Source organism: Amblyomma maculatum, chromosome 1, assembly GCF_055883805.1.
Source record: "Amblyomma maculatum isolate TAMU_Amacu chromosome 1, ASM5588380v1, whole genome shotgun sequence".
In the NCBI taxonomy this organism is placed as follows: Eukaryota; Metazoa; Arthropoda; class Arachnida; order Ixodida; family Ixodidae; genus Amblyomma; species Amblyomma maculatum.
Window position 1 is genome coordinate 133,213,640 of NC_139344.1, and position 144,179 is coordinate 133,357,818.

Here is a 144,179-nt window from a genome sequence, read left to right on the forward strand (position 1 = left end):
TAAGAAGACGAAAAATTTTATTAAGAAACGCCAGAGTACGAATGATTCCAATCCAACAGACCGGATAGAATTGGCAGATATATCAAAGCTAATCAATAAGCGCAAAGTGGCTGATATAAGAAAGTATAACATGCAGAAAATTGACCATGCTGTAAAGAACGAGGGAAGCCTTAAAGCGGTGAAGAAGAAATTGGGCATAGGCAAAATCAGATCTATGCGCTAAGGGACAAGGCGGGCAACATCACGAATGTGGACAAGATAGTCAAAGTAGCTGAGGAGTTCTATACTGATCTCTACAGTAGCCAAAGTAATCAGGACCGTAATGAGATTGGCCGTAGGGAAAACAGTCGGACGTTCCACCAGTGACGAAAGACGAGGTGAAGAAAGCAACAGAAACTATGGAAAGGGGGAAAGCAGCTGGAGAAGATCAGATAACTATATGTTTGTTGAAGGACGGGGGGGATATCGTGCTAGAAAAACTGGCCACCCTGTATACGCAGTGCCTGGTGTCATCGACGGTACCGGAACCATGGAAGAAAGCAAACATTATCCTCATTCATAAGAAAGGGTGCGCTAAGACCCTAAAAAATTACAGACCAATCAGCTTACTGTCTGTTACGTATAAGGTGTTTACTAAGGTAATCGCTAATAGAATCAGGACAACCTTAGACTGCAATCAAAGAAATGATCAAGCAGGTTTTCGGAAATGGCGCTCTACTATCGATCATACCCATACCATCAACAAGTTTATAGAAAAATGCTCAGAATATAACCAGCCCTTATACATAGCATTCATTGATTACGAAAAATTATTTGACTCAGTAGAAACCTCGGCGGTGATGCAGGCATTGCGAAATCAGGGGTAGACGAGCCGTACGTGAAAGTCCTGGAAGATATATATAGTAGCTGCACAGCAACCATAGTTCTGCATAAATGAAGTAACAAAATTCCCATAAAGAAAGGTGTTAGGCAAGGAGACACGATCTCCCCATTCACACCTTGCTTAGAGGAAGTATTCAGAGACTTGGAATGGGAGCAGTTAGGGATAAGGGTAGATGGAGAATGCCTCAGTAATCTGCGATTTGCTGATGACATTGCCCTGCTAAGTAACTCAGGAGATGAACTGCAAAGAATAATTTGTGACCTAGACAGGAAAAATAGAAAAGTAGGCTTGAAAATCAATATGCAGAAGACTAAAGTAATGTTCAACAGCCTCGGGAAGGAACCGCAGTTTACATCAGGTAGCGAAGCACTGGAAGTATAGTAGGCGAATATGTCTACTTAGGACAGGTAGTAACCGCAGATCCGGACCATGAAAAGGAAATAACAAGAAGAATAAGATTGGGATGGAAAGCATTTGGCAAGCACTCGCAGAATATGACTAGCAGCTTACCGGTGTCGCTTAAGAGGAAAGTATACAACAGTTGCATCTTACCTCTACTCACCAATGAGGCTGAAAAGTGGAGGCTAACCAAGAGGGTTCTACTTAAGTTGAGAACAACGCAGAGGGTTATGGAACGAATAAGGGGGGTAGCATTAAGAGATAGGAAGCGTGCAGAGTGGGTCAAAGAAATAACTCAAGTTACTGACATTCTAGTGGAAATCAAGAAGAAATGGGCATGGGCAGGACATGTAGTGCGAAGAGAAGATAACCGATGGTCGCTTAGGGTAACAAACTAGATTACAAGTGAAGGAAAGCGTAGCAGGGTGCAGAGAGCAGGGAGACGGGAGGTTTCGGATGCTGAGTTCTGCTCAATTCTGCCTCCTTTTGCCGATCCGTTATTCTGGCCCAAGTTCGCCACACGTCGTTCTTGCTTTCGCGGCACTCTCTCAGTGTCGTCTATCGAAAGAGCAATGGTGCATTCAGTAAAAGTAATTGCGAAATGAATGAATTACTTTTCCGTTGAAATTATACTGACAAAATATAATTCATTACATTAAATTACTAGACCGAAAAAGTAATTCATTACATTACAAATTACTGGAAAAAGTATTACCGGAAAAGTAAAGTGGGGCTAGATGCGGCCGTCGCCTTCTAGCCCCAGCGTGCCAGCACTAACAAACAGCTGTGACCCCCAACCCGCGGTGCGAGAAGTGGCTACTGCGACAGGTTCGGGCCAGAGGGGACACACACCGAGTTACGTACTCGAACAGGCTTTATTCTACCAGGGTGCACAGCAAAATGCAGCACTAAAATACAACCGCCGTAGTGAGCGAAGCTCGCGCATGGGGATGAAATAAAACCACCGAATGGGAATGCACACGCAAGAAGGTGAGAGGAGCGTTCTGCTCACCTTGCTTGGCTTCGCGCTCACGGCCTGCAGCGGTAAGTGTATACCATGACCGGACTACTAGGGTGGCGGCGGCGGTCTTCCGTGAGGTAAATCAGAACCGTGCGCGTACGCGGTCACCCACCGAAAGACCCGATCTCCCGAGCAACCAACGTACGTTACTAGATACATTTCCAGTTCTCGAACTCCAGCGCGCCGCCTGACGCTTCTTCGTTGCGCTCCGCGTGGGGGCGCGCGCCCGGACACGGCCGGACCGAACGCAGCGGCGCTCGCTCTTTTCGAAGCGCGCATGCGTGCCTTCAGACGGGCCGTGGCCCGGCGAATAGCAGCATAACGTTGTTTTTGACACCAACGTGCTACTAGGCGCAGCGAACGTAGCGAACAGCACTTTGTGGTTGGTGCCGGGCTTGTCCTGCGGCAGCGTGCACGTCTGGGAACGTTTGCTTTTGTATGCGCGGTTGTCGCGCAGTGTGTGACAGTGAATCATGCCGAGCTGTTTCGTGCCGGGTTGTAAAAACGGCTACGGTTCTGTGCAATCTGTTGGAAAGAAGAGAATTTTTTTTCAGGCCGCCCCGCAACGCTGGACGCCTGCAGCTATGGGAGCGCGCAGTACCAAGGCAGGACACAAAGCTTTCGAGCTCGTGTTCAATTTGCGACCTCCATTTCCACGATGCGGGTATTTCGAAAGTGTTCATGCGCGAAATTTGTGGGAATTTGGTGACAATACCACGTGAAAAATGGGCACTGAAAGACGATGCCATACCTAGCCTCTTTCCAAATTACCTGAAGTACCTTTCGAACACGACTGAGAAAAACGCAGTCGAAAAGGCACGAAGCTGTTTGCCTCGCAAATGACAACGGAGTACGTGTCACATTGTCATCGACGCTAGACATTATCAATTACCTATTCGACAAGGGCGCAATTGACATATTGACCGTCAAGCTTAACCACGACCCGTTGGGTTAGCAGAATGGCTTTGTTTCAGTTTGCCTTTAAAGTTACAGATGCGCACGTTTACTCTATAATGCTTGTTTTCGTTTTCAGCAGCATTTTGGCCTGGCACGTTCACTTAAGGTGATGAATCCCATCCTACTGTCGTGAATTTATCGCAGATGTTTCGCCTGCTGAGCTTGTACACACCTATAAAAACAGCACTGCGTGGAAGTGTTCAAGGCGAACTAAAGGCAGTACTTTTAGGTGTGGAAGAAATATTGAAGACCGCTGAAAAGGCATATCGCTCGAACAGCCTTTACAATTGGAAAGTGAAATTGAGGCTAGGTTGTTAGAAATTACTTCGTTTCTATTGTTCCTTCCTGAACAAACGAGTGATGAACACAGCCACTACAGAGGTTCTATAGAAGACAGTGTTGTATAAATTGCTTACCGCGATATGTAGTATATAAAGTCGGCAAGCGCGCAGATTGCCAGTTTTGGCAGCAGGACGACATAAGTTCAGAAGCTCCAGTAGTAGGTACCGATGCATATTTCGCCACATATCGGCACTTCAAAGAAGGAAGCCTGAGGCAACCCAGCAGGAAGATGCTGCACTTTATAAGAGTTGCAAGTGAGCCAATTTCGCTTTCACATGATGAGGAAGGTCTCTGCGGCGACCTATTTTAGAAGGTCCTGGATGACTGTAGTCTAACACGGCTGGTTTGCGATCAGCACAAGTACACGTTCCAACTCTTGTATTTTATTTTTTTTTTTTATCGTAACGCGCATTCACTTTTATGCGAGGGATGTGAACCGCCGCCTATAGAAACCGTGCATGTGTGAAAGCCGCCATCATGAGTAAGAAAGCCCGTCTGTGTAAAGGGGTGTTGACCAAGTGAAATATGTTTGTGTGTTCTTTATGCCTCACAATAAATGCGCTTACACCACTCCGAGAAGCAGTTTCCTTTGCTTATTTCTTGTTTTCAGCAATTACTGCACGCAAAAAGCGGCAGTGAAAATTTGTTCCAGGCAGCTTCGCGCTCATGCTTTCTCGAGTTCATTCCGCTCAGTTAGAGCCTCTCCCCAATGTCTGAATAGAGCCCTAATGAGTAGCAAAAATATGCGCAACGCAATGCATGTAACAATGTTAAGGCAAACTACGCGATTTGCCAGGCAAGCCGTAAGCGCTTCGCGTTGCGCTGCTCGGGGCGTCGGGCTAACCGGCCGCCGCGCCATCTGGTGAGAGGAAACGCAAAGGGGCCACGCATCGACGGCTGCCGCGGAGGGAGTTGGAGAACTGGAAAGGATCTAGTACCGTTGCTCCCGAGAGAGTCGCGAGGGGCGCGCTCGGGTCGGACTGTGGAGAGGTCTACGGCTTACACCGGGAGGAAAGAAGAAACTCCACGGCGGTGTCTTTGCGGGAGACTGGGAGACAATCGAAGATGACCAGTGTGCCCACCCCTCACCGTCCTCCCTAAAGCCGGAATCATACATGGCACTAATTGTGATAACATGTAGTAATGAAATTACTGTAATTAATTACTTTTCCCCGTTTTGTAGTGTAATGAATTATTTTCCGGTCCAGTAATCAAGTAATGTAATGAATTCCTTTTTGACAGCAATTTCGCAGCAAAAGAATAAATTCCTTTCGAAATTACTTTTACTAAACTGCAACACTGCCACTTCGAAAGACAACACTGTAGAGTGCGGTGAAAGCAGCAACAGCGTGCGGCAAGCCTGGGTCCGCGTAACGAATCCGAGACATCCCGTGTCCTCTGTAGCCGGGTTAACTAGTACGGCTGACCTAGGGGTAGTTGCAACCACTCCCCAAGACGCAGGAGGTAGGCGTCAAGGGGCTGCAGGGTGCAAAAAAAAAAGGGGGGGGGGGAGGGGGGGGGGAGGTGCCTAGCGGAAGGGTTAGTTTCATGAGCATTACTGAGCGCAAGGTGCCGAGGTCGATTATTGAGACCATGGAAGAAGTAAACACCGTAGCTTCTACGGGTCCTTTAAATGGCGTAGGCAGCTCTGGGCTAGCAGGACGCCACGGGTTCGCCACTCATTTCACGAACGTTCAACCATGGGTTGTTTTTGTTGTTTGGTTGCCGTTTTCTTGTCATGGCACGTCCTGTAACAAAGAGGGAGGGAATAGTTGTCTGGGACGAATGTGTCCATAAGACGAAAGAATGAGTGCATAGTGTCTGGAGAGAATTTTTGTTTGTTAGCGTTACTTAGTTTTTGAATAGATGAAAAGTAGGAAATAATTTATAAAGTAATTGAATTACTCAGCAAAAGTAATTGTATTGTAATTTCATTACTTTTGGGAGCAGTGATTAGTAATGTAGTTTAATTACATTTCTGCAATTTTCAGCGAAGTGATCAGTAATGTAATTTAATTCCTGTTCAAAATTAATTTTTCCATGAATGGCCCAGAATACATGCGGCGTTTTTTTGTTTGTTTTTTCCATGATTTTCGCGCGTCGAAAATCATGCGCTAACGCGACGCCCAGCTCTATATACATGAAAGGACAAAGCGTCGCCGCGGATCCCACAATGCGAAAACAAATGCACCAGCGAACGAAAATAGCCGCAGAGTAGCTATTTCACTAAACCGCGGAGCAAGGTACGTGAGAAAAGCGACGCTGTCCTTTGTGTTACAATCGCGCGAGGGCTCATTCCAACGCTACTGTGCTAAATGTAGAAACCGTACACAGGTTGCACAAGGATTTGGCATGCTGGAACGAACGAGACAGAGAAATAACATTTATTGGCATCCATCAAAAGGTTGGCGAGGATCCGACGCGCAGCTCTGTCCCAGCCTCATTGAAAGTAACAGCTGATACCAAAATTGTTCTACTTACAGATCTCAATGGCATACTGCTATGCAGTTGTTCCAATCATCTGTAAATCAAGCTGGCTTCTGAAGTGCTATCAGTGACAGCAGTCACCGTGAACATTTTTCCCGACTTGTGGCAACTATTCATCAAACCACTTCTACATGGTACTCTTGTAGCCCAACTGCTGTAAATAGATGTGTAAATGTGTAAATAAATGCTGGTGCCTTTCTTCTTAAATTTTGTTTTATTGGAGCGTAGACTAGCATTGTAATTTTTCTATTGCCATTGGCGCTAGCGGAGCAGTCATGCAGTTTTTCGAGCCATGCGCAATTTCTTGAAACTGCCTGACATAAAATGTCATATAGCGTAGGTGTTGTTGGTTAACAAGTATCATGATCACTTGTTATGCTTAGTGGATGTCCGCCTTACAAGTAAATATGCTGAATATGCACGATTCATGCTTAGGAACAGTTATCCCGCCAGCGAATAACAGCGCTTCCGCCTCGCGCCGACGTTCGTACCCGTGCGACCCATGCGCCTCAACCCCTACGTCAGTGGCGCCCTCAGCGAGGGGAACGGCAGCGCCGCGCAACTTTACCGTCGGCGCCGCTCTATTGTTCGCGCGGCGCGTTGACAGGCACAGAGTATAAAGGAGGCTATGGTCTAGGTGACCTTGATATTTTGAATGAAAATAAAAAAAAAAAGCCGAAATAAAATATCGATTTACATATAACAACATGTACCAATTAAATTCCCATCCAACTCCGGTCAACTACACGCAACCTGAAGAATACGAAGCAAACACTTTTGAAGGCACCGCTCGAAGTTTTTGAAAACGGTATGGCCCTTAACTAATTGTTGAACTACAACAGTGACAAGCAATTACAAAGGACGCCATTCAGGCCATTCACTGAAACCGAGTCCTAAATAACCTCATATGCACGAAGTGTTCGCGTCCTCAAAAATCACAGCTATAATGTGAAAACGTATATTTGAACCCGCTTGCAGTCTTTATCCCATATAATAAACAGCGCAGGGTCGACGGCACGCCGAACATAACTTCTGCACCTCGTCCGGATTCGAAATGTAGCCTCTCTGACATAGCGGCATGAAAAAGCGAGTTTTCTCCATTTCCTGATGCATCGCCATAGTTGTGGACAGCTTTCTGAGGCTGCGCAGTGGAAGCTACGAATGCGAGACACGCACTTCTGCAAGCTCCCTGCTCTCACGCACTCGCAGCCTCCGCTGCACAGCTAGCATAGCCACTGACAGCTTTTGCTATTATATTCGGTGCAACGTTCACTTCTGTGGGCTGAAATAAAAGCGCAAACAAAAGAAAGAAGAAGGAAAAAATTGTCGACGATTACGTTACTTCCTATTGCGACATCTGTGCGCAACTCATCAGCTATTTCAGCTTTTCGATAGATTGAGGCAAAGAATTCGAGCAAGACATGTATGTACAATTACAGACAACTTTTAGGCAGGCGGTTCGCAGTGGCGAACGGCGGCGGCTATGCGTTTCGGCTCGGTTGGTTCACATATCGAGATCCGCCGCCACAGATTCAGCGCTCTGATTGCCGCCACACAGGGCATTGGAGGAGGAGCGAAGAGGGCAATTAAGTTATCGGGAGGCCGCGGGAGGCAGCGCGTGGGCTGGACATCGAGTCGGGTGCTGGAGCTGCCGCTTTCACCACCAAGGCAAGAATTCCCGACCGAAAGCGGTGGAGTGCATGATCAGGAACGGCGACAGCGAGACACGACTTTAATTGGCCATCACAAAAAAAGGCGGAAAGGAACGCGCGGGGTGTTCTGGCTGTCACCGACAGCGGTCAAGGACGGCTCATCTGGAACAAAAAGTTTCAAGTGGCTCCCGCATGGGTCGGTACCCTCAAGGCAGCCATGCCGACATCTCTTCTGAGAAGTGGAACGGAGTGACAGACGGGTCGTCTCTGGCTACCCTTCTCCAATTTCTCTTGCAAATGTCGTGCGGCGACCCTTTCGACGCAGGTGTGTGCCCAGACCATGAGCCGCCGGCAGACACCGAGCTCCTCTTGTGCCTTCATCTACACTGCCACAACGACTTCCTCCTAACCACTAAGTCTACACTCATTCGAGGGGGCTTGTCTGCTGGAGTGACAGCGTGTTCATATGAGTGACATAGAAGTGATAAGGACACTCCCTCTATTACGAGCCTGTCCTTCACCTGGGAACCTGGGGAACACAAACCCTCTAAAACTGTGTGTGTACTCGGGAGTTGTCCTCCTCTGCTCCTTCAAAAATGTAAATAGACAAAGTCTTCTTCCTTCAACTCCTAACTCCTTCGCTCAGCGCAACTTCTTCCTGGGTGGAGCGGGCATCAATGCGGCCGAGGATCACTCCAGCGGCACCCGAGTCCCACCTCTAACAGGGCACATAGGAAGGTTGCGCGGCGAAGTGATAGCAGCGATGAACTGATGCCGCTGACACCACTAGCGAGTCGTCAACGAGGCTCTGCGTTTTTGCTTGGGATGCATGCACCATGCCGGCGCTTCGGCAACTGGAGAACACAGTCGCCGCCACGCAGGAAGAGGGGGGAAGGTACACGCAGCGACGAATGGTAGCGGCAGGAGCGCACGCTGCCCCGGCTGCGGAGCTGGTTACGAGGGCCAGCGGCGACGACGACGCGAAACGCACGAACGGATGCCAAAGAGCTGCGCTCTAAAAACAGCATAAACTTGAGCAAAACGATTCGCGAGGGCGACGGCCAAGCAGTAGTAGCAAGCCGCCGGGGCCGCCGACGGTACAATTGCCTTTATGAAGAGCAGCGCCCCTGGCGGCCAAAGTTGGAAGACATCGCCTGCGCGGCCCCCTACTTCCATTTGGAGACCCCTCCGCCCGACACTCTAGCCAGTATATTCTAAGCACTCTATCCTGCGGCAGAACACTGCTTATGTAAAGGCTGGTAAGGACATTCGAATATTCAGGTGCCTGACATGGTAGTGAGCCTCACCGGTGAAATAAAAGCTGCATGTGACATGTATCAAACGTGTTACGCTCCCGTGCTAGAGTGAGGGCGAAGGTTGTCGTCACTTAGTGCATGTACCCTCGCAGAGGGCTCCATAGCCAGTCGTGCCCGTCGGAGACTGCAGCGCGGCGGTGCGTCGGCACAGCCGCTCCGGCCGCCAAAACCGCGGGCCGCGCATTTTTGACCACAATTATACATGCGAGCAACAAACACAATTCCCATAAAGAAAGCTGTTAGGCAAGGAGACACAATCTCCCCAGTACTATTCACAGCTTGCTTAGATATGTATTCAGAGACTTGGAATGGGAGCAGTTAGAGATAAGGGTAGATGGAGAATACCTCAGTAATCTGCGATTTGCTGATGACATTGCCTTGCTAAGTAACTCAGGGGATGAACTGCAAATAATGGTTGATAGCCTAGACAGGAAAAGTAGAAAGGTAGGCTTGAAAATCGATATGCAGGAGACTAAGGTAATGTTCAACAGCCTCGGGAAGGAACAGCAGTTTACATTAGGTAGCGAAGTACTGGAAGTAGTAGGCGAATATGTCTACTTAGGACAGGTAGTAACCGCAGATCCGGACCATGAAAAGGAAATAATTCAAGAAGAATAAGATTGGGATTGAGCGCATTTGGCAAGCACTCACAGATTATGACTAGCAGCTTACCGGTATCGCTCAAGAGGAAAGTATACAACAGTTGCATCTTACCTGTACTCACCTATTGGGCTGAAACGTGGAGGCTAACCAAGAGAGTTCTACTTAAGTTGAGGACAACCCAGAGGGCTATGGAACGAAAAATTGTAGGGATAACATTAAGATATAGAAAGCGTGCAGAGTGGGTTAGAGAAATAACTCGTTACCGACATTCTAGTGGAAATTAAGAAGAAAAAATGGACATGGGCACGACATGTAGTGCGAAGAGAGGATAACCGATGGTCGCTTAGGGTAACAAACTGGATTCCAAGGGAAGGAAAGCGTAGCACGGGGCGGCAGAAAGTTAAGTGGGCGGATGAGATTAAGAAGTTCGCAGCGGTCAAGTGGATGCAGCTAGCACAGAACCGGGTTAAGTGGAGAAATATGGGAGAGGCCTTCGCCCTGCAGTGGGTATAGTCAGGCTAATGATGATGATGATGATACATGCGAGAGAGTTGCTTGCTCGGCTGAGGTGATGACTACACATGACTGATACTGAAGTTCTGTGGTAATGTCTCTCAAATCGAAAACAAAACTTCAAGCATGGGAAATGCTCACGTTCGCTGCGAAAAGAAAAAAAAAATTGTTTGCACTTGGGGCAGGTAAAGGACAACCAAGCCAGTAGCATACAGCCCCCGGAGAACGCAGCTATAACTGCCACCATGATTAGGACAGATGTTCTTGTTACTTGAGAAAGAGCACATTAAATGCTACATTTGTCACTGGCTGAGAGGAGGAGGTGCAACAACACACGGAATAAAAAATAGTTTATTACTGTAGATCTCGAAATGACAACACATTTGGTTACTTTGTAAAAGACGCTTGTACAGAGCAGAAGTCGGTCTAAAATAAATAGTTTTGTTGTGTACACAAATTCCTTGCGAGTAAACACCCTCACATGCTCACTGACTCGCTCTTTCCGCGAAAGGTGCGTGTCATCCTGCGCGAAACCGAAATTATTAGACACCAGTAGCCTCGCGCAATGGTTTCATTCCTCTTATGTCCTGCCCCACTCTCTATATATCATAAAGTTATTGTGAGCACACCTATTTTCTAGTGATGTTACACATATTGGCGAAAATCCTTTTCACTTGTGATATAAACCTGAAGCTCCCTGCTTTCATATTAGGCTGCCGCGCGTGCAATCTTGCTCACAACACAATTCCACCGGATAGTGTACTTTCGAAGTGATCATGGTTATTCTACAAAACTATGATAACGTTAACGGACACGGCTACAATGCACTGACAGTTGAGCTGAAAGCCATTAATGGTTCCCATGTCTCCTTCCAACTTATTAAAACAATGTAAATTAAAAATGTCCTCTCAGTCTTCTGTAAGCTCTGCGTGAATACTAAAGCCAACGCTTTTTCAGGAATTTCTTGTCTGTGATGCTTTCGCGGCAGGCATATTAGGCTTCAACACAAATGTATTGTAAGTACTGACCGACGTGTGTATCAGAGGCAATAAATAAGTTACTACGTCATAACCTCAAGTGTAAAACGTCAGTCTGTACTTGTTAGCTGCAAAAATAAACGTTGTGCTAAGCATGCAGAGCGTGCCTCCCAAAGGCTTAACGCCTTTGATTTTGCAGTGGCATCTCTGTAATGCTACGAAGATAAAGACGCATTTCAGCTGCGGTGCATCTGTATATATCTATGCGAAATGCGCACCACTGTACCATAGTACACAACAGACTCAGCATGTCTAGTCAAAGTTTGCAGCCCTGCACATGTTCCTTTTCCTGAATAGGAAAGAAAGTTGTACAGACTATGAGAAGCACTTATAGCACTGTGCATAAACTTTTTCAACAGGTAACCAGGTCATCAACTGCACACATCTGCACAGCACTCAACCCACCTTAAGTGCAGCGGCTAAGCTCTTTATGAACCGAATGGTCACTGTACACACGACAGACTGGCTCACATCCACACAAGAGAGAAAAAAATCCGCTTACAGAATACAAAGACCTACAACCGACAAAATACACGACTCAAGTTCACTTCTGCGATGACCTGCAGTCCTGCACTTTTGGTAGTTAGCGAAATTAAGCCTATCGAGCCCTATTCCAGCACTGTAAAAATGCATTTGGGCGCAGTTGAATCTCTCCTGAGCAATGTTCCAAAACAGTTCGAAGAGAGCGCAACATCATTTTATAATGCAAATGTTTCATGTTTTTAATCTTGATGGCAGTACCGAAAACCCATATGTAAAGAATGGTTAGTTTCATGCCTTATAGTAGACAATTGAACTAAAAACGGGAGTGAGAGCTTTGCCCCCTTTGGTCATGTGCACAAAAATTAAATTAGGCCAAAGATCTACCCCGAAGAGTCAAGCTGTCAGACTGTACCGACGCTGGGCAGTCAATGAGCTATAATAGATTAAAAGATATTTCAAGTCTTCTACCGCTAAATCCAAAGCCTTTACCACTAAATATTCACTGTGCAGTCAACAGTCTTTAGAAATGCTTCTGCACTTGGTACTTGTAACATCTCAAGTATGTCTGCAGCCTTTCATGCAAAGACGTTGTAGGACATCTACTCAGGCAGTGGCGCTCCATACACACAGAGGAAGCATGGCAGCCATAAATATTTCACCATACTTCATAAGCAGCGAGACTTCATTTACAAACAAGTGACTAACAGCAGGATAAGTGGGCATGAAAGCCTATAGTTATTCAGCCACACCAGGCGAAATTCTGTGAATGCCACTCAGAGTCTATTCCATAAGCGACCAAAGGGCAAGTTCCAGCTGGAAAGCCCCAGGGTCAGATATACTACAGGGAGATACAAGTGCCCACCATACAATAGCTGCGGCAAATCATTTCCAACCGAGGAAGTCCATCCAACACGGCCACTAAGATGCACGTGCGATGACCTCCAACCACATCGCATGTGATGAAATTCTCGTGCACACGAATGCAGTAGACTTTCTTGCTACGCTTGGAATGGTTCACAGCGACGCTCAGTTCGCTAACCTTGTTTCTAGCTCTGTGCTGACGAGCTTAACTACGTCGTTGGTCAGCACAGGCCTAGTTCAGGGCTTTTGCAGGCATTGCTGTAGCAAGTAGCCTCGGGAAGCTTTACCATCAGCCGTAAAACCCAAGAAGACCCAGTTTGGAGTCGAGAACGGTGTCGAAGAGCACCATAGAGACTCTTTCCCACTTGTGCACAGCACGTTGCGTGCTCCGAAGTGCGATGGCGACCTTTAAAGGCAGCTGTGTACTGCAAGAAGTTCTTTATAATGAGTGCGCGCTGTGGCACAGTTAGGGGCTCGTTTACTCGACATAACATAGAATGCCAGCCAAACTGAAATTGGTGTCGCCAACGCACTTCAGAGCCCACTCTTCGCGCACTCTGCACAAGCGCGGCGTCGGTTGTACTACTAGATGCAGGTGCGGTACAGCACTACAAACAGCAAGGTGCAGCATTGTTGAGATAAGCAATCAGCTTTAGCATTTGCGTTTCGAAAGCACCATCGGTGCTCTGTGGACCTGTTGTAGTAGCGCGTACAGTACCCAGCGCCCGGCGGACTTGTTCACTGGGATCGTCCAAGCACGCGCACCTTCAACCCAGCGTTGTGCGGCGGAGTTGGTCGCAGAGTTCTTTCCTGAAAACTGTTCCCCTCGGCTCCTGCCGGACTCAGATGGAGCGATAGAGGAGGATGGTCATGTCCCGGTAGGCCATGCGCACGTAGCACTGCTTGGAGTGGGTGACGCAGCTTCCCCAGTTGCGCCCCACCACGCAGTGCCATGTCGGCTGGAACATCTGGTCGAAGTCCTGCTTGATACTCTCGGCCACGTGCTTCTCGGTCGAGTACAGCTTCACTGCCTGAGTGGCCGACTCGACGGCGGCGCGTTGCATCTCTTGCGGCATGTCGGCCGCCTGGATCTTCACCTCGGGGTTCTCCTCGCCGCCGCACACCGTGGACGCGGTCGGCGTGACGCACGTCAGGCGAGCACCTCCCACGCCGGCTCCCAAGATGCCGCCTCGCTCCGAGCCGCCTCCGCCCGCGGGACGGCTGTTAACGTAGAAGGAGGACTTGTGGCGGCCGTTTTGCCTGCGGCGACAGGAGACGGCAACTATGACAACAGCCCCCGACACTTGTATCAAATTTTAAAAGCACCTTGATATGCCATCTTATTCACAAATCGGGCAGCTCTTCTCCAGGCCATGACAGAGGCAGTGTAATAAGAGGCATTTCACTTACCGCCCCAGTATCATTGTGCTCATATCTAGATGAGTGTCTTTTTAGGCATTATCTGATGGGACGGTCTAACTTCTCTTCCACCGATTATTAGAACTATCAGAAGAACCATATGTTAGACTCATAGTAGCAATTGTTTTTAACGGGTCTTATACGCAATGGCACTGTACACATCGTCTATGGCTTGTCTAAGCAACATAACTAGTTTCTTGAGCGATCCAACGCATGTCTCTATTGATGTGTATTTAGCAAATTCATCCCAGCCGATAGGCAAAACAGGATTTATAGCTGCCAAGAGAGCAGTGTTGACAGAAAAGCATGGTAGACTCAGAAAATTTCGGTATTTCTGCAGTTTACAACTGAGTTCTGCGCGATATCTTTGAATCAGAACCCGGGTCACCAGAATTCTAACATCGCAAAGTAAAGTTACCACTGTTCAAAGCAACGAATTCATACGACCTGATCGCTTACGTAAAGAGTACACTCGCCCATATTTCAAGCCACGATGTCTGCTGTTGCTATACAAACGAATTTGCTTTTAGATCAAACATGGAAAAACAGACGCAAAATTTCTTCAGCAAACAGTGTTTTAAGTCCCGTTTTTCAAGATAGTACGACGATAACTATACGGCATGGCGAGAATGAGAACGCTCTGTAAAGCACGAAAAACAGAAATTTCATTACATGAAGAAATGCTTGCAGGCAGGCGATCGATAGTCCAATTTTTTGTTAGATGCATATGAACGTTTTTCCTGTGATTTCACGTAGTGTACGAGGCTATAGGAGGCATTCACCATGTCTGCTATTCTATGGAGTGCGCGAATATTCGGCATTTTCGAAAAGCGAAACAGATATTTGCTTCTGGATTCGTTGAACGAATAAAATACTAGTTGTTAAGAATAATTCGGAACGAATCGAATATGCAGCCAAGTATTTGAATAGTTTTCGAATAATTGGTTCAAAGTTTCGGCAAAAAAGTGTAGTTTCCTTCTACGATTATTTAAAGAAAATTGTCTCCTCCAAGATCGCACAGTATGCCATCGCGATAGGTCTGCACGGGTTAAAGGGTTAATCACCGCGACGTGATTTATTCGTGTAGAGACGTTCATAATGCTACTGTATTGTCTCAAGGACTGGGCGATGCGACACGACTCAGGTAGCTTTAGCATGCCATGTTTCGATACCGTATCTCTGAATCAAGAATACCGAGTACAGCTCGCCAATCCCATCTAATAGGATGCGGCGCTAGTATATTCGCTGCGTCACCAACAGCAAAAGGCAATCCTCTAGCAGAAATGACGTCACTCTCATAAAGTTAATACTGCATGTGATTTGTGTTCCGGTCACCCTACTGAAGATAACTGTGCCACCGAACCTCGTAGTAAGCGGAGTTCCCAGATTAGATCCAAAAATACAATGTCCCACAACAAAGGGGTTTCATTTAAAAAAAGTGTGTTATAAAGCAGGCCCCATCTCGGAACTCCGAGCTCTCAGAGTGGCTATGCTTTCCTCGCCAAGGCACTTGCTGACAACAGTCGCTTAAGGGGTGTGACTTGACCAATCGGAGCAAAACCGTTCAGCACGGCAAGTCAGCCTCCTCATCCAGATTCCTGGCGATCGAGAACTCCCGTACTTCGCATGCAATGGATTCGAATAGCTTCGCTAGAACACCTCTCTGTACTGTAGACGTCCTAACGAGAAAAGGTCCTATGTATCCTAGATGCCTCGCAAAAAGTGCGCTGGAAGTTGCGTGTGATTTGTGGGCCAACTCGGCCTACTTATGGGGCAAATAGCAACTGAATTATTATACTTGAGGGACAGCTTGCCGGCCCGTGCGCAATCATGCGCTGGCACCGTCACCAGCGGAGAGGCATGCAGGGGAGAAGGAGCGCCGCACCGTGTATATGGCGCGCGACCCCATCTTCCGCCAGGTACAGGATTCTGGGACACTTTTTTATCGTGAGGCAGCTGTGGGATACTATGAAATATTATTATGCGCATGTTGATGAAAATAGGCTAAGCTTGTGATGCGTAGTAAAATTTGCTTTTGAAGTTTTCTTGCACGGCAGCGAGTAGTTACCAACGGGCTACGTTTTTTAAAAATAATTTTGAAGAAATTGTGGGATATTGCGAGGTACTTTTATGCACATATTGATATGAGTGGTCTAAGCTTCCGATGTGTAGCAAAATATTGCTCGTGCAGTTTGTCTTATCTGCGCTCACAAAAAAATACTTCGATAATGCTATAAAGTACTAATGGGGCACGTTTTCGAAAATTAATCGCAAAAGAACCGGAAGACTGTCGAGAAACAAATTTGCTGATATATTGTTTATTATTGTGCTGCTAAACTTAAATCAAATAATTACGTTCAAGAACTATATCTCACAAAATGTCAAAAATTTCTGGACACTGCGTAAATTCGTGCGCGGACGACTTTCTAGAAAGTGTCTTCAAGGATTGCCCTCTATTTATTTTTATTTTCTTCGTGTCATTTACAAGGTATCAACGAAGTCATCCCACGTGGTATTACAGCTGTTCCGCATCAACGACTCTGCCACAGATCTACGCGAGTCTGATTACGCGGGTTGCAACGAAAAATACTGCGCATCATGCATAAGCACGGAACGAATTATCAACGCTGCCTGCGCACAGTAGCAGCACGAAATGTGGAGATCTGAATGCGCAAGAGCGGGAATGTCATATTCCCAGTGCACGGAGCCAGCAAGACATGCAAGCTTCTCGAATCGCTGCCAGTGGTTTGTCCCCGACAGCAGGCTATCGACATCGGCACCGTACAGCGCCCGCTGCTCTTCCACTTGAGACACTTCGCTCAGCCGGCACATCTACACGCATTGACGCCTCCTAATTTGCTAAAGTGCGAGTTTTTCGACAGCAGGGGCGAGTTATGCGCACCTCCTAACGCGCCAAAACAGAGTGCTACGGCCACGCTCGTACCTTGCACTTGAAATGCATTGTCGCTGCCTTCCGATACGTTTACGGCGTCGTCATCCTGGTTTGTAATAAGCAAGCGTTCATTATAGATGCAGCCGCTATACTTAGTCTACACCCCTATTGGTATGTCGGGACTATACAATAATTTAATAGCAACAGATAAAAACACAGCAAACGGTGACTTTTTCGAAGTATCTACCTGTGAGAAATGATTCTGCACTACTTGCTCGGGACATAACTTATCCAAAAACAGGCCGTTCACCCGCTTTTGGAATTCTCGTTGCAGCTGCGCTTTCAGATTGGATCGGTGAGAGTCCAAATATTCACTGTTATTGGCGCTTTCAGCGTTAACCAAGCAAAACTACTGGCATTCCAGCGCCTGAAAAATGTGCTGGGTCAAAGTTTATCTCCTTTTTGTTATTCCGGCTTCTTTCTTCGCGTCTTACAATAACTTGCAAACGTTTAGAGGCCAGCAAATCCGTAACTAAAGCAAGCGCGAGTATGCAGTGACATCGCCTCGTTGGTCGTTTGTTTAATTAGCAGTCGGAGATACCACACTGGAGTTTCACTACATTACTCCTGTTGACGCCAATAAAGCAACAGACATTGCAATTAGAGATTGCTTCATTGTCCCCTTCCTGCCACGTGGAGAGTCGATCACACTTGTCTGCAGCGCTCAAGCGACACTGAGCGAAAGATATTGTTACGAAGCGGCAAGCCGATGAAGACAGGAGACAGAACATGACCGATGACGATGGTAGATGACGTTTAATGAATGTTCGTGGGCCTAGCGCGAGCGCTCCTGCCCGCGCCACTGCCCGCTTCTTCTTCTTTGTCGTCCGTAACAATATTAAGGGAAATTATTGGCCAGGTACTGAATTTTACTGATAACATTCGCCCTGCAACGCAGGCGCAAAACCCTGTTAACTGCACAGGTACAAGCACAATGCTCCTATCGAAGCAGCTGCGTCACGATTCGATTTAATTTGGACCGCAATGCAGCATTCAAGCGCTCTAGACAAATGTGATCGACACTGTAGTGTTGTACTCCTGCGCAAGCGTACAAGACTACTTGAAGCTCCGGGCAGTCATTCTGCGAAAGCATTCAGTGCCTTCTGCCGAAAAATGCATAGACAACTTTATTAATAGGAGGAAACAAAGAAACGACAAAGATGAACCTCACTCACATGGGAGCTATCATGGGCTTAGGCACGTAGTCTTCCACATCCTTGAGACGTTCCAGCCTTTCGGAAAAGTAGTCCGCGTTGTTGGACAGTTCTGGAGAAATTTAGTGAGCCGTGCGGTTAGCAAAGCCCATAAGCGGCAGTGGTTTCGAGCATTTTCACTTAATCAATGGCACGTTCTTCCATAGCTGGCTTAATCCCACCGTCATTGCATTCACGCCCAGAAACGCACACAGACCGCGCATTTATTCCGGACACCTAAAATATATTAGAAAAGCGAAAGGACACACGAAAACAACATATTAGGGAGACGCTTCAAAGGTTCCTGAAAGGGGATCCAGAAAGTGAGTATTAACATACAGGGAATGCCACTGAGCGCGCATGCCACGTACAAGTCCTCAAAAACGAGATGAATTTTCACAAGACTTTTTGTTTAAATACCGCTTTCACGCAGCGCGGGGACTCGCGGTGGCAGGCGTTTGTCGGAGTTCCCTGAACATTGCATTTCCTAGCAAAAGTGACGTTAAGCAGTTTATAGCTATAATTGATTCCCCAGAACCACAAAAAAAAAAAGGAGGGGCACACTCCTGGCCCAACAGGAGACCGCGGAGCATCTCCCTTTCCAAACTTTTCCCTGCTGTCTAACTGCAAAGGGGGAGCCAGCTCCGAAAAAAAAAAAAAATTATACAAGCAAGACGAGCTGGCTGGTGACGTTTTCGTGGGCGGAGTGCGGTACCAGTGCGTAATGTTGTTTTTCTTTCTCGGACCAGAAGCCACTTTAGATCGCTTGTATCTCTTGCGATGCATATGCTAAACCGAAAAGTTTCGCTGGATAATGACACGCGATTCAGCATCTAGCAGTTTCATTGGGGTTTTTTTTTTTTTTTTTTACTACCCTCGAAGAACCAACTTACAGTGCCCCTTTAACTCTTTCGCTAAGCAACACCTTAAGGGTATAACGCTATCGCGGTCTGCGCTCTTCTTTAAGAACATACACACACATTGTCATTAAGTGGTCGATATCACTGTACGTGAAAAACCATACGACATACATATCAATCCCTCTTGTTGCCAAGCTGTGCCAGCCGGACTTGCGTAACCAACTGGGTAGTGTGTGTGGCTCGAAACCAACGAGTCGTGGGTTCAAACCTTGCCAGGAAATGATTGGCATTTTCCTTCTATTAAATTGAATTTCCTAGTCAATGAGACATGCGGCAACTTTTAATTCGCATTACATATGTTTTAACCACCTTCGTCCCACGCGTGACGTCTCGTTTCACGTGAGCACTGTGGGCTGTGTAAAATTCCCACGCGAGGTCATGTGGCTGTGACGTCATGACCCTGCCGACCAGTCACGATTTTCGCGACACGACGCCGAGCGCTGACGGGATAACGGCAGGTTTTTCGGTGAACGGAGCCTTAACGCTATCACTTCAATATCAATAGATAGAGATGGAGACCGAATTATCAGTAGCAAGGCATTGAAGGGGCGGCACAGATGAAGCTTTTAGGTCACTCGGCAGTGGTAGTACAATAAACCAGCGATCTGCCGTTTTCATTTGCTTCAATTTTTGCAGCCTTGATGCATTTCGAGTGTAAGAACAATGTAAGCAAATTCGAGCATGTAAAAAAACATGCAATGAGTGTTGCTGTAAACGCTTTGCTATATCCTCTGATTGCCACCATTTTCAGGATGACGATGTGATTTTTTTTTTTTAGAATTGTTAAGTATGACGCGAAATTAACATCGATTTGCCCATAATAACGCATGTAATGCTATGGAAGTGAGGGCTCTGGCCATTTAAATACCCAGATTTCTTCGAAACTGGTGACCACCCTGGTCATCCTATAGTTGCCTGCAATTTTGGCCGACGACAGCTGCCGAAGAGTTTAGAACCATTCTAGCGAGTGAAAAGCCCTAGGGATGCGACCGCTCTAGCCTCGAGAAGGCAGAATGATTTCGTAGCGAGAATTAGCAAAAGGGAAAGAAAACATCCTCCAAAAACCAAAAAACGTAGAGATCCAAAAAAGCCAGTTCATAGTTAAATATTTCATCTTTGTACGCCCGAATGCGGGGTTACGGTAGGGCGCCTGACTGAGCAAAGCAGCCGTACACAATAGCTATTTTTTCTCGCTGTTTAGTCATTTCGCAACAACAGCTGCAAGAGAGACTTCCTCTGAGGTAAACTGATCTACTGTCCATCCACAATGTCATCCAGGTGTGCTCAATAATTCTGCCCATACTAGACTGTGTTGAGCTATACGGCATCTTTCCACTGAAAACTGCCATATGGCTCAAAAGCTCACGGGAAAGAACCCATTGAATCCGTTAAGGTTGTTCACCACGGTGATCAGATAGCCATAACCTATCCATTGATAGCAATTAGCGGTCACTGTGGCGCCAAACGGTCCCGCGCCGTTCTACGCAGCAAAACGCGAGGAATCGTCACAAAGGATGCGCTTCGAACTCTTTCTTACCTTTGCGAAAGGCGCTCAGGCCGCCGTTTTTGGCTTTCTTGTAAAATGATATCACGCAGGCTACGCTGTATATCTGCACCAAAACAATGAATACAAAAAAGTTTCAGAACTCGCTATTCACAGAGTAAACACGCCGGGCCGATAAAAGACGCGTCGCGGATTGAACTGGCGTGATCGGCAACTCACATTACGTACGTTTTCTTTCTACCCATCAAACCATGCCGAGGTGGCGCAGTGGTTAGAGCGCTCGACTGCCGTATCCAGGATGGGGGATCGAAACCAGGTCACTGAGGCCGCTTTTCGATGCAGGCGAAAAGCAAGGCGACCGCGCGCTGTGAGATGCCAGTGTGAGTTAAAAAAAAGAACTCCGGGTGGTCGAAATTTCCTCTCCCCCCACTACGGCGTCTCTATAGCGTGAGTCATTTGGGACGTTAAACTCCAAGACCAAGCCAAACTAAACCAATCTAACCGCGAAACAATGCCACCGCAACAAAGTTGCTACTCCTGCCCTCATTTTTGTTAGAACAAACAAGTCCGTGTCAGGGCGCTTTTGTGCGGCGCAGATCGTGGTTCGCGCAAATACGCGGATACAGTAACAATTCCCAGAAACAGTTTCGAAAAAAAAAACAAGAAAAAAAAACAACACCTGTTTGAAAGTAGCTCGTTGAACTTCATCTATGCCGATCAGAAACAATGGTGCATTACTGGCCACATGCGCTACCGCTCTAGTCTTCTTGCGCGTGCGAAGCTATAGAAGCACAGGAATGCGTAGCCGGAATGTCGGAAGGAAAGCGATTCCGCAACCGGTACAGCGTGTCTCGGTGCGGTGCATGCGCTTACCCGTAGCCCGGTCAGGAAGCCGACAACGATGGAGACCAGCACGTCCGTTGTCCCACAACTTGACTGCGAACAATCGGTGAAGGAAAAAAAAGTCAGTATGCAGAGATAAAATATATGAAAAAAAAACAGCTGGTTATTCTTGCAAGCTTGCTAAAAGACCCAGCCCTTGGCGTCTCCTATACTGCCGTGTAGTTGCATCTGCGCCTGGTTACAGTGATCAGTTTAAATCAGTCCAATTTAAATTGTTTTAAAAGTTAAACCAGCAGAATTACTGTTTGACTCGAGATCACTGCCTGCAGCTGAGACCGCCTTGAATACGCCAGCTAGTAAATCAACTTAATCAACTTAAATCAACTTAATTACTTTGCATTAAACATAACCGCGTCCCCTTCTCGCATCCTTCACGCGTTATCGAATGTGAATAAAGGAATGTGCAATAACTGTACCAACAGCTGTCGGCATAATACATGGAGGCCGCAGCAGCATCGCGCGTCAGAAGGCGGCTGCACCATTTTTCACCTGTGTACCAGCATTTTGTACTCGACATCTATTACGTAGGCTGCCTGCGGTGGGAGTACCAAAGATGTTCGACTATGATGATCGCCCCTCGTCCTTGCCTTGCTCTACGCTATCATCTTTTTTCGTTGGGCACGGCACTGTCGACAGAAAGTAGCTCATGCAAAAGCTGGTCTTCTTTAGTTCTGCTGTTTAGACCAGTGGCGTCCAAACTGCTGCTCCCCGTATCTTCGCGGGTACAATGCGATTAGCGACTCCCTGGCATCTGTACTGCCTCCCTCCCCTGCCCCGTCCCCCCCTCCGTCCCTATACTTCTGCGTTAAAGGCGGCTACTTTATATAGTGGAACGTTGAGCTAGTTGGTCGAACATCTTGCAAAAGCGCAGCAGAGCAGGCAACAAGACAGATGCACACACAAAAGCCTGGTCCTTGTGTATGTGCGTGCTTCGTCTGTCTTGTTGCCTGCTCTGCTGCCTTTTTGCAAGACAGCTACTTTATCATTCACCTACTGCTGTGAGGCACTATTCTCAACAATAACAGCGGTGAAGTCAAAACCGAGAGCCGCCCTTACGGATGAACATCTAACTGCGGCACGTCATTCGAGCCAAACTTCCAGGCGCATGCTTCACATATGGGGCGGTACAATGAAGAGGAAAGATGAAAGTCGCTTCATGAGTGGCGTTCCGTGAGGCCACCAGCTTTGCTGGACAAAGTAAAAGTGTCAAGGGCTCTTCTTACAGCGGTTTCTGACTACTTTTTAATGGTCCATTGCATACGCCTATTCAGCCACTCCTGGTGTAGACTATGAAGAAAAGGACCACATAACCTAGAGTGCTCCAACGCCCACCTTGCACTCTACATCTCAATGTCTGAGCGCACTGCCACAGTAAACCAACGGGCATCAGCATGGCCAATGCACCCATATCCATCAAGGCTATCACTCTTCTGAGCCCATCACCCATGGTTGCTTCCTTCCACGCTTCCCCCGATGGCCAGCGGCAGCATATAAATGCGAGCAACAAGCTTCCTTGCGCGCGTTTCTCAGAGAAAGAAATCTCGGGAAATGCGGTGTAATGAAACGGCACCTTCAGCGTTGTCAATCGCAGGGCCGTAAAGGCAGCAAACTGGTCCGCTTCAGTGATGTATGGTGTTCGCATCGTCATAGGGTAGAGCCGGTCTCGCATGACGTACTGCACGAAAATAAAAGGATCCATATCGAGATTAGGTTTCGCAGTGAAGCAACACAAAACAAAAAATCACGAAAAGAGCAGCATGCGATGAGGCTGTTGTAAACTGAGTTTCAAGACCAAGCCGGCTGTTTTGAAACAGTGACTGCAGCAGAACCATCCGAGATTCGACTTAATTCAGCCGATTTCACTCGACTAATGCAGATTCTTCGCGCCCTCTTCTTTGCTCGTCAATGTTTCATCGTTCACTTTGAGCACAAGCCCTCAAAAACCGGCGGACCAGTAGGCACAATTCTCTCCTACATGGAAAATGGATTTCAAGGGACGTAGAAGAGAAAGCGAGGCTAAACTATGCCTCAAACTAGTAGCCGAAATCATTAACTATTCGCCACGAAGCTTTCTCGTGACGACCTTGAAACCATGCAGCTTGGTAAACTTATGCGGGGAGCGTTTATTTAAGTCCAATGACCAGTTGCATCGTATAACTTACTTAAACTTCGCCCCGAGCGCTCTGTCGCAAATCGAGAAGTGTCAGATCGTTAATATTTGGTGGATCCCTTTTCAAATGCTCTACATGAAATCAATACTGAATATCACAATATTTTGGTGATTTTTTTTTTCATTTTATTATGATGAAAACACAAGATTGGCGGAGAGTTCAAGCTACATTTAAATAAACGCGCGTACACAGGAAGCATGTTTACCTTATACACAATGTGAAACTTTTCTAGCGGTGCAAAAGAAAATTAGGTTGACAGTTAAGCTACGCCTTAAGGGCATGACGGGATAGCGGCCTGTGATCCTTTCTAATTACATGCGCACTCATTAATATACAGACGTCATTGCGAGTACGGCAGGGCGCCCGCGGACGAGACGGCGCCGAGTTCTCCGATAAACGAGATCCTTAAAGCTGTCCCTTTAAAGCCTGTGTGCGTTTACGTTGCCTGATTTACTAAAACCGTAACATTCGTTTCGGCAGCTGGACATGAAAGATTCTGTGAAGACTCAGCTTAAAGTGAATGGATAAATGTTCGACTTATTTGCTTGCCACCGACAAAGAAAAGCGAAAAAGTAGCTCTAAGAACGGATACAGGAATCTACCTTTAGCAAATGATAAGATTTTGATGTTTCTTTAACACGCTCGAGTTTTCAGCCTCAAATCTGTTTCTGTGGAAGAGCTAACTTAGCATTGATACGTGAACATGTCCTACATACGGCATAGGCTTACAGACTTGCCCTAAAAAAAAAAAAAAAAAAAAAACTGTTTATTAGGATTCTGTCTATTCTTCTCTTTTTTATAGCTCGTTGCATGACTTAGTTTCTAGCGTATGTTGATTAGGTCTATTCTTTTCTGTACCAACCTTTCCTTTGGGGCGTGAGCTGCCTATCGTAATTTTTTAGGGTGGTGTCCTGGAACAACCAGTGAGGCAAGACGAAATGCATGAATCACGGCCGACAGGACCGTGAAGTCACCTCAGAAAGCGATTGGGAGTGCGCAAGCGCGCACTGCACATGCAAATGCGTCTCTTTTCGAAGCCTGGTGTGAGGAAGTCTCTGCGTGAAACGCTTGACAGAAATTTCCGGAGGGACTGCATATTCCTGGATTTCTGTAGAGCTTTTTGATAATGTTCGACATAAGCAATTAACGATCAAACTTCTGCGCTGAATCTTGATCCCGCCTTATTCAACTAGCTCGAGCATTTCCACCTTAAGCGCTTCCAGTACGTCCGTATTAACGGTTATAATTCTATTTACAGGAGCAGCGTCAGGAGGGCCGCGATGTTCCGTTTTAGGGCCGCATTTGTTTCCAGTATACACTAACGATCTACCGAGTTGTGTTTCTTCTTGCACTTCTTTATGCTGTTGACTGTGTTCTTTATCGTGACATTGGTAATAATGATGACATGCTAACTTTTAGGCCAATTTAAGTAGCATCGCTATCTGCTGCATGAAATGGCATGTGGAGCTAAACATTAACCAATGTAAAATACTGAGTGTCTGGAGACAAGGCGAAAGTATCTCAGTGTATACGCGCTAAACAACAATCAGCTTCAGCCCGCGTCTTCAGTCACAGATCCCTTGTGGTTACCGTTTTTTCCTCATTGAATTGGAAAACTCACATTTACCAAATTACTAGCACCGCTAACCGCATGTTAAGGATACTTAAGACGTAATTTCAGCAGGGCCCCTATTTCACCGTCTTTACAAAACTCTGGTCGCCCTAAACTTCACTATGCTACTTCTATCTGTGATCCAGTCATAATAATTTATCTCATGCTATTGAAATGGCCAAAAATAATTCTATTCGATTCATTATTCCTAATCTTAACCTAACAACAAGAATGCCGTTAATGCGATATACCTTAAGTTTGCCCTGGCACGGGCAGAGGCATATTAGTTTCCATTACGTTTGGGTAGCCTTGCCATAATATATGTCTCTATCATTCAAATTTTTTTTTTCGCATTTTTCTGTTTCATAAAACCTATTACCATAGTTTTTTTACATAGTAAATTCATCATATCACCCAGCTATTGCTCTTCACGTGTAAATTATTGGCACAAGATTGCTCTTCCTTACTGTCGCATTAACACCCTTTTTTATTCATTTCTTCTAAGCACATCGAATGACTAGAACCACCTTCCCTCAGATATGATGTCCATCAGCCGATTACGCGCTGTTTAAACAATCACTGTTCGCACTTTGTTTTTCTTTGTAAAGTAAGCTTAGTGTTATTTTGTAGCTGTTGTTCACTGCTTTTACGATTTGATTGCGTTTCGTGCTTTCACTCTTTATTCCAACGTTATACTTGGTCTCTTTTTTTCTCGCACGTTGGCTTGCCATGCTATATTTTTGCGTCTCTTTTTGTACCCTCTATTTTGCCGCTCTGATGTTGAAATGTCTTTGAAACCCACTCCCCTCTCTAATGCATCGGCGATTGAGGGTATGCGAAATAAATAAAGAAATAAAACCCCAGGTTGACCGCTATACCCTCTGCGTTGTTTGAGGCCTGAGGCCCTGCGGGGCAAGTTAACTGCTCCTGCTCCGCCAGTGATTCATTTAATAATCAGAGAGGCACTGAAGGCAAAGTGAACTTGGTGAGTATGGACTGCACGCTATGAACAAAGATACTGCCTCCATCAAAAATGAAAATAAAAAAAAAATAACATAGGTGCCACCATCAGCGGCTGATTTGCAGTAGATTGCGCTGCGTCGACAGTTCGTTAGCCCCGCCGTTCACTTGAAGCCGATGGTCATAGACTCCCTTTCGATAAAAACTTCAGAGAGTTTAACTGATTGGCCGAGAAATAAAGAAGTCTTTCATAGTCAGACAAACATAAACGCAGCCAGAAGGAGCCAGAGATTCGTATTTTACCAAGAATGACACTGAATGCAGTTAGGAAAGGAACGAACAGTCGGCGAGACCAAGGAAAGCGTAGGAGATTTTTTTTATTTTAATTTTACTTTAGCTATTAGACAGAATTACTACTCTGTTGTTTTTTTAATCAGCAACGTTAGTATCCTACCTTAATGCATGAATACTTCATTCCGTTGACGGTTCTGTTACCCGCCCAGTGTTTCCCTTTTGAAACACAAGACTGATTAGTCATCTGAGGGCAGCCCACGACGCAAGCGATGCGCTTCCCGCCTTTAGCCAGCTGAGACATCACTTCGTTCATTCAGGAACGCAGCGGTGTCGACGCGCAGCCAAAGACCAAACTTTAGCCTGGGCTAGTGCGGGTGGCCGGGCAGGGCTAATATACTATCCTGTCGCAAACCTATGAGATGCCTACGAACGCGAAGGAGGAAGCTTCTCCGCTATTTGTATGGATGGCGGCACTGCGCAAAGTTGCGCAGCAGCCGGAGTGCATCGCACGCGTTGCGAGTTTTAACAAAGAATGCAATACGTTTGGTTAGCCCAGATATCTCTCTACATTCCGGAAACCCCAGGTGTATACAAAAGGGTGGGGATGCAAACGAATGACGAGCGCGCATCGCCGCACGTGGGAATCGATACCACTTGTCGAGCGATGCTGTTAGGAGCTCTATATGCCTGCTATATATCTTTATATTTTATAAACTATATTTGTAACACCGCTTAAAGGAGTAAGCGCAGATTTTATGAAACAATTGACGCAGACTCGAGCGTCTGTAGGTATGATCATGGCGTGATGCGCACGTTGGCAGCGCGCTGCAGGCCCGGCAGGGCCTTTCTTCTTGGTTTATGCTGAAATACGAAGGAAGGAATGAAAGGCACGCACCATAATAATTCGTAGCAGCACAAAGCCGGTGCTTGCAGCGATGTCCACGGCCGCGAACACGGACAAGAGCAGGACCGTCCGCAGTGAGACGCTACCCTGTAAAATAATAGCGCGAAACTCAGCCCCATGTCCACGAACACGGTCACAAACTAGAAGGCTAGAAATAAGTCATAGTTTGCCGCAGAAACAGCAACAGCAGTAGTAGCACTAGAGCTGTAGCACTTTAGTGCAGCGCCACTTGGTTCTTCCCCTAAGACTACTCCCGACAATAAAGTTTTCTCTCTCTCTCTCTCTTAGTGCAGCGCCATTGCATCCACAAAGGCTGAGAAAGGTGGCGCAGTAGGCCGTGGTAGCACAACTAACGCACATGAAAATGTCACCGAACCAAGAAAGATGGCATTTTTTTCACTAGAAACAATATTCACGAAAGTAAACAAAGAAATGTAGACACTCAGAAAAGCAAAATGCGCTTTTGTTGAACTAGTCGGTGTGTGATCAACGGCAAAGGCACGGAGCAAAGGAAAACGGGCGACAGAAGTAGACAGGTGTCGAACTGCGTCTGATTATACTTCATTCGTACACCTTCCTTTGCCTTGTTCAAGACAGACAAGGACCGAGCAATCATCATCATCATCATCATCATCATCAGCCTGATTATACCCACTGCAGGGCGAAGGCCTCTCCCATATCTCTCCACTCAACCCGGTTCTGTGCTAGCTGCATCCACTTGACCCCTGCGAACTTCTTGATCTCATCCGCCCACCTAACTTTCTGCCGCCCCCTGCTACGCTTTCCTTCCCTTGGAATCCAGTTTGTTACCCTCAGCGACCATCGGTTATCCTCTCTTCGCACTACATGTCCTGCCCATGTCCATTTCTTCTTCTTAATTTCCACTAGAATGTCGTTAACTTGAGTTATTTCTCTGACCCACTCTGCACGCTTTCTATCTCTTAATGTTACCCCTACCATTTTTCGTTCCATAGCCCTCTGGGTTGTCCTCAACTTAAGTAGAACTCTCTTGGTTAGCCTCCACGTTTCAGCCCCATAGGTGAGTACAGGCAAGATGCAACTGTTGTATACTTTCCTCTTGAGCGATACCGGTAAGCTGCTAGTCATAATCTGCGAGTGCTTGCCAAATGCGCTCCATCCCAATCTTATTCTTCTTGTTATTTCCTTTTCATTGTCCGGATCTGCGGTTACTACCTGTCCTAAGTAGATATATTCGCCTACTACTTCCAGTATTTCGCTACCTAATGTAAACTCCTGTTCCTTCCCGAGGCTGTTGAACATTACCTTAGTCTTCTGCATATTGATTTTCAAGCCTACCTTTCTACTTTTCCTGTCTAGGTCATCAATCATTTTTTGCAGTTCATCTCCCGAGTTGCTTAGCAAGGCAATGTCATCAGCAAATCGCAGATTACTGAGGTATTCTCCATCTAGCCTTATCCCTAACTGCTCCCATTCCAAGTCTCTGAATACTTCCTCTAAACAAGCTGTGAATAGTACTGGGGAGATTGTGTCTCCTTGCCTAACACCTTTCTTTATGGGAATTTTGTTACTTTCTTTATGCAGAACTATGGTTGCTGTGCAGCCACTATATATATCTTCCAGCACTTTCACGTACGGCTCGTCTACCCCCTGATTTCGCAATGCCTGCATCACCGCCGAGGTTTCAACTGAGTCAAATGCTTTTTCGTAATCAATGAATGCTATGTATAAGGGCTGGTTATATTCCGCGCATTTTTCTATCACCTGATTGATGGTATGGATATGATCGATAGTAGAGTACCGTAGAGAGTAGAGATAGTAGAGGACCGAGCAATGCTACACATTAAAGACTTCCAAAGATAACCCCGCCGGGGTGGCGCAGTGGTTACGGCGCTCGACTACTGTTCCCAAGGTTGCGGGATCGAATCTCGGCCTCGGCGGCAGCTTTTCAATAGAGGTGAACTAAAAGCAAGACGCCCGTGTGCTGTGCGATGTGAGTGCATGTTAAAGAACCCCAGGTGGTCGAAATTCCGGAGTCCTCCACTACGGCGTCCCTCATAGCCTGAATTGCTTTGGGACGTTAAACCCCACAAACCAAACCAAACCAAACTTCCAAAGATACGGCAGGTCTACGTACTACGCAAGCTAACTATTGGCAGATTCACTGATAAGTTCGTAAGTCGCATATAGAAGTTGTGCAACCGCGCCACTACACCGGAAAGAAAAGGGAGATGTTCAGGACTTGGTCGGTTCGTCGTTGTAATACAATGCTCGTTTCTTGTTTTTCCTTTGTCCTGTGTGCTTTTTCCGTTTCGTGTGTCTAGTGCGCTACCAACAAGCACGATCACACACTCCAATGTACGGAAAAATTTTTTTGTCGTTTGCCCTTTGCGACAAAAAAAAAAAAAAAGAAAGCAATGATCTCCATAATAGCGGAAAGAACAGCGCAAGCTACAGCCTACAGCTTGAGGTTTTGTAATCTTATTTAGCGACCAGCCGTTCTGTTTAATTTCTCTGGTCAGGTGTTCAGAAAAAAGAAAAAGCTAAATTGCGGTTTAAAAACCGAAGCATATTTGCTCATGCAGTGTCATAAAACAGCAGTAGCCGCACATTCAGCAGTGAACGATTCACGATGAGGAAATGAAAGTGTTATACAGCAATTGTTTCGCTTGTCGACGGGCACCTCGATCGCGACGTGACGGAATACGTAAAGAAGTGAGTGAGGCCGCCGTAAAGCACCTGATCCCTTTCAGCCCCTTGGGTACCATTGACGTCCACTGAAACAGAACACAGACGTCATATGAGTTCCGCCTCAATCAAACCGTAGCCGAAGCAGCTAAGATTAGATCTCGCGTCCTCAGGCTCAGCGGCCGAACACTGTAGGCGCTCAGCACCTGCGGTGGGCAGCCGCATCGTATAACGTGTTGTTACCCACTCAGTATAGTAGTGAGGAGTTCATTTTCACCGGCAATGACAGAGGGGAGAATATTTTTGCAGATCCTGGGTGCGCAATCACGTGACACATCGGTGACGTAGCCTATACATCTCATACACGCATCTAGAATTCGTTTTTTTTTTTTTTTTTTCCTTTAGAGATGCGCGCCGTTCAGTCAAAATGCGCGATGTGCGGGAATGAAGAGTGAGCGACGATTCTGTGCGTTCGTTATTTTAAATGCCTAAGCATTGTATTGCTGTGTAGGTGGGTTTCGCGTGGGCATGACATTTTCCGAACTGTAAAATAGGAACTAGTTGGTATATCAAAAAGAGAATGGTACCATCGCGTAGAGCGCCAAGGAAAGGTGTGAAGACGTCACTAGTTGAAAGCATTTCGACGGCCAGCTTCCCAGCCCTTCCTTTCACCTTCAGGCGAGTTGAACTTGAGAGATATATATTTCAGCCCCCTCTCACTCAACCCCCACCGAACTAATGAAAAAAAGAAACGGCAGGACACGCAGGAGAGGCGTAGACTCGACATTACTTTTGTGTCACGTGACTGCGCCCCCCCCCCCCCCCCCCCCCCAGTGCCTGCAAAAATATTCTCCCAGAACAGAAAGCTCAGCACGGCGAGGCTCACCGGCTTCACGACCCTCGGAGAAACTGGTTTGACTGCGCTGTTAGGTGGGAAGTCGTTAGCGTTTCCTGTGCTGCGAGAGTAGTCCAGCGCCCAATATGGCAGCGCCCTTCACCTCTTAGTGAAACTACAGTAAACTAGAATATAATCCAGCTCACTATAGAAAAACTGCGTAGCAAAAAATTCTAAGGATGATCGCGATACTCCCTAATGCGAAATTTGAGCATTTTTGCGATATATTCCGCCAAAGAATTTGAGGATTTAAGAGATGCTTCCATGTATGTACACCTGCGCGCAGAAGTGGAGAGACCACGCGCTTTGTCAAAATTTCGCTGCAGCTTTTCTCTGACGGTGAAGCGATGTTTGTGAGATATGCACAGAGTACCTTCCTAAGTGTGCTTTTCATCTTGCCGGACCAATTTGTCAAGCACATGTTTTTTTTTTTTTTTTGTTGTTGTTGTTGTTTAGAGAAAAACATTATTCGTAGCGGTTCGCGTGATATCTCTACTTTTGCGTACGGGTGTACGTGCAGTCACAAGCACTTTATTTTTCTCAGGAGCCAGAAACAATTTCTCTTCTTCTGGGAAATTCTCTCGGCGCTCGTAGCTCTTTTTCGCTCCGTTACAGCGACAACAATGGCGACGCGACTCAACCAGCGAACGCGCACATCAGTACTGGGCTCTAACGAATGCCTCCATATTTTAACGTCTATTTCAAGGAAATCATGGCACTGAGGTTCCAAACTTCCGTGCCCTTCCTCCAATCTATAGAATGCGATCTTTCTGGTTTCCACATGAAGGAAACATTTGCGACTTCTTTAACTGAAGGAGATTTAGTAATTTCCCAGAACAGCAAGGCGCACATAAGTTCCAGTGCAATGGCAAGTAAGGAAGTAATAGACGTAAAACACATTACCCAGCTGTGCTGAGCCATTTACAGCCGGTTCGCACCTATAACTGTGTGCTCAATTATTCGCTCTTGTCGCTTCAGGCGTCACCCTTTAAACAGTATACTGCGGAAGTGTGAACATGAAATTGTGAATTTCATCTCAATTCTTGAGCAGTCATCGTGAGCACTTGGGATGCTTTTAGATAATCGCCTTTTTTTTTTTGTATTTTCATTCGTAGTATTTTCGTGCTGTTTACAATCTTACACTTAATGGTTTTATTATTTTTTTTTTTTTTTTAGTTCAGTGCAAGCATGTGCTCCCATCAAAAGAAACCAAGCTAAGCTCAAGAAGAAGAGGAAACAATGACACGAGAGAGCTATCGGCCGCAGAAAGATTCGGAATCGGCGTTGTCGGCCTCGGTATGTGAGCGAGAAATAACGGGCTTGACTCTAAGGGTGGTATAATTGGCAAGTGACACGGTCGCGCACTGACTGGTCGGCGGATGTCATGACGTCAAGAGATTACATGACATGACCAAGATGGCACGAGCTCCGTTGAGATGAGAGGCTCAGGTGAGAATCGAACCACCGTCGGATCCTGAGTGTGACATGCTAATCCCATAAGCCAAGCAAGCACGTTTGCAGGCGGGCGTCAGATGTGTTTAATGCCCTTTCTCAGTTGGTTGCAAACACCACTGATGCTTTTAGAGACGCTCCAAAGTCTTTGAAGGGTGGCTACAATCATCATCGGCATTGAAGGTTAAAGTGACATTCCCCACTTACCGATAGACATCGTCTCGAGAGGCATATTATGACGACGATGGCAAAGTTACCGGTTCCTAGTTACTGTTCCTCTTTTTGTTCTTTTTCCCCCGTTTTATTGCTTCACCTCAATGCTACAATGCAAAACAACAAACTGGAACATGTTTCGATCATACTGCCTGCCTTTCATTGAGTCCTTTTCAGCCGCGCAGATTCGTTCGCTGCGCACGTGAATGAAGGCACACAAACATTGACCGGATGCGAGGCGCCTGATATACCTAGGGACGTACAGCCTTTTTTTTTTTTTTTTTTTTTACAGAACATAAAACGTAAGCTTAGGCCTGACTGTTCCTAGCGTACTCAAGACAGTCCCCGTCTGCAAGACATACGCCAGTCCTGTAGCGCGTCTCCTAATTCTGGAATGCAAGTGTCTAGTGTGATAGCATCAAGGAATGTCTGCGCCCAAGCTCGGACCATGTCCGCAGTGTCTGCACTGCGGCCTCTCAGAAAATGCTCAGTCCTGAGCGGGCAACACTCACGTCATCCTTGGCCTGCTTGAGCGCAAACGCCATCCACCACCAGCTGAGGATGTAGATGATCACGAACACCACGCTCAGGGCAAGCGTCGTCCGTGCCGAGGTTAGCTCCACTGCAAAGAAGCCACGAAACACAATGAGATCTTGTAACCATACAAAGTCTCAGCCCACTAAATCACGTTTTAACCGCATACAGCTTTGCAGAGAGGGATTAACTCAGACAAAGTAAAAAATCAGCTAAATACCATAGATGGAAAACACGTTTCAAGCAAATGCAACAGATGCAGACAAACGGTAGAACGACAATAAAGAACGACGAAAGAGTTAAATAAGCATATTGGCACTTTCTATGCGAAAGCTGTTGCCTCTGCTGACGACATCTGATTAATGTGTTGGGCATCTGATTTGCCCCTTTATTGTGAGAACCTCCAAATAACCGAAACAGTACTGTCTAAAGACTCCAGTATATCCAATTCGCAGAGAGCACTGCAGGCTGAGCGTGATTGCCATGACAATCACGTGCTCCCGAATGCGTGCCGTGGCGCAAGTAACGCATCTGAACGAGCAGCTAGCTTCATCTTTTCAGTCATTAGATTTTATTACAACCGACTGCAGCAGTCAGTAGAATAGGAATTTTTTACCGCGAGCTCGAAAACATATATATGTGTGTAGTCGCACAGTAGATAAATTCCTGAATATTTTTTGTCAAGTTTAGGCACGCGGAAAGGCCGAACATAAAAGAAAGTTCTCAAAACGAAAGCCAGAGTCAACGGCAAGCTTGAAGAAGGAAGTAAAGAAAGACTGGAGGGCGAGGTCGTTTATGGTCTCGGCTCTAGTCCTGCCATCACGTTCAAGTCTCGCGCGTCTTTTTGCCTCCCTAGGAATGTCTCTTTGCTTACTGGCTCCGCTAACCCGACTCTGATGAATGGCAAACGCATGTGCGGATGAGGTGTTTCAGTTATCGGCATTCATATATATGCTGCAAGTGAATGCATTATGCCGGAAAGAAAAAATAAAAAGAAGGGCAATTTCGAGTCATTCAGTGCCACAGAAATCAAAATCAAACTCCTGATTTGCAGCCAATTTCTCGAGCTACAACGAAGTTGACGTTCTCCGCACGTACAGGGCCGTCCACTCTGAACACTCGAGCGCGCGGCCGGCGTCTTCAAACTTTCACTGCGTCTGACCAAACCGCACATCGAAGCAAGGTGGCGCTAGCGCACAGATATTAGGAGGCGGTGCTGGGCGAGGTCTGCAACTTTTATTTCGGAAGCAATACTATTCTAGGTCTCGAGCCTTCAGCGTAGCGCAGCTGGTAGCCACGTCTTACCCACGTGACGCTGTGACGTCACACCCCATGCGGCACTAGGGTGAGAACTGGGCTACCAACTCAAGCGGTCTGCAGGAGCTGCCAACTTGGGTCTTTCGTTTCACATGAGACGGTTATGTCAGAATCAGCCTGCTAGGACCCTGGTATTCACGTCACCCCTATAGGCCACTAAGGCACGCTCATACGGCTTGGTTAAAGCGGGGCTTTATATGTGGCTGAGGAAGAAGAAACAGAGAAGAAGAAGAACGCTCAGACATCCGCAGCTAATGCTTTCGCTGAATATTTGGTTCAGCAGCGCTGAACCTTTATAGTTTTTTTTTTTTTTCGATGCGCAGTGGTATCGCGCGAACTGGAGTTTCGAAGAGACCAGTTGCGCGATCGCATGTTCTCTATAAGAGTACACGACCCTGTAGAGTGACGAGATGAAATGTGCTGGAACGGCGTTAAGCGCAAAGTCAGCGCCATCGATTTGGGCCCATAAGCGACGTACGGCATCGACACGGGTGAAAGCTGCCGCAGCCTGCGCAAACACTTCGCCGTTTAGCGGCAGCCTTGACACGAGATAAGGATAACGCCATGCATTAACTTAGTAGCACGTGCGTGGTACTACCGACGGCACAGACTACGGATACCAATCTGCTTCACTAAATCGCTCTTATAGAGTAAGATACCTCGGGAAATCTACGCATTGTGCCTCCATTCCAAACTCTCCTTGAGGCCATGCTTCTGAAGAAATTGCTTTCCTGCAACTGGTTAAAGGACGCATTTATCTCTATGCACCCCGCACCGAGGCGGCGGCCTCGGCGCACGATGCTGCGCCAATTAACTGGTTTTTATTGGGAGGAGCACGTTGCATTAAGCACCACTTACAAGGCCAAGAGAGACGACGTCTGTCCCTGTCCTCTATAGTCTTATCGTCGTGTGAACTGTAATAAGTGAGAGAGAATAATGGCGTTGCCGTCTTCTTAAAGAACAACTCTCATAGTTTTCAGGGAGAATACTCCAGTATACATATGACGTATGAGCTGCACCAACGACTGGTTCAAATCGAACAACGCGCCACGAAGAAAATGCAGTACGAGCTTTTCTGTGTGCCTGCACCACACGGTTTCACTCACGTTCCACGCACTCGGACGTGTCGAAATCGGAGGGAGGGTGGAACGGGAAGTTACGGTACGTTTCCTTTATAGGAATGCATGGAACTTGTTCTGGCTGAAAGGCGATACTGCAAAGTAGCTCCCACTAGCTGGTATACACATGAGACAACAGGGAGGCCAGGCCAAACGTCACGACACATTCCACTTTCTCCAGCCTACAGTCTGTACATTTATTCGGTCATTAGGTACAAATCTAAATCTGCTCCCCCAGATTTGTTTTTAAATGTCACGTAGGCAACACTAAGACCTCCGACCCCTTTTTGTGGTCTTAATCTTATTCCTGCAACTTGAGTTGCAATGTGACCTTGTTAGCCCACAGGTAATGCAACAGTGTGCTTACAATCTCACTAGCCAGGCCTTCTGAAAAATGGCAGAGCCTAGCGCAATAAACTACGAAAACTTGACTGATGGAAACCACCGAACAAGCGCCTAAGTTTGTCCGACGTGGGTCCTGTTTCTTTTTTATTTTTTTTTTCTTCGTGGTTTCGTTGTAGGCTGCTGTTTCTCTGCTACTGTGAATCGTTCCTCCAGCCCGTCATATTCGTTTGCAGTGCTTCCCATATTGATTAGGCGGCAGCAGAGGTTAGCTGACAGCAGATGGTGTCCGCCATTTCCTCTCTCTCTGAACATATCGCATAAAATAGCGCGCGGCACTCACGCAGGAAGGCTTCGAGGTCGCCCTTGAGGTTCGTGAGCGTCTGGCGATTTCGGTCCAGTACGAGGCTTTTGTGGTCGTCGGCGGCGCCGCCTAGCATCAGGTCCGCCTCGGAGGGTATCCATGCCGCTAGTACCACACGCAGGAAGGCGATCTCTTTGCTCGCCTCGTACAGCCGTCCTGACAGCAGGATGAGTGCCAGGAAGGACAGTCCCTGTGGAGCACAAAGTGCGCGCACCTCGGTGAGACGCAAAGCATAGAAACGATACTGCCATTATGCCGCCACAGTGGGTACTCAATCTATACATGCATGCACGCACATATCTTTACAGGTACGAGACAGTTCTGTGCAAAGTACAGTGTTCCTGTAATTTAGCGAAGAGACCTTTGACGGAAAACTAGTCGCTAGAGAGTGAAAGTACTACTAAAACGGTTGAAACAGTGAAACAGGTTTTTGAATGGGCTGTGCACTGTCACAGAGATGGCGTATGCGTTATCAAATAAATAAAGAGTATAGGAGGAGAAACAAAAAAGAGATACGAAGGGGTTTAAATTCTGGTATCGGATGGCAATGTTCTGCTACACGCGGCATGAGTAATTCTGCCGGCACCTGGCTAGCCCCAAATTTTCGCCAACAATACTTTAAGATCACTCCATACTGCTCCTTTTTATCCCCAAACATTTCCTCGACGAAGACCTTGAAATATGATGTTTTATTCCTTGCACCTGTCATGCAACACTCTTCTTGCGTTCAGGAAACGTAGGAATCAAGTTCATTTCTAAAAGCTTCGGTATCTTTTTATCGTTACTCTTGTTGTTGAGCAATTATAATTCCCTCTCTCCTTTCAATCAACAAACAGATCCCAGCGATAGTTGTGGAATAAAAATTTTCTAGTGGGATCAAGTCACTGCATGAATACAAAGAAAAGTGTCATCATTCTTAGTTCTCCACAAATGCAAATATATGAATGCCGCGTCTCCAAAAAGGAGATTGTCCCGATGGGACACATGAGCCCCTGCGGAAACTCCTGTTCTAGTACACGTATATGTCCTTATGTATACATGCCCAGAATATCTTTAGTTTGCCCCTTAATTCTCATAATACTGGTTGGTGACAGACGATATTGCGTATGTCAAGCCGTTAGTACACCCCTGCTACATGTCAAAAACAGGCTTTTTTTTTTTTTTTTTCTCCCGATACTACGATTGGTGCTGCCCGAGTAAACCTCACAAGGTAAGTGTAGGAGCTCGTGTTTATTCTACCAATGTCGCGTGTGCGAAAATCATACACCGTCTAAATACAAGCTTACATTGCGCGCGTGAACACTTTCTTAGTGACGCTGTGAGCAATAAGTAACTATGCCGTGTCATTTTGTTTGATATATCAAATATCAGAGCTGCTAATGCTGTTAGAAGCGAATTAGCTCGTTCGATACAGCGGCGTGCCGTCAACTCACTTCTGTCACTTACATCAGCAGGAGTCTCGACGCTAAAGAAACGATGTTAAGGAGACCGCTTCCCTAAACAGAACTTGACGTTACGATCTTTAGTGTACAGGCATCATAGAATAAATCTCCAGCTCAAGGCCATATCATATCAGTGAAGGACGGTGGTCATATTCAAGCAGAAAGTCACATGGAGCTGTAACTCACCACCTGCGCGTTACTAATGTGGGACAAATTCTAAAAAATAATTTTCTTGCGCAATTTTTCGCATATTTCTAACTACCGCATAAAAATCAGAATATATTTGTAAACCATCCCACGGCAGGATTGTAGTTCTTGCTTTTTGTTTTCATTAACGTATCCAATTCATTTTCTCAGGCAGTATTTGGCTTGGTTTATGTTGTTTAACGTCCCAAAACGACTCAGGCTATATGAGAGACGCCGTAGTGGAGAACTCCGGAAATTTCCATTACCTGGAGTTCTTTAACGTGCACTGACATCGCACAGCACTCTAAGGCAGTATTGATTACTCGTTGTCAGTGCAGGACAAACTCCACAAGCAGATTTTTGCTCCGGATCTGAAGCTTAAAATATCAATTATGAATAACAATACCTCATAATACACCAAGGCTGCCTTACAATCAGAAGGTGTCCCATACGCGACCGCGTGGTACCTGCACTGCAAATTTATTATTCGGTTATTATTTACGTCGATGTACCGAGAAGTCGTGAAAATTAACCATCTTTGATATTCAACATCGGCTCACTATTTGCATGAATGCTCGTGGGAACTATTCTAGAATTCGCTGAATTTTCTTTGCGCTCAGGCTGCTCTCACTCTCAGATTCAACCGCCAAGCAATTACGAGATATAGCGTCGCATAAACAAGACGAACGTTTCCGGTACCAGAATCGGCATGATTTTCCAGCTTCTTTAAAAACCATCGTTTTGTGTATTACTGCTTATTAATTCCTTATATCCCTGTAAAGTTTATGTACCGGTCTGCAGCAAGGCACTCATTTCATTGCGCATGTATAACGAAGAAAAAATTTAAATTTTGACCTATTCTAGTAAAAATTACTTGGCGAGTAAATAAGCATATACCTAGGAGCGCAAAGACAGCGTGAGGCAGGGGATGACAATTTACACACTATAGAGATTTAGTAAGCGTTTGCGTTATAATGCACTTAGCTGGGTGCGCAAGCCTCAGCGCAGATTTGAAACTCTTGAGAAAGCTATAAAGAGCTTAGGCTGCAAGAACATGGAAATAAAATGCGCTACTGTCGGCCATCCCAGTCAGTTCATTCAGTCATGTTAGCTATATGTTGCGTTACTTTATACATTTCTGTGTTAACCGGATAAATGCCCGAGCATGCATTTGTTGTTTTCCATATTTGTCTCTATGGGTCTACTGTACACTTGCGTGTTGCTTCCCTGATCACACGTACAAAGAACGCTTAGAGAGCTAACATCTTCACAGTGAATGCATAACATTCAAAGATATGTGTTTCAAAAAGCAGCGTGACGAGCTCTGTGAAACACTTTGTGTGGCCAGACAAAAGCAGTTTCACAGCACTCAAAGCAAATGACGACTTAGCAAGTGAATAAGAGAGTGACACGGCATTCAACGTACGTACATCCGTCGTGCCCGTACGGCTCGCAGTTACTTATGTGGCACAAACGCCACTGTCACAGAAACACAATGTTACATCATTGAGAGTCATCAGGAGGGTAGAAAAATTTTCTGGTGCGAAACTTGCTTTGCCTTTGCAAAACAATATTTTATTACTTCTGTTATCCTGGAGTGCCGGGTTAGTTGAAATGATGTTAGACCACGTGTTTTGCTCTTGAGAAATGTAGTCGTGCATTTTGGAGCTTGTACGGAGAAGATCCTTGCATAGGCTCCAGATATTTTATGATTCGGGTTGTCGTGATTGCCTCATTGCCCGGCCCACAAGCAGATCCTTGCGGCCTGAGAAAGAACGCTTCCCCAATCCTACTCCCATTGTCCTTTTGGTGCTACAATGATCTCCTGTGCTTACTAGAGAGTGCTCTCTTGCGCTTACTAAAGTATGCTCTAGTAAGCACAAGAGAGATCGCCTTGCTTCGCGTGCCGTACAATGATGGTGCAGTAGAATAGCCTCAGCAAGTAATCAAACCGCAGCCTAAAGACCTGTTCCCAAGTGTCATATACTTTTAGGGCTGCCTCTCCTATTTTAATTGCGTAAGCGCCTAAATGTAGCTTCACACCTACGTATAACGAGCCCGTATCAACCAGGGCGCCCGCCTCAAGTTCTAAACGTCATCGGTTCGCTGTCTGCTTCACCCACTGGCTTGCACGGCAACGTACGCCGGCCTTGCGCTCTCCATGGGACAGCCGCGTATGGAGGGCTCTACCTGCTCTCAGGTGCCCAAACAGTTCTTACGTCTGCTGCCGAACATTTGAGGATATTAAGCATAGAATACCTGGATAAATGCTTTCAGCCTGCATGGCTGCTACCACATTCTACATGGTGCTGAACATCGAAAATTACCACAGGAAGTTTCCGATCTTTGATACAACCCAACGGTTGCCTGCGGCAGTAAGAACTAGCCCATGCGGTTGCCATAAGCATTTCACCAGTCAGATTCTGCAGCGCATAGGATTAGGCCAGTACTATTAAAATATTCACTCACCCTCTCCCTGCACTCTTCAGTCGTCTCTCAATTACAAATGAAAATATCCCCTTAGGTGCGCGCTGTTCGCTACGGACAGATGGCGCTAGTCGGTGATGTTCAATATCGTTCCTGCATGCGTTCCTGTCGGAACCTATACACAAACATTTATGTTCAAGGTACAGCCCCGGAGACCACCGTCGTCGCAAGGAAAGCTGGGCATGTCTTATAACGAAGGCTGAACTACGTCACGACATCATATCCCTTGTTCCCAATCGAAAGTTATCGGATCTAACTGCACAACTGCACAAAATTCGCCACACATCTTAGTCTCTGACCCCGTACAATGCAGATACTGCTTCGTTATATATAGAGTAAGCGAAAAAAAAATCGACAATTTCAGTGCCTACCATCTTCGCCATTGACAACAGGAGTGGCAAAATTTGTCCTAAATAATTCTATTTCTTTATCCACTAGCATATCGAAAAACAAACCCAATCGCACCCCACAGACACGTAACAGTTTCACTAAAAGAAGACAGAGCAAGAAAGTGTCCAGCGATAGCTCCATCAGACAATGCAATGGAAGGACAGTACTGCATCGCATCACATCGCAGGCTTTCCAGCGAAAGGAGTCAAACGCCTTGCTTGTCTTTCTTACCAGTGGCACATAGAGGCAGGGCAGCTTCTGCCCTTCCTGATCCGTGGAGTACATCTGCGTTGCTCTTCGGAACTACTTCGAGCACTCAGACGTACAAAGATGCACTGGGTTTAAAGTTTGTAGTCTTTTTTTCCATCAGGAGGACGTTACTTGAAAGCATCATCATCATCATCACAGTTTGTTCACAAAACGGCGAATAACTCTACAAGATACAGGCATTGCTCCGGTGTGCAAAGTCGCTGTAGCACCTCGAATGAGCAGGTCAACGGAGAAAGCGCATCAAAATGCGAGAGCATTAGTGGTCCGCGTAGTAATAGCAGTCGTTCACTCCTGCTTGCGGTCAGATCGTGCACGCTGCCATCATCGTCACGTCTATCGGTGTATGTGCATGAACAAAACAAAAAAGTGAGTCCTCAAGATACTCTTACGATAGCCACAACAGCTCGCACTTCGTGAGAGCCACTAACGCTCTCAGGTATCACCATAACCTCACTCGGTGAAATCAGCTACGGGCATGGCTGCCCCAGTTCCTCTTGGGAGCGGGAACACGCTCGATTCCGAAATCGCTTAAAAATTATTTATAATGACCGAAATCGACGTTAAGGATAACTGGATGTCAAAGATAGTGGCTGGCTATTGTACGTAAACGTTGCAGAGAACTCGTGATTTCAGCCACCTACGAAATAAGAATTGACCAAGAAATAAGCCAAAGCAGCTATGTCTCTGGACCAATCCTAATTCCAAGCATGCGGCATCTGTTACTTGGAATGCGAGTGAGAACGGCGGTCTGTGGAATTAGTCCGTCCGAAGCGTTTTTATGCAACGAAACTAGTTACGCTAAAAATCCCAGCAAAAATGATCAATTGGTTGGCGCCAGACATCTTATTATATGTTTCTTTTTTTCCCGCGCAGCTATTGAGCGAATGAACTAAACTCAAAGGCGTAGCTAGCTTATCTCTATTAATTAAATGTTCACAATGGTAGCAAATTAAAAAAGCACTCCTTGATCTTTTTCCTTCTATTTTCCTAACGATGAACTAAGAACTGCTAACCCAACGCACACAAGCGCACCAAGAAAGAAACGTGCTCAAAGCTGGGTATTTGTATTCCGGGTTCACAATCTGCATCTAAGTGTGTAGCAAAAAAAAAATTACAGGCACTGCATTCGCCCTGTTTCTCACGGCGTTAAAATTGTCTTCATTACGTTCAGACGCTCTGAAATGTAGGAATTTCAGAACGTTCGATCGTTCAAAGCGGGACGCAGAAACATCCAGCATTACAGTGACGAAATACTCGTAACACTTTGTAAAGCAGAAAAGTCACAATAAAAGGCTAAGCTCACTCTGAAACCTGGCATCCAGTCAGTCAGCGGAGATTTAAAACTAAGTAAAGTGATGTAATAATCAGCTCGATAACACGAATTAAATTTAGGACTTAAGAAGACAGCTCGCTCCCCAGAAACGCACTTCCTGACTACCTGCTTTTCTTTTTTAACCAAACACGCAAAAAAAGTATGCGTAAGCGGCAATCCGCGGGCGCTACACAAGTCTCTGTTCTTCTATTTTTGTCATATTACATTTCATTAGTTCGACCGACTCTGTTTCTGAACTGCCACTCGCAAGAAAAGGATGCACTTTCTAGGCACCACCAATTGGTGTCACAAACTAACAACCGCACCTCAGAAACGTCAAAATTCATGCCAAGCGCACATTCGACGGTTAGACGGCGGTCATCACAAGAAAAGCCCTGAATCGTCAATGTGACCTCAGCGGAACGCTTCCTGCATGTAACGCGGTTAGAAGCACCAGCGATCCTCCTTCAGGGCTATATCGTTCAAGTTGAACCACCGTGAGTTGCGCGTAGTGTGGGCGGAAGGATGACAGGGCACACTGGAAAGCTCGTCGAACGAAGCAAACAATTCCCCCTTCACCGTCGGTGGAGCACTCCAAAGGGACGGAAGACCGCGGCCCACACACGGCGTCGCTCCAGAGCTTGTTGCTTCAGTCAGCTCGCAAAGACTAATCCGCACCTAACGAAGAACGGGCGGCACACAGCACGCGGCGGACACAGAAAACAGGAGACACCGGTCCGATTCCAGGGCAGAGGAGACACTGTGACGCCAGCGGCACTGTCTACGGAAAGCGCGTTATTCCGGCTGCCCGGCCGACGACGCACCGCAGCGGAGACGGGAATGAGGGCATTCCCGGAACCCTCCTCCGGAGGCCACCTCTGCAACGCACAGACAGACGTTCACAATCCGATCGTGACATCTGACCGGTTGCCCGGCCGTTCTACCTCAGCAAGCAGTAGCACCCGCCGCCAGGTGAGCGCGGTGGCTTTGAGGAGGAGAGACAAGCCATGGACGCGCGGCACTTCCGCCGCTCTCAGCAGTGCGCCTAGCTATGCGCGCGGAATGAGCGATTCAAGAGGGAAGAGATGGCGGTTGCATGGGGGAGGAGTGCAAGGCAGCCGGCCTGGCAGAAGCAACCGCGGGCACCTCGCAGAAGCAGCAACAGCAAAAGCGGCAGCAGTTCCGTCAGGCAATTGCCGCAGCCAGAAAAAAAAATTATCGAGAGAAAAAAAAAAAATACGATAAAAAGCGACGACGGTTAAGGAGAACGAACATGCTACCGGAACGTTGCGTTACGGTGATTTTCTTTGCGAAAGAGACAGCCAGTCTTCGAAACAAGGGAAAGAAGAGAAAAGGTCGATGGTCGGTAAACGTTTGCTTTTATTTTCCTTTTTTTTTTTTTTTTTTAACGCTGTTAGCGGCCTATACGACAATTTACGCGCAGAAATGCGGCAGTGTTTGCCACGCCTCACCGGTAGTAGCGGGAGTAGACAAACTTGACCCCTCTTACCCATCCCCTCGTTGCCATTGTACAAACAGCCGAATGTAAAACGCACAGCGGGGTTGGCGTGCCCAAGGCACCGGGTCATGCGGGGAGAATGAGGCCTAAAAAAAAAAAGAAAACGAAAGAAGAAGAAGAAGAGCAAAGAAGTTTGGTAGATGTGGGGAGCACGAAAGCTACGCATGGGAGTAAGACAGCCAAGTCTTAACATCATGTTTTAAACTCGCTCCTGTTTCCTCGCAATTTATTTCTTTTTTGGCAAAATGCGAGTTGACTTTGCAGAGGAGAGGAAAATGGGAACACCAAAGCCTGCCATGGGGTGACCCAGGTGCGCTGAATGACAAATACGAACGGAGCTGCAGAGGCCGCGAATAGGGACGCGCCGCTGATTATGCGAAGCGGCGCCGCAACCAAGTCCGCGTTGATTGCCTGACCTGAATGCTTTCACATTCCAAGGTCAAGTTGAACTGGCTCGTAAAGCTAACGAACGGCGGAGAGGAAAGAGGGAGGCCCGACAAATTTGGCGCCGTGCTGCTACCGAGGAATTCTACACCTGCAGCAAACCGACTCCAGCTGTGTCGCCGGAGCTGACTTATAGCCGCAATAACATTGTTCTGTTTTTAACGCTCGTCGAGGAGTCGCTTAGTACTCTTTAATTTTACAAAGGACTGCACAAGTTCAATAAGCGCTACTTCAGTTACAAGCCAACTCAATACCATACGTATTCGCGGTTTTGCCCATGTAAAAATAAAAAATTCAGTCTAACTAAATACTTCAAGAGCAAAAAGAAATTGAACTCTCCCCATAAGTTTTTCACAGATTTGAGCTTTTTAAGCAGTATAAATGCTTAAACGTTCGATTTGACAGGCAGGCAATTGAGCCTTGACGCGTGATGACCTGAGTGCCGAACGCGCCGTCACACCCAACACAATCTCCGATTCCTACAGTATCGTAAAGCGGAGATGCGTTGTAGCTGAGATTGGCCACTACGATCTCGCTCTCAGCAGCATCCGAAAGTCTCTGAGCTACCGCGGGCGGCCAATAAGCGGCTGTTCTCAGCCTGCAAGTGAGAAATTCGCACTCCAGTACTTCTCCACGTGTCCAGGAAATAAGAATAGGCCCTACTGATTCGCGGGGTTGGGTAAGGTCTTCAAGACAAAAAAAAAAACTCACACTGTGCAAATGAAAAAACAAGATGGGTGGACACGTTGAGCTCCGCCTTTACGGGTATGACGCGTTATATCCGTATACGTCTGAGACTCCTGTCGTAAATCTACTTTGTTTCTCGCTTAATCACACTACCCTCTTAACGTAATCGGGTCTCTATTAGCTCGCAAATATTCATTACCACACAGTCGTAAGCTATACCCAATTATGTAAAAGACCACCCGAACAACATGCCTATAAAACCTTATTTTAACGGACGCGCATGCGTAGCCTGTCGGAGCAAAGCTTCTTAGTACTCATTGCCAAAGGGTACTGGGAGGTCCGGTTTCCAATCCCATCTCATCAACCCTATGGTAAAAGCTTTTTCTTTATGTGTGTTACTGAGCTCGAGAGTATTGCAATCACTTTTCTTAAAAAGAACGTGCCGGATGATGGGCCCGCTATACAATACAAACGCCTTTCACATCGTTGCACTGCACGCGCTAGTGGAGTCCTCCGTATCATTGAAAGAGGTTACAGCTTCGTGCTAGAGTTCATTTATGCCGAGCACCTTATCCAGTGGCTCGCCTGGCTCGTTCCACGGTTCGATTTGCTCGATTAAGTTTCATCTCATGCCTCATCTGATAAACCTGCGATCGGCGCCATCGAGAAAGAAAGCAACAGAGGAAAACGCAACCATGGCATGCATTTGTCGAACATTTCTGCTGAATCCTTAAGCCCAAGGGCAAAAAAGGGCAACCTCATAGCTGGAATAAGTGACACACTCGAACTGCGGTCTATGATGATGAGATATAGACGTGGTCATAGCTGGAATCAAAAGCAAATGAAACCAGTGCTCCCTTAATTACTCTGCATAGAAGTTGGTTTATAAACTTAGTTCCCGGAAATAACACCCGGGCAACCTTCGTGCTTGTCTAGACGCGAAGGCATTGCATGTAGTTGTCCCACACGGCACATAACTGGCAGTTTCCCCTTTATACCATGGCGGCGACAGTTAGGCGACACTCGTCTCCATGCTATAAATCATAGAGAGAGAGAGAGAGAAACAGAAAATTAGAGCGGCAGGGAGGTTAACTATGGGATGTCCAGTACGCTACTCTACACGTAGGGAAGGGAACAAAGGGGAAAAAATGGAAAGACAGAGCGACAAATAAGTTAGTTTTTCACGCGTCCATTGACCGCTATAAGGGGACACAGGGCGCACACTTTAAGTTTACAGTGGTAAAACTAAAACTGAGTCCTTATAAATCATATAACCCCTATAAAATAATACCGCTTGTTTGTCCTAACTATAATGCCAACTTTCTTCTCTCTCGCCACGGAGCTTCATCGTTCTTAGAAACCCTGATATCTCATTTGGTTTATGGGATTTAACGTCCCAAAGCGACTCAGGCTATGAGAGACGCCGTAGTGGAGGACTCCGGAAATTTCGACCACCTGGGGTTCTTTAACGTGCACTGACATCGCACAGCATACGGGCGCCTTGCTTTTCGCCTCCATCGAAAACGCGCCGCCGCGGCCGGGATTCGATCCCGCATCTCTGGGCGCAGCAGTCGACCACTGCACCACCATGGTGGGCCCAACCCTGATATCTGTCTGCGCATATATGCTTTCTAAGAACTGACTACGTCTTGACTGTTTGTAAGTTAAGAGCGTTATATTCCTATATTAGCCTAATTTACTGGGGACTAGAATGACTCTTAAAAGCCCTACACTGTACTGTGACAATGCCTGATAACTGACGGAACTGAAAGGCGCAACATTCACTCACATGTTCTGAATGTGCCCGTCCAAGCAACAATTTTGTGCGTGATACGTGAAAATACCACGAGCACATTTTTTACGCGATTGCTGTCTTTCTGCAGAAAATCTGCCGTCATGGCACTGTGAGCCAAGAATCACAGCATGCATGGCTCTGGCAGGTGGCAAGTGAACTAGAATCGAGGTTAGAGCACAGTATGCCGTGATCTAGTTTCTGCCGAAGGAACGCATCCTATTTTGATACCCACTGTCGACTAAGGGCTAATTATGGAGATGCTGACTGGTGACAAATAATTGCCGCAGGAACACAAGAGTAGATATTGTTTTGGAATAACAGCGCAAAGGACGAGTAATACATTCCGAAGTGTATTACCGACTAGCCGGCACCTCAACGCTTGTTAACAAGAGTAGATAGTTGCTGCCGAGATAGCAACATATGGACGTGACTGGGGAAGCGTGTTTTTAAAACGGTGATAAGGAACGGAAGCCTACGTTTAGGTTGCGGGAGAAATTCTGCATCTGTCACTTCTGAATGAGATAAACCACCTGATTCATAAGCTAACTCACCTTGGAGTATTGCCACCGTTGGTTTCAGGAAGTACAATGTGGCCGCCAGCCATCAGGCGAATACTGCAGCAGCAATAACGAGCGCTTGTAGTTCATTACTAACCGAATTCATTTCTTCGATAAAACGAACTATACTTGCATGTCTCTCACCTATCAGAAAAAGGCGATGTTCAAGACTTTATGGCGAAAAAACTCAAACGATATACTACGACTATCCGTTATAGCTGATAAGCAGACCCAAAACATAGCAGCATTTCTTATGGCGTACCATGTCACTAAGCTGCCAAATCGAGTCGCCTTAACGGAGAGCTCCGTGTTCAATTCTGCCACGCAAGGTTGTTTAACGTGTGTTGACATCACAGCACACACATAACGCCGTCGGGGTGGCGCAGTGGTTAGGGTGCTTGACTACTGTTCCCACGGATGCGGGATCGAATTCCGGCCTCGGCGGCCGCTTTTCGGTAGAAGCGAAAAGCTAGCGCATGTGTGCTGTTCGATGTCAGTGCACGTTAAGGAACCCCCAAGTGGTCGAAATTTCCGGAGACCTCCACTACGGCATCTTTCATAACCCAAGTCACTTTGGGAAGTTAAACCCCACAAACCAAACCAAACCATCACAGCCATTTTTGTATTTCGGCTCCACCAAACGCGCCACAGAAGCCGAGGATTCTCTCCCGCAACTTTGGGCCTTGCAGAAGAACGTCGCATACTCCGCTGATCTACCGCGGCAGGGAGACCCAGAAAAATGGACCGAAGTCGCCAATCGACGTTTCCGTTCTCAAACCAGGCACGCAGTCGTCACACCGACCCCGCAACAGTGCACATGCCTTTCGCAACGCTTTTTCCGTTCGCTGACTGTAATCGGGGTCGACCGAGCACTGAAAGGCGTGGTCTCAAACCTGACGGCACGACGCGCCCCACTGACTCTCCGAGTGTTCTCCGGTCCGGGAGGAGCGCTGTCGTGGCACACTTGGCGATGCTCGACTGCCCGCACTTGCCCTTAGCGGCGCGCGTCACGCGCTGTTTCGGCTCGTTATTAAGCAGTACGCAAGCAGACCACAGGACGCGCTTTCCGTTTAGGCACTAGTTTTTCTTGCATTTTTTTTTTTTTACTTCTTGCTCGCGACTATAACTCGGTTAGTTCATGCACGTGGCAGTATATAACCCATGCACGCAGCAAATGCTTCAACACAGTCGGAGGTCCCTTGCCGGTGGAGCCGAACGGACTCACCGTTGCGTAACACACGGTCAGACGCTGGTCACGAGCATCAACAATTTCCTTTTACTTTTCGCAGTCGGCGCGTCGCACCATCTCAACTTGGTTAATGTCGTGGTCATGAACGTTGGACAGAGTCTCTTGAGCCCATTTCCCTTAGCATAATCTGCTCCAGGGCTATACGATTCTAGCTGTATACGTAACGCGTTACAAGTTATTCATTATATATATAACAAATTATATTTTATACGTATATCGTAATGCGCCGGTTAAGTTTATGACGCGACTGTGTTAAAAACTATTTTTTCCAGAGAATCCAGCATCGGGTAGATTCTTTGAGATGGGAGGTTGAGGCGGGAATCGAACTGTCCGGGATCCTTACATCCCGAGACAGACATCCGTGCGGGTTCGTAAATCGCAGCTCTGTTTCTATGTCGAGCGACCATTCCCGAAATTCGTCTGGCCACAGCTGTATGCTAATTAGTACGTGTGAGATAACACAGGTACGAGTTAAGGGATTAGTGATTAAGCGAGTAGCCAAGTCCGTGTATGCGAACGAGAATCGGCGAGAGGAGCAGCAGACGGGAGCCTTTAAGGCTATCGCGTCATACCCTTAAAAGGTAAGTGCCCCCCTACGCCCGTTTTTGCTAAATGTATCGTTCCCGGTAATCGAACTCGCTTTTTTTTTTAATAATCGGTTAATAATGCTCAGTTACTTTCTTTCTGGAAAGAAAAAATAATCACTGGTAGGTTGTGGCTAAAACTGTGCTTCACGAAATGAAAACAACGTGCGCAAGGATTCCGTATAAAACGCAAGCTCTTGCGGCGTGCATTTATCTAGGTCCGTGTTCGCTCCGTTTTTCAATACGACGACACTACAAAATTTCCTGTTTAGCCAGCGTGATTTACTCCCTCAGAGCGCAACAACCGGGCCCGGTGCTTTGCGTGACAGCTGGCCGGTGTACAAGGTCTTCACAATTCCTTCCGTCCCTCCTGTGCCTTCACCGACACAGCCTTCAGCGCTGCGCTTATGCTTCCGGAAGAAAGCGCGAAAAGAAATTCTCAAGAAAACTTATCGGAGCTTCTGCTCGTTTAAATTAACACCGTACGGATTGCAACAACACTGTTCTCGGTGTATATATCTGTTTTCCGCCGGTAAATGTGGGGAAGGCAAATAATGTAAATGTAATTGATTACCCTGCTGTCATTGTTCAGGTATTTTGGGATGATGTTATTATCCGCTGAATGCAGCTGGATTTCAAATGGATGAAAAAATATATATAAAGTATTTTGCGGGAACTAGATTACACAAGAAAGAACGCGGGGACGAGCGTGTGTGTCCTGTCGTTCGTCCAAATCTTCAGAACGTCCAACCAAAACGGTTAGTCCAGCCACGTCGAACCAGAACGTCCAACCAGAACGTCTAACCAGAAAGCTTAGTCAAAAATACTGCCGACGTCTACGTTGCTTCCTAATGCGAAATTTGAGCGCAGCTCATCAGCTGTTTCACCTTTTCGATAGACTGAGGCAAAGATTTCGAGCAAGACATGTATGTACAATTAGACATTTTTTTTTTTCTAATTATTCACACATATCCATCCATTCAAGAAACACTCCACGAGCATTTCTTGACTGTCATGAAGGAAGCTTTGCGGTCGGAGAAATGAAGAGAGCAATTAAGTTATCTGGAGGTCGCATGAGGCAGCGCGTGGGACCATGGAAACGTTACGCGGCGAAGAGATAGCAGCGACTGACTGATGCCGCTGACGCTGTATAGTGAGTCAAGTCAACGTGGCTCTGCGTTTCGGCTTGGGATGCACGCACCGTGATCCGCTGATGCTGAGCCGGCGCTTCGGCAACCGGAGAACACTGTCGCCGCCACACAGGAAGAGGGGCGGGGGGCTACACGTAGCGGCAAACGGTGGCGGATGAAGTGCGCGCAGCAATCGGAGAACACGCGCGGTCGCCGCCACGGAGAAAGAGGGAGGGTGGCAAGGTACACGCAGCGGCGAACGGTGGCGGCAGGAGCGCGCGCTGCCCCTGCTGCGGAGCTGGCTACGAGGAGCAACGGCGCCGGCGACGCGAAACGCAGGAAATGGCGCCAAAGAGCTGCGCTTTAAAATCTCGCGCCAACAATCGCGGCGTCATTTATAGGAATTCCCTGCCCCACCGCTGTCCGACCGCCGACCTGGACCGCCGCGGGTAGGCCTGCGTGCGCCCAGCGCGAGCGTCGAAAGAGCATGTAAGATGCCCCTGTTCCTGGGTAGCTGCACCCAGTGCTCTCTTGTGCTCTAGATCCACGCAGCCGGGGCGAACAACGAATCCTTTTCGGGATGAGAACCCACCGTGAACCGCCAAGAGCCCCGATCATTAACGCACAGACCCCTTTAGAGCTGTGCACTGGCTCGGGTTTGCCTGAAAGCCCATACCGAGGCCGGGCTTGGAGCCGCTTGGAAGCCCTCGACTTCGAGTCCGACTCAGGCCACGGTACATTTGTCTTGAGCGGGCCGAGCCGGGCTCCCAAATACCGAGTATACGCAATTTTTGCGAAAGCGGGAATATGACCGCGGTACACTATAGCTACTAAATTCACAGCAGGAAGTGTTTTCTTGCGCATTCTCCCGTATTCGACCCCCTTCTCCACGTGCCCTCGCTGTGAAAGGATCTCTGCGACCGTCAGAGAAAGAATAAAACGCAGGTTGCAGATTATGCAGTTTAAACATTCGTCTTTCCTGCTTCAGAAACAGCGTACGCGCATGTTCAATAATCCGATTTCGAGATTTCCCATCGCCTCCAACGCATCTCTCCTGTGGCTTGCTGCTGGCCCCGACATAGCATCATTGGAAGCGGGACATTGCACCTAGTCAAAAACGTAGCTGAGATAGCTATACGGGATCTTTCATAAGAAACACACGCCAAACAATATATCCCAGGCCCATGCACGCGTGGTGCAATTCTTGTTTACCGCAGACGGGAGTGGTGACAATAGTGCGAACAGAGGTTTCGATATTATTTTGAGTGAACAAAAAAAAAAGTGTTCACTATAAATCGACATTATAAAGGTTGCATTTTGATTTTGTATTTCAATATTTTCTTATAGCACGAAGGTAGTAGCTTTCTATGGCCCTTCAAGAGCTTCGTTGGTGTCGCGTAGGATCGGGCACGATTGCGATTGAATTGACCGCTTACCAACGCAGAATCTGTATCGAGTTCGATGGCGATCGAAAGTGCCTTTGTGAGAACAGTGTCGTTCGGCAGCCACCACGCTGATTGATTTTGAACAATTGCGGAAAGTTCAGCAGCGACCGCGTCCAGAATTTCCTTTGAACACTCCCGCTTTCAGAATGTAGAATGCGGATGCAGTACTCTGGTGAAAAGTGTAGTGCGCGGAATGAATCAAATGCGCCGAACATGCTATCAATCTGCACCGGTAGCCGCCGCTTTGCCGTACCCATTCTTTCCTTTCCGTCGCGTAGCCATTCTGCTTGTAGCTCGCATACTCTATATTGCCGGCGCCATCTCCGAATCAGATTCGAAACTTTGTACCGGATATGCGCGCTTCGAGTCAGGGGACCGAAACTATACCAGTCGAGGATACTTGAAGCTATCGCGAGAACTAACATAACAACCGCTATGCGCAATGCGAATAGGTGGCCGAAGGTTTGAGCGTATGTACTCTAAAACTCTCAAATGGCTTCGATACTAGCTGAATGCATCTCCTATTGGAGGAGCGCGCGGCTGGTGACAGTTTCGATGACCAGCGAGCGACGAGAGCAGGAATAGCATCGCAACCTGCCAAACAAGTCGCATGCTTTCCCGCAGTATACAGAAGTTCGGTCGTACGCAGCTTGGATTCTTGCTGTGGTGATCCATCACAATGAGTGTGCATCGAAGCACTCGTCTGTCGAGTTCCGGTGGTCTCATAAGGCGGTAGCTCCGCCATGCAGGCTCTTCAAAGTGTGCGGCTGGTCCGTTGTTAGCGCAGCATCTCATAAACCTATAATAACCCCATGCCGGTAGCGGCACTCTCCCTTGTATAATTTGACTCAGAGTGTGCCCGAGTTTTCAGGCAAAAAGAAAACGCGTTTCGCTCCGTTACGTATACCTACCACTATTCCATCAGCGTCCTCAGCCGTTCGTTCCGTCGGAAGACGGAAGATCAAAGAAGAAAATTCCTTCAAACTCATAGAGTTTCTTACTCTTACCTAGAGGGAAAGCTGTGCTGCCGTCTATGGGCGTTTACATGGAGTTACCAGACGGCCAGTTCAGCCACCATGGGCGCTCAAAGCATCATGGGCCGGAGAGCTATCGAGTGCAGAACTACAGCTTTTGGCCAAAACTATAATGCAAAGATAAACGTTGTTCTACCGTAAATAACGTCCTAAGACTGAATATTGTGACTATAAATTACAAAAAGAGAGAGAAACAGAATGCCAGTGTGATATTTATCCAATATAAGCGATGGCTCTTTCTCCTATTGGCTTAGTTTTGAGCAGCACAAATACCAAAATTTCGCACTTAATACGCAAACTTTGAAATAAAAAAAACGTTATGAACATATTTATGGTTGTGCAATCACTTAAGGAAGTTTTTAGTGGCATTTCGGGAAACAAAAACCATTTATTGGCGACGTCTGCTTTTGCGCCTTCGCTACTATGGCTTTCGCAGTCTATGTACGCACCTTCAGATGATGATGATGACGAAAAATAAACATCGCAGTAACGCCACTCCACGTACCCGAGAAAAACCGACTGTCCCGCAACAAGTAGCACACCGGCCCATGATTCTTAGCGCGCCCATGGTGGCTGAAGTGCAGCGCCCTCAGCTTTCCCTCTAGTTAGTGTAAGGAACTCTATGTTCAAACTCATATCGCCCGTCTGTTAACACCACTTCGTCCAGTTCAAGTAAGCTATGGACATGGCTGTACCAGGGGGGGGGGGGGACCTTTCAATCATTTTTGTAGGGGTTGGTTCGATTGCGAACGTTGCCGTCCAACATTCTCTCGCAAACTGAAGATTTTCCTGTCGTGTTTGACGCCCCCTTCTGGTTGATACTCTGGCACTTTAGTGGTGTGGGTTGCCCTGCACATGCCCTGTAGATCAGTTGAGCTATAACATTAGTCTCACTTCTGTTAGACGCACGAGCGACTTCGTTTTTCATACAACTTTTCTATATAGTGGGACACAAAAGCAAGATTATAGCGATCGAGCTTCCTACTGCTCTAGAGGATCGATGCTCGAGACATTCCGCCAGCCTAAACGGCGCGTGGACGTCGCAGTGCGTAGAACTTGGAAACTGAGGCGTTCGCCATACAGCCAATTTGCAAGCGGCAGCCGTGAAGGCTTGGAAGCACGCGCCCTTGAGAATCCGCACTCCTTCGGTACGTGTGCCGTTTAGTGGGTGCTGTTATGGTGGTCACTGATGGTCGGGTGCGGTGCAGCTGTAGCTACTCAGCCACGGTATATACCTCAATAACACGGAAAGTTGAGCTAGTTGGTACATATTTTTAAGGAATAACAGCGCGGAGACAAAGGACAAGGAAGAAGACAACAAGAAGACGCTATATACAACAAAATAATTCAGTAGGGCTTACGCGTGAGAATGCGAAAGCATTACAATGAATACGAGCCATGTTGACTATGACTCGTGACTTTACCCAAAATTTATACATATTCTATACATTGCACCACATTACTGGTAGGGTACTGAGCAATGCTCCGTTGCACAACGTGCGTGAATCATATATAGAGCGTTACATTTCATCGTTCATAACCGTGCATGTACTCTTACAATGTTTGACACCGTGCATCGGAGTGGTGACTTCAACAGAACTGTGTGCCGTAGACGCTGCCGCCGGCCCATCAATTGCCGCCTGGTCTTTTCACCTGCCATCTACCACTTCCCAGATTCATGCTCGTCAGGGGACCGCGATGTATGCAAGTTGGCAGGAGCGAAATAGATACAGGGTGCTTTTTTTAACTGTTTACAGGTCGCTATTTTAAACCCTGTAAGAAATCCGTCAGTGCTGTCTGTGTAGGCCCTATTCTCGACACGCATGGCCGCTGTTCGGAGCCATATTATTTTTCTAATTGGTTCTCAAAATAGTCGCGTGCTTTAAATTTGTAGCGCGAAATTTGGAGATGTCGAAATGGCTTTCTGACGTGGCCTTGCCAACGGATTTTTAGCAGAGCTATTCATGCTGCCTGGATCACAAATATAAGTAATTGCGAGGGGGGGGGGGGGGGGGAGAGAGAGAGAGAAGGTATATACGGCAGGGAGGAAAGCACTTTTGCTTGTATTACGAATGGGGTGAAATGTACTGCTTGCTGTCAAGGGGCCCATCCTGAAATCTGATTGGCCGACGTTCTGTATCGGTAAATACTTCATGCGTATACATTATACGGTGATGTCAAAATGACGTTTCAAGACGTAAAGGACGCGCTGCCATTGCAGTAAACGGCAGAAGTTAATTGGGCGCCACGTTTGGGGGATCACATTCAGGAGAGCGCAAAAAAAAAAAAAAAATAACCAGCGAATTTGACCTGGAGTATAGGCGGCTGATAGCTTACCGCAGTTTGGTAGACAGTTTGGTGGGTGGGGAGGTAAGCTGAGACATCTTTATATAATTGCAGATAGCCCTGAAACGACTCATAAGGGTACTTTTCTGGTGCGCAACCTTTTGGAGGATTAATAATCCAGACGCAAATTCACAGTCGCACGAGGGCCCTAGCTGCCCTCCCGTTGCAAATGCTTTGCCCTCAAGCGGTTGATCTGCGCGACACGAGGCATTTCAGAGAGCACCGCGATGCTTTCTAATTATCTGTCTGAACGGTTCGTAAGCGCGACAATTTCAGAAGGCATGTGGTGTGGTGGCAGCGCAAGGAACTTCACGGGCAGCGAAGGATCACCAAGGACTGTTTGTGTTGTGTACTTCTTTGTCCATCGTCTCTGCTCGCGCTGTATATTTCCTCAAGCCCGTTGAGTCGCAAGACGGTGCGGGCAGGGCAATTTATTTTACACAGCCCAAACTAACTAATGTATATTTCCTCAAGATGAGCATGCCCCAACTAGCCTAACTTGCCATCCGATTCCCTTAAACATCGGCCCTAAACATTGCCTTTTTGTCTACACTATGCATTCACTGCAATGATAATGAAATGATCCTTTCCACGATAGAAAAGAGCAAGCAAAATTACTAACAGCTTCTTTTTAACAAAGGAAGGTAGGGGCCGTGTCTATGGCACATGTGTTTGCTTGGTAAATGTGATGTGTTTCATGCAAAGTTTTGCACAGATATGCACGCGGGCTCACCATTGCTTATTTTTTTTTTTAGAAAACAAAAAATAAATACTCCAGAGCATGTTATGTCGATACGCTCTATTCATATAATGTTTTTAACCGACATCTTGTGATGATTACTTTTTTAATACAGCCAGAAAGTTTAGGTTTTTTTTTTTTTTTTTAATCTACCTTTATTGCTTTGCGATTTACCAATTTGACAGAAAGGGATACCCGGCGTTGCCCTAGCTTATTTCCTCAGTCATATTTCGCTTTCTTTCCTTTTTCGCCGTTTATCCCCATCTGCACGTGTACGGTAGCCTACTGGGTATCTGCTAGTTAATCTTTCTGCCCTATTCCGTTCTTCTGTTTCTCTCTCTTTCTCAGATATATTTCGCGTTTCGCAGGAGCCTGATGAAAATTTAACCAGTTGTAAGGCCCAACGTGTGCTTTCCACTTAGTAGACTGTGTGCGTGAGTGTGTGTGTGTGTGTGTGGGAGGGGGGGGGGGGACACAAACACACGGTTTCTGTCACTGCGCTGCTTTCCGCGCTCTACACAACTAAGTTGACACAAGATGTTAGAAAGTTAAGCAGACACCGACGGTAGCCGGTCATAACTCAGCTTTTCGAAAACGGTGGGCAGCACAGCCAGTAGCTAACACTAATTGATAGTTTGAGACTGCGAACGTTGTCCTCGAACATGGACCATGCTGGCCGCTCAGGCGCCTCTTCACCAGTGCTGGAGCTACTTCGCATATCTGTCGATTCCTTCTGTTCACGACGAGGTCCTAACGAGTTTTAGTTCCTGCATTCAAATGCCGCTGATAAGTGAACGTGAGAAGTCATCGGCGCTTATGCGAAGCAATGTCAATTTCCGTTCCCATTCTGCGTCAATCCACTGCGAATATTTCGTTGCCGTTCCTGCTCTTCAGTTATAGCGTTGCTCGAGTCTCGTATACTCGATCAGCCTGTTCGTGAGTAGCTGCTGCCGAATGTTCGACCGCAAGTATGTCATGACACACTAATACCGCGACGCCACAACATACCGCAACGCCACAACATACTTCACTTGCCCTCACTGCAACCCGAGGCGTCCGAATCGCGGAATTCATCGCAGCGGCTCATTCCTGAAGCATCGTCGTTTTTCATACTTGGCGCCAATATATACTGGCAGACGACAGCGCTTTTTTCTACCATTTTTTCACTTTTTCTTCAGAACGCATAACCCGATTGTGGCGAATTGTCTAGAATAGGGCCCCAGGTGGATTGTACAGCAAGGCGAACATTGTGTGCTTGGCAGAGCTCAGTAACTAAGCAATTATTCAAATAAAATTAGGTAATGAACTTTTTTACTTTTTATTTTAGGATCCAACGTTATATAAACAGATGGGTCGAGTTTGTAAATTTTCGTTATTGGCAATGCATTCGAAATATTTAATGTCAAAAATACGTTTTTAAATTCGTAAAGCTGGCTTTCGGCAATGCACAATTTTAAAATGAAGTCGCTTTGTCTCTTTCATGCTGCAGAAGCAGTGAGAGCCATTTCCGCGACAATACCACGCCCGGAGACTCAGTTTTAAAAATGTGCATTTCGGGAAGCCAGCTTTACGAACTAAAATGCGTATATTTGACGTTAAAAATTTCAAACTGCGTTGTCGATAAACCAGATTTAAAAGCTGGAGACAGCTTTTATTTTGTTCTGCTTCATTTCGTTCATAATATTGTTGCGAAGAAGGTCGGCAGTGGCGCGAGAGGAGCCCTCGCGCTAGGCCCATCGTTCATCCTGTCGCCATGTTGTGCCGTCTTTTTTGCTTGTCACCACGTAACGATATGTTGACCGATAAAATCAAAAATCAAAAATTAATTAGCTTATATTAGTTAAATAATTACTTAATTATCAGCTCTATCCCGTACCTAATGCCCGCCTTGCTGTAGAATCCACCTGCACAAACCGCACTGACGTATCTCCCTCCCACAGGGTTTAAAATAGCGAGCTTAAAAAAGAAACACCCCGTATAAAGATCAGCTTTCACCAACACGTACGAACATGCCTGTATGGTCTAGGAGAAAGCTAGACAAGGGATCGAAGGCGGGTTGGATTCCCTAGTGCTGCCCAAGTTGCAGCTCCTGCCAATTCCTCCATGACAGGTGGTACCACGCAGTCAGTGTTCCGTCATCTAACGTACTAAGTACCCCCGGCCAGCAGGCATGCTCGTGAGGAGGACTGGACAGGCAGACACATCGCCCCCGAGCCTGCAAACCATGTCCCCGACCATACACCGTCTGCCAGAGGAATATACTTCTTTATTTTTTTGTATCATTTTTGTGCACACCACAAATTTTTGGCGTAATGAGGGTGGCGATGTTTTCACATCAAAACACGAGTTTGTATCGTTCAGAGCAGATAAGGCGAACCCAGCTTAAGTGCTCCACGACTAACCGATCTACTAAGCCGCCATGCCGCCGACAGCACGCCCGATGAGATTTCGACGTGGCCGCCCGCATTCGGTATATGCGAAATGCGCATTCACTATTAGTTGTAATCGGGCCAAGTCCATTCCCACCACAACTTAGTATCTCCGTCATCTGAACTCTGCTACACGGATGGGTACGCGTAGTAGATGCATAGGAAAGGCAGAACGTATAAATATACCGTACGTCTTATTATTTTTTTTTTTTTATAGCTTCTCGTCGCCCCTCTCTCTCTCGTGCTACCCGTCTCTCCTCTCCTCGCTCGAGGTGGTTGGTTCTGTTTTTCCTGGACGCAGCCCTGCGCAGCCCAGTCCGCGTCACGCCGCTGCGCGCATGGAAATGGCTTCCCTCCGCCTTCGCTAGCCCTAGAGGGACAAGCGTCCACTTTTCCCGTTGGTCACGCCGTGCGGCCCTCTTTTGAATCGGCGCGTTTCCTGAGCGGCCTCTGGCCGCCTCTGTGGAGGTGAGACGCGAACACACGCACGCACGACTGCTGTCCCCTTCCTCGCTTACGTGGGTGCTTTCTTTTTCGGTTTGTCCCCCCCCCCCCCCCCCTATCCAGCTAGTGTGCCCCAAAGGACCGCCGGACGGGCGGTGACGGCAACGAGTGCATGCGCGCCATCCAGGCATCGCAGTCCATGTGCACGAGGAAAGCGGCGGCAGCGGCGCGAGCTCTGCACTTCTTTTCTTCTCAACTGCCTCGTCGGCAAACTTGTCCTCTCAATATAAACGAAGCGGCGAATCCCCCGAAAGGCGCGGGGCACCGAATTGATTTCGACCGAGTCCGATCTGGCTGCAACCGAGCAGCCGCGCAACACCCCCACCGCCAAATGGAAGCTTAGGAAACACGGAAAAAGGGCATAGCAAGCTTCGTTCGGCGTGGAATATATTGCGAAGCGGCGAGCCTGTTTGCCAGGATTGGGCCGCAGGTGCGCAGCATCTCCTTAGGGTATATAAACACACATCGGCAAGGAACGCCGATTTCGCTCCTGGCTTCTTCGACACGCTCTCGCCTGGTACTCGGAGACGGTTACTTCGCCTCATACCAGCGGAGGTCGACGTGTTGTATCTCGACTTGCGGATTCCGAGATTATCGTCCCCCGTGGCGCCGTATCGCGTTCAGTCTCCTGTACTACGTGCGCCGGATTGGTGCCCAGGCAGTCGTTTCCAGATGTAAGCATGGCTCTTTGCGAAAAACATTAGCTGAGTATGTATTAGCTGGAATATTTCGCGCGCATGCGGCAAACTGGCTACAATCCGCAACCAAACTATAAGTGGCAGTGCAAGCGCTTTGTACAAACTATCGACAGAGCGCAATGCTTAGCTATTTTTCACATGAAAGCCCTGCTACCGGTTAGGAGTACTCTGCAGCAAAGGTATAAACGACGTTCTAAGATCGTACATAACTTAAAGCAGAGTTACTCTTCCCGCTGAACACTTACTGGGTTTGTCTGCACCATGTAAAATGACACTGTCTTGGAAGGAAAAGAAGAGCTTGTTTGCCCGTTTCAATGTGCTGAAAACAGCAAGCGCGCCATTTGGCTGCGCTGCATTGTATAAAATATCCATCATCACCATCATCATTAGCCTAACTATACCCAATGAAGGGCGAAGGCCTCTCCCATACTCCTTCAATTAACCCGGTGCTGTGCTAGCTGCATCCACTAGACTCCTGCGAAGTTTTTTACCTCATTTGCCCAATTAACTTTCTGCCGCCCCCTGCTACGCTTCCCTGTCCTTGGAATCCAGTTTGTTACCCTGCTTGTTTGTTACAGTTTGTTACCCATGTTATCCAGTTTGTTACACATGCTACCCATGTTAAAATGTTAAACACAAAACCTTGCCGGCAGTAAACATGGCGCAGTGTGTGCGGACCGCGCCATATGCCGTGCAAAATTGGACGAGTGCGAAAACCTGCAACGGGTGGTTCCATGTATAGCAGACCACTCTTTTATTAATTCCTTTGTTTAAGTATATACATTTCTTGTAGCGCTGCGAAGGGGCATGAGTACAAATGGTGTGCGCGTGTGTGTGTGTGTGGGGGGGGGGGGAGGGGGGGCTGTTGATACATGCATACATGTTCGAATATATATATATATATATATATATATATATATATATATATATATATATATATATATATATATATATATATATATATATATATATATATATATATATATAGCATGGGCTGACCCGCTCTACAAGATACATCTGAATAAAAGGGGCTAAAAAAAAAAAACGAAAAATGAAGGCAGGAGCATAAGATGTGGATTCTCGTGCGTCGCATGGTCTAGCAGCGCGGAATAAAAGGGTGCGGTGGTGGTAGTAAAACTTTAATCTCCAACAGATATAGGTTGTATTAACTGTCGGCTGCCACGCGGGGAACGACGGGAAAAATGAAGCATATCCGCTTCCGGTCCGCCATAGCCTTGGTCATCGTCGTCGTCTGCTGAGGTTTCGTTTGGGTAGTTCGGAAGATCCAAGGTGTTGTGACCTCTGTAATTTGCTACAATAATGGTCAATTGCGCTGTCTACGGATGCGGTAATAGGTCCTGCAGGTGTAAAAACTCCGAGAACAGCACAGCTGTCAACGTTTTAGGGTAGACGCTTGCTGTGGCGGGTCTTGCACTGTTGCTTCTGCTGCGTCGTTTTGCTAAAGCATTGCAGTGCTGACTGTCCCGCTCGATGTGATTTAAACGCGGTTGTGTATGTGCAAGTGATCACACTTACTAAATGACAACTTCATAAACATGCTACTTTAAACCCTTGGAGGAGAACCTTTCGGACTGCTGCCTTTTTGCTCCCGGTACGTGTATGCATGCGTAACTGTAAGCGCGCTAAAGCGCTAGAGGAAAGCGAAGAATACCTTCAAGCAGTTGCACGTTACTAATTAGCTCTTGATAGCTTTTCCCTGTGACTGTGGGTACCAGACCAGCCGCTGACCAGACATACCGCTGCGCGCACTACAAGCGTCGGGCTAAGACAATCGTGATACAGAACAGTGCGACACCCGTTCATGCCTGCTTTACGGCTGCACATACTCGTCAGTCCCTCAAAGCCCGCTTTCCTCCGGCGTTTTAGTAGAATACATGTTACGTTGTACATGCTTGGGCACCAGGGTGTGGCTGGAATGCTTTCCGCTACAAAAAATAAAAGCAAAAGGAAAGTGTCGTTCATGCATGAATCCGAACTGAGAAAACGCTGCTCGCGGAAGGAAGCAAAGCGGCGGCAATCGCTGACTTAAGGGTCACGTCTATAGTATGTTAGAATATTCTAGCTGACCATCGTCACGCAATGCCAGATCGCGATAGTGCTTCACGATTTTGTCCGTCGTGTGACTGCCCAACACGTCAACTTTGGTATGCGTATGCAACGACCGGGCAGCGTCTCGCACGTGACCAAAACAATGGCGGACGGCGCTCGTGCGATGACGCCATGTGGTGCGGTGACGTCATGTGAAATGAACCTATAGACCAACACCGTGTTTATAAGCAAAGGGGGCGCTCGCGGCGTCCCAGCCGACTGGAGGTGAAAATTAGGGTTACCGCCCATAGGAATACATGGAATCGAAATATTTCTAAGGAGTTTTTTAATTTCACGGGACACCTATGATGTCCTTATTCGATGCAGAGTAACCGTGAACAGCCTAGAACAGATCGTGAAAGTATGAAATCTCAAGACCGAGGCCAAGTATTTTTAAAACGTCGCTCAACGTATGCGGGCGCGAGTCGGAAGTGCAACCCATAGAAACACATGTAAACAGAACTTACCGCAACATTTTTCTCGTTTCGCAGAGCACCAGAAGTGGTGGCCGGTCGTTAAGCATTGGCCAGCGCTTTGAAGAAGTATGCTGCGTCATTGCGGGGGCGGTCTACCTTTAAAACTCCCCGAATAATCAATGTTGTGAATCCGGACACTCCCAAAATACTCATGTAGCGAATCGCGTAGTTTTGTTTACAGTCTGATATGCTGTCTCATGGAGTAAATCAGCTTGATAATACTGTCGCTCAAGTGATACATCCTAGACAGAATTACATTTAAAAAGCAGTTAGTTGTCAAACACCATACAACAATATGTATCAAACGAGAATCACGCATTGCAGCAGACGACAGCGCAGCTGGCGATACCCATCGCGGCCGCCTCCAGCTCCGGAGCGTCTGCTAGCAACAGCGCCGGTGGTGCATTGTCGTCTGCAGCTCTGCTCGGTCAGTTTATCGTGCTGTGAACGGTCCCGCAAGTCGTCAGACTTGCAGTAATTTCAATTGAATGTAGTGTGCCGTGCAACACGATGTCGAGGCGTGATACAAGACGTTCACTAAAAAATGAGAGGGGTTCAACGCTGCTGAACCGAGAAAATTGTTGCGGTAAGTTGTGTTTACATGTGTTTTTATGGGTCGCCCTCCAAGCTTCCACCCCCATACGTTTCGCGACGTTTTAAAAATACTTCGCGTCGGTCATGAGATTTCATACTTTCATGATCTGTTCTAGGACGTTCATGGTTGCTCTGTGCTAAATTACGACATCATATGTGCCCTTGAAATTCCTTTGAAAAGTTTAACATATTCTCGACGCATTTTCCTACACGTATTCAACCTGTTTTCTTCTGACCAAGTCAGCCGAAAAGTAAACACCGAGATATTTATAATCTGTCATTTTATATGCAAGCACATCGTTTAAGAGGTAGACAGACGCAATGGGAGTGTACAAGAGCGTAAAGGAAACACAGCAGCATTTTTCATCATTTATGGTCATGCTCATTTATTTACTGCACCAGAGTTAAACGCGATCTAAGTATTGCTGTAGATAATCTGTCGCATTACGCTTCAGTTAGGTTATACGACTAAGGTAATGTTCAACAGCCTCGGGAAGAAACAGCAGTTTACATTAGGTAGCGAAGTACTGGAAGTAGTAGGCGATTATGTCTACTTAGGACAGGTAGTAACCGCAGATCCGGACCATGAAAAGGAAATAACAAGAAGAATAAGATTGGGATGGAGCGCATTTGGCAAGCACTCGCAGATTATGACTAGCAGCTTACCGGTATCGCTCAAGAGTAAAGTATACAACAGTTGCATCTTACCTGTACTCACCTATGGGGCTGAAACGTGGAGGCTAACCAAGAGAGTTCTACTTAAGTTGAGGACGACCCAGAGGGCTATGGAACGAAAAATGGTAGGGGTAACATTAGGAGATAGGAAGCGTGCAGAGTGGGTCAGAGAAATAAGTCGTTACCGACATTCTAGTGGAAATTAAGAAGAAATGGGGATGGGCAGGACATGTAGTGCGAAGAGAGGATAACCGATGGTCGCTTAGGGTAACAAACTGGATTCCAAGAGAAGGAAAGCGTAGCAGGGGGCGGCAGAAAGTTAGGTGGGTGGATGAGGTTAAGAATTTCGCGGGGGTCAAGAGGATGCAGCTAGCACAGAAGCGGGTTAAGTGGAGAAATATGGGAGAGGCCTTCGCCCTGCAGTGGGTATAGTCAGGATGATGATGATGATGAGGTTATATAAACCATAGTCATCAGCGTACAGCCGCATCCGACAGTGAACAATTTGAATTATGTCACTGCCATAAAATTAGGGACAGTATACGTAGTGTAGTCCTAATACAGACCCCTGCGGAACGTCAGATAAGGCTGTCGCTAGGATTAAAAATCGACTGCTGACCTTGAAAGAATCTTTGCTTGCGCCCTTATAGGTAATTTTTAATCCATTTAAGCACTTCGCTTATTAAGGCAAGAAATGATAGCTTAAGAAGCAGCCGTACGCGGAAACCTGAGTCGACTTTAAGTCCAAGAATAATGAGTTATACCTGCTCACGGCTGTATAAGGCACATAAAAGGTCATGACCAAATAGTTATGGAATGTATGAACAGCCAGCCTTAGAACAATGCTGGGAGTATGTGAAGAGTTTATTGCATTCTAGGTATTTAATCAGTCAACTGTAGATTGTGTATTCCCTTATTTTAAAACACATACAAGTAAGCGCCTGTCCTGTCTACACCTGTGTTGTCCCCGTCTTTTTTGCGCTATGTCTTCAAGAAGCGAAATAGGTCTGTAATTAGCGACACTATTCCTTGAACCATCATTATGACGCGGGACTGTGTTAGCTAGTTTTGTTCGCTAGGGCAAAATAACTAAATAATGGGCAATCCTATCAGATCATATGTTCTAAGGCCATACGAAGAAAGGGAGCCAATCCCTAATGCAGAACCAGGTTTAACATCTTGAAGCAGCTTTTCGGCAGCATTTTGCGCCATAACCAGGTCACACATGCCAGTACTTACTAGTGCCACGGAATTCTTGAGATAGGCTGAGTAGGTCAGAGTGAAAGCCGACTGGAAATAACTCTTGGGTGAGCAGGCCTTCTGGTAATCTCATCTGCCGTATCACCACGACAGACTCCCAAGTTGGGGTTCGTACGGGTTCTCTTCCATGAGGTTTCAAAAGTTTCACCTTTCCTTAGATCTGTTTGCAGCTTAGCTCCAAAATCACCAAAATAGTTATGCTTTACTGTCCTGTTCTAAATCGTCATTTATTTAACAAGACGATTTCAGGAGTCCCGTATCACCACGACAGGCTACTAAGCTCGGTATTCCTATGGGTTCTCTTCCATGCATGAGATTTAAAAAGTTTCAAATTTCCTTAGAATCTATTTGCAGCTTAGGTCCAAAATCACCAAAATAGTTATGCTTTACTGTCATGTTCTTAATCATTATTGATTTAACAAGACAATTTCAGGAGTCGTAGATGGCACGATCCTTGTTTCTTTTGTACTAGCTGTTTTAGAGGTGGTGTCTCTTGACAAGAAATCGAGTCTCACAAGTTAATCAAATTTTCTCCGCTCGTCTTTTACAAGATATATGCATTTCCTAAGAATTTGTTTGTCATTTAATTCTTGAAGTCTATTTTTTAACGTTATCCACAGCTCGTTACATTTTATAATATGACTAGCCGCACTGAACGCCGATAAGAAGAATTCAAGCTTAGTTCAAGTGGAATTAAACTTTTCCTTTACATAGAAGTAAACTTTTCTGGATACCCCTGTGCTATTCGAGACCTTAATAAGCAGGCAACGCCAATGACCTCTACGCTCCTTAATATACAGAGTCTTAGTTTTCCGGCAAATGTTCTATGCTGTGTAAATGAATAAGAGAGACAAGCCCTTGTCAAGTCCCCACAAATATATTTGTCAGGACCCGCTCAGCCAGGCAGGAACGGGACAGCGCGCCGCCGGCATTCAGTTCAGCAGCCACGAAAATCCTATCTGCGCATGCTTGGTAAGCGTGCTGAGGTTGTAGTCTTCTTTTGCGGCTGGACCGCGATGGCATGCTACAATGCGTTCAGAATATCTCGCCGAAATGGTCAGTGTCTGCTAGGTCTCCACCCCATGCGTGAGGTCACTGAGCCGTGTTCGAACTGACAGTGACGAGCGGTCCCATTCTAACACGAATAAAACAACATGTGTGACAGAGAGCGAAGAACGAGTATAGAGCGACCGAAGTTTCGCTAGCAGCCAGGAAGAAACCGCCCCAGTTCTTAATGCCGAAATCACCAAAAATCTTCCCATTGAATTCGCGTTCGAACTTAGTTCGCGTTAGACGCATTAACGCAACACACAAAAGTCGTCGCTATTACCTCTACTCTTTTTCTCGCCGCTCCCGTGCTCGCTCTCTAATTGTGGCCATTTTGTGGTGCATACGGGACAGGACGCGCAAGAAAGGTTGTATTTATAGAACGCTTCGACTCACGGCATCTAGAGTGCGATTCCGCTGCTTATTGTCCAAGTGGCAACTATACTAAGAGCTCCATAAACGCGAAAAGGAAAAGACGCGGCGAGGCAGCTGTGGTTCGACCCGTCGTCAACCGTCGTGCTGTGCCAGGTATACCAGCGCACTCCGGCTTAGTAAGCATTCCCGTGAACTGTACCTTGATCTTGTTGTAAGAGAGCAAACTATGCACGTGAGAGTATGCTCCGCGAGTGATTTCGCACCAACAGCTACGAGGAGCGCGGTCACACAGGGAATCGAGCACCCATACCGCCTCTACTCGCTTATCATCGTGGTGCGCACACTCGTAGCCCGTTCTAAAAGTTGAGACCTCCGTTACCGACAAGCAGATTGTTTCCTTTAATTCAATTTTGCGGCTACCTCACAACTAATGCAGAATCTCAGCGGCAGCGGCGACGGCTAAGGCGAAAAGCTTGTTAAGGCGAAGACTGAGCTCGGGAGAGCAGCTATGTGAGAAACCGGGATTAAACAGCCAGCTAGACTGTGGTTAATCACGTGTTCCCTTACGGCCGAAAAGCTAAATTTTCTTTTTTATCAGAACCAAGCGACGAGGCGAGCGATACGGCAAAACCCTTGATGCAATGGTGCTGCTCGAAGTTTGCCGCCGTAGCGTTAATTTACCTGAGACTCGAGTTTTCGAGCAAAGGAGAGCAATCCCGCTGTCACCGGCACACTTTTAGTCTGGCGAGCTGGCCCGAACGCGTTTAAATTCGCCGACATGGCGCCAGTACGCTGAAAGAGAGAGAGAGTATGGGGGATCGGGCACGTTCCGACATCGAGACACTACTCCGTGCATTCTGTGAATTTAATTAATTCTATTCACAGTGCCTGCATTACGTATATAGGCCGTTCGAACGGCGTCCAGTTCGATGCATACAGACATACACTTCAATTCGCCTCTTCTCAGTGCTGGCACCTTGCTCAGGTAGTTAGCGGTTCAGAAAGAGTGCCGGATGGTGTACTTACGAAGGTCGAGCTTGATAAAATGGTTTCTTTGCTGCCTGTTGTTTTCGACACCCGACCTCCCGCCGCTCCTTCTTCAATCTCTTTTCTTTCGATTAAGAAGGAGCGTAGTTTCCCGACGTCGCGGCTGTCGCGGTAGACGTAAATAGGCGAAATAAAAACATTAATTTCTCGGTTAACATAAAACAACTTCAGTTCACTGGCGGAGCATGTCGTGGGCGTCGGGCGCGATGAGCTAGATTTAGTTCTGTCGGTAGAGTAGGACTGATTGTTCAGATACACTCTTGCAGGACCGGAGGACGAACCAAAAAGGACGAACCGAACCCGGCCTGCCACTCTTGGTGGCAAGCCCGGTGATGGACCATCGGATGCCCCCTGATGAGGTTCGGACTTGCGTCTAAAGCGGCAGACGTCAGGTGTGTTGAGCATTTATCGATATATTTTGTTTCATGTGTTGTGTTGTGCTTTTGTGTACCACCGTTTTGCACAACGCGCGCGTGCGTGCGTGTGTGGAGGGAAGTGTTGGGTGTGTGGGTGCATAGGTAGGGGGTGGGTGTGAGAAGGAGAGAGAGAGAGCGAAAGGTAAGGGGCAGGGGCAGGTAAAGTTGCTGCACTACACTGGGCATGTAAATCACCGCAAGGGGGTATAACTGGTGTGTGATTGAACCTCCTTTCCGCTGCATGGAAAGTGAAGGCCGCTAAAGCCAACGCTGCACATTTTCAATGGGTAATCATTTCCCTCACACATCCCTTCCATTAACTCTGTCCTATGCGAACTGCGTCCATCTAATCCTTGTAAACTTCATCTGATTCGTTCACCTGACTTTCTACCTCCCCCTATACTGCACTTGCTTCTTCTTGGAGTTCAAAGTTTGCACGGAAAGCTTTTTTTTTTTTTTTCATGGTATACAAAGTGCTTAAGTGAGTATTATCCTTGCTTATGCAATAGCATACAAACAGCTGCATTTTGGTGTATGATCCGCCAGGGTTATTTAAATATAGCCTTAATAAAAATGTCTGCTAAAGGCGCCTCAAGTCGCCTTTTTTTTTTTTTTTTCTCATTGTCTCGAACGAGTTTAATCACGGTTCATCCTTCTTTTTTCCTCTTTTTTCTTTTTTTTTTTTTTGCCAGGCGAGAAAGCTTGCGGCGATAAGGCGGCCGCATAGCACCGGATTAATGGGATCAGTAAGGGAGAGGCCTCCCTTTTGTATTGGGCGTAGTGAGGCTGACGATAGCGATGCCAGGTGAGGCACGAAACGGCTGCAGAATTTTGTCACCCTTATAAGGCTTCTGACTTCGGTCCGGTTTTCTCGGTGCTGTCGTCTTTGCTATTGCTTCCACTTCTTCAGAGTATATGTGTGCACTGATACTGGTGGTGAAGAACATGCGACCAAAGAACGCGATAGGAGAAGAGAGAAAACTACACAGGGGAACCCTTACAAAAATGGCCATTGACAAAGACTTGACAGACTGTGGACAACTTGTGGAGTCAACAGCTTCCACACAGGACTGTGGTCAACAGGTGTAAACGAAATGGGTATTTACCTTTAGTCTGCAGCGTAGTTGTTGACTAGCATTTGTGTAAAGTTTGTTAACCATGTTTTGACCTAACTAAATACACACAGTTGTTGACTAACATGTGTGTAAATTTTCTTAACTATGGGTTGACTGGGTGAAACATAAACGGATGATCTTCAAAAAATTTCAGGGAGAGCTTAGTTCATTGACTCCGTTAGCTTTTTTCGCTTGCTAGTAATTTTGCTCTTGCTTCCTTTAGAGTTTTTTGTCTGCTGATGAATCTGCTTCCATGTTTATTTCATTTTACCCTTCTGGCATAAAAAACCAAAAACGCGTTAAAAACGATAACAGATTTTTGGGTTTTCTAGCATTTTACTTACGCAAAAAATAATAGAATCAGTTACAATGCGATAGCCTGTTAACAAGTAAATTATCGTTTATTATGCCGAGAAACAAATTGAGCTCCCGAGAAAACGGCGTATACTCACGCACACGCATACGCCGTCTAGCGCCGCCTAGCGGAAAAATTACGATCACCTGATTGATATATACGATGTATCATTTCCGATAGATCTCTTCACGACAAATCGCTTGGTACTGCGGCGGCTGCGATGGAGGCGAAACGAAGTGGCGTTCGTTTGCTGTGCGATATTGTTGTTGTGGCTGTAGGAAGAAAAAAAAAAAGAAATTTATGCACGGGCCTGCTACTGGCTCTGTAGCTGAGCCACCTTCGCTGCCTGGTGCAGATAGAAGAGAAAATAGACAAGAAAAAGAAGAGGGAGAGAAAGACGCCCGCCGCAACAACAGCCGTCGTCCACCACCATCGAAGCAGTGGCGGGTGTCGTGGTCGAAATTACTCCGTAGCCCGCCACTATGGCTCCCCTTTCTCTCTTTCCACTTTTTCCCCCACCTTCCTCCCTTCCCTTACGGCGCGGTTCAGGTGTCCACAGAAAACAAGTGAGACAGACACTGCGCCTTTCCCTTCCTGTTAACAAATTATTATTATTATTATTATTATTATTATTATTATTATTATTATTATTATTATTATTATTATTATTATTATTATTATTATTATTATTATTACTCCCGTTTGTTTACGACTGCCCGTTACAAAGTTATGTCCCCTTAGTAAACGTCCCAAATCAGAATCGAATTCGTTTGAGGGGTTCGGGAAGTCCAAAATGCGGTCGCTAATACAATAAGTTTACGTTTTAACTATTAATTCGAAGTATTCAACGAGTAGCGTTTCTTTAAATGTAATTTTATTTGTATACCACAAACCACAGGGTTATTCTTTCGAACGGAATTCGGTGTACAATTGTTTTGGGTAATGTGGTTCATGTGGTAGGAGTCAGGCTGCATCAGAAGACTCCAATCGTAGCTCCTGATCCAGTGTACGTCTTCGGTGACTCCTGTATTTGATACATTTGGCCTGCCGCGTTCCGAGGTAATCCCGTAGTCGCTTCTATATTAATATGGCAGTACACTGTGTGGCTTTGTGATTCATCAGTAAGGACTTTTTGTTTATGTTCAAATAATGGCACATTATTCCAATAAAATTTCTTCCAAACAAAAAAGACGATTGCTGATCAGACCTACCTCGTATAAATTGAATCATTTGCATATATGTCACTTGTTTACTGCTGTACAAGAGCTGGCGTAAGCAGTGAACTACTTGGATGCTTATAAAGCAAGTTTGACATTTTGTGGGCAGTCAAAAACTATGACACAACTTGTAAACTCCACAACACCAGCACACTTGGTCAACAACTTGAATGTTAATCGCAGAATTAGTGCTTTGTTGGCAACCTGTGCTAAACCAACTTCAATAGAAGTCGTCAGTCAACAACATCAGTACACCCAGTCAACAATTCGGTGTGCCACTATTTGATAGGTGTGGACTGGATATCAACGCCATTTGTGCGTCCTTTTTGTGAGACATTTATTGATTGACTTTACGTAAGTAAACAACCGGAACACATATTTTACACACTCATTTTTGTAAGGGAAAGAAAGAATGCCGGAAAAGGAACGCTAGGTAGAGGGAAGCCAGAGATAGATTATACAGTAAGCTTCGTGACGTTTATTAATCGGCCGAGACCGAATTTATTTATCCCACAACCGAAGAAAAAAGTCCGACCGCACTCGCGCGTAGCGAATGTTACCAAGTTTGAAGCAGAATGAGGTCAGAGTTGCCAAGAGCTGCTGACTCTGACAAGAACGCACCATTGCCCTCCTCGCGAATTAGGAATTATAGCCAGGCTATAATCACTCCGTCTCAAAGCGTTTCTCAATTAAAACACAAACACGGCTTTATCGTCCTAATTATTACTTCAACGGCGTTTCAGCTACGTCGATTGTGACGCAGTATACCGACTCTGGGATCGACACACCAATGGTTGTCCCCTCCTCGGGTCACAGGCCTTTCGTGCCCGTAACGACACCGTTACTCTATGGACCAAGCGACATACGAACTCGGCTCTTGTACCGTTCTCACACACGACGACGTGACGAACAGCTTCAAAGAAGGGTCGATGATGCGCGGTGGAGCAAGGCGCAACTCCGGCACCGACGCGCGGCGACGCCTGGAATATAACCGTGCAGTGTTTCGTTTGCGACTGTTGTGCAGGGCTCGGCATAATGAAGCACGCTCAGATCCTCTGATGGGGCAAGTACAAGAGATTCTCGAAAGCATTCATCTCAGCGTCATCGTTTTTTTTTTCTATTTTTTTTTTTTTTAACGCGCTGCGAGAACCGCGCGACTGGCAAGCTCAACGAGCCGGACTCGTCTAAGCAGTACGCCAATGACTTCACCTCTGGGCTTCTCTTGCGCTGGGCCACGGAGGAAAAAAGCCGTAATGATATTTGAAAATAAAGCAGCTGCACGAATTATTGTGCCGATACCGTTGAGTGCCACGCTTTTCGCAGTCACCTTGAAGGTTGCGTCATGAATTCCGTTTTCAGCATTCCCATTCGAATATGCGCCAGGCAAAGTGCTGATCCATTGTTCCCGTCCTAGTGGCTACCGGTTGCAGCACATCATCGAACTGCACGCAACAGGCTGGCATCTAATCTCCTCACTGCTATCAATGGGGGCGACCGGGTGGGTATAACTTATGCAACCGCGGTCGTCGTGCCGCGCCAGCCACCGTGCGCGATATGAGAACACAAGGCGTCCTCGCTCACGGCCAAGCTTCGCGCGATGTGTCCCCGCCGCGGACAAGAGCGGTGGCTTCGGGCGAGGAGGTAGGTTAAGTGCACCACGGCCGAGTGGGTGGGGAGAGGTCGGCTCGGCTCAGGTCACGGTGAAGGAAACCACCACGCCGCGGAGAAAGGTCACGACGACGCGGCGATGGCAGTGGCTATGCGACTGCTGCCGTTGGAGCGGTCGCCCGACCTCGGTTTTGCCAGGTCACTTCGTGCGCGCCCCTTTTAAAAGCTGGGCGGCTGATGGGCCCTGCCAAGCGCGCGCTGACTATATAGTCCTGCATTCGCCATCGGATTACGCCTTAGTCACCAGGGCCGCGATGACGAGAGCACGGTTAACCCCGGGGGAAATACACTTGGCGAAGCGATCGCACTCTAGTCGCCGGGGTCGCGATGACGCGACAATGGTAATCCCAGCTGGGGCAAATGCACTAGGCGAAAACGATTTTCCGAACCCGACCAAGCGGATTACTGACCGACTCAGAGCGTATTACGGGTGGCTAATCGAACAACCGAAAGGCTGCGCTGAGGCGCAGTGCAACGAACACTGCGCCATGATGACGCTTTCCCAGCGAGCACTTCGTTCAGAAAATGAAAGATCGAACGGGCCCATCTGCATCAGTCCTTCAATGACGGTGTGCATAAACATTAAAAAGGAGACTAAGTAGGACAGTGGGATTTTTTTTTTTTTTTCATGCCCGCTCATTTATTACTGCGATAGCTCGCTCACCACACTGAGCACAATTTGTAACCTCACTTGAACGGAGTTACCTGTCTTCCGGGTGTAGACCAGCGCGAGGAACAGCTGTCTGAAATATTTGCACTTTTTAGGCGGTAGGTTTCGTTAGGGAGAAAACGCGCGGGACGTTTGTCTATTCGCTTGGCATTATCCGCAGCTTGAGAAGGGGACAGCCCACAACAGAGAACTGAGAGAAACGGTTTTCAGAAAAGCCACAAGAATTGTCTCACTCTTGGTGGACACGGGCCCAGTCGCGGCGTGAAGGAAAAAAAGATAAGTGGCGGTTTATCTTGGCCATGTACGGATATGCAGGCACGAGCAATATTTGTCACTCGTTCAGCTACGTTGTGCTTCAGTTAGTTTTGTCATGCCTTGCACTATGTAGCGAAGAAATTAGCGGGTTGCTTTTATGATCGTTACTGCAACACTGCCAGAGCAGATGAAGACGATAAAGACGAAGACATCTGAAGCGCAGCGTTTAAAACTTGCAGCTTAGCGCGTGAAAAATCCGGCTACTGTGGCATTCTTGACGATCTGACACGCCTGCGAAATTGTAATATAGCAATGCACCTTTGTGTAAAGCTTATGCATTGTGCATATTGATCTGCATTTACGTGGTAATGTCCAAGTAGGCAATAAGAAGAAGAAGAAAAAAAAAAACAAGAAAGCACTCTGATCTGACGCAGAGCCCAGCGAAGTTGATCTCTGCCTCAGCCTGGTTTCGAAATCGATGGGCAGCAACTTTTTTTTTTTTTTTTTTCGTTTTTCGGCCGGTCGCTCGAGGCTTCACAACCAGCTCGGTGAAATCCTAGAAGACAGTAATGCTAGTTCATCAAAATGCAAAAAAAAAAAAAAAAATATTTTTTCGGGAGTAAACTGTTTCAGTTCTCTGAGGACACCTCGTTTACAATTAACGGCATACAATTGGAGGTACATGTGTCGTTGGTTCGAATCTCTGTCGCAAACTAGCATCCAGTTCGACTAGCAGATGGAAGCGAAATGGTATGACACCATCCTGAACTCTGTGCAAAGTCAACAAAGCAAAGCGCCAAAAACCACAAAAACTCGACCTTTGTGATTTTTAGCGCTTTGCTTTGTTGACGATGAACCAACACGCCCAAACATTTTCCCTTCTGGGCTGCGCAAAGAGCGGTAATTTTGATACGAAATCACGTGGTATCTATCTGTAGCCACTTCATGCGGGCACATTCTGCGGACACCACGTATGATGAGCCAAGTAAAGCATTCGCCTTGACAGAAACGACACTGAACCACTATGTGAGGGAAACGGTGAAAGAGGCAGTGAAAGCTGGAACAGAGAAAGACCCGCCTCACTGGAAGGCTGCGAAATATTTCGACCACCTTACGTTCTATAACTTGTACTGGCTTGCACAACAGACGCGAGCCTTTTGCACTTCGCCTTCCTCGAAACCTGACAACTAAGGCCAGGGTAAATCTCGCATCCGCTGGCTCAGCAGCTGATGAAAGATTTAAGCACACAACAGGAAAAGGAACAGAGTTACTGCGAGGACCGCTGCTGGTAACCTTGATCACCTGGGGTACTTAATGCTCACTGACATCGCGAAGCAGACAAGCGTCCACTTTGGGCCGCTACAGCCGTGAATGTATCGGGTGATATGGCCAGCATGCGAGCGCCTCAGAAAGGGAGGGCCCAATTCAATCTCGCGTTGTCCCCAGTAGCTGATTGCCATAGAAGATGCTGCCGTGGCGATAGCAGACCTTGAGTGCTTATGGCACGCCTCGAAATCTCCTCTACAAAGTGGAATGAATCTTCCTCTTCCTCACGTTGCTCTACATTTTCTACTTAAATTATTGCGGCTAGCGCGTTGTTATGCGGCTCGAAAGCAATCAATGTGCCATGAGGGCTTTTTGTTCTCCAGAAGGAGGCGCCCGGGGAGACAGGAATGAGACACACGCGGACACCTGTGCGCGTCTTATTAGGTTTCATCAACTATCCACAACTACTGTCCGAATGAATTTCCGTTCTATATAAACTATGCAGTCTTGCGAGGCTATAGAACCGCTTGAGTGAGATATATAGTAGGAGTTTTCATTCGTGCATCTCCGGACGTACGATCCTGGATAGGTCTACAGTCACGCGCTCACTGATAAGGAACCGCTGTTGACAGTCACAGGTACGTCAACTAGATCACTGCTTAATCTATTGATTATTAGTACAAAGTCGCGATCCCTTTCCGAGACCGCCAGCAATGTGGTACGCATCTAACCTTATTGATAACACAACCAACCGCTTCAATTCGTTACACCGAAAACACAAACACTCGCTAGTGACTAGTGGAAGAAGACAAAAGACAAAATTCGGTGCTTTCGAGTAGAAATCATTGCAGGATTCGGGGCACGAGTCATAACCGTTGTGCAATATTAGAACTATATAGCACATGGCAAAATGAGGAGTGAGGCACGCCGGTAGCTAGGTAAGTGGCAACAATTTTCCCCGGGAAACTGTATATGGCCACTCCTTTTTTATAAGCGGTAACAGTGATGCTGGGAACTCCGTAGCCTATCGAAAGGCGGATAAGGAAATAGTGGGCGAGAAATCGGATATGCTCCGGGTGATTAACTATAAGCGCAACAAAAATTTACACTTTGGATTGCTTGTGCTTTATGGCTTAAATTCTTCACTTTAAAAGTACAAAAACATTGAGCACTGATATATACACGGGGATAAATCAACAACCGAGGAAATGAAATTACAGTTTATCAATCGAGGAAGGAAGGCGGTGCACGTATCAATATTGTTTCGCTATTATCCAACGTTCCAATCTTGTGCTATACAACGCCTAAAATTTGCTCGTGTGGGTGTTACTCAGGTGGTTACTATCTGGGTAACAATCATGTTCGGAATGTCACGATAATCGTGCGCAGCGTTTAACGCTCCGAAATAAACTGAAATAAAACCATGTTCACATTGTCACGGTAACCGTGTTGCGGTGTTTAATCTTTCGGAACTAAAATAAATTTTCACGTCGCCTCGCATTTAGAGCGTTGCTAGGATTAGCAAGTACGCGTCGTTCGGTCACCATGGCGATAAGTCTTCAAAGAGCGGGGACCGTTCAAACAGGTTCGTTTGTAGTTCAGCGGGATACGTTGTTGGGCAAGTTGTTCATCCCTGTGGGAAGGTTGGTAGCGCAAAAAAAGACAATCACAAAACAAGACCCGTCCCTTTCGTTTTTTTATTATTATTATTTTTTTTTTTTGCGCAACAAACCCTCCCAGTTCCGTTTGTGGACCCATAAAAAAAAAAAGGCTTTTTGTAAAATACTGAAGTTTTGTGAACTCATTCATTTCTTGCCCTTTAACAATTTTGTTTAATATGGATGCAAATAAAGCAAAAGTAAATTCAATTTGCGAGACTTCGCACTGGGCGGTTTACTTTTCGGCAGAAATGGCGCCGAAAGGGGAAAAAAAAGCGATTGAAGGCCTTCCTTATTTTTAGTGGCGATTGGGCACGCGATATCTTCTGCAGGAAAGAAACTAAAGATAAGATACATGAAACAAAAATCTTTTGTGTGCCTGTAGCCCTCTTTTTTTTAGAATTTCTTCAGCCGTAACGGTGCTGCAATATCAACGAACTCGAGCCTGGACTCGCTGCGTAGGAAAAACCTCAATTAAAAATGAGGCCTGTGCGAGCGCATGCACCCACAGAGTACTGGGTCCCCTAATCTAAAACTCTCTAATGCTACAAAGGTCAAAGGCACCGCTGGGTTCTCCACATCTGCAAGCACGTAGCAGTGTCACAAAACATTCTGGATGCCGTTAGGCTGAAGCCTGGAATTATCGAGCAGTTAAGGATGTCCATATAGTGTTCTGCCAATAGACTGGCTCCATAGATACACCGTATAGCGTAAGTGCTGGGCTTTAACAACTTCCGCCGTCTATAGTTAAATGGCACGGAATGCCACTCCTCACACAATACGATATTATACCTACGCAGACCATACACCTTGTCCCACTTTCCCTCCTTATGTGTAATTCCTAATGGCATCATTCAGAAGAACGTAGTTTCACCTCAGACGTATACGCAGCGGATCAAATTTCATTAGCGGCATGAAACTAGTTCAATTGATAATTCCCTTAATTTTCGCATCGCTCCCTGTTTGCATGACACGTTTCGTACAGTACCCGAGTTATCGCTTCCAGTTGACAGAACTCCCACCTGGCGAGCGAGCGCAAGGTTCCTCGCGAAATGTGACAATTCGCTGGCATGCGGAAAACAGTTGGTTCGAACAAGCCAGACACAGCATTCAACATATTATCTGACAGCTGTTGGAGCTGTCAGCTTCTAGCCAGTACTGTCTTCGAGTCCTGCCTATACCTCGAGCGAAGCATCGCGTAATAAAAACTGCCGAGCGACTGCGTGCAATTTTAAGTTTTTGTGCAAGTTGATTGCCATCAACTCACACAAGGCACGGTGCCTGAAAGCTTGTTAAAAAGTGTAAACATATACTGTGTTTTCTTTCTGCAGCTCCCCTCCCTCCCCTCTTAGAAATGATGGCACAGAAATAAATATGATATTATTACTATAAGATCTGCGCATATCAGCGTTTATTCGTTCTCATGTGTGCATTTATATGAAGAGATAGCGCACAATGAAGTTCAATGTATACTCGTATTTGCACCCGCCTATAAATTATATTTCTACAGGTGGTGAGAATTATATACGTAGACACGTGAGAACGCCATACTGCGGTCGTATTTTGTGTTTCTACTTTCCATATCACTTCGCCGGATGTAAGCATGACGGCAGCATTAGACAGCGACTATAGTCACAGGAATCGCCACTCGCCGCACGGCTCACCACTGGCTGCCTCATGCCGCCAATACTAAGGCGCGGGCGATAATATTGAATTTTAGATTAGGGTGACCGCATCAGGGGGGTAGGGGAATAGGGATGCGCCAGTGCACATGAGCAGTATGCTAGGCCGAAAGGGCGAATGATGTGCTAGGTCCAGTTAGGGTCTCCATATCTCTTTCGACCCTACGTTATAAAGCTTTCCCATGAGCCAGCGGGCGGTCCCTTCCCACGGACGCCTGAAACCCCGCGGCTTTGTCATCCAAGCAATGCTATATATATAAAGAGAACCAAAGGATTCTAAATGGAAATTTGAAGCGTATGGGATACGCGTACTGGCCGCATATGCGTTAAAAGCGAACTGAGCTGTCCGTCACAAGTAAGCGGTAAGCATTTAAGACGCCTGCACATCTAAAGCGCAGTTGACTTGTACTGGTGAGCCACGAACTACACAGTTAAGTGTATAGAAATATTCGGAACAGCGAATCAGATATCCTGATATTCAAATATACTAATTGATCTAATAATGTACGTTCAAAGGTATTTCCAACGAACCAGATAAATTCCGAACTTTTCCAAATATTTGGCCAGAGCTTCGAAGATGGCTCATCGTTGTTGTTGTTGTTTTTTTCTTGTTTTTTTTTTCGATAACTGCGCCAAAAACAAAGCGTTCTGCCGAGGTCATATGCGTGACATGAAGGGATCAGTGCCGCGACTATGCATTTTCGAGCGTCGCATTCATATATAATGCCCATACATGGCATGTAAGTTTGGAGGGCGAGGAGGGGCTCAAGCAAGTACCCTGCCCTGATACCCGATTCAGGGATCATGGCTCTTACTCAGATGACTCCCATCTCAACCCCTAAGATGTGGCTCTAATTTCTTATATTTGATGATCAGTAACAAAATATAGTTTTCGTAGACATTCAACTAGAAGGTCACAGAGGTAATATGCGACTTCGTGTTGCGATCCCTTAAGTGGAGACATAGCCTCATAAAGGAGGCTATGGTGGAGACTACCTTTGAGACGTATCTTGTACTAGCTATAGCTTTAACTCTATATGTTACAGCACCGGCGCTTCAATGTGACACGATTGTTTTGTACGGATATTCGTAAAAGTAGCGAATAGTAGCTCAAATATTTGTCGCATATTCAATCCGGTTTTATCTGTATTTTATTCGTATTCGATTCTGTAAAAGTACCAATTGCACACGCCTAACAATTTCATCTTTAATTATTAACTCCTATTTGTCATGTTCCTTAATCATATAGTCCCTTCGCCGCACTCATATCAGGCCATACTTGTCAACCGTTTCAAGTCGCCCATCAACACTGTAGCGCTACTGTTGTGGCGCCTCCTTTTTTTTTTTTTTTTTTTTTTTTTTTTTTTTTTTTACTAGCACCAATCGATTGCAATCGCTTTCTAGACGGAGTGACAGCAAAACTGATTTGGCACAGGAAAAAAAAAAAAAAAAGAAAGAACGTTGTGCACCTCTCCATCGCAATTGTATCTCAAGTGTTACGTAATACCCCAAGCGGGGTTAAAGGTTACGCAGTAAATGATAATCTTCTCCGTCGTACTGCTAGCCCATTGTCAGCGCTAGCAGTCCTCAATATTTTCCCTATTGCCCTCCGTTATAGTTATTTTACGGTGCAGAAAGCGGACCTAGTTTCTCATTGCGTGGTATTAGTTCTCCCGGGGAAAAGACCTATTTGAGCCGATTTCCTCTGGAAACTAAGAATGAGGCCTTCTAATCTGCCAGTCCGGCCGCTTACTATCGGTAAAAAGTACAGGTCGGAGGCTTGGCGCGTCGAGTACATCGATCACTGGCCAACTGCAATCGCTCCCCCTTCCTTCCTTCCTTACCCCCCCCCCCCCCCCCCCTCCCCTTCCTCTTTCCTGTATTATGGCTGGGGCCAGGTCGGAGGCCGGTCGCCTGGACGAAAGATCTAAGCCCTTGCATTTCGCTCGGCGCTTTGCGCCCGCTAAGCCGCGCAAGAGTTGTTGCTCGTCCTTAATGTGGAGATGATAATGGCGCGGTGGTGGCGGCGGTGATTACGAAGTCGTACGCAAAACCTGCATCGAAACTAAGCCAACACTTTTTCGAGAGTGAACGGAGCATATATACGGCTCTGTTCAGATCAGAGTGGTGCTGGCTTCGCGAGCTTCACGTAAGTATAACTCGATGGCGGGTATAATCTGCAATGATCGGCTGTTCCTGCCTAGTTGCCTTTGCCCTCCGTGGTTTGTTTTATTTCTAGTTCCGTCTCACCATAGCAATTTTCATATAGTGGCAGAGAAGAAAGAGACTACATTTTGTCTTTATTAACGCGACAGAGGCCACGCTGTCCAGAAAAGCTGGCGTTTTCAACAGCGAGCAAAAAATCACGACCATGCGTCTGGCAGGTGGTATAGCTGATATCTGACATGGGCGGACACTGATTCGTTGTAGGGTTGCGCTAGGCTGCATCACATAGCTGAGTTCCCAGAAGTTGCCAGGGCACCGCCTTTGAGATGGGAGGGTGCGATGTCCAAAGAAATTAGCCTTGGAACATCCGGTGTGCATGCAGCGCATGCAGGACCACTGATTCATGCGATTAAGCAGTCGAAGTTATCTTCACGATAGCCGCCACCGCCTCTTCTAAGACATATGGCGTATAGTGTATATGCTTCTGGCGATGCAGTCACCTGACGGATGTGATCTGAACACCGTTGAATCTTAGTACAGAAATAGCACTGTTTAAAAATTTGCAAGAAGTAAGGCTAAAATCTGTCTGGCGCACAAAGTGAGAGCGAAATATTATTTTTAAGAAAGACGCGTCCATATTTACGTCGTATACACTATACGACTATGGCAGGCCTGTGTCATGGTCTACCAGTTTTGCAAACATGAGCGCTTTGAAAGAACTGAGGTATGATTATTTGTTAACCGTAAAAAGAATGGCTTAAAGGAAGTGAAATTGGGAACGGGAAAACAGCGTTATGTCGCGATGTGGACAGCTGATTAATAACGCAATTCCTGTCGGGTCCGCAAACGACGCGACAGCCATCTGGAAATATTAGAATTTCTTGGAAGCAGCTTGGCGAAGGTCTTTGCAAAATTTTCAAGATTCGAAAATTTGAACTTATTGGATAACACCTGGCAGCCGAAAGGGCTATAGTCACCTAGTTTTTTGGGGGTAAAGACTACACAGTTGTGCGTAAAGTGGCGCCACAGTACAAAAAAAAAAAAAAAAAAAACAGGCGGAAAAAGGCCGTCGCTGTCCAATTTCAATCTGCGCGATGGCAACGCTATGAAACTGTATAAGACGCTAAAATTGAGCCACTGACGAGAAGTGCCCGAACAAACACAGTTCCCATGCTACTACGAATAGCGCATCTGTTTCCGTGACTTGAACGCGTACTGCGAGCCTGACTGGCACTTAAGCCTTGTGGACAAACACGTCCCTCACATACACTATAAAGACGACGCGGTCAGCATCAGCAACTTACGTGAGCAAGAACGAGAGCAGTTTACCCACGTCCTTTGTCACGCATAGTTACACGTGTTTGATGTAATTAATAAATGCTAGGTAGTTGAAATTAACGACGCAAAAAAAAAAAATGTAGAGGTTCAACTAGCAATCCGTGAGCTAAGTTTCACAAGCGTTATCCATCGGCCGCCGCCGCAGTCGCGGCTGCGGCTTCGATCTTGGCTCGCTTCGGAGCTTGTAAGCTTCTCGGCTAGGGGCTAATCTCACTTCTCTTTGGGGGATCTCGGCAGCCTGTGGTCTCTGTCTATAGCGAGATGGCGTACGTGTATGGCGTATTTGCCTAGGTAAAATGAAAGAGCGGCGCAGATGGCACGAAGACGACGATGTTCAATGCACAGCGCGAGAGTTTGCAGTTGGCACTTGGTGAAGACGACAATGTTTACATAAAGCATGCGAGCGTGTTGCTGTTTAGAACTTCGTTTTTCCACCGATGTAGAATGGCCCCTTACTCCCTGCCCCCGGCACGCACTTGCCCCCTGCGATAGCACAGAAACAAGAGAAGAGGACTTCTCCAAATGGCTCACCTACAACGATAACAGCAGGAGCCTTCTCCGGTTCCTCACGGAAAATAATTTACATGGGTTTTTATAATATGTCTTATGGCAAGCTTGCGTTAAAAAAAAAAAAAAAAAGATAGCACAGTATTCTTGTGCCTGGGCACGACGATGAAGGCGACGATGTTTGCTGCATAGCGCGAGACGAAACAGCATGCGTCGCACGAGTACCTGGCGCCATTTGTGGGACACATGTGGTTTTGAATGTTGGAATAATTGCGGAATAATGCGAAACACGCAAATGAATGCAGTAGAGCTAGCGTTCTAAAAAAAATTGTTGCGGTTTAGCTCTGGCTAACCCTAGTTGATTTGCCAAAGCAACGGCGGAAGCTTCTTTTGCCTGCTACATTGTTCCCCTATCACGCCCTATCAGTGTAAGGTGCTACATTATTGGGGACACTTAAGCTCATCCTTTAAGGGTATGACGCGAGAGCCTAAGCTACCAGCGCACATATAATGTCACGATTCAACCAAGCCGTATGGACGTGCCTGCGTGTCGTAGGGGTAACGAGAACGCAAACGGTTCTGGCAGGCGGATTCTGATATCACCCTCCCATATGAAAGGAGCGACCTCAGTTCCTGCCCGTGGCATAGGGGTAACGTGAATTCAAATGTCATGGCAGGCTGACTTTTTTTTATGAGAAGACCGTAGCTACACCTCTTCACGGCGTACCTGCGGCCATCTCCAGGTATCGCTTAGGCTGTCGTAGTATTGCTTGCTTTCACAATAAAAAAAAAAAAAAATTACACCGATGAAAGGAAATTGCCATCTTTGCCCAATCGCGACAATATATGCTACAAATTTCAGAGGAAATAATAACGCTCGTTAAATTCGTGTTGAATCACTGGCAGGGATGGTTAACATATCGTTGGTCAAAATTGAAAACGGCAGAGGGCAAGGATATACGAGTACGCCTGCCCTGTTTTCCATCGCATGTCCTCAAAGCAAACCAGTGTACGACCGGGCTGCTCTGATAACGCTAACCGGCACTTACGCGGATTCTCTGACTCCTAACAAATTGTGTTCGGACGAAAATTTTACTCAAGGTATGTACTCATCTGAACATAGATTTGTGGTTTTTATTTTGATCGAAATCGATGGGAATTTCAACGTTTATTAGAGAACATGGTGCCAGAGTGGTGTCACATCACTTTGCTATTCTTTGTCGTACACTGCCTAGACAACGAGCTGAGGGCTTTTGTGCGCCAATCAGTTCACACCCAAATTGAACAAACGCGACTTTACCGAGCCCACCTAGCCTATAGAAGCTCTATAGGGTACCTACGATACATCAGCTACACTTTCTCGGAGTAGCGAAAATGGAATATAAGACCATCGGAGTAAAACGTGGGGCTAGATACTAAGTAATCATAACTAAGCCAGTCATTTCCCATTCAAATCGGCGACATTATAACCGTGTTTGCAAGGCATCCGCTCAATATCGTTAACACTGGTCAGTCTTTGAAGAAACGAGGCAATCGCACATTCGTTTAGCGGCCACAAAAGTGCAAGTATTTGCAAAGCATACAGTTTCAATCCCAGAAATGAAGGAAGGCCGAGTTAGTTTTGTCCGTTAATACATGCGTGCTAACAACGGCCTCCGTAAACGAAACTAGCGTTTGTGTTAGGAAACTGTTAGTCGTGAATCCGCTTCTCAGCACACTGCACTTCTACTTTAAGAGCTTAATGACAGTCAGTCTCATTGATGAGATACCTCCACTTTTCAATCATAAAATTAACTTAAGATCCTAGTTAGACAGTACAGATGTCGTCCACAAGCACCAGCACTGTGGTTTGTTGTTAAGTGGCAGCCGCTCTCGCTGAATCTCAAGGTGAATTACTAGATTCTTACGCAAATTCCACTAAATTGAAAAGCAAAATACGCTTTCGGCGCGACTCTGTCTGGGCCTTTTGTCACAAGCTAAGTAGCGTCGCAGCTTTTATATTTACACGAGAGGAATTCGAACACGTCGGTTCACTGTAGCACATGTATCGCACGCTTGAGCGTACGAGGCATCTGCTACCTGCAGAATGTCGCACTTCAATTTCTCATGACCATCAACTATACGTACTTCAAGCCTCACATTCTCCATCATACACAACATGCGTGACAACCCATCTCACCATGGCATAGTGGCAGATGACGATGGTGCCCGACTTGAGGTCGGCGAACCCACTGCAGCTGGTCATAGACATCATAGCTCGATGTCCTCCAACGCCGCCGCCAAAGCACCGGCCTTTGAATGCCGGACAGCCAGAAGTCGCGCACACACTACGAGGAAGCTATAGCCACATGGTCGGGACCGCACGCGCAGTACAGCGACGCAAGAAGCTAAGCCACTCGCGCGAGTTTCCTGGGCGATGGGTCCTGGCGTTTAAGCCCGATGAGTCAGGCAGACGTGTCCTGGCGAACGAGAGCAAGCTATCTGGACGGCCTGTGCCCGCTCAAGGTGCAGTCAGTCGGAGAAGGACGGCGGCGGCACGTGTGCTGCTGATGAAGCGTCGACGCCGCAACTGGATGACCGGACAGCGCTGTTCAGCGGCGCTGCCAAAATAGTACACGGCTCGGACGCGGCATGCACGCGGCGCGCAGGATGGACAGCCCGACTGAAGCGATGGAAGACAGCTCAGTCGGCCGCGACGCTCGCGCGCGGTCCAATATCTGGTCAATTGCGGTATGAACGGCGACGGCTGGCACGCGTATCGAGGCACAAATCGGGGGGACCTAGTTTTCGGCAGCAGCGGCGCGCTAACGGAAGTCGGTCTCTCGGCCGCCATCCATGTTGTGGAGAGGAGGAGAGAGAGAGAGAGAAATAGAGGAAAAATAGAAGCGCGCGCTAGAGAGGGCGGACGAAGAAGAAACAGAAGACGTCGAAGAGCGGCGGCCTTTCCTCCTCTTCCTCGCGACCGCCTTGATGCTGCTTAGACAGGCGCGGGAGTAGTCGAACGTGCAAGGCAGGGCCCACGTGACCTTTTGTCTGGCAATGGCGGCGTGGAAAGAAGCGTGGTGCGCAACACCTGTTGCCTCTCTGCTCTTGACCGGCGCAAAGCGAGGGTGCTTCGTAGAACGGGAGATTCCTTCCTTTGTGCTGCGGCTTTTGCAAAGCCTGCCGCACATTAGTTGCTGCTGCTCCCGCTGCTGCTGCCGGAGGGGAGAGGCTGTCTTTATCCTCCCTCCGCTCCTGCTCTAGTGATGCGGGAAAGCACCGCCGGGCTACGGTGACCTAGTGAAGAGTGGCGGAGGAACGAAAAATGAGTAACCAGAGGGCTTCGCTGCACCAATGCGTTGAGCGCGATGCCACTGCCCTCGAGGCTATAAGCGGGCACCAAATTGAATGAGGCACCGACAATTAGGCGTGCGGTGCCCCGCGCGGCATTCCTCTCCACGACAAGCCCGCCTGCAGTCCCGCTACGTGCTGTGTGCTCCGCGTCCGAGCGATTACCACCTCAACGCGGTGTGTGCGTGACGAGCGAACCGCACCTCAGTTCGGGCGCGGAGTCTCAAATTCCTCCTATGCTGTTCACCTGCTCAAGAGCCATATATCGTGTGCCATTAGAGCCGGGAACCAGAATTCCACTACACGACGCCAGCGCACACATCGAAACCGGCTCCAGGCGACGTTTGCAGCGGCCGTCATTGCTATTGTGATTATCATCGATAACTAACGCAATATTGCTCGTCGCAGGCGTCGAAGACCAATGATCAGCAGAACGAAAGACAGACAAAGAGAGATAGAGGGAAACTGGAGAACTGACTGCACCTCCAAATCCTTGCGAGTGAATGAGGGCTAGATTTTATCCGGAACTATAACAGTTCACCGACTCCGAAGGCGCTAGTAAAGGAAGGATACATAGCATAAATAAACGTCGTTGGGGCACTAAGCTCTTGTCATGCTCCACTTCCACAGTATGGAAATATATTTGCAGGGAGATACAGCTGACTTGATTCTTTCAGTTTTCTACAGCACAAGCTTTCTACACTTATGAGGCTTCATTCACCACCTTGTGACAATGAGTGCACCAGAGCTTCGCTTTATGCAGATCAGCATAAATTTCCGTCACTCTAGTAACGAAGGCGTTTGCCATCTTCCGGTAAACTTTCCAGAGGTTGCTAATTGTGTCCATTTGAAATGTTGCAATTTTTTCGTTAAATTATGCGTACCTAAATCGTCAATTAATGGTGACGTGAAAAAAGGAGAACAGATTTCCTAGAGAAAAGAAGCTTTCCTACTTATTCCCATTGAAAGCGTATAAATATTGAGGAGGCTGTTGAGATCGGCGAGCTCGGGCCTGAGAAAAATTGCTGGCCTGCTCTCCACCAAGGTAAAGTCGGATGGGTTATCAAAGAGCAACGGCGGCTACAATAGAGGCGACGGCGGTGGTGGCAGCGGCTTCAAATGGCAGAGTCTGCTTTCTCTTTGCCGGACAGAGGGGACTACTGCTGGAAACTCAAACGCTGGAAGCGTTGACAGAAAGGCAGCTACTGCTTCGGCAGAGATTTGTTCTCGACATCCTGCGGGGAAGGACGCGGTTTCTTTCACCTTCTGGGAAATTCCGTTTACGCGGGGGTCTCGAACAGAAGACTTGTCGCAGTGGTGAAATAAACACAACAATATTCGATGACTCGGTCTTTTTCTCCTCGCCATCGAACGAGCTGCGAAAGGGCATCAGCACTGCCTCCGGCCGTGGGTGCCACCCCAAATGTCCACAAGTGCCCACCTGACTGGACATTGTTCACGGGCTCTAGGGGATATGAACTGTATTTAACGCGCTTTTGGTCTGTTACCAAGGTAATCCTGTCTCGACTGTAACAGTGTCAAATAACCCTAAAGCACAGTCTTCATAAACAAGTCCGATCTGATCTCACCGTTCCGAGCCGGGAGCTGTGGTCCTGAACAAGTCAGGCAACTCCATAGCCCCTGATATTTAAGAAGGCCCTCAGGAAAGCAGCATCGATAGTTTTAACGAAAATCGCGGTTGGCTTGGTTGAACGCATATCGGCAGCTTTCCCTATTCGAAGCGAATTTTACTGGCAGATGCGCGCAAATACTTCTTATCTACGGTGAATAAACCTCAGGTTCATCCAAGCTCATGAGCAACAGAATTAGCCGCTTTGGCAGAGAGCGCTGGGTGACGACTCTCATGAAAACTGAGAGGGACTGCGGAGTAAGTTTTGCGCTTTCTATGTTTGTTTGTTTTTTTTTAAAGCGAAAGCTTCACTATGCCAGGTAGTTCGAGCCGTCGGGTATGCACAGTTTTCACCTTGAGCGAGATTCAGAGGTCAAATTTTTGTGCTAAGCCTGGTGGTTGCCTTGTGACTTTGGGACATAATCACGTAGGCCAACAAGTGGCCCGCGCCCACTGTCAAAGTCACGTGAACTGTTGGTCGCCTTGTGACTTTTAAGCACAGCCACGTAGGCCACCAAGTGGCCAGTGACCACTGTCAAAGTCACGTGAGGTGCCATCGAGTATGCACGGTTTTTACCTTGAGGGAGATATAGAGATCAAACTTCTGTGTCAAGCCTGGTGGTCGCCATGTGACTTTGGAGCATATTCGCGTGACCCCAAGTGGCACGTGACCACTGTCAAGTTTAAGGTCATGTGATATGGTGGTCTCCATGTGACTTTGGGGCATATCACGCAGGCCACCAAGTGGTCCGTGACCACTGTCAACTTTCACGTAATGTGACGGGTATGCACGGTTTTCACCTTGAGGCCCTTCTGGATGAGGCCCTGAAAAGGCGGCGTGCCGAAGAGACAGATGAAGAACGTGCTTTACGTTTGGAGAAACTCATAATGTGTTTAATCCAAGCTTAGCATTGAGGGTACAAGCCATGCACTTTCGCTTGCCTCCAAAGTTAGCCAAAGTTAGACCACCAGCTCAATTTTTTTTTTTTTTCGGGTCTTCAAAAAGAACCTCCTCATAGCCAGCCCTTTACGACGGCTTCCTATCAGGCTCAGCCGATGTTGTGTAGCATTAGCTTCTGCTTTTTCTTAAGGACACCACTTCAGAGCGAGCAGTCATAAGTTGAAATATTTTGCTTAAAATCGATGCTGCTTCAACACCGCTTAAAATTTCTGAGTTGTGTTTGGCGCATGATAGTCATAGTTGCTTCTGCGCCATTAAACCACATATAACTAACTAACTAACTAACTAACTAACTAACTAACTAACTAACTAACTAACTAACTAACTAACTAACTAACTAACTAACTAACTAACTAACTAACTAACTAACTAACTAACTAACTAACTAACTAACTAACTAAAACCTCTGGAATATCGAGAAAACACTTTCCGACACATTTGCCTCATTTCCGTGGTTATGAAAATTCTTCATTCGGATAAGAACGTTGTGTATGAGATATATCCTTGTCGGGTTGTAACACATATCGCCCTGCTAAAGGGGTGGAATCAGGCACCAGGCGACTGATGCGTGGAATATTTAATGAATAGGGTAGCTGAGGGCCTAAAAGGGTGAACCTCTGAGCAATTGCAGCGTTCTACAAGAGGTAAAAAAGCAGCTGTGTGAGAAGATCAAGCGCAATACCCGCTATTACTGGCAGTTCACAGCTATGTGACTCCATGTATCAACGATCGAATTACTGGCCCTTGTGGAAAACTGACTTCCTAAAGGATAAATCCGCGGGCTATACGAACAGACCTACAGATTCGTACCGTGGGAATAATAGAGCCGAAAGAGCTTGTCTAATATCTGAACTTGTAACCTTATAAGGTCATCATCATGTCGATCATCGCTCGATCATCGAGCGTAGATCATCGCTCTATTAGTTCGAGAGCACTAATCCAGAGGCCGCTACCCGGAGCGAAAATTGTCTGGCTTGCTGGGTCATGCCCATGCTAGGGTCATGCTCGTACATAGCAACAGCTGCAAAGGAACGCTATAACAGATAGCCAAGCATAATCATGACACCGTGCCTATATATGATAGCCGTCGCCAGGATCAGTCATGGCTTGGCCTTTTTATCTTGACATTTGGAGCGAAATCGCCTCCGACCTAGCGTCGACGATGTTCTGCAACGGCACCTATCCAATCTGTGCAACACTGCTTTCATCCATTAAAGTTTTAGCCACAATTCTTTGCTTTTACAAATCTACATGCGCGCTAAAAGAGTACTCTTTGAGTTGAGTGCTGTCCAACGTAGGCTTCAGAAAAGTTCAGTGTGTTGAGTGGATTGGTTTAGAAACACATGCTAGTTAACGCAATCCGGTCAAAAAGCTGAACAGACTGACCACTACAGCTATCTGGCGTAGAGGGCATGTCAACGAGGTAAACAAAAGCTGAACCTTTCTCTTTGCTTGTACCATCTCTTTTGTAAACTCTAAGAATTTTTATACCCATCGAAAAGCAGACAAGCGGCAGAAAAAAAAAACAATCATCCACCGAATACCTTTAAAATAAACTATAGAAGTGCAAGGCCTAGTTAAGGAAGGCTGTTAAGGTAAGGATTCGCGCCATCGGTGCATACGCGAGCAATCGCGCTCCGTGTGAGCATTTTGACACATACCGCTGCCAGCATGCTTAACGCAAACGCCGGAGCGCGTGGTCTGTAAGACTCGTAGCGCTGCTCAGCGCTAGCGGGTAAGTCCGACATGATGCTAAGCTGACTACAGGGCACCCGCTATCATCACCGGCCCAAAATTCATCGTGCAACATTGCCCGGGACCCAGCAGCAAGCGCTCAGCGGCATTGATGTCCGTCCTATTGCCATGCGCTCGAGCGTTCTTATTAAGCGTGCTGGTGGCGGCACGCATAATTTCACACGCTCAAGCAATTCATAACTACTAACCCCTGCTTATTCCTTATTCCAAGCGCTAAGCTCTCCGATTTGAACCACTGGAGTAAATGATTATTTTTATAGTCATTCAGTACACGTTAAAGCCGTTTACGGATTCGACACCATCGCGTCACAGCATGAAGCTGTTCGACTCTTACATTAACTTACTGCTGTTACATCCGTTTTGTCAGATGCTGCTTTGTGGAACCAACCTTAAGCGTTTCAGCACACAACATGAACCAGGAGTTCCTATTAAAGCTGCTATATGAACATTCGAAACCTCAAATAAAAACATCTCGATCATCCAACATTTGAATTTTATTACTACACTACTGAGAAATAAACGTCGACTCAATGAACCTCCACGTCTCTTGAAGACAAGCAGCTACAAAAAGAGAGAGAGAGAGAGAAATAAATGGAGCCAGCGACCGATGAGGGACCTCTCTTTGAGTGCTCCTGTAATCTGCCATCAGTAAACACGGCACTGGGTTCAGCTGTAGCCGTGCTGAATTCTCACGTAGTAGCGCAGATGCTCCCGCGCGCGCTCAACGATTAGCGTCTTTCCTCAATGCTTGCTTCCACGCCATCCTTCTTTCTTATTCTCCTCCTCGTCACAGCTGCTGCACTGCGCGGTTATATGTCCGACCTTGTTGCTACTCCTCCTCCTCCGTAGCGCCCTGTTCTCTCTCCGCAAGCGTTTTCTTTCACAGAATGAATAGAGTGAGACAAGACGGGAGAACGCAGACGAGAGAGGTAAGGTTCATTAGCGCTATCGCCTAGAGCTCCAGGCTGCCGCAGATGTCATCGCCAATTACCACAGGTTAGCGTGACAAATTAGCGCCACACTAACATTAACCTCGCGGATATAGGGTACGAGTATTCGCCTCCGTACAGCATACTCTTCGCCAATCTTGGGCGAAATATTTTTCGAACGTCTCTTTCAAGCCTCATTAAACCTCATTCATTCATGTCCAAACTTCAGGAATTTAAAAATAAAAAAAAGTAAATACTTTTGATACATCTATTCCACTTGAGAATTGGGAATCATACTTCTCTTGCCGGAAATATTTTCCTGGCTCAAGACATTTGAGTCGTGCTACCAGTGCAGGGTACTAGGAAAATTACTACTCGCGGTAAAGCTTAAAACATTTGACTTTGGCTCTAATTTCTCATCCCGCGTGAGTCTGCCATAGAAAACCGATGAGGTGCGTTTTTGAAAGTTAATTGGAAAGGCCAAAAGCTTCCCGAATGATGAACTGCTGACATATTGATCGTTATCGTGAAGGTATGTGATATGTGAGAAAATTACTTTCGAAAGTCCTTCCCAGAAAATGGTCAAAAGTGGTGAGAGATGAGTATGGTGCTGAACTTTAGGCATTTTGCAAAAAGATGCAGAGAAAATATCACGAATGTCACAGAATGAGATTCTGTCAGCGATTAGACACTATCCCGAGGTAATATTAGAGACATTCTTTAAGTTTGCTTCATTTTCATATTCCTGTCTAGAGATCCAAACTATCCCTTCATTTGCGGACGGTCTAGCCGTCATGATGAAGGGGCTTCGCCACACAAATCGCGAAGGCATTAGAAAGAAAAGCAGTGCAAAAGGGAGGTGCTGACCGCAATAATGAAGATCGTTTCACCTAGAAGCAGGCGCGCATCGCGCCTTTCAGGCCAGGAAGCGGAACTCTTTCCGCGTAAATGACTGCGTGCGCCGGCCACCACCTGTTCATGTAAAATGTGGGCCAAATCGCGAACTTGCTTTTCTGTGTCGAGACAGTTCCTTCGATGTGAACCGCTTCAGCTATACACCCGCTGAGCCAATCCACTATAATCTCCGATCGGCAGCACTTCGCGAATCAGTGTCATTTACGATTTATTTTCTGGCCTAATTTTATCGTTCGTAGCTAAGGGCTTTTTTTATTACTCTTGAAACATCAATGCTGGACAAGTCAGAAACGCCTCCCACTCTAAGTACAATCAGCCGAGGATATAACGGATCAAAATTCGTCGCTTATCAGATGCACGCCATGAAATGCCAAGCTACAACGAAAAATCTAAATCAGGACAGATATTTCAAGTAATAAGCGGAGGCATTGACTTCTAACTTTGAGGACGCTGAGGTATTGTAAGTAAACACACACACACACACACACACACACACACACACACACACACACACACACACACACACACACACACACACACACACACACACACACACACACACACACACACACACACACACACACACACACACACAAATGTCTAATGTATCGGACTTCCGAAACTTCCGAACTGGGCTTGAAGCTAGAGTTTCGAACGACATGCCCTCTTAGTTCCTTCACTGTCCTACATGTTGAAGTAGATGTAAACGTGCTAGACTTCATAGACCTGCAGTCGCCAGCAGCCCTGACTGACGGCGTGGCTGGCATCAAATGACATGACTTTGGGTGCGCTGTCGAATGAAGTCAGCATCATGTTAGGAAAGACGCTACACCGATAGCAGGTGTGCCGTTCACAAGGAAGAAAGCAATGACCCTGTGCAGAACGGCCATCATCTGTGTTTTCCGACGACCTGCACATTTGTGCACGGTGCCCTTCTCCTGCGTGCCAAAGAAACAGAATCGATATTTTCCTGACAGCAGCTACTGCGGGCAAAATATCGGTTCTGCCTTTTTGATGGGCTAGCCCGGTGCATGCCTCTCTCGTGCTCCGTCATATCCGATTCTATAAGGAAAAAAAAAAAAAAAAAGCCGACTTTCTAAGCTCCTGACTGTTTAGGTCAATCATTTGACGTAACAACTTTTGGATGCACAGCTCACGGTCGCATCGAATTCGGGGTTTACCGAACTTTCCGGTTTCTTCCGTCAGCTCCATAATGACGATACTTATTGCATTTCTTTAGCGTAGCAGTCTTGATCGCCGAGCTACAGAGTCGTGCCTTTCTGGTCAGTCGAGGCACGCTGGTTCGACATACCCTCGTGGAGTGTGATTTTATTGAGAGGAAGGGGGAGGGGATTTGGGGACCGCTGGCTACTGCAGAGATACTGTGGTTCCCTCACAGCTCTCACAAAGGGGCATCACACAGATCTGTGTGATCGAACACAGTGCAAGGTAGTGACCTTCGTCAATGAATTATCTTAATCGACACTACAGAGAGCAACTTGGTCGTCGTGGCTAAATGAGATCATCGACGATAACGAAGTGCAGGCCATAATCTACAACTGCGACGTCTTCCGTCGTGACCGCATGGGTAAAAGAGGTGGTGGCGTCTTAATAGACACTCATAATAACCTCTAATTTCATAATCTGACGAATGACTCTCCCCTTGGAATACTTTTTTTTCAAAAGCCTCATTTCCGCCAACGGTAATATGAGCCTGCTACCGTGCACCTGACAGCGACGCTTCGTTTATCCCTTCCTTTCATGGGGCCCTTCACATGGTAATTTCAAAACTTCCGCAGGCTCGTCTATTGATACTAGATGACTTCAAATTCCCCGAAATAAATTGGTGTAACCCCCCATCTGAAACATATAACTCTACTGCGCGCAATTTCCTGGACACATGCGAAAGAAACGTTTGCTGTGGAGCAACTGATCACCAATCCAACAAGACAGAATGTTCAATCATATAACATACTAGATCTGATACTAACGTCGCACACAAAAAATGCAATACCTCTATTGCCTCTGCCGCGAATCAGTGCCCACTTGATAATTCATGCACGTTTCTCAACCACTTACCACATTCTAAAAAGCAACCAAAACTACCACACTTCACGACTTCAACAGTGAACTCGATGCATTCCGGATTTGGTACTGAGCTGATGTTCACGACCGCAGCCCTGAAGCTGGTTACTGTTGAAAACAAAATGCATGCTCGTATCGAAAAACACATACCTATACATCACTGTAAGAGAGCGCCTTGAATTATCCTCGTTTAAACGTCACTAAACCCCTCCCCCCCCCCCCCCCCCCCCCCCCCCCGGGGTGGCGCAGTGGTTACGGCGCTCGACTACTGTTCCCAAGGATGCGGGATCGAATCCCGACCTCGGCGGCCTCTTTTCGATGGAGGCGAAGAGCAAGGCGCCCGTGTGCTGTGCGATGTCAGTGCACGTTAAAGATCCCCAGGTGGTCCAAATTCCCGGAGTCCTCCACTACGGCGTCTCTCATAGCCTGAGTCGCTTTGGGACGTTAAACCCCACAAACCAAACCAAACCAACCCCCCCCCCCCCCAACATCAAAAAGAAAACACTCTTCAGAGCCGCAAAACGAACTAATAACCCAGAAACGTGGCGATTTTGTTCCTACAACGTGCATCTGTACAAAACAAAACGCTCATTGTTTCCACCCAACCTGATATGCTTCTTGCCACCCACATCATTTCTGGAAATGTATTAACCCTAATCAGATAAAAAATGTAACCAGATGCGACCACGATAATAATCATATCGTGAATTGTGATGCTGCGGAACTTTTGAAGTTCACATTTAGCTCTGTTTTCACTCCTGAATCAGATTATGAAAATTTCTATTTTCCGTCCTTTAACTTTCCAGCTATGCGGGAAGTCGCCTTTGAGCCCTGCGGTATTGTCAAATTAATATACTAATTAAAATTAACATCATCGACAGGCACCATTGAAATTAATGCAAAAATAATGAAAAACACGAAACATACATCTAGCATCATTTTGTCTTATATTTTTCAGCAATCACTCTCGTCAAGTGTAACACCACTCGACTGGAAAACAGGCAAAGTCATTCTGGTCCCGAAAAGTTCATCTTTTCCTCATAATTATCGCCCCCTCATCTGCATCACTTCAAAACCAATGGAACTTGTATCCCAAGTTATAAAATTCCTACTGTCTGTCAACCTTTTTCACCCTAATCAACGTGAATTTCTAAAATGTTTGTCTTGCGACACGCAATTAGCTCTCTTCGCTAACGACTTGAGCTCCAGCCAGCATCGAACTTATCATTCTGGTTGACGCTGTCTTCCCCGATTTTTAAAAAAGCCTTTGATAAAATTCCCCACAAACGACTCTTGCTAAAACTGTCGCGCCCAAATCTTAAAGAATGTGTTTATAACTGCATTTACAGCTTTCTCTCTAATCGAGAACAGTTGTTCGCAGTAACAAATGTTCATCTTATTATTCCTCTGTTATGTCTGAGGTAACCCAGGGCACCGCCCTGGGGCCCCTTCTTTTTCTTACATATATAAATGATCTGCCTACTAACATTTCTTCTAACATTTGCACGTTCGAAGACGATTGCGTCATCTATCGCCGTATACATAACAATGATGATCTTGTGCTTCTACCTGCCACTGAGCGCTTACTAACGCAGTGTAAAACATGGTTGACGTCTTTGAATGTAAAGAAAACATCTTTTATTCCATCGATTACACAACCATCTTTGAGGAATGTTATCGGCGATTCTGAAATCACCCCCAGTGAAAACTTACAAATATTTAGGCACAATTTAACACGCGATCAAAGCTGGTCTCTTCACGCAACTGTGGTTACTAACAAGGCAAATCGTCTTCCCGGTTACTTCCGTCAAACCCTACGACAAGTACCCCCATTAGTGAAATCCCTCGCATATTTATCACTCATCCGTCCTAAGCTAATATGCGCTTGCGCTGACTGGGATCCTCATCACAATAACCTTTCAGTTGCTCTCGAAGCAGTAATAAATCGCGCTTCTCGATTCATTTTCTCGGCCTATCATTATAATGTTACTGCCTGCACAAAAGCGCAATGCTAGCATATTTCTCCACTTAAGTGGAGAAATATGGGAAAGGCCTTCGCCCTGCAGTGGGTATAGTCGGGCTGATGATGATGATGATGATGATGATGATGATGATGATGATGATGATGATGATGATGATGATGATGAATAAATGCGCAATTGTCATTTGTGAAGAAATGGATTAAACTAAGAGGTTCTCAGTCTAGTAGCATGTATTTATATAGAATATACAATGTCATGAACTGGTTTCAACGACTGCAGCTCTTCTAGCATTCGCAAAAATTCAGCATGCCACCATTCATTCGTTATGATCAAGATTCAAACCCGCAATATCGCGCTCAGCAGCATAATATAATCATAGTCAAAACATCACAATATTTATAAATGTTGTACAAAGCTTTAGTCGACCTCATAACAAATATTGCAGGAGGTCTGACGCTAAGGCTACGAGGAGTATGAGTGTTACTGTAATGGTACTAGTATAGTAGCACTGGTGGCAACAGTAGCAGTGGTAAAACCCCGCCGGAGCGGCGCAGTGGTTACGGCGCTCGACTACTCTTCCCAAGGACGCGGGATCGAGTCCCGGCCTCGGCGGCCGGTTTTCGTTAGAGGCGAAAAGCAAGGCGCCTGTGTACTGTGCGATGTCAGTGCACGTTAAAGAACCCCAGGTGATCGAAATTTCTGGAGTCCTCCACTACTGCGTCTCTCATAGCCTGAGTTGCTTTGGGACGTTAAACCCCACAAACCAAACCAAACCAAAGTAGGAGTGGTAAAAGCGGTAGCAGAGTTATTAATTACCAAGGCAAGGGCCTAAGCCTTGATAGTATTTAGTATCTAGATAGTATCTAGATAGTATCTAGTATCTAGATAGTATATAGTAACTCGATAGTATCTTAAACTGGCGTCTTGCGCGTGTTCTCTTGCCCCCCTCTCCCCCTTTTCGTGCTAATATTTATCGCCGAAATGCTATCCACTCGGCAAAAAACAGCAGAGCATTTTTTTTTCCTCTTCATCAAGAACCTGAGCACCAAGCCATCTCCTCTATCGGTGACGAATCTCATCCCACACCGTTGTTTTATAGGCACCTTGTCAAGACCCTCGCGCGGTAGTCGGTCATGTCTGAGTTATGTGTCAGCAGTAGTCCTGCGTTTTATTGTCTTTTCCGGTCGCTCTCGCATGTTACACACACAAATGGGGAAACTAAAGAATTGGACAAATTTTACGAAGCTCCTAAGTTTCGCCACATGAGTATTAGTCGGCAGTGTCGTTTCTCACTACTTCCGCGCTGTCGAAACCAACGCTCTCGAAGCCCGCCTGCTGCTTTTGTGCCCAGTTTTTTTGTTTTTTTTTTCGTCTAGCTGCGCTCCTCGCAAGAAAAGAGATAGGCCTGCGATTGTGAAATTCACAACGCACCGAAAGACAGCTGGCGTCAAGTTCGAGGTTGTCAGGTAACCTGTTTTCTATTTTTCTCTCTTAGTTTCATAGCTTCCGCAAACGATATCGATAGCACCAATGCGCCTACAGCGCCGTCGTCTGAATTCTCGAAAGACGATGGTATCGAAGAGACCAAAATAAATGGGTTGTTTTGCCAGTTTCCTGATCTGAGGCCGCGGCATCGGGTGAGACTTCAAGTTGATTTTAGGCGGAAGACTCTCTTGGCTCATGGGCTGATGAAAAGTTCGCACGAACTGACATTTCGAGAAAAATGTCTGCCGTCTCCCTCAGGAATCGAACAACTATCCTTCCGATCCGCAGCCGACAGCGCAAACCACTACTCCACGCCCAGCTCGTAAGAAGCCGATTTTAATCCTCCCTTTCTTGCGTGAGAACGATAGTAGCGATGACAATGACGATGCAGTTAATGTAACGATAATGATGATAGTAGCGTAATAATGACACTGCAACTAGTGATATTGAAAATGATTGTTGTAGCGATGACAGTGACGGCGCATTTAGTTGATGATAGTAGCGATAGGGATGCTGATGATAGTAGAGGTGACAATGACGATGCAGATAGTGAAAACAGTCCTGTAATGAGGCTTTTATCATTTCTACCGTTAAGCAGACCTAGGCGCATTCTTGTATCTTTTTTTTTTACATTTTGCAACATAAAATAACAGAGCATTTCGTTATCTTTCATAAAATTTAGTACTCCTTAAAACTTGTTGCTCACATTTTAAAGGGAGGTCGCGCTAAAAGGCGCGAGTTTTCATAAACATTTACTTGCATAATTTTTGTTTGGCTAAAAAAAAAAATTCTTAACCTTCTCATGGAACGTTCCCTTAGCCCTCGTAAATATATTGCAATCTGGTATTCGAGGCTTTGAAAATGCCTTTTTCATCCTTTTTAATGGCCACGTCAATCGGAAAAGGAGGAGTTTTAAGACGTTTTGCCTGCACTTTCCTAAAAAAAAAACATTTTTTTAAGTTTATATGTACCTTTAGCAAACATAGTATTCCCTAGATTTCAGCGATGCCTTTTAAGGATCACAATTATTAATGACCTTTCTAAGCGCGTACTTCTAGTCATAACTGTTTAACATAACGGCATCTATACTGTAAAAAATGTGTGAAATTACAGGTATTTTCAAAGAAAATGTCCGTCCCCGTACAGAAAATATCTGTTCTACTTCACTGAGCGAAATACGTTCACCAAAAAAAAAAAAAAAAAAACAGTAATTTTCTGTTTTCGGGCCAAAACCTTGATTTAAAGGCAAACAATTCGATATGTTTTCTCGTCTGTTCTATTTTCTACCGCAAACTGATTTTTACTTCAATAGTAGGTAAATGCTGAATAGAAAGCGAAAGGGTATTACAACCCCGAAGGCCCTCTCCGACCTTTTCGGTAGCTAGACAATGGCTGTTGCATGGCCTAACTTTATGGGTGTCGTCGAGTATTGGCAGCGCCGAGAGATATTTGTGAGATAGAGTTAGCAAGGTTTTCATCATAAAAATGGTCTGCATTGAAGAAATTGGCGCGTAATCGCAATTTCATTGTTGTTACAGATAAAAAAACATGTGAGATGAACGACGAATGAAAAAAAAAAAATATTTGCATCGCTTTTAATTGCGACAGAAAAAAAAAAAACTGAAGCATTAAAAGCCGAAAGCGCCGTATAACAGAAACAGTTTGTCGATTTACAAAACTTTTCTCTCAGTTGTAAACAGAAACAAACTGTAAAATCTCAGAAAAATCAAAAACAGAAAACATATCAGAACAGAGAGTTTCTGTATTTTTCAACAAACTTTTTGTACACAGTACTCTCATGAACTTTCAGGATTCTGCATCCAGTAGACTTTGAAGAAAATGGACATAAGCGTAAAAGAAAACGAAAAATAACGTGGGGTAAGCGCAGACGGAAATATTCTTTTTTTTTTTTGGGGGGGGGGAGGGGGTTATAGTCCATCGGTCTGAACAAAATGGGTGAAAAAAAAAGGCCCAAAAGAGGAAGATACAACCCTCAGAAAATAACGAGGCGGGGGGGGGGGGGGGGGGGGGGGTGCTCTGACACCGGAAGCCTCCCCCTCGTGGCTATGCCTTATGCGAAAATAGATAAATGTGTATTCTATATTTGGGCTACAATGCAAGCTGCATACATTTAGAACATTGCTAGAAAATTCAACAGCCATGTATTTATTACGATTGCCCCGCTGTCTGTAAGAAGAGCTACCGTGCGTGTGCCTGTGTGTATGTGTTTCGGGTGTCATAAAAGTATATAATCAGTGGTTCCCTTTTTATATTATGGAACCGACATCTCAGTAACTGCACTCTATTTACCTGAGCTGAAAGAATAATTAGCTAGTAATTTAACTTTCGTTAATCCTGGAGGGAAGCGAAAGCTTGATGTACAAGGCTGCGCACATTGCCGAGCTTGGATTAAGCACACTGTGCGTTTCTCCAAACGTAAAGTTCATCGGTCTCTCCGGCACACCGCCTTTTCAGGGTCTCATTCCGACGTGCCTTCTTCGCATTCCGACGCGCTACTCTGGCGGAGTATTCGTCCTCCTCCATTTCGCACAGTACTCTAGCCTAGACAGGAGCCCAGGTGCTCCTATTTATACACGACCTCTACCTCCACGTCACACTGACGTCACCTCACGTGGCCTTGACCTTGACAGTGCTCACGGGCCACTTGATCACCTATGTGACTACCAGGCCTAACACAAAAGTTTGACCTCGAAACCTCTGTCAAGGTGAAAACCGCACATACCTGACGGCACCTCACTTGACCTTGACAGTGGTCACAGGCCACTTGGTGGTCTACGTGACTATGCCCCGAAGTCATATGGCGACCATCAGATCACGTGACCTGGAACTTGACCTTGACAGTGGTCCCGGGCCACTTGACGGCCAACGTGACTATGCCCCAAAGTCGCATGGCTACCAACATGTTTAACACAGAAGTTTGAAATATAAACCTCCCTCAATATGAAAAGCGTGCATACCCGACGGCTCGAACTACCGGCGCAGTGAAGCTTTCGCTCCAAAAAAATTGAGCAGTTCGACGCTGCCGGACATGAATATCGAGCGTTAACTCAGGGTACTCTACAGCTGATGGCACGACCTGCTGGTTTGCATGTAGGTGCAAACTCATTTAGGAACGCTGTCAGGACGTGTTGGTTTGCAGCTTGGCGTAAACTGATTTAGCAATACTGTCACGCCCCGCTGATTTGCATGTAGCGATACGGCGTACGTTTATGGCGTATTTACCCAGTTTAAATGAAGGAGCGGCGCAGATGGAACTTCATGAAAATGACGATGCTCATTGCAGAGCGCAATAGTGTTTTGCAGTTGGAACTTGATGAAGACGACGATGTTTACGGCACAGCGCGAGAGTATGTTGCAGTGTAAGGGTCGGTGCAGGTACGCGGCAACGTGGCGCACACTGGCAAGCGTTAGCCTCCGGTAGCAATGGTTCCTTGTGTGTACATAGTACAAAAGGGACTTGTCGACGCCGAGATATTCGCGTGGTGCTAGGTGAACAGCATCGACGGTGGCCGGAGGAATGGCAAGTGTACCAGTGTCTAACGACTGGTGAGTCGAGGTTGCAACGACGAAGCCCGCGTATGAAAAAAGGGGGACGTACGTACATGCTTGGGAGGGGCTCGTGGCGTGTTGCTTCGGTAACAATAACGCGTTCGCAAGGGCAAAAAAAAATCCCTGACGGTTACTTATGGCAGGGCATGGCGCCGAGCAGTACGGGAAGGATGCGTCGAAACGACAACGCCAAATTAGCATTCTCAGCCATGGCGTTGAAGTGACCAGGTGCGCAGCGTCAAGGCGTAGGCGACACGGATTTGCGAAAAGAAACGTTGAAAGCATAGGTGTTTGATTGCTTGTTGTTGCCTGGCCTGTGTACAGGTTTAGGTTGTGGGGCAGAGACTGGGATTTCGCGGGCAAATGTGGTCGCTTCGGTCGCTGCCATTTGAATGCTTTATTAATTTTATTACTCGTTTTGCTCGCTTGTGTGTCTCGGGAGAGTGTGATCAGTTCTAGTAGAGTCGAAAGGGGTGTGGTAAGCAGCAAGTAATCAATCTTGGTGATGCTTGCTGCGACTGGCGACGATTCGAGTGTGGGCTGTGCCCCGAGGCATTAAAACTTAGCCCGAGAGCCCAGTTGAGTTTTCTGGTTCTGAGTTCTGTGCTATAGCTTAACTCGTCATTTTCGGCTAGGCTCAGATAGCCAGATCCACATGTTACCCAACCTTGCCATTATATTTTAAAGTTTTCTGTATAAACTTCAGTTAATCTCTATGCTATCTCCAAGTGTCGCTGCCCGTATTTCGTCAGTCATCGTCGCTCCACTTCACAATCCCAGAAGAACAAGACCTAAAATTCACTTCCAGTTTTACAGGAGGCGTGATCGGCTGCGGCAATAGCGCCATTCATTCATTCATAAACTTTTATGAAGGAGGATCACCTGAGGTCTAGAGGGGAAGGAGGTGGGTTAGGTGAGGTTGAGGGCGCCAGACTCCGACATGAAGTCTAGCAGGGCACTAAGCTTGCGCTTAGCGTCGGTATTGGGGGCTGTCCAGTCTTCGTAAGTCTGAATGTGGTCCGCCTTCGCATTCGTGTTCTCAAACTTTCACACAGGTTGCGCTCGAGTGATCCACGGCAGCATCAGCGATAAACGCCGGAGGAACGTCAAAACGGCGTTCGTTCCGCCATAATGGCGAAATCGTCAGCGTAAACAAGGGCTGGAATGCGAGACCCACACCTCAGTAGTCATGCAACACACGTGGTTGCTGTTAGCATGGTAACGAAGCTGCCAAAAAGCGAGGCTACAAGTTGAGTTGGACAGCTGGACAGGCAACCATGGTGGATAGCTTCCGACATGTCAGCAGAAACCTGCGTTTCTCATAGGTTCCGCCCAAGTCGGGCGCTGGGCGAGCGAAATTGGAGAGGGGCTCCCTCTCACACCAGCTCAGACGCGCTGTTCTTTTTTTCTTGTATTTAGAATTTTATAAACCGAATAACTCTACTCTCGTTTCCGCGCGCAAATTTTTGTAATTCTTTTTGAGCTGACATCGGCATGATGCAAAGAACCTAAAGGTCGGCAGGAATTAGCTGCCTGACGAACGTCACTGTGCCCCTTTGAAGGAATACCTCGGCGTAGACACTAGCGTACACTGCTCGGTGGACAACCTTCAGTCAACACTTATAACAGCGTATTCTTAACATCGTAAAAGACGTAAAGTGCGTGTTGGATCACCAACCTTTATTCCATTTTGCCCCGCCGCGGTGGTGCAGTGGCCCTGCTCGACTGCTGTGCCCAATGATGCGGGATCGAATCCCGGCATTGGCGGCCGCTTTTCGATGGAGGCGAAAAGCAAGGCGCCCGTGTGCTGTGCGCTGTCAGTGCACGTGAAAGAACCCAGGGGGTCGAAATTTCTGGAGTCCTCCACTACGGCGTCTCTCGCAGCCTGAGTTGCTGTGGGACATTAAACCCCGGCCCATACTAAACCAAATGTTACACCGTTTTCTTACTATAGATTTCACTTAACACTCAACATTTTTCAGGTCAAGCACAAAGGCCAAGCTTGGTTTATAACTAGTAATACGTTTAAACGTTCACAAAAAGTGCGCTGAAGGCCTTCGGATATCTGGATCTCTCGTTCGCTGATTTCAAAACTATAAACAGAAATTGCCGTGACGCTGGGACTAAGTCTACCCAGCCTTCACTTGGTAGCGTGCAGAGACTCCGGGTTGATGAAGGATTGAATCTCCGAAGTTGGTAAAATATATACAAGCAGATTTAATGGCACTTTGAGAAAACTTATTTACATGAAAAAAGGGTATATCAGCCAAATGGCAAGCGTTAAGAGTTCATAGCGAGAAGCGTCTGGATGAGCCGTTTACCCACGGCTCAGAGCGTCATTTCGTGCTCTGCAACGTCCTTAAATCCCCCTATGTCCAGCCCCTCTCTGAAGATGCTGACCAATCAGTTCCAGGGCCCACCCCTCAGATATCGGCAACCAATCGAACCACTGCACTGATGGTCTGATGCACTGACTGGTCCAGTATTGTTTCGTCGGGCGTGGTCACTTGTTGTCGGGTAGAGCTTGGGAACGGCGAGGAGGTAAATTTCGATTCTTCTGCAAAGATCCGCTATGCTGATTCCGGCAAGTGGATTTCCTTCTCAGAAACACAAGTGTACGTGCGCGCCACGAATACTGCTCCCAGCATTGTCCCTTTCCGGCAATTGCAACTCTTTCCGGCATTCACGGGAAATCCTCTAATGGCCGCAATCCTCATGCTCCTTTCTTCTCTTGTACGTCAGCGGACGTGTCACTCCGATCATCTCCTTTGGACAATAGGCATTCCTCACTTGACAATAGCGCCTCTCGACGGGAAGGGTGAACAGTTGAACAAAAGCACTTCAGGCTATTTCTCACAAGGCGACATTTCTTTGTATTTTTCTTGACCTTCCCTTGACCGGGCCAACTTGCCAGTTGTAGGGTCACGACAAAGCAAAACATGCTCACACAAAAGGATTCATGTGAACACGCTCACTTAGAGCCCTTGCACCAACAGCACATATCAATACCATGCCCACAGGCGCGCAATAGTGCGCGCAAGCGAGGACCATGCACGGTCACAACAACCTCCTCCCCCGCCAGAAGAGTCACGGAGGGCAGCAGTTGCAGCTGCTGCATGAAGAGACGACTTAATGGCCTGCACATGAACGCTTGAATCTCGCTGTCGCTTGTCGCGTTGTCTTGATTGTCGTAGGCCAAATTGCTTGAGCTGTCTCTGAAACTCAACCACATGTCTAAGCAAGCACTCGGCTCCCGTCTGAAGAGACCAGGTCAAAAGAAAACTGCCATCGTTGTCCGAGAAAAGCCCACTCTCAAGACGCTCAGGACCCACGTATGCCTATAAAACCAAACGTACTGCTTTACATAGTCACATATATACAAGCGCACGGAAAAAAAAGAACCTGAGTATCAATTTGGATACATGGTGAGGAGCACCTCGGACCGCTTAGAAACAGCGGCTAAGCGCGTCCGCATTCCCATTTAACTTCCCCTTTTTGTATCTTATTTCAAAATTGTACTGCTGTAAAATCAAGCTCCACCTCAGAAGGCGACTGTTCTTCGATGTCGCAGTTTGCAGCCAAGCCAGGGGATTTTCACTGCGTAGTTAGTGTTAGAAAGCTTTGCAACGACTTCAGCAGGTCCTTACCACTGTACTTCGAGCTTATTCTGCCTTGAACCTCTCAGCAACATCACCTGGTCCCCGATACGAAACGTCCTTTGACGGGCTGACATATCATAGTACACTTTGGAACGAGCCTGGGCTGACTTCATGTCGGCCTCAACGAGTTTCTTAGTGTTATGCAAGCGATTCCGGAGGTTCAGAATGAATTCTACTACTGTTGGGTCTTCTCCGCGCCCCTCCCAGGATTCACGCACCATTCGCAAAGGTGAGCGCAGAGGCCTTCCGTACACCACCTCGGCTGGGCTAAATCCAGTGGATTCGTGCGGCACTGACCGCAAAGCGAAAAGTGCTGCAGGCAGGCAGGTATCCCATTCGCGCTTGTTTTCATAGCACAGTCCCCTCAGAACGCGTTTGAGAACAGAATGTCATCTTTCTACGTTGTTGCTCTGCGGATGGTGGATCGAGCTGTGCACAACCTTAATGCCGCATCGCTCGAGAAATGAGGTGGTGAGGACACTTGTGAAAACGCTACCCTGATCACTTTGGACCTCGGAAGGGAATCCAACTCGTGCAAACACTGACAGCAGCGAATCCACTACACTTTCGGACGTCACCTCGCGCAGCGGAACAGCCTCTGGAAACTTTGTGGCTGGGCATAACATAGTGAGGATATAACGGTACCCTGACTCTGTGGTCACAGGAAGTGGCCCAACTACATCTATTACTAACCGGTGAAATGGCTCGGTAATGATTGGTATAACACCATCGGAGCTTTCCACTTACCTTGCGCCTTTCCAACCCGCTGGCACGTGTCGCATGACCGTACGAAATTTTCCGTGTCCTTAAAAAATCCAGGCCAATAGCATTCTTGCAAAAGCCTCTGCTTTGTTTTCCTTATTCCAAGGTGACATGACCACGAGCTGCCATGGGAAAGTCGCAGTAAGTCTTCGCGGTACTTTTGGGGAACGACTAATTGGTCCCGCTCTACTCCGCGCTTATCCTTGAATAAGTGATACAGCACTCCCTTTCTCATCTCGAAAGAAATATTCTTTGCTGTCTTAGTGGCGCGGTGGCGCTCCCTTACCTCCTGTATCTTGGGATCATTGGCTTGCTCCATAGCTAAGTCCTCTTGGGTTCCACTTAGAAGTCTCGTGAGATTACTAGACACTGGCGGCAAGACGTTACTCTCAAGAACGTCCTCATTCCGCGTCTCATCAAGCGCACTTTCAAGTTGACTTATCTGAGATGCCTCGCTCTCAAAGTTTTCTGACCCGCTATCTTCCGCATCGACCACCGTTTTAACTGCCGTTTCCTCCGCTGTAGAATTTTCTAGAATGAGCAGTGTAGCTAGTTCTCGCGCCTTTGAACGTGTTAAGGCTTGCATAACTCTGTCTCCGAAAAGGATGCCCCTCTTTCGCAGCAGCATGTCCGATTTGTTGCAAAACAAATACGGATAGCACTTAGGAAGCTTTCCTGAAACGGCAGCCTCGGTTGTTAACTCGCCGAAAGGGCCCTCGATGACCACGTTCGCGATTGGCAAGCACACACTCTGTTCCTCCACTACCTGGCGGATCCATGCACACTGTCCCGTATAGTCGGAAGGCGACACATACGCCGGATGGACAACATCCATCGTTGCGGCCTAATCGCGCAGTACCTTGCAAGGCTTCCCGTTGACTACTAGGTCATGCATGCAGGGTTCCAAAAACTTCATGTTTTCATCGCAGTCACTGACGTACGAGAAAACAATCTTTTCTTTCCGGCAGTTGACGGCAATGTGACCCTGCTCACTATACCTAAAGCATGTGAGCGGCTTCCTAGCCTCAAGCTTGTTCTTTGTGTTCTGCGCGTTGGTCACTTCCCCACCTTTCTCACTGCCGTCCTTTCTAAGGAGTTTACCGGAAGAAGCCTTCCTTTCTTCGTTTGCAACTCTAGCAAAGGGCCTTTCCTGGCGGTTATTCACACTAAACTTGGGATTGCGGGGTCTATCCACTGCTGGGTTGCTGAATTGTCGGCGCGAAGCGTACTCCTCAATGAGTTCGGCAGCTTCAGTTGCCGACTTAATGTCGCCTCGGTCCTGTAACCAATTTCTTTCTTTTTCTGGGAGGCAGTTATAAAACTGCTCCAAAAGAATTCGCTCGACTACAGCGTCCCTATCACTGTAGGAATCAGTGCTCTTTAGCCACTCGCCCAAATTGACTCTTAAATTGTACATGAATTCAGGGTAACTCTCGTCCCTTGACATAGTAGCGTTCCGAAAACGTTGTCTGAACGCCTCGGCGCTAAGCCTATACTTTCTCAGAAGGCAAGCCTTGACCTTCTCGTAGTTGTCCGCGTCCTCCTTGCTTAGCCGCGCGACAACCTCCGCTGCCTCGCAGGGCAGAACCGTCAATAATCTCTGAGACCAAGTGTCTCGCTGGAAGGACAGTTTTTCGCAGGTTCGCTCAAAGTTAGCCAGATACAGACCGATATCCCCTGATATCACATATGGCTGCATGTACTTTGACATCTCGAAATCTGCCTCCGTGTTGAGAAGAGGTACCGTTAGCTGGGGACAATTGCCCGACCTCTTGCTCAACTCTACTTCTAATTTCCGGAGCTCAATTTCTTGCTCCAGCCTATTTGCTTCTCTCTCAATTTCACGCTCACGCCTCTTTTCCTCTTTTTCCCGCTCTTTCTGCTGTCTGAGCTGCTCCTCCTTTTTTTGTCCGATGGGGTTCCATGCTTCACTGAGCTCCTCATCATCGGTTCCCAAATCAGTGATTGCCTTTAAAATCAAGGGTTTTCGTGCCAAACCACTGGTATCAATTCCCAATTCCTCACACAATAGCAACAGTTCCGGTTTCTGCAGCTTTTGCAGGTCCATGATCGCTCCGAGTGTCGGCTACTTCCAAAACAACTGTACAAACTACCAAACCTAAAGGTGTTTCAACACTCTTTACCGGTTCTAAAATCTAACCCTGTTCTAGAACCTGGTCCAAATCAAAAGAAAAACCAAGCACTCACCCACACAAGCGATCTATGTTCCCAGCTGTTCTCTTGTTGGCCGATTGTTGCTCCTGCTTATTGCTTGAGATGCCACGTCCTCCGATCACCAGATGTTGTGGCTTGTAGATTCTGATCCACCTCCAATCACCAGATGTTGTGGCTTGTAGATTCAGATCCCACCTCCAATCACCAGATGTTGTGGCTTGTAGATTCAGATCCCAACGCTGGTCACCAGTTGTCGTGACGCTGGGACTAAGTCGACCCGGCCTTCACTTGGTAGCGTGCAGACTCCGGGTTGATGAAGGATTGAATCTTCGAAGTTGGTAAAATATATACAAGCAGGTTTAATGGCACTTTGAGAAAACTTATTTACATGAAAAAAGGGTATATCAGCCAAATCGCAAGCGTTAAGAGTTCATAGCGAGAAGCGTCTGGATGAGCCGTTTACCCAAGGCTCAGAGCGTCATTTCGTGCTCTGCAACGTCCTTAAATCCCCCTATGTCCAGCCCCTCTCTGAAGATGCTGACCAATCAGTTCCACGGCACACCCCTCAGATATCGGCAACCAATTGAACACATCACTGCACTGATGGTCTGATGCACTGACTGGTCCAGTATTGTTTCGTCGGGCGTGGTCACTTGTTGTCGGGTAGAGCTTGGGAACCGCGAGGAGGTAAATTTCGATTCTTCTGCAAAGATCCGCTATGTTGATTCCGGCAAGTGGATTTCCTTCTCAGAAACCCAAGTGTACGTGCGCGCCACGAATACTGCTCCCAGCATTGTCCCTTTCCGGCAATTGCAACCCTTTCCGGCATTCACGGGAAATCCTCTAATGGCCGTAATCCTCATGCTCCTTTCTTCTCTTGTACGTCAGCGGACGTGTCACTCCGATCGTCTCCTTTGGACAATAGGCATTCCTCACTTAACAATAGCGCCTCTCGACGGGAAGGGTGAACAGTTGAACAAAAGCACTTCCGGCTTTTTCTCACAGGGCGACGTTTCTTTGTATTTTTCTTGACATTCCCTTGACAGGGCCAACTTGGCAGTTGTAGGGTTACGACAAAGCAAAGCATGCTCACACAAAAGGATTCATGTGAACACGCTCACTTAGAGCCCTTGCACCAACAGCACCATGCTGTTGGTGCAATACCATGCCCACAGGCGCACAATAGTGCGCACAAATGCGGACCATGCACGGTCACAACAGGATACTGAGATGATGATGAGGGATGTGGACATTAGATGGGTGCACAGCCACCACAGTCCTCCGCAAAGAAAGTTATAACACCTCAGTAGGAAGGGTGTCACGCAAAGAGACACGTCTCTGCAGCGCTGTTCTCCTCTCGCTTACAGGAAGTATTCAGAGCCGTGGATTGGGAACTGTTAGGGATAATAGTTACTGTGAATACCTCACCTAATTATCTGCGATTCAGTGATGACATTTCCTTGCTTAGAACATTTGCTTAGCCTTTCCTCGGCACTATTCTGCAGCAGCGGTATTTCTTATCAAGTTCCTTCGGAATCGTTGTTTATCTCGTACAAATACCTGGCAGCATTGAACCAGCTTCTTCTGGTCATTCTACATTTACATTGAACTGTTTGTTATTTTCTTTGCTGCTGCCGCTTTTCTATTACCCTTTTTTTTTCAGGTCAGGGGATCAAAGTTTCCCAGTTCAGACAAAGCTATCTTCAAGGCGTCATTCTTTTCTTTTATTTTATTCACTCGCCTCATTTCCCCTCTCCTGCTGCCGCCGGGAAGTAAAATCCTACATAAACCTCGCTAGTAACGACAACACTGTTTAGATTAAGACATGTTCATTTGTCAAAATGCTGGCTGCGGACTCAGGCTAATGATTAATAATGACCTAGACAGGGGCTTATAGATAGAATGCAGAAACTATGGTCCAACAGCCTCGGAATGTAAGAACAGTTTACGATACGTAACATAACGTTGGTGGTAAGAAAATGCGTCTACTTAGGGCCGGGAGTGAACGCAAAACCAGACTGCATCTTAACTACCTGCCCTGCAGGACAAATGTATCTCCCATATCCCTTCAATTAATGCGGTCCTGTGCCAGCTGCATCCATTTGATCCCTTCAAACTTCCTAAATTCATCCACCCACCTGACTTCCTGCCCCCCCCCCCCCCTCCCCACCTACGCTTGCCTCTTTTTCCTGCGCAACGTACCTATAGCGAACATGCAGGTATTTTAGTTAGGATTAAATGTTCAGCTTAGCAGGAAGTATTCGTAGCATAGCGTCTACATCGCTGCACCACGATAGGTTTAGTCATCCGAGAGCATAACCCTAATAGTACGCCAGTCGTATACACGTTTCAGAACCTGTGACTGCAGTTTTTTGCGGTTGTGTACTACGAGACAAGACCAGGAGCGGACGCCGCCGTCTTCACTGCCACTCTGGGTGTGCACCTGCACTGCACAAACGTGCGTGCCCGCACACATCGCGCACTCGCCTACAGAACATGTGCATCGTGTATATACGTTTGCAGAAATGTGTACACAATAAAGTATCTGTGATGCCAGAGGCGTCGTCCATCACAGTCATCACGCGGCGATAACAAAAGGATGTCCACACTCGTCTACAGTGCAAAGCCATAACTCTCCTCTGCGAGGCTATCGCGAAGCGAGAGAGAAGCACACACGACCGCCGCAGAGCGACTCACCGCTTCACCGTGCCCCACAGGGCAAACAAGCAACCCATGGGCGCAGACACACGAGGCGTGGCCAGCAGTTGCTGCTGTAACCGCCTGCCCGCTTGTACGTACGAGACGTCCCCCGTCATAGTAGGCGACCGCGGTCGACTCGCACGGGCGGTGCGCAAATCAGAGCGCGGCGGGCGGCTCATGATACCGGGCCCCGAGTCGCCAAAGACGGAACGCACCGCCAGCGAGAGCTGCGCGCACCACCAACAAACAAGATGCGCGGGGCCGCCGAGCAGCGCGCGCGCACGCTGGATGGAGGCGCATGCATCCGCCGAGCGTGGATAACGACCGCGCATCCCCCGTTCACGCACGCGTGAACTTCTCGAAGCGCGGCGTCGCTGTCGCAGTGGGGCGGTTGTATTCGAAACGAACGCGAGGATTCGATTGAACGGGCGACCAGCGACGGTGGTGGACACGTCGATTGAACAAGTCCTGCGAAGCGCACGAAGCAAATAAGAAAAAGGAAACAAAATTAAAGTGACCAAAACAAATTCCTTTCGGTTGCTTGTCTTTCCTCACTTAAGTAAGCGTCCCAGTGCCTGGTTGTGGTTGCGTCCCTGATTCTTCGCTGCGTGCTCGTGCCCATCTTGCAGCTGGAGAACGGCCAGTTGCAGCAGTAAGAAAGTGGGCGTTCTCGACCCGGCAAGTCAAGCGGACGAAACCTGTTTGCATATTGAGTTCTCGTTCCGCGCGCGCGCGCCTTGTCTGCCTGCGGACTCGCTCTAATAAGCGCCGGTCGCTTCAGAAGGATCCGATCGCCACGAAGACCAGTGTCAACACGATTCTCCTTCGACCCCTTTGCTGCTTCGCTGCTGACTTCGCACGCTATGTTTTGGTGCACGCCCGAGAATTCCGATTCAGGTATCTCACTGAGTGTTTACACTCGCGTCCAAAAATACAAACAGCGTTGTCCCCGGTGTTTATGTGGCCAAGCCTGGAGCAGGCTCTAAATATAGCCTTGGTGAAACAGGCAAAGGCGATATTACCTAACCTTTTCTTCCATTTCCTCTCCCCTTGTAGTGTCACCGTTGAGTAAGCGTTTACTAATGAAGCCACTTAAAACAATTAAACCCTAGAGCCAAAGAAGTGGGTACCGCTAACCAACGGGAAATAATAATGTCCAGTTCGCAAACCGCTGTCAGCTTTATCTCAGCTTGAAAACTTTATATGACATTAATTCTTGCTTTCTTTTTATTATTCGTCACAGATACTGTGGCGGGGGCTCGGGTCTCGCTCACTTATGCAGCGCAAGGCCAGATTGTGCCGTCTTTTCACACGTCCCATTGGAGTGTGTATATGTGAGCCATGCGATCGACCTCCGGCGCCGAGCGCCCCCCCCCCCCCCCCCCCTCCCCCCATCCGCTACGTCCTTTAGTTTTCGCGAAACGAATCCCGCAAAAAAAAAAAAAGCGCCTCGCAGTAAGTGACTCCCAGACACGCACGTATAAACCGGGCAACCGCGAAGTCAAAACGAATCGTACGTGAGCCGCCTTCGAAACCCGGAAACGCCGCAGTCTCCGAGACACACAGCGACAAACGCGAACAAAAAGAAAAAAAAAAAACGGAACCTTTTCTTTCTTTGCCGCGTAAATTGCGAACATCCGTGGAGACGGAAGTGGCTCGGAGGACAGACCCGACCAAGTTCAATGCCGTTTCAGCCAGATTGCGCAAAGGAACACCAGCGCGTGTGCTAAAGAAGCAGGGTAACGAAAATAGTGCACTGCAGTGATCCTGCAGCGACGCGGTCAGTCAGCGCAAGCGGCAGGGAGTAGGGTCTTTTAGGAGTTGTACGTGTGTCTACGCTTATGTGTGTTTGAAAAGACCGACCTTTACGGAAACGAACGGCGCCGAAGTGCCACGAAGCGCTATCAGCCGGAAAAGTCGTTGTGATTGCCGCTCACGTACGCGCGACATTTCCAGCAGAGATCTTGGAATTCCAAGCGTTCAACGACGAGGAGTCTGCGACGCGTCAATCCCTCCTCGGGGGCTAGGTATAGGGAATGCGGTGCCATGATTATCTGGCGAGTTCCGAACATGTCGCACGTGTACGCACAAAACCTTAAACGTCGCGCTCGCCATTATCGTGAGGCCTCGTGCGATAAGGAGAGACGCGCGAACGAAGCGAACCTTCCTATACCTTGGTATGGAGTTGGAAGGTAACGAGACGATAATATTGGAATCACGATTGACCTGCATATTTCGCGGCCCGTTCTTACTCGCAGTGTATGCAGTACGGGCGATTCATGCGCCTGTGGTGGGTACTGTGCATTCCTGCGAAGTGCCTATAGCTATCGGAGGTGTGCACCTCGTACAAGTCCTGCGAACACGCTGTCCTCAGGAATATGAGATATTGTTCTGAGGATCGAGGCACGGTTTGCACCAAATGTTAGTATAGGCACGTTTTTACAATGACATTCCTTAGCATTTCCAACGTTCGGTTTACGTGTGTAGGGTAATGAGTCTAATGAGAAAAATATACGCGGCAGAAGCACAGGGTTAAACGAATGTCTCCCTGACGTGTTCCCCTTACGCGAGCTACGCTTTCCCTCATGCATCGGGGAACATACGCCGCACTGATGGTAGACTTCTGTCCTATGAACTGCTCAGAATGCTATCCTGTCCTCAAACATTATTTCACTCGTCGTGGTGAACAGTGGTTATGGCGTTCGGTCGATGACGCCGAGGTCAAAAGTTCGATTTTGCCCGCTATAGCAGCACCTGGACGTAGGCAAAAAAGGAAAACTGCCCGCTACTGAAATATCAGTGAACGTCCAATAACCCGTGATGGTCCAAATGAATACGGCATCTTTCATAATACGTGCTGCTCCGGCACTTAAGAAAAAAAAAATGGAAGGGATTATTTCTCTTTTTTTCAGGTGGTGTCGATTAGTCTTTCCCGTATATTACAAGAAGCGATATCGGCTCTCACATGTTTGTTTGTTTGTTTTTTTTTCGCCAAGTTTTCTTGCCCAGTATTTCCAGGCAATTAATAGAACCGATTATTCGACAAACTTCTCAAACCAGTCAGCCATCGAAAGGCAACAGCCGTCTCTGCCACGAGTGAGAACTCCCCGAAAAAGTCAAAGAGAAGCCGGAAGCTCTGCCGAACAATGGGCAAGCCATTAACGAAAGCAGCTGAAAATGTTTTGTGACACCGTCAATAAGTTTCCGACCCACACCTTCAAAAAGAAACATTTTTACAGCGTTCGCCTTTAGGTTACTATAAGTTTATAGGCTGTTTTAGTATGGTGTGGTATTCTTGGTATAATATGGTAGGGTACGCTATGGTATGATATGAAAAGGTATGGTACGGCACGGCATGATATGATGCGCATCTTGCTTCCATCAGAATGTGTTTACCGCGGTAGGCATTCAAGCCCACTACCTTGGTATAGCTTAAGCCTACGGCTCATAAACCGCAGTGGATTCATCAGGATGAAAAATTAATTTTTCGCAGGTGCAAAATCAATTCATTGTTATGCATAAAAGCTGCTCGGTGTGCAGCGAGGAAGGGCACCATAGGATGATCCTGACTGCAGCAGCCTGAAGCTCTCGCACGCGCACAAGGGCTTTGTAGCGTTGAGGTATTTACATATGGCCCCTTCAAGATGCAATGAAGTCCTAGGAGTTGAGGTGTGGTGGATGGAGTGCGAAAGTTTTTGGGAAGAGTTTCTGACGACGTGAGAATCAGTAAGGTTTACTGTGCATTTTTAAAACTGCTGTTGCTCTGTGACCCTTATTATCACGGCGAATTCAGAAGTTTAGTGAATTAATAGATTTTACACGTTTCTCAGTAGCCATCAACATTCCTGGAGCCGGGGCAATATGGCCGTGGTTATTTGCATCAGGAATCTGTGCAGAAACGGGTGGAAGCCCTTGCATACTTCTCGTGTTCTCTGTGCTTATTTTTTTTTTTTATTACGGATGGCAAGAACAAAATGAATGGTGGTTCTGAAGGGAAAACACACGCAAGAAAGACAGCGGTGGTATGTGTGTGTGTGTGGGGGGGGGGGGGGGGTACAAAAGACCACGGGGAAGGTATAGCTGCGAAGTTACGGAATGCGGCCGACCAATGATTGCGACAAGGCCGAAACGACAAGGGGAACGAAGTAACCGCTCTTTCAGTCCCCCCCCCCCCCCTCCACCCGACAGCGCTAATAAAAGTCCGCAGCTTAACCGCGAAGGAGCCGGACCGTGGAGCTGACACCGTTTCTCCAACGCGCCCGGAACGCCGCGCGCGCTATACGCAGCTAGTGGACCCATCCGAATTGGCTGCGGCGCGTTCCGCGGGTGCCCCGCCCCGTAACCGCCGCATCAGCCGGATCAAGAAGCGTGGCAGCTGCTCCCCTTTGCGCAAGAAAAAAAAAAAAAAAGTAAAAACTGTTATAGAAACAGAAAAACAACGAAGCCCTACCGAGACGAGACCAAGCTAGAAAGCAAGCAGAACACGAAACGGCTTCTCTCCTCCGAGGTGTCACGAGGGCAAAAAAAAAGAAAAAGAATAGGATAAAAAAAGGACTACCGAAGCCAGAGCGACGGGTCACCCCCTGCTTTAAACACGGAAGGCCGTGTGCGATGCTCATGTGGTGCACTGCAAGTTATTCCCCTGCCGCGGACGAGGCGTGTCGTAATCGGGCATGCAAGGAGGCCCGACGTTGGAAGACGTCAGAAGGCCACAGGCACAGACAGGCAAACGCACGTCCAGCAATCGGCATTCTTCACCGCCGCGAAGCGTCGCACTCGCCGCCCTGACGTGCCGCGAAGATCGGAATGAAGGCCGCACCCACTTCTCTGTCCAGCAGACCAATCGTATATGTATATAAGCCGACGCGAAAAACGACATTGGGGAGGAGCTCGCGTGAAAAGCGCCTAATGCGTTGAGTAAAAACTATATTCTCTGCTTCGAATGGGAGAATGCGAACGCGCAGATGCACATTAAACTCAGAGCGGTCTCGTTTTGCGAAGCAGGGACAGTGGTTAAAAGATTGGTGAACTGCAGGCGAGTGAAACGGAAAAACGAGTACTGAGGAACAATCTCGAAATCTGAGGAAAAGTACCTCTTTCAATGCCGAAGCATTGCTACCCGCCTCCCAGTATTTCCTCGCAGTCGCTGTGAAGCCTCCTTTGAGCAAGCGCGCGAGAATCGCCGCCGGTGAATTTCAAGCCCAGGCCGAGGCATGCAAAGAGATCAGCTTAGCTGGCCACTGCGTCAGATCACTGCGCCATCTAGGTAACCGGTTCCTATACGCCTGCTAAGCAGTCAGTCTGGCACTTCGCATGTCGTCGTCTTCATCTCCTCAAACAAAGTTGCACTGAACACCTTAACTACGCCGCCTTCGTCCTAAAGAAAGCCTACAGCACCCGTTAAATACTTCGCTGAACATGGCAAGACGTTGCAAAGCAAAGCTAAACGAAGCAGAACTTAGCTCAAATGAACGACAAATATTGCTTCTGCATGTATATGCGGCGGCTCACTCAAGCTAAGCCGCTGGTTAAATTTTTCATCGCTTTCTTCCTACAGCGCATTACATTATTTTTTCTGGTTTACCCCAGGATCATTAGGCATTGTGATATGTTGAACTTCGCGCTACAACCTGCCTCATTGTTGCACTACGGTAGCTTTGGGGTGGTTAGGAGAAAAGGAAACACGCATTAATTCCTACACCTTAACGGTGATATCGCGTTCAAATGTATCACGCCTACTGAAATAATTGCTCGTAATTAGCCCTAGGGCTTCACTGTGCAGGAAGACACGTAGCCCACAGACGACGCAGCCGATTCGTGCGCATTTCGGGCTCCTGCGATCGTCCATTCAAGCTCGTGATTTTCTTGCTGCAGAGACTGGACGAGCCAGGAGGCACGTAGCTCTGTCGTAGATTTGGCGTATTACTTCAGGCGCGTTTCCTTCAGAGTAGGCGAGCTCATTTTTGACAGGCCTCGTTAACGGCGTTGGAAGGAGGGAGGCGTGCAGGTCTTGGTTTTTCGCCCTCCGTGACAGGAAGAATGTTTCTGGGTGCCTGCATGGCTGGAGAGTTGATTCACATGAACGCATGCATGGCCCCGATATTACGATCGTAAGCGCCCAAAATAGCGAGCACGCGCATTCTTTCATCTTCAGAAGCGAAGTTCCGGTATGCCGTAAGGGCAACGAACGAGACAGGCGTTTAGGCGCAGCAACAGCTAAGTCGCTTTCACAGTCTGTATACATTTCTATAGCGCACTCGCAGACGTCTAAACAACACCTCTCTGGATTGCTGAAAATACGTTTCGCTACCGCTTCCAGAGCCAGGTACGCGCTGCAGTCCAGCGAAAAATACGGCAGCGCGAAGAGAGCGATAATTGGGAAGGTCTATATACGCGGCATCTGCCTCTACCACGTGACCACCTCCTATCCTTAGGATAATGGATTCCATAAATGAGCCATTCTCATGCGAGAGCCGCTTAGACTTCTCTCAGCGCTGATATTTTATCGACGAAAAAAAAAAAAAAACGAAGTACATCAGTCGCGCCAATGCAGAAAAGCACTGACTCTTTAGCAACAAAGCTACCCTCGATTTGCAAGATATTTTGACGCCAGTTTTTTCGATTTGTGGAAAAAAAAAAAAAAGATGGACTGTCGGTTCGCAAGTCCATTTTTCTCTCGGTAGCGATCATTTTGATCCGAGTCTATTACCGAGCAAATCACGCGGGAATTGTGCTTTCCCGGCGATGATAGGCGACCAAGAGAATAAAACAATTGAGAATAAATATGCGGTTGCTGGAAGAGAAGTGCACCAATTCGAAGGAAGAAAACTTTCCGTTCGGCTTGCATGACATAACGTTTGTGACCGCGGTAATTATTAGGACGCATTCATGAGACTAATATTCCAGGCGAGAAATTTTCCTTACAGCGGCACCGATTTCGGAATCGATTCCCCGTGAAGCGTGTCGAAATGTTAAGGGCTACCTTTAAACATGGCGAGACGGCGTATAACGGTTCCGGAATACATTTTTCGGTAATAAATTTCATGCGCCCTGTGGTATAAGCAGCTTGATATTCATCGTAGTTGCATGACTTGAGACACGCAGTTGAAATCAAATACTTGAAGATGCGGGCAATTTACATCATTGTTCTTGAACGCTTAAGTATATTTGGACGCTATTGTGTTTCGGTCTCTAATGCGGCAGCCCGTTTCAGGTCTCCACTCTGTGAAGGTAAACAGTCCACGACACAACAGATGTTTCGGACTGCGTTCACTGTTTGTAATCAACCCTGGCGCTAAAATTACGTGGCATTTTATGTGTGAAGTACCCACGGGAGCTAAAATCAGTCCGATAACTTTAGAGGTTACAGGTACAAAAAGTTATAAAAAAAAATCTTGGCTTGCCATAGCAGCCGATATAGAGTTAATTCAAAACTGTGTATCTAACAAGCCTATTATTTATGTCATCTATCGAAGCCTTATTCGTTTTGAAAGCTTTGTCATCCGCAGACGCACATTTCAAGTAATTAACTGAAGCTGAGCGACAAAACTGATGCTGCTTCAAACAAACAAACAAAAAAAAGTGTCTGTTAGCAGACTTATTTGAAACGACAGCGTTTTAAAGAATACTGGCTCTCACGAGGGGATACGAATCCCACCGCGCTTCCGGTATACCGAGATTGGTACAGTGCCATTTTATGCTGTATTAAATTCATTCACCGTCAACGTACAGCGTGGAGGAGCCGCAGCATGTCCGGGGCCTAGTGGACATGCTGCGACTTCATCCTTCGGAGCGACTGTACTCCAGCTGGTAACGCATGTTTCCGTCTGAGTCGTGCATCAGCTCAAGCGCTTCTGTTTATGAAGGAAACGGTATGTAGGCATGTGACAACCAGCGTCGCCTAGTACTTCGGCTGCGAAGACGTTCGATCCCTGAAAGGAGGGCCTTCAGTCCGCCTTCCGGCTAAACAGTGCAGGAGGCAAGGTAGCCAGAAGGTGGGGACATCGACCGACCTTCCAGGGAGAGGTGCTATGGAGACCTCCGACGTGCATTCGACGGTGAGCAAACCGACGCAGGATATCTTGCTATACAAACTAGACTATCGAGAGATGAAGCGAGTAGTACTCACTATGTAGTTCCAGAAAGGCATCCCATTTATGTACAGCCAGTCCGTCAGAGAAGAAGATGGTGTCCGCGAGCAGTGGACAACGACTGTCAACAAGCCCGACTTCGAGAGGTGCCGTTGCCGAACGCTGTAAACGCGGGCACGGTGCAGCGGGCGGCGATCGGAAGCGTCTTCGGTGCCTGGGTGTCACAGCCACGCACAGCCTCGTGCCGTTCTCCGTTCCGTTGCAGGGGCAGGGAGGACGCAGCTGGGCGCGCGCACCTCTCACGAAATCGGAGCGCACTGGTGGGCGCGCACTTCTGGGGCGGCTCAGCCAAGGGTGGCGCGACCGCCAACGATGATATGGCAAATGCGGCGACAGAGCGGAACGATGAGCACCGCGACTGCTATGGAGCCACTGGGGAGAGAGGAGACGAGTCGCTATTTGCCCCGGAGACGTCACGCACGCACGCACGTTCGTGCACACAAACAGCCCGACGCGACGCCGCGACAGCACCGTGGCGACGTTGCCCAAGAAACGAGGGACAGGAAAGGAGGCCACGCAGGCGAGGAAGGATTTGTATCTCACTCGGGTAGCAGCAAAAAAGAGAGATCCGGCAAACGATGCTTCCCAGGAGCAGCGGGATGCGCCCGTTGCGCACGGTATATCCCTGCACCCCTGCTGGCTGCCTGCAGCTGACCAAACTTCCGCCGGGCCTTCCTTCTCCGCTCCTGCGCCTCTCGCCGCCGTTTTTGTTTTGTCTTTAATAAAAGAGAAACAAAAAGAGGTGGCAGCGGCAGCCTTAGAATGCGACGGGCTTCCCCCAAGCAGCCCAGAATGAGAGGAGGGGAAGCGCAGTTCAGCAGCGGTAGGACCGCCAGACCCGTTCTCGAGGCCTGCCTAGCGCTTGGGGCTACTGGCGATAGTCACGTGACTGGCTGCCGCTGTATTTCGGCTGCCTTCATAAACGAGATGAGCTAGGCAGGGGCCTACTAGACGCCTGGGATCAAAAACGAAACGACCAAATACAAAGCGCGCCGCCTTAAAGAGAGCGACCGGCAGTAGGTAGAAAGGAGAGCTGAAGAAAACCCTAATAAAAAAAAAAAGAAATCGCGGCGGTCAAGGGAAACAGAGCAGGCTAGCGAGCCGCACTGGCCAGCACTCGCGTCTAGAGCGCCAGCGGCAAAAAACATAGCCGTGGAAGCCGAAGCAAGCCGCTCTCATCGGCCGCTTGTCACTACGGGGCAGCTGAAGGAATGGCTAGCCAAGCAAATACCTACCTTTGTTAGCCGCCGCCTGAGAATCGCGTCGCGAGCAGAGGCCTGAGGTTCTGTTGCTGATCATCAGTGCTTGTTCGTGCATTGTCGATTTAAAAATTTGGTATCATGCAAGTCCGGGCGAATCCGGTAGTCCTGGTGCGTATTGATCGCCGCTGTTGAAGAGTGAGCACGTTAACAACAATAGCCGGTATCCACAGTGTGTGTGTGTGTGTGAGGGGGGGGGGGAGAGAAAGAGAGAGAAAGACTGCTCACGCAGGCGTGAGGCTTACGCCTGCACGTGACTACGAACTTGCACGCTTTCGTCGCGGCGTTTAGCAGCGGCGTCTCGGAGCGTCGGCGACCAGAGAGTTATGTGGCACCTGCAACCGCGGTGGAAAGACTGTGATCAAGGTTAATGGATGCCGTCGACTTTTCTCAAAAGCGGCAAACACGCAGAGAGTTGGAGCGACACAAAGCACGCCGCTTCAGAGACTTCCCGCGAACGCGGCTCCGAGGAAAAGAAAAAAAGAAAAACAAGTAGGAAGGCGCAAAGGTCACCGCGCTTTCTGGAGCGCTGGCGAGATTTTCAGGAATGCACTGACGTTTTGTGGCAGCACGGCGCTTTATAAACCGCACCAGAACAAGGCAAGATGAATCGCGTCGTCGCCATCGTCGTCTGAGCCGGCAGAGCGAGTTGCATTCGAGGCCGTGGATATAACGTCCTTTGTTGAGAGCGGAGTAGAGAATAAGCGCACGTTTGCAGTTTTAAATCCCCAGAAGATGGAATAAAAGAATAGGAAAAGACGGATGTGGGTGGAAGATTTCGTGAAATGGCCTTCGTATCGAGCGGCGGTAATCTAATGGCGGAAGCCTCAAGCTCCGCGGGTGGCACCGCCTCGTCGACTTTTATCCGACAAAACGTTTCGAACGGCAGTGCGGCGAGCGAAGGGCGACGATCACTGACGAACGATATGCAGGCGCTCTTACAGACGTCCGCGGCTCGCTTGTGCGTCGGATGGCAAAGAAATTGGCGTATAGGTGACGCCGGGAATTAATGCAGGGATACGGCCTGCATCATTCATTCATTTGGTTCAAGGCAAGAGATACGCAAATATAAGCCAGTCGCATTACTCCTCCCTTGCTTGCACCCCCCAGTTAATCTATACCGACGAGGCGAGCTGTGGATGGTACCTGCCTCAGCGTTTGTTAATATTTATACTTTTATATCCACAAGTGAAGTACTAAGCCAGGGCTGATAACGGACCTTTAGAGACAAGCGGGAGCCCTTGACGTGGACATGTGGCAACGCTGGCGACTGGAGTGACTTTCACGGCTTAGGCAAAAGTCCGGACTGTCTGCATTGAATGTGCGATGCTTGCTGACTTTTTTTTATTCGAGCATAATTGGCGATGTTCCGGCAGTCTGTGGTCCGATTGTCTGCACCGCATGTCACAAGAAAGAAAATGACATCAGTTTTCACATTTTTTTTTGCGGTCGGACAGAGATGGAAGCGAAGGGAAGGGGACGGATTGCCTTTGCGGCTAGCGTGCGTTGATGCATAGAAATTTGATCGCTTCGTTTGCGGCTCTTGACCCTCGTGGCCACTCTTCGGTTGCGCGACGAATAGCGCAAGAACACACACCTGCAGTTCATTCACGTTTCGGATTTTGCTCTCAACATAAGAACTTTAGACGCGATATTCCCTCTGTAAATTGTAATCTCAAGTCAAACGCAGGGAACCAGCTGTCAGATCCCACTCACCCGCACTACTGTCCAAGAACAAATTCGTGCTGAAAACGACGCAAAAGCTGGTGTCAGTGATATTGAACGTCCACAACGTGCCGCTAAGCTCTACGTTGCCGAAACAGCACTGGAATTGGAAATATCACGGCACTTTTCCTTATTTTCACTTTCGTCAACTTCAGCAAGTGATTCATCATCGGTCAGAGCGAGCAACGTCCCTATAGGATCTCGACAGCTTACATAGTGTTATTTCCCACCTTGTCTGATTTTATTTGATTGAAATTCGTTCACAATCTGACGAACTCATAAATATCCACGTACCACACAATAAAATGAAACACAATAAGTGTGGTGGAGTTTAAATATTGAGTTTAAAGTATCGAAGCGAAACCGGATATGAGGGATGCTAAATAAGCAGAATAAGATGATGCGCGCTTGAATAAAAAACTTCCGAGTATGAAATAGGTTAGCAGAGTGAACGTAATCTTTTCTAGAATTTCGTGCACCTTGTGCTCTCTCCTCGAAAGCCAAGAGAGTAAAATTATAGAATGCTTGCAGACCTCCATGTATGCATTAAAATGTGATCGATCAGTGCTTCAAACATCTGTTTCATCAAGCCGAAAAAAAAAAAAAACACATTGGCAGCGCACTCGCCAAAGTTACAAAGAATAGAGATGCCGAGTTCTTCTTATTCAAACAAACTGCACGACTTATGTTGCCGATACTTTTGTACGTTCTCCAGCGTGAATCGATTAGTTTGGAGAAGAGCCCAACTAAAGGTTCGTGCTATGAAAAGAGATGCTTTCGTTCGATCATGGAGTCGTACTTTTCCTTGCATGAGCTAGCGAGCGGACTGAAAGTTGAGGAGCGTAGACGATTAGTACTTCTCATACCTTGCGCTTTCTCGTTTTAATTTAATCAGTCACTATACAGTCGCTCACCGCTGCTGCCACGAAAAAGGAAGCTGATACAGTTTCACTTGGTAATTCCGCCTGAGGCATAGGCTGATAAAGTGCAGAAGCACTCTTCAAGCAGAAAATAAAATATTTTTTAGCACTAGTGACATGCACTCTTCGAAAGAAATTTTTGGCTCGTAAGCTTTGACCCAAATGCGTTTCGGCTGACCAAAACAACCACGGACGCCGGCAATCATTCTGTATTTTGTCTACAATGTATTTTTCACGCTTGAAAAGACATTTCGTTGTGAACATTGCGAACTGAGTCTAGGTTTTATATGCCAACTCCTATGCACCTGGAGTAACCTAATCTAGGAGCCCATCCGAACGCAAGGTTTCGAGGGCATTTCAAAGGCGAGCTGACTCGTTGCGGCATCTCACAGCAGCCGCGGAATTTACGGCATGATCACATTTCGCTTTAGAGAAATGCTCGAACGTTTGAAAACCAAATCTTTCTAGCACCTGTTACATTAAATATTACATAATACACGTAGATCAATGTACGCTGGTAGCCCATTAGAATCATTAGAACCTCTTTTCGTCTGTGATGTCTTTCGAGCGAACTGGTTGTTACTGACAAGATCGGAATTTTATAGTCGCATGACAAGATGAACTGTATTTCTTTCAGGATAGTTTTATATCCGGCACCTGTTTTGGAAGTAAACGACGGAACCGCCCCAAGTCACTGTTCAACAATAATTACAATGATAAAGCAATCGGCAGCCTTCAAAATTCCTTGCCAGAACATGACAACGACAAGCGTAGTTTTTACAATGTCTTCGCAGCTACTGATTATTAGCTTGCACTTATACGTTACTGAAAATTAAGCGCTGATAGGCCTACATTTTGTCAAGTGTGGAACATTTGTCACATGATGATATTCATTGTCATTAAAAAATAATTACACTACTAATTTACCATTTATAAACATCACACACACCAGAAATTCCTTATACATCCCTCGGTTTTAGGAATACATTTAGAGTCATTTCAAGTTCAACACCAGCTAATTATCTGCCGCAAGAAGCATCCTTCTTGTTGTGAGCTCGGCAAACTCAATCCACTCACCGCTCTGCACGCGAGTAGTCAGCTTTCTTCTCCGGAGGTTTCCTGTACACTGTCGGCGTAAACTCATTTTTGGAGAATACTTGTGCCTGGTTGCATGTCTACCCAGAACCCACTAAGTCTATACCCGCCGAGCAGTACGCTGTCAATGCTATATTTAACCTGCTTAATCCTAGAGTCAAGTACGATATAATTAACCAGGCTGCCTCGATTCATTCTAAAGTACTGCAGGTCAAAACACGAACCTTATATCTCCGTGAGCTTGACACTAAATTTGCCTGTCTTACTCGTATAAGACACGCGCACTCTGATGAAAAGGCGATATGTAATGTTCAGACCAAAGTATAAGGTCTGCAAGCGCCGTACAACGCAAAAAGTGTGCAAAGCGATGGCAGTAATAATAATAATAATAATAATAATAATAATAATAATAATAATAATAATAATAATAATAATAATAATAATAATAATAATAATAATAATAATAATAATAATAATAATAATAATAATAATAATAATACTTTATTTTTCCTTTACTACAAGGAAAGGAAAGTAGCAGCCGCTAAAAAGCTGCTTCGAAGAGCAGCTTGACGGGGCGGCTGCCCCTACATATTACGGCATTTCACAGCAGAGAAAGTCACGCCCACACAGTGAATAAACAGTCAATGGAGAAATAATTAGACCACAAAAAAGCACTAGGTAAATCAGGAAAAATACATGAACATAAAACAGAAATGCCGCAAGATAGAACACCTAACTTAAATATATGTATTTATAGAAACATTTCGCGGATTAATTTAATGGGAGGAAGAGAGAAATCTTGACCCCTATTAGCAAAATATTGATTTAATATGGTAGGAAGCCTGAAGCGAAGCATTTGCCTGCCATAGTTCGTCCGGCACGCTGTAACGTGCCAATGCTCCGGGTTACGGGTGTCGTATGTGTTTATGTTGTCTTGAAGCGCAGCTATGAGTGTTAGTGTGTTGTCCTTTTTACTGATGCCTTGTTTATATAATCGCAAAAGCCTGTAGTTATACAAAGATGTTACTTTAACTATGTTTAGCTGCTTAAATATTGGTCCTGTATGTTCGAGGTAAGAAGCTTTAGTAATATTTCTTATTGCACGTTTTTGAAGGAGTAGTAACTTTGTAATGTTTTCTGCTGTTGTTGTTGCCCATACTAGCAAAGAGTAGTTCAGAATAGACGAAAACAGTGAATTATAAAGCATAATGCTAATAGTAAGTGGAAATACACGAAAATGTCGGCGTAGAGAACCTATTGTGCGTGATAATTTGTTGACTAAATATTCTATGTGAACGTCCCATGTCATGTGTTCTGAGAAGTGCACGTCCAACGTTTTCACAGAGTGAGCAATTTCTATTTCCGTGCCACTGAGTTCAAGAGAAGGCAGCTCAAATGCTTTATTTCTGGGATGGAAGAGAACGGCTTTTGTTTTACTGACATTGAGTTTTAAACTGTTTTGACACGCCCAGTTTTCAATTTTTTCCAAGGTTATGTTAGCCCGACTGGATAGCTCTATGCCTGAGTGGCCAGAGAAAAACAGACTTGTATCATCAGCGTAAATCTATAATACGGGTGGTCGCCTGCTTGTTTTCCTAAAATCCGCGCATCTTCTTCTTCTTTTTTTTTTCTTTTTTTTGCTGCATTGGTGAAATTTTTGGTTCAGTATTGGAACACTCTAAACAGTAAATTGCTAATGCATTGCATAAGGCACGTTTTCATCGCCAACAAACCCGCCGTAAACTCGGAAGCACACATACGCCGCGTGCGTTTCTGCGAACGCCGCAGGCTGCCGATCCCCACTATCGGAGAGACGGTGGCGCCACCTCTAGGTCTATCTCGTGGCGAATACAACCAGACAAGGCACACTATTAAACAAGTTAAAGCACGCAGCGAGTTCCGACGCAAGTAGGAGGGAAAAAGCTTGTGGAGGAAGCCTGACGCCACATGCACAGCCTCCGCAGGCCAATCGTGACACCGCTGCCTTCTCTCTCTCTCTCTCTATCGAGGCCACTGTGCTAATTTTTGCCGCTTTTTTTTTTCTTTATGGAGTTCGGTGGAAAGCATGTCGAAGTTGTCTGCTGAAAGTCCACGCCTTTTCGTAGCATCACCCTGCGAGAGAGAGGGAACTGCGAGCATCCTTTTCACCTACGGATCCGGCAGCAAGACTACATATTCGAACTAACGTTAATTGCACGCCTCAGATACTGACTGTGATGCATTTTCAGTTCTGCACTTCCTAAATGAAACTAAACGATTTTCGTCTCAAAACAATACACGCGCATGCCGTGATCGGCAAAGGATTCATCTGTCGAGGAGTGCGCATAGTAGGGCACTCGATTGGACGAAATCTGCGGGCGGCACTATCCTTCCGTTCAGGTCTTGCATCCATACATGCAGCATTTCATGGCGCAGTTGTAAGGACCCAAACACATTTCGCGAAATACGCGCGAGCATTGAGGCGACGGCCCCTCAGGAATGGGCCCGTCAAAAGGTGCCAAGTTCCACCTGCGCGACGCGGGTGCCTGATGTTTCAAGCACAGGCGTCGCATGGCGCAGCAATTCTTTCATGAGCGGAGCGTGCGAAGCTGCAGCCGAAAACACCTGACGTGTCACCGGTTGAGTTGTCACGTAACGATTAGTTTTCCATGATGACTAGGCGACCAGGCTTCAGAGATTCTCAATGGCGCTCCCTACTATAGCTTTCTTTAGTCCGATAAGACCATGGATAAGATCAAGGAGGTTGATCAGACGAAGCATTGCTGCCTCCGCCGAAGCATCCATGCCACGATACTAAAACTAGCGAAGGCAAGTACGTTCTCATTTTTTTTTTCTAGTGTCAGTTCTATTCGCGAGGACATATTGAGCCTCCTTAATTTTCATGTTCACTATCCACTGGTTTAGAGAGCCAGCCAGTTATAACGCGTTTTTTTTTTTTTTTTTCCTCGTTCTGTGCCGACCACCACGCGGTGCACTTCGGAGCGCGTCGGAGTAACAGTATTTTGGACGCATTCTGGCTAATAGATGAGAAACAGAAACAATGGTCGCTCCCCGCAGTCACTGTACTCGGCGGATTGCAACGCGTTCGCTTGAGAACATCACCTTCACAACTATATTATCGCAAGCTCTCAGGAAAGTGTTTTGTCTCGCCGGTGTAAGAGGTGCCGAGCAGTATGGCACCGGATGGCACCGCGGGGGAAACTACTTTGAAAGCGATCTCGAAACAGTGGGTGCCCTGGTCGACAGGGACACAGTGGGTCTTGTAGTGTTCGCCTTGCCCCCACACAGTGGCAGCCCGAAATTAGCTGCTGCTGCCTCTCTTGCTCACGCCAGCGTCTTCACAGCGAGTGTCCGCGGTGATGAAATGAGATGTGTCTAAGTTTGCGCTCGTGTGACACCATGCTTGTTGATTTTGTTTTCCAATGTGCTCCTATCGCATTAATTGCTTCGCCTTTCCGGCGAAACTGATTTTTTTTTCTAGAGATGCCACACAAATATGTAATCAAACAATGGCCACGGACTAAGTCATTTATTTATAAGGTAGGTAAATAATTTCAGACAGCTACTTGTTTATCATAAAAAAAATACAGCTTCACAACTTGAATTATCATTCATGACTGGCTGACAATTCGTTGTAACTTAGCGTTCGAATAACCGATATTTATAAAAAACAAAAATGTAGGGTCACTCTGGGCCGTCCAGCAGGTCATCAAGGCGCTGGCCCGGCAGGGAACCAGCGAGCCGGCAACGGCGAGCGGGGACCCAGACCGCGCGGCCGGGGCTGAAGTGTGTCGGGTTCAGGGGGCGAGCTTCACCGCAGCGGGTTCAGGAGGCGACGATGCATCGAGGCGGAAGACAGCCAGGGAGGAGAGGCAAAAAGTAAAGTTTACATACACTTTCTACATACTGAAGAGGGTACAAGTCATGAGAGGAAAACGGAGCTATCTGTACAAACAAAATCCGTCAGTTAAATATGGTTTGGTATCCCCAGTTCCCTAGCTGGGGAAACAAAGTTCATTGATGCTATCCAATCAGTAGGGGCAAGGGATCATTCGAGGTGCCGCCCACTGCTGAGGGTTAACCTCCTTGCACATCTCCCGGTGGAGAGTTCAAATCTTCTGATGTCTATGACGATTTTGTGCGGGCGATGGAGTTTCGGTACCAGGGCAAAATGGTCAGAGAAGTCGCCTATTGACGGTGGTCATTCACCCCGCGAAATTCCAAGAGGGTCACCTGATTGCCTCGAGAATTCGGCGAGCGGGGTCAATGCTGCTTGGCGACGCGTCTCGTGCCCATAAAGCACAAGAAGCCATAAAGCTCGCGTCTTCCTTCGAGCTGCTTTCTGCACCTTTTTGTTGTGCAACAGGGATATTAGACGACGCAATTCCCTCTTTTCCCTGTGTGTGAGAGTTCGCCCGATTATCCCTACCGACTTTCGCACTGGATCTGATATGTGCTTTCTCCGATTCTCGATGGGTCGCGAACTCGTCAGCTAATTCTGCCGCGCGTTCCAAAGTCTTTTTGCAGGGCTTATCCTGCACTCATTCGCGCATTTCCTCTCCCAGGCTACCGTAAAACTGTTCAAGGCAGATTACCTCAATGACGCTATCGCGACTGTCCTAAGCCTCTTCACCTTTCAGCCATTCGGTCAGATCTGCTTTCAATATGTACGAAAAGTCCTGAAACGTCTCGCCTTGCTTCCGTGCTGCCTCTCGAAAGCGGCGCCGGAATGCATCAACTGATAGCCGGTACTTTTTAAGGAGAGCTGCCTTAACTTTATCGTACCTTTCGGCATCCTCTTTCGACAATCTGGCAATTGCTTCAGCCGCTTCACAAGGAAGTACGTTTAATATTTTCTGGGGCCAGATGTCCCGCTGAATTCCCTCCTTTTCACAGATCCTTTCAAAATTTACGAGGAACAGCCCAATGTTCTCGCTTGTCTTGTAGGGCTGCAGGAGATCTTTCATTTTTATTGTTGCGCCCGTCGGAATAGCCTGATTGGTATAATTATTTCCGTCGCGTTGCCTCAGTAATTTGAAGATCTAACTGCCTGATTGCAATTTTCCTCTCCTCTGCTTCTTTAGCCTCAAGTCTGATGGCCTCTTCTTTAGCCTCCCTGGACTTCTCCTGAATGAAATCCCAAGTCTCTGAAATTTCATTGCCATTCGCCCCACACTCCTGAATAGCCTCAATAAGCTGTGGCTTTCTATGGCTTTTCCCCACCTCAATACCAAGCTCTTCGCAAAGCAAAATCAACTCCTGTTTCTTTAGCTTGCTGATGTCCATGGCCACTTTTGAACGATGACTTTCGTAAAACACTGCTGCTTCACAAGCACAAAATGAAATCTACTAGTTTTGATAAAGTCCCTGAGTTATCAAACCTCGCAAATTCTCAAAGTCAAGCGCTCACCATTTCCGATGCCAGGACCACGCGCGGACGACCCCACCGCTGCCACCAGTTGAAGTGTGTCGGGTTCAGGGGGCGAGCTTCACCGCAGCGGGCTCAGGAGGCGACGAGGCATCGAGGCGGAAGGCAGCCAGGGAGGAGAGGCAAAAAGTAAAGTTTATATACACTTTCTACGTACTGAAGAGGGTACAAGTCATGAGAGGAAAACGGAGCTATCTGTACAAACAAAATCCGTCAGTTAAATATGGTTTGGTATCCCCAGTTCCCTAGCTGGGGAAACAAAGTTCATCGATGCTAATCAATCAGTGGGGGCAAGTGATCACTCGAGTTAGTGAAAAAACAGCGCAACAACAACGAGAAACACGAGAGACAAGCGCTGATCACTCGAGGTGCCGCCCACTGCTGAAGGTGAACCTCCTTGCACATGGCGAGGGCAAATCTTCTGATGTCTATGACGATTTTGTGCGGGCGATGGAGTTTCGGTACCAGGGCAAAATGGTCCAGAAGTCGCCTATTGACGGTGGCCATTCAGCCCGCGAAATTCCAAGGGGGTCACCTGATTGCCTCGAGAATTCGGCGAGTGGGGCCAATGCTGCTCGGCTTAAGCACAAGAATAGGTGCCCTGTTGTCGCCGTCGTGGCGCCACGGGGATTAAGGCTCTAAGGGCAGCTGGTCTTTATCCTGAAGGAGGGGGTGAGCGGGAAGGGTTGGTCGTCGCAGCCGGAAACACCTGCCATCGCCGCCGCTTCGCTGCTTTTGTTCGCGGTCGCTCGCCGGCGTCCACAAAGTACGCCTCCATTCTCAGCTGCTGGAGTCGACCGGAACTCCGGTCACAAAAAGTACGCCTCCATTGTCAGCTGCTAGAGTCTGGCCGGAACTCCGGTTACAACAGTAGGCCTCCACTGTCAGCAGCTGAAGTCTGGCCGGAGCTCCGGTCGCAACAGTGCCCAGAGGACGACGTAGGCCCCGTCCAGAGCGCGCGCGCGCGAGCGCGCGTTCTACTGCAGACCCCAAATAAGCGTTTTACCAATCCAATGTAGGGTCACGATTGTTTTACACAGTAAATACATATCTTCTAAAACTCACACTAAGCACCAGTACGCTTGTCCTTCGAAAGAGTTTTTTTTTTTTTTTTGAGCTACCTGCGTTTACTTTTTTTAACCAAAACACCCTTCTTTAACTTTTGGTGCAGAATATTTGTTGTCGCTATGCAGGAACCTAAAATACACACTTTGCTTTTGATTTGTGTATCCTTCCTCTATTAGTCTACCCGTATGGTACTGTCGTGACAGCAGCATGACCTATATAAATATCACGATTTTTGCGATCGTAGTTTTGTTTTTGCCTGGATCGGGGGGTCCGTCCCTCTATGCACAAAGTTTAATGTCTGGGATTGCGCAACGTATTGAATTCCCTAAACTGTTTTACGCATTATCTACAGTGACTTTTACCTAGAAAGGTAGATTTATTGAGACGCATACGTATATATACTTTGGCTGCGAAATTTTTGCACGTGCATGCAGTGAATTTTGTTCGCAGTGACCCTTTTTTTGCTCTTTATCAAGCTGTACCCTTCGAAATTGTAATACTCCATCGTATAGTCCAAATTCTAGCGTATATTTTGCAGAACTTGTGTTTTTGATATGTTCTTTCTAATGCGACCAAATGTTCGGTGCAATTACAACACACGATCTGGGACAGCTGCTCGCGCACTGGAACGAGGGACAGCGTCACTGAGATTTTTCCCTAGCCGTAGCATATGTGCAAAAATGTAAGCGAGGTTCCTCAATGACAAAGATTGATTAAAATACTCGTTTTCGACTTGTTCATTTCATGGTCTTTACCTTTTTCATATCAGTGGAATTCACTGCTTTGCTGGCTTCGAACTGACATAGCTCTAAAGTTCGCGCAATTTTGTTTCCTTACTAAATAAATACCAAAAAATGGCCGCATTTATATCAGTCGCCTCTGCCGCAATTTTCGGAGCATACGTTTATACTTTGTTATTAAAAAAAAGAAACATGCATATTTTACTTGTCTTGACAGTTCGCAGCGTCCAAGAATTCGTGTGTAGCATCTAATGCGCACTGATGGTGAAAATGCAGTTTTTTTATGTATCTAATCCCTCAACAAACTATTTACGGAGGAGCCGTGAAGCAATGTCAGGCCCCCTCGGACAAAATACCTGTCCTCGCCACTGTACGACGGTGAGAACCGAAGCAAGTATATGGGAGTGGCCACAGTATCTTTTAACTGGAGCTTTAAGCATGCCGCCTCACTAGGAGCTGGCACGGCCGAATGACTGAAGTGGATTTCCTATAATGCGACTGACGACACATTCGCCGTTTCAGAAAAAGAAGCGGGGGAAGCGGACATCTATTTATAGAAAAACTCTAAAATATGAGCTAGACAAGTCGTAGAAAAAGCAAGAATGCCGTTTTTAACTGGGAAAGGTGCTCCAAGATACAGCCTAAAAGCCTGGTGGGACCACGACGTGTCAATAGCCCTAATAGCGCGGAAGAAATCTAGCACAGACGTACATGGGCTATCAGATAAGGTGCAGATACTAAGGTGATGGGTAGATTTTGGAAGAGTTATACCTTGTATCGAAAACGTTCCTGAAGCAGTGGTGCAACGGAAGATAGAGGTATTCAACAGAAAGCTCCGCAATGGCATAACGCCAGCAGATAAAGAGAGAGTGTGAAATGTCGGCATAAAGTTCAGTGCAGTCGTGGTAAGAGCAGTAAGGACAAAAGAGGTAAATAAGCATTGCCGTATTTCTACTGGTGAAATGAGTGTTTATTGTTCCGAATTTTACGCAGCATGTCGACCTGGAGAAAGACGGTGGTACGAGACAAAGAATGCAAGCTAGCTACTACTTGAATTGGAGGGCTGTACGACTGCGAGATCTAATTTAAGCAACGTTGAAGCTTAACATAACCAGAGGATAACTGGTACTTGGCCAAGAGTCTGAGGTAAAAGCCACTTACAGGAACACTGAGGTGACCTTCAAATTTGACAACTTTGCTGAAATATGAAGTAGGCTTATTGATGATTACATCTGGTTTAGTTTGGTTTGGTTTGTGGGGTTTAATGTCCCAAAGCGACTCAGGCTATGAGAGACGACGTAGTGGAGGAGTCCGGAAATTTCGACCACCTGGGGTTCTTCAGCGTGCACTGACATCGCATGGCATCGTGCTTTTCACCTCCACCGAAAAGCGGCCGCCGAGGCCGGGATTCGATCCCGCATCCTTAGGAACAGTAGTCGAGCGCCGTAACCACTGCACCACACCGGCGGGCATGATAAAATCTGTGGTGTTGAGTGTCATGGCGTAAACGTGATGCAAACGTGACGTTCCCGCACGATCCAGTGTTGACTGTTCGGTGGCGAGTGTTCGGTGGCGAGTTCTTCGTATTGAATACGAAGAAGCATTTATATATATAGACCTTTGCAACGAGGGTCTCCCAGGCGCCATCATATTGCTAGCTGGGCTGTTGTGTGCGCCTGACGTCAACACGGTGGAGGCGGCAGCAGAACCGGTTTGCAAACAGTCCAGAGAGGAGGCGTTTTGACAACCTCCTCGCCCGATGCAACCTCCTCGCCCGATATATATATATATATATATATATATATATATATATATATATATATATATATATATATGAAGGAAAGAAGCCAACAGTCGGCGAGGCCAAGGAAAGCGTTGGGGATGGTATGTTTATGTCATTTTTTTTTTTATGTTTACTTCGATAACCACAGAAATTAGTAATGTAATCTGTTTAGGGGAAAGATAATTAGACTAATTTCTGTGGTTATCGAAGTAAACATAAAAAAAAAATGACATAAACATACCATCCCCAACGCTTTCCTTGGCCTCGCCGACTGTTGGCTTCTTTCCTTCATGTATTATAACGAGCACCCTCATTTCCCCTTGATTGATCTGCTTGTAGCTTACGGGGGTCTCGGTTCTGGCAGTCTTGAAGCCATAGGTAGCGTAAGAGGGTTCTAGCACAGCTTTCGCCCTCGCCCTTGATCACGTTCTACGTGACGCTGGCGGTAACAAAGGACGTCCCACGTCTGCCGCTATGGCTGAGGGCGGCGCTGGTGAACACTCTCAAGGTTCGTATACAGACAACATAAATACCCAAGAAAGTAGCAGGGGGGACAGCGGCCGATGTAGCTCAGTTGGTAGAGCACCGGACGCGTTATTCGGAGGTCGTGGGTTCGGATCCCACCATCGGCACGTTGTTTTTTCTTCTACTTTGTGTCTAATTATCTTTCCCCTAAACAGATTACATTACTAATTTCTGTGGTTATCGAAGTAAACATTAAAAAAAAATGACATAAACATACCATCCCCAACGCTTTCCTTGGCCTCGCCGACTGTTGGCTTCTTTCCTTCATGTATTATAACGAGCACCCTCATTTCCCCTTGATTGATCTGCTTATATATATATATATATATATATTGTAGGGGTGTGTTTGTTTATTCAGGCGAACCAGATGGATCCAGCTGCTCAGGAAGAACTTGCAGCAGAGCGTCAGGCGTAGCGACCAACTTCTTTGTCCTCGAGTGCGCCAGCACGTGATGCATGCCAGTGGCTATAACGACGAAGACGACGAGGATTGGCGAAATAATGGCCAAGCATTCTCTTTCCGTTACAAAATAATTATACTCCGCTTTCGTCAAGGTTCGGCTGGCGTATGCCACCACATATTTGCTGAAACCAGGTTTTCGCTGCGTGAGGATGGCACCGAGCCCAGTACCGCTAGCGTCGGTGTGAATCACCGTAGGTGCAGTCGGATCAAAGTGGCGGAGAATGGGAGGCGAAAGCAAAAGGCGGCGTGAAGTGTCGAATGCATTATCGCAGACTGGCGTCCAGGCGCAAAGGTCGGAGCTGCCGGCAAGCAGCTAGGTCAGAAGGGCGATGATAGAGGCGAAATTCAAGATGAAACATCGAAAGTAGGAGCAGAGGCCTCCGGAGCTGCTTCAGGGAGGTTGGCTTCGGAAACTCGGCAACTGCACGAAGTTTGGTGGGGTCGGGAAGAATGCCGTCCTTAGAAACGTGGCCTAAAATTGTGAGTTTTCGGGTGGAAAGTGGCAATTTTTCAAATTCAACTGAATCCCTGCATCGGCGAGACACGTGAGGATATGCTTCAGGTGGAGAAGGTGAGAAGAAAAGTCGGTATAAAAAACTAGAATGTCATCCAGATAAGACAGGTCTGCCACTTGAGTCCGCGGAGAACAGTGTCCATCAGGCGTTCGAAAGTAGCCGGGGCACTGCAATGTCATAACGTTGAACTCGTATAAGCCATCCGGTGTTATAAAGTCAGTTTTCGAGCGGTCAGCGTCAGTCAACTGCACCTGCCAGGAGCAAGAGCGTAAATCCAAAGAGGAGAAATACTCAGCTCCCTGTAAACAGTCCACAGCGGCGTCTCACTACATCTATTTTAATTGAACGGTGAAGGTGAGATTTTACTGCCCCCAGGACGCGTGTCGCATTGCGCAAAGCCTTCCGTTCCGCTCCCTTTGCGGCGCGTGCACGTTTTGCGTACTGCGTCGCATTACCGCACCAACGTTCGCTGAATGCGTTTTAGCTGGTATCACAGGGAGGTTGCTAGTGTCAGTGGGATCTTTCTCATGGATATGTTAATTGCTGAAGTTTTAAATTTGTAGTCTTACATTTGCTCCTCTCAGCGACAAATGAAGCGCGAGTAAAAGAATGGAATCGTGAGCAGGGCGATATTTTAGTTATAGGCAGCGAAACTGTATCGCAGTTATTTTAACTTCTCTGACGCATTAACTTTTGAATGGCAACAATACCCATTTGAATATCTTACTTAAGCTCTTACAGCTGGGTGTTCTAACGCTAGCATTAGAGTCATTCCGTTCGTTTTTTTTTTTTTTTTTTTTTCCTTTGACACTGATATGTACTTTGCTTGTTCGCAAAATCTCTTACCTTTTTATAATGTCACCGTGTACCGTTCGGAGACCTAAGCTCAGGGTATTTTGTTATTACAAGGATTTCATGAAGACCATGAATGACTAATGGACGGTGGTCGCTTTGCTACAGCTCAAGGTTTGCATTGACGTGACGCGTCTATGTAAGTAATCGTGAATAAAGCCCGGCTTTCGATGCAGCACAGCTTCACTCATTTATGCCCTTAGTGAAATCCCTCAAGCCATGTGATTTGCAAGCCATCTGCTTCCCGAAGTAACTTGAAGGCCCTTTATGTTCAGTAACGTGCCCGAAGAAATAGCCCCAGAATGCGCCGCTTACATGTCGCGCGACGAAAAACTATAGGCTAACGACGACGGAGCCAGAACGATGCTATGATAGGTGGTTGAAGATGCCGTAATATTTGCAGTTAACATAAAACTTGAAAGTAGAAACCCAAGTCAAGTAAAGTTGACTGAACAGTTAGGGTGTTCATTTTTCCGCCTTATCCGAACATCGTTCTGCTCCGTCGTTGGTAGCCTTGCTTTTCGTCCAGAATAAAAAAAAAAAATCAAATTCACCACCAATGGTACGTCGCTGTGACATCCCAAGCTTTTGTGACGTCACAACGTCAAGTGTTTGCTTTGCCGCACAGTTCGCAGGGGGCGAAGAAACTAAAGCTTCGCTCAGAGTCGACACGCAGGCTTCTATGGGACGCTACCGTTTACTCTTTCTACCATGGCCCGGCGAAGCATATCGTCCACGTTATCAGCACTCAGAGGCCGATACATGCCGATACGCGATAAGGACGCTGGCGTAAAGGTGCGTTTGTACCAGTGTAGATTGTGTGCGTAACGACAGACGTGTGACCAAGAGCAGTGTTAAGGTTGAAGGAAGAAGTGGAGCTGTGTAGGAGGGCAGCGAATTGATCGCGTAGAGCGGGTGGAAGATCTTCGTCAATGGCCTGTTGAAAAACATCGCGGGGTGTCGAAGTGGTCGGTATATCGCAAGAGCTGAGAACATTAACGTCTAATGAAGCAGGCATGTCAGGAAGAGTGTTTACAAGAGCGGGATCAATTTCTTCAATATGGCCGAGAGACTCGCCGCGTAGCAGAACGGACGGGCAAGAAAATGGATTCGAGACATACCTACATTGCACTAAAGCCATTTTCAAACTCGAGAACAGTAAACGGAAGCAGGAAGCAAGGATGGCGTGAAGCATCGTCGATAGGTATGAAGACAGTCGAAGTAGTAACGCTTTCACAGGAGAGGGGAATGAGGGCAGCAGAAAATGGAGGAATGTGTGTGTCTCTGGCGACAAGTTTTGCAGACCGGGCAGCGACGTTAGACAAGGTGGTATCACAAAGAGGGAAAAAGGCAACTTCCGCGCAGGGGCGGTCAAAAATGGCACGATGAGTGGAAAGGAAATCATAGCCCAGGATGACGTGTGAGCAGTGAGGAAGTGCAATAAACTCGATGGTGTATAAACGTTTTCGATGAGAAAACAGGCCGTGCATGCCGCTGAGGGATGAATGCGCTGTATCAGGCGGTGCGAAGCGATAAGTCGGAAAGCGCGGTGGTCACCTTGCGAAGTCGATGGCAAAGAGCTTTACTGATGACGAATACGGCAGCACCCGTGTCGACAAGAGCGAGTATTGCGACGCCGTCGATGAACACTTGTATTGCGTTGGCGGGAGAACACGGAGGACTTGAAGAGTTCGAACCAAGCGTAGTTCTTGCCCCGGGAACTGCGACTGTTAGTTTCCTTCAACAGCACCGGTGGAACGTCGGAGAAGCGGGAATGGTGAACGGCGATGAGGGGAAGATGATCGACGAGTGGTATACGTGTAAAGGTCGCGAGATGCAAAGTCGGAACCGGGCGGATTTCTCAGGGAGGGCTGCTCGGCATCGTAGGAGTAGTTCTGGAGGTCAGGGCGAGAAGTTTGAAGGCGTTGGCGGCAAAGGCGTTCGACATGTCCCAGACGCCCGCAAGAGTAGCAGATTGGCCGGTTGTCCGCGGTACGCCAAGAGTTCGTAGGGCGTTTACGTACCCTTAGAACAGGGACACGGAATGCAGACCCAGCCAAAGCCGAAGGATGGAAGGAAGGGGCCGGCTGGTAGGAATCAGTTGCGGGTGACATTAGCGGCCTGGCCGCAACTTGGGCGTAAGTCAAAGGAGCCGTACGTTACTTGCAGCAGCACGGGGCTTGGCGGCAGGACAACAGCGATGTGGTCTTGTACGACACGCAGTATGGTAGTGGTCAAAGACGGAGCCATGCCAGGAACAAGGCGGCCAGTATCTTGTAGTTGAGTGATCAGGGACAGCTGGCGGGCGACCTCTTCACGAACGAAGACTGATTTGTTGAATCAAAGGACTGTCCTCTGATGGAGTAGAACCACCCAGGGCTAGTGTACAGATGGTGTCGTCACAAACACTGGACCACCGGGTAGAAGCGCGCAGCTTACGGAGCTCGTCGTAGCTCTGGCAAAGTGAGATTACGTCATGGACGGTAGCAGGATTTTTCACCCAAAGCATCTGACACACTTGCTCAGATGCCTTTCAGGATGTTTCTGATTTTCACCGCTACTGACATTAGCGGGTTGACACGTTTGCACAGGTCAGCGATGTCTTCAATATAGCGGGGAAAGGTCTCTTCACCATGCTGAGTTCGCTCACGCAAGCGTCGTTCTGCCCGGAGCTTGCAACTGCAGTATGACCGAACACTTACGCAAAATTCCTCTTACATGCAGACCAAGATGGGGGGTCTGCCTCATGGTTTCGAAACCAGAGATTCGCCACGTCAGGCAGATAGAAGATGAAGTTACTTAGCTTGACAGTGTCGTCCTATTTGTTGTAGCTGCTGACATGCTCATACGCCGACAACCAATCGTCGAAGTCCTGGTCGGCCGTGCCACTGAAGCGGCATGGGTCATGCTGTCGTAGAACGCCAGAACACAGGACCGTGGTTGGGACGGGCGGCGATGTCGAGGTGGTCTCGTCCGGCATGGTGGACTCAGGGGGCAATGTGCGGCTTCTTAGTTCCAGGGTGGATGGGAACGTACTTCGCAGCACCTCCACCAGTTGTAGGGGTGTGTTTCAGGCGAACCAGATGCATCCAGCTGTTCAGGAAGAACTTGCCGCAGAGTGCCAGGCGTAGCGAACAACACAATAGTGATATTGGTGGAGGAGCTGGGTAAATATTCTAATCCAGTGCACCCCAAAACGCAATTCGAGCTCAGTATTAAGTCCTGGCCGCCGGATATTCTTGGAGTCGGCAGCAGCACCTTAGAAACAAAGAGCCTCCACTTACGTTTTTACGACGTAGCGCAACGAACGATAGCACCGTACAAACGGGTTTGCAGTTTCCAGTAACGTTAAGATAGTTATCGACGGTCGCAAAGCCGCCGCGCTCGTTGACACCGGTACTGGATATTCGGTATTTAGTGGATAATTTCGGCGCCCACTGCGAAAAGTGATTACCCCGTGGTATTGCTCTCCAATACGAACCGCGGAAGGTCACCTATAACCTAAGAGAAAATGCACCGCCCGCATCGAAATTCATGGTGAGACGTGCCCCCCGAAATTTTTGATCTTAGAACATTGCTGACTTTCTTCGCGAGTGTGGCGCAGTGATTGACGTGGGGCAGAACAAATTGACACTCGCGGACACGTTCTGTATAGCCAAGGCCCCATGCAGGGGACCGAGCAGTGCTTTGAGTAGACTCCGAAGATGTAAATTTGCCGCCGTTGTCGGCAGTGTTTATGCCTGTTAAAGCTGAGACATCAGGGGCGAAGGTGTCATGGAAGGAATTGTTGAAATGCTGCTTACGGGGTGAATCGGCATTGCTAGAGAGATATGAAACATTAACGAAGGCTGGGCCAATGTCATCGTGACCTACTTTAGGAACAAGCCGTAACACCTGACGAACGGGACAGTTACAGCCTATATGGAAGAAATCATTGACGTTCACGAGGCTGTTGCGTTTCCTGGCAAGACCTAATTGGCATCCGGACCACAATAAAAACAGGCCTTGCAATTGAACCTAGCTAAATTAAAGAACTTCAGTTCTCCCAGACGCGTGATCTTTTCGAACTTTTGCGTCGCTACAACGATTGTTTTGCACAGACATCCAGGGTTCACCAGATGCCCGTCGCAAAACGCAGTATTGTAGATGGCGCAACCTTCCTTGAAAGAAAGACGATATAGGAGCAAGTGCGTTAAGGGCTAAACGACGACGTCATCTAGCCTTCCAACTGCCGATGGGCTGCACGTGCGGTGATGGTCAAAAAAAGAACGGGTCGCTTTGGTTCTGAGTAGATTATCGGCGGTTCAATAAAGTGACATGTACAATGAAGGATGCATATCCACTGCACCGAATCGACGACACCCTCGATCGGCTCCGTCACGCCCGCTGTTTTTCGTCGATTGATTTGAGGAGTGGATACTGGCAGATTGAATTGGATAAGCGAGACCGGAGGCCCTATTTTCGACACACATGGCCGCCGTTCGACGCCATGTTGTTTCTGTGATTGGCTGTCAGAAAAGTCACGTGTTTCAAATTTGCGGCACGAAATTGCGATCTGTCGAAACGGCTTTTTGCGGTGACGTAAAAATGACCTGAACGTGAAAACTGACTTTAGCAGTGCTATTCAAGATGTCTGGATGGTATTTATGAGTAATTGTGGAGGGAAAACAAAGGTATATATGATAGAAAGGGAAGCACTTACGCTTGTATTACGAATGGGCTGAAATGAACTGCCCATTGTCAAGAGCCGACTCCTGAAATCTGATTGGCTATAACGTTGTGTGCCGGGAAATACGTCAGGCATAAACATTTAATGATGGCGTCAAAATGACGTTTCATTAAGTAAAGGATATTCTGCCATTGCTGTATATGACCAAAGTTGGGCGCCGCATTTCGAACCACTTGAGGAGGCCGCGTACAAAAACATGGCGAATTCGACGTGCAGTATAGGCGGCTATTAGCTCACCGCAGTTTGGTATACAGTTTGGTGGGTGGTTAAGTAAGCTGACACATCTTGTTGTAATTGCAGAAAGCACTGAAACGACGTCATAAGGGAACTTTTCAGCAGCGTCATCTTTTAGAGGATTAATAACGAAGACGCAGATTTACAGCCGCGCAAGGGTCGCAGCTATACCTTCCCGTTGCAAATGATTTGCTCTCATAGAGAAACCATCGATCCGCGCCGTCGTTGCCAAGCGCAGCAATGTGGCCCGCTAACTCAAGTGGTTGATCTGCGCGAGACGAGGCATTTCAGAGAGCAACGGAAGGGAAAGTTGGGCGAGTTGTAGGTTGCATTCATGATGGTGTCGTGGACGCTCTTTAACGCAGAGACAAAGAAAAGAAGAGAAATAAAGGCGCCAGTCCCATGTTTTCTTCTCTTTGTCTTCGTGTTAAATAGTGCCTACCAAACCATCATGAATTTCAGAGAGCACCGCGATGCTTTGTAATTATCTGTCTGGTCGGTTCGTGAGTACAACCTGAGGGGTCATATGGTGCGATGGCTCTGCAGGAACTTCGCACGACAGGCAGCGAGGGATCACCAAAGACTGTCTTAAACGTCGGGCCTAAACATTGGCATTTTCGCCTAGCACTATGCACTCACTGCAGTGTTAATGGATTCAACACCGTTTCCACGGTGGGAAAACAAGCAAAAATAATCACAGCTTCTATTTTAATAAAGGAATGCATGTTCCATGTACATGGGACATGTTTGCTTGCCACATGTGATGCGTTTCGTATATAAAGGTTTGCTTTATTATGCATGCAGGGTCACCATTTGCTTATTTTTTAGTACTCAAGGGCACGTTATGACGGTACGCTCTAATCACATGATGTAGTTCAGCGACATTTTGTGTTGATTGCATTTTTTTTAATACAGCCGGAAAATAATCTTTCTTTATTGATTTGTATTTTACCGTTTCTACATTAAGAAATACGCGCACGCGGCGCTGCCTTAGCTTCATATACCACGACTTCCTGAGTCATCTTTCGCTTTCTTTCCTCATTCTCCGTTTATCCTCCTCCGCACGTGTACGGTAGCCTGTGCATCACCTAATTAACCTTCCTGTTATTCCGTTCTTCTGTTTATTTCGCCTTCTCGAACATCTTTTGCGTTTCGCAAAAGCCTTTCGCACGCCAGCGCATGAAAATTTACCCGACTAGGTGTAAGGCCCAGCGTAGGCATCTCTCTCTCTCTCAACTTAAAGGGCAGCTGCATCTTTAAAAAAAAAAAAAGTTAGGAATACAGATATATAGTTTACGACCCCCTGAACACGAATACGACGCTAAATTCAGTCATAAGTGACCGCAAACTACTTTTTAATCAGAAAAACGTGCACCAACGCCGTGGAGCGTTTTGAAAGTGGCGCTCTTGCCTCTGATTGGTCAAGCGCGCCGTGACGTCAATGACGGCGTGTCCTTCAGTGGTAGCGGCGGTCCAAGCGATTGTACATACACGCACGTGCTTTTCTGTGGATGTATGCTGCTGAACATGCAACGATCACGCTGCTCAGGTAGGTGAATATGATATTGAGCCGTACTTGTTCGAACCAGCGGCGGCTTCGGAACAAGGTGACACTGGCGGCAGCGGCGACATGACGAGCGAGGAGACAGCGCTAACCTTTTCCCGCATGGGAAATTCACACTGGTACGTACCGCTGCGCTGCACTGCTGTATGCGCCAGTGATCCGCTCTCAATTGAACGTATCTGCGTTACTCGTCCCCTAAATCTCCTGCCAGGCTCGAACAAAGCAGTGTCACGTCAATGCGCTTGATGTGACGATTGTAAACAAATGAACTCATCCAGACGAGCCGTCGCCCCAGTTTTGTTGCGTGAATTTAGTCATTTATATGTCACCAAGCGCAGCAAAAGTCATGCTCTCAGCTCCCGCAACCTCGAGTACGTATACATTTTATTCTGGCGGGATTTAGCAAATTAACGCGGGAGCGCGGTATCGACGAGATGCCAGGCTGCTGACTTGCTGCGCGCGCGTAATCCCATTTAGAACACCGGTAAAAATACCGAAACGCTAGGACAGCTATCGGCAGTCACGCGCTGCCATGTCGCGAGTTTAGCACACTTATTTAGCTGCGCTTAATATCGCGACTTCGACCACAGACATCATGCTGCCCCGATTTCTTTTCTTAATTGGGATAGTTGAATTTCCCAGGAGCTCTCCAAGAACCTGAAAATAAGAAAATGGCCATAAGATATAAACATGGCATAAGAAACTTAATTTAAGAAAGCAGAGGCGAGTTTAGGATGTGCGTTCTCCTTTATGACATAGGTTTCTGACTTCCATTTAAAAAAGTTCATGCTTGGCATGTGCAAGCAGAATCGGATCGTCAAGTGCAAAACGTATAGAGGTCCAAAACTGCTCGTTTTCCTGAACAAAACTTTTCATGAGCAAATAAGGGCTGCCTTTCCATTCGTCGATTCAGCAGTGTGATGACTCTTTCCGCATCGCACCGATAGCCTAATCATGATCAGCCAATATGCTCACACACTGCAGCGTTGTGGCCATTGGCTGAGCACACCTGCTGCAATCGTTTAGAAATTAAGTTCAGTGTGCTAAATTTCAACAGCTCTTGACCGATATTTTTACTGTGACACCTTACTGTATTTCTGTATTCTCTCATGGTTGTCCTTTTGTGTTGTGTCACATTTCATCTGATGCTTGCATTTGCACATAGCGAGTGACCTCATGCACCTACAGTTTATTCCGCTGCTTTTTTTTTTTTTTTTTACTTCTCTATCTACTCTGCCAAGATCTTAGAAACAAAAACGCAGTATAATAAATAAATAAATAAATTAGAACATAAGCGTGCCAGCCGGCACTGCACTTTCATGAATTAGGCAGGCTGGCTGGCTGTCGCGCGACTGACATTTGAAGCACATAATGGTTTTCACAACAAATTATTGCGCTCAAGCGCTGCAGCGTACATATGAAACAAAAAAACCACGAACGCCGAGTCTCCCATATAGTATATGCACTAGCCTTCATTCTAATCACCCGGAGCACACCGTCAATTCCTCTCCAGCGCATATAGATAGGCGCGCTCCCGTCTGTACGCCGAGCATGCCACCAAATGCACCGTGAGGCGAAGGAGTGTCGGGCAGGTGAAGGCGCAGGTAAAAAAAAAAAAATGATGCATGTAGTTAGCCCTGTGACAGCCAACTCCATTTCAAAGGAAAAGTAAAACATTAGTGCACTGAAATCCGGCGAGCCTGGTGGCACTCAATTGACGGCCGAGCAAGCCAGTGGAGCGGACCTTGCGCGGGAAATACGAGTCACTACAAGCCACGATTGCACAAACAAAACGGAGCTAACGCAGCTCCGTTTTGTTTGTGCCGTGGACGAGTAGAGAGAGAAAAAGAATACAGGATCACCTTGAGAGAGATATATAACGCGCCCCAGTCCGACGCGCGCGGCTAGGGCGGTCGTTCGCGTTCTCCCGGTTCAAGTTACGAAGCACGGCGCGCACTTCGTGCACTGGGTGCGGCGTTGGGGTTCCTGGCTATGCATGAGCGCGTGGAGAAGATATGGCACTCCTCCATCCCACTAATTACTCACTCCCTTCTCTTTAAAAAAAAAAAAAAAAGTCCTACTCTCTGCCATTACTTCTCACAGTTTTCCAGCCGCGTCAGCGGGCGCCAATGCTGAATAGTTTTACTTTCACCTGTGCCTTCATCTGCCCGGCCACCCATCTGCCCCACAGAACAGAAGAGCAATATGATGTATTGGACCTCTTACCTCGAGTTTTCTTCTTTTTACAAAAGCAGCTCTTGGCGGCGGAGAGGTGCTCTTGTGTGCGAAGACAGAAGGCACAGCACCGGTTTTCAATCGCGCAGATTTGATCGGTATCCCAAAAGATCGCATCAGTGACAAGCTATGGTGATAGTCACTGTCGCGAAAATGATCTGAGCAGATCACCGACGATTTTGTAGGCTTGAAATCCTTCCTCTTGACCGCGGCAACCCAAAGCGCCGATAGCTTGCGCTCCTTTGGGAATTTTTGAAACGCGACATCCTCTCGGCCGCCAGTGTTCGTGCAGCCATAGGCTGCGCAGAACCACGGCATGGTCGTTCTTTTCCTGAAGAACGGTGCAAGATGCACTGAAAAAGCTTGCGGTAAAGTTCGCAAGAAGAAAACAAGCGCGAGACAAAAAAATACAGGTTGCACTGCGTAGCCTGCAAGCGACAGGTGATGCACGGCCTGCTCGGGCAATAGAAGCGGAAGAGAGGTAGAAGCCGTCCTTGACGTCACTACCGCCTGTCGTACTCCTGTCGTCTGCTACTGACATCCCCCCTCCAGCGCTGTGCACTGCGGAGAAGCCTGAACGGAGTAGCAACTTTAATCGATGATTACGTCACTATTTCCAAAGCTAAAGCCAAAATATTTCGTATACTTAACAAACAAACCCTGCAGATTCGACCCTCTGAAGCGCATCAAATTCTAAAACCGGTGCAGCTTCCCTTTAAGCACACTTGGTGACCTGACGGTAGCTGGTCATAACGCGGCTTTTCGAAAAATGTGGGTAGCACAGCCAGTACCTAACAGTAATTGATACAGTAAGACTGCAAGCGTTGTCCTCAGACATAGACCATGCCGGCTGCGCCAGCGCCTCTTCGTCACTGCTAGAGTGTCACGTGTGAGTGCAAGACGCCGCCTCAGGAAGGAAAGCAAATAATTAACAAGAACGGAAACGAAGAAACAACCGGCCCGCAAAAGACGACGCAGACGTATACCACGGGGACGGAGCGAGGCAGACGGCGTAAAGTGCGCGCGTCTGCGCGGAAGCAATAATCGTTTAGACAGAAGACCAGACGTCGTAACCGCGCGGTTTCGGGAACCTCAAGGTCACGCCAACTCACGGATCCCACGGCCGGGAAGATACATGGGCGCAATGCTCCCGGCGGGAGAGGAGAACGGTATGCATGCGACGACGCCTGCTCCGTGCGGCTGCCCCGGGGGCAGGGAAGGAGACGAGTTTTGGACCTGGAGTGAGAAAGACGCATCGAGGCTGCCCTCCTAGGCCGACGTATCTCGGCCGCGATCCGGATCGTCGAGACGCTCCTTCGGCTACGCTCCGGAGGCCCCAGCGAGGACAACTCGAGCGACACCCCTCATCTGAATCGCCGCTAAGTACCGATTTGAACATTTGCCTACTCATCGATTCGTTTTTGTTTTGTGAAGGACTCTAAAGACCAATTAGGACCATATTGTCGCGATCCTTAAATCCACCTGCGTGTGGTGTTGCCTGATGTGTGCATGCTAATTGGT

At 47.2% G+C, this 144,179-nt stretch overlaps 1 protein-coding gene across 2 annotated transcripts; it reads right to left on the reverse strand.

The window, feature by feature from the left end:
- Window positions 1-10,512: 10,512 nt before the first annotated feature.
- On the reverse strand, window positions 10,513-84,145 carry LOC146203964 (uncharacterized). 2 transcript variants are annotated; one of them, XM_084589013.1, is made up of 9 exons: window positions 83,612-84,145; window positions 36,269-36,479; window positions 33,127-33,236; window positions 27,379-27,474; window positions 23,017-23,121; window positions 21,417-21,479; window positions 20,577-20,649; window positions 18,102-18,192; window positions 10,513-13,814 (listed from the first exon to the last, which is right to left on the reverse strand). In XM_084589013.1, the coding sequence occupies exons 1-9, from the start codon at window positions 83,684-83,686 to the stop codon at window positions 13,397-13,399; spliced, it is 1,242 nt and encodes a 413-aa protein (XP_084445139.1). In that variant the 5' UTR covers window positions 83,687-84,145; the 3' UTR covers window positions 10,513-13,396. The 2 variants fall into 2 exon arrangements, with proteins under 2 accessions (XP_084445139.1, XP_084445140.1); XM_084589014.1 differs by lacking the exon at window positions 83,612-84,145 and adding an exon at window positions 41,026-41,236.
- Window positions 84,146-144,179: the final 60,034 nt, after the last annotated feature.

Coding starts and splice junctions, on each gene's coding strand:
- LOC146203964 (XM_084589013.1), bottom strand. CDS start 83,686: ATGATGTCTATGACCAGCTGCAGTGGGTTCGCCGACCTCAAGTCGGGC. Junction 36,480..83,611: donor TCATCTGCCACTATGCCATG/GTGAGATGGGTT, acceptor TGTGCTCCACAG/GGACTGTCCTTCCTGGCACT. Junction 23,122..27,378: donor TGCTGCTACGAATTATTATG/GTGCGTGCCTTT, acceptor ATTTTCGTGCAG/TACGTCATGCGAGACCGGCT.